The 144,179-nt window shown below is 40.3% G+C and overlaps 2 protein-coding genes across 2 annotated transcripts; one reads left to right on the top strand and one right to left on the bottom strand.

Annotated features, from left to right (window-relative positions):
* The first annotated feature begins 3,885 nt into the window (after nt 1-3,885).
* On the top strand, nt 3,886-31,173 carry LOC126252291 (cytochrome b5 domain-containing protein 1). Its single transcript, XM_049953172.1, has 3 exons — nt 3,886-4,086; nt 11,590-11,808; nt 31,055-31,173. The coding sequence occupies exons 1-3, from the start codon at nt 3,886-3,888 to the stop codon at nt 31,142-31,144; spliced, it is 510 nt and encodes a 169-aa protein (XP_049809129.1). The 3' UTR covers nt 31,145-31,173.
* Nucleotides 31,174-50,232: 19,059 nt separating this feature from the next.
* Nucleotides 50,233-113,978, bottom strand: LOC126252290 (uncharacterized). Its single transcript, XM_049953171.1, has 9 exons — nt 113,945-113,978; nt 108,936-109,063; nt 107,886-108,023; nt 74,094-74,298; nt 61,207-61,358; nt 60,892-61,101; nt 54,556-54,657; nt 51,673-51,852; nt 50,233-50,322 (listed from the first exon to the last, which is right to left on the bottom strand). Exons 1-9 carry the CDS (start codon nt 113,976-113,978, stop codon nt 50,233-50,235), a joined length of 1,239 nt encoding a protein of 412 aa, XP_049809128.1.
* Between the last annotated feature and the right edge of the window lie 30,201 nt (nt 113,979-144,179).

The raw sequence follows: 144,179 nt of genomic DNA, 5'->3' as shown, positions 1-144,179 counted from the left end.
ACGTCAGACGCGTCGTAAGCATAATGTTTGTTTGCATCCATTTCCTACGTAATTTTCGAATTATTCGAGTTATTTTCTTGCCTCCAAGAGTTTGTGTAGTATCAGAAGACATATATGTTTCTATTAATCGCTCTAAAATAAGCGCAAGTATGGACAAAAACCATGAATAAAGTGGCAAGCTACAACACATTCGTGAAGAAACACTTGTGACATTGGACAGAATTGCACCTTACCACGTTGATATCAAAAGAATATAAACACACAGATTCACATGTAAGAAGCACAGACATTTACCTCTACATGCAAAAGCGATCGACAGCTCGTTTATCGTTCTGTAGGCCTACTGTGTGTGTCATTGTCGCCTGTTGCCACAAGTATGACCTTCATCTTTATATTATTCTAAGTGGGACAAGCAACTGCCAAATAGTGGCAGAAATATGCTGAAAACATTATAATGAGCTGATTACATGACATTTCACGAAAAACCAAATATTTGAATAATTTTCAAACAATCTGTCTGTAGGCACTTTCCTTGTCCCATAATAGTTTCGCTCGATCTGCACATTCTGACACTTGCACACGCTTTTGTAAGACACGAAAAGCTGCACTTAATCTAACCACTTTATCGTCAAAGCACGTCTGTGGTGACGATTCGCACGAATCTGGCACTGATACATGGAGAGCTGAACCGGCTGCTTCTGTGTCATATGACTGTTTTACAGCTTTAGATTGACTGTCGAATCTTTGTGGCAGTTTCCTCTCCATCGTCAGTTGAGGTGGCTTATTTGGGATGTCAAACAGTGTGGGTACTGCATTCCACACGAGTTTGTTATTGTCTGCGTTCATGAACTGGTTTTCTTCGAAATGTAGCGAACAAAACCTAATATTATTAAACAGGTAAACTGGGTCTTTCTTCATAGGGTCTTCTCGTCTGCTATTAACTAACCATTTTCTGCTCCTAAAAAGAAACATTCATCATTTATACACATATAGTTTGCAAGTGACTCCTGACGATACAGTTTAGTAACATGATGGTATATACCTCTCAAGATCCTTACGAATCCTAAAAAGAGACAGCTGTGGTGTCTTCTTCCTGTTGTTGCTGCAATTTATTGCGCTACAAACGCTCCCGATGGTAAAAACCATTGTATAAATCAAAATAAACAATCACTAGTCGCTTTCACGATCGCGCCGAACTCATACGAGGTGCATTCAAGTTCTAAGGCCTCCGACTTTTTTTCTCTGGACTGGAAAGAGATAGAAACATGCGCATTGTGTTAAAATGAGGCCGCGTTCATTGTCAATACGTCCCAGAGATGGCAGCACCGTACGGCAGATGGAATGTTGCCGCCAGTGGTGAGAATGAGAACTGTTTTAAATACTTAAAATGGCGACGTTTTCCTTACTTGAACAGCGTGCAATCATTCGTTTTGCGTGGTGTGAAACCAATTGAAATTCATCGACAGTTGAAGGAGACATGTGGTGATGGAGTTATGGTTGTGTCGAAAGTGCGTTCGTGGGTGCGACAGTTTAATGAAGGCAGAACATCGTGTGACAACAAACCGAAACAACCTCGGACTCGCACAAGCTGGTCTGACGACATGATCGAGAAAGTGGAGAGAATTGTTTTGGGGGATCGCTGAATGACTCTTGAACAGATCGCCTCCAGGGTTGGCATTTCTGTGGGTTCTGTGCACACAATCCTGCATGACAACCTGAAAATGCGAAAAGTGTCATCCAGGTGAGTGCCACGAATGCTGACGGATGACCACATGGCTGCCCGTGTGGCATGTTGCCAAGCAATGTTGACGCGCAACGACAGCATGAATGGGACTTTCTTTTCGTCGGTTCTGACAATGAATGAGGCGTGGATGCCATTTTTCAATCCAGAAACAAAGCGCCAGTCAGCTCAATGGAAGCACACAGATTCACCGCCACCAAAAAAATTTCGGGTAACCGCCAGTGCTGAAAAAATGATGGTGTCCATGTTCTGGGACAGCGAGGGCGTAATCCTTACCCACTGCGTTCCAAATGGCACTACGGTAACAGGTGCATCCTACGAAAATGTTTTGAAGAACAAATTCCTTCCTGCACTGCAACAAAAACGTCTGGGAAGGGCTGCGCGTGTGCTGTTTCACCAAGACAACGCACCAGCACATCGAGCTAACGTTACGCAACAGTTTCTTCGTGATAACAACTTTGAAGTGATTCCTCATGCTCCCTACTCACCTGACCTGGCTCCTAGTGACTTTTGGCCGCACATTCACCAGCCGTGTAAAGAAGTCTTCGCCGCTGCCATGGAATCATGGCGTCAGCATTGTGAAAAATGTGTACATCTTCAGGGCGATTGCATCGAGAAGTAACGCCAGTTTCATCGATTTCGGGTGAGTAGTTAATTAGAAAAAAAATCGGAGGCCTTAGAACTTGAATGCACCTCGTAGTTCAACCTACCGGCCGCTTGGGGCGCTGCTGGCGCTGTAGGCAACAAAATCGAGGCGAAATGTCGCGACTGTTATAAAGAGTACACAAAGACGTTAGGTCGTATTTGAAAATACAGCGCCCCTAAGAGCGGCGTTTCACTTGTTAACTGCGTACACGCGACATTATATCACTGAACACACGAGCATCACTGGCGCGAACTTGACTATCGACCACGACTGCGACACGCAACCGCATAGCAGACGCTAACACGTTACTTACCTCTGCTGAAGTTCCGAACTGAAAATGCAGTGCCGTTTCAGCTGGTTACCGTCAAACTATTACCTGTACTGTCCTTGAATACTTAGACCAACGAATTACACATGAAAGCGTTAGGCTTACCGCTAAGCAAATCAGCTCAGTAATCCCAACTTCAGGGCTAGTGTAATTGAAGATCTCGAACTGGAACGCATCATGAAGTACGCCGTGTGAATGCACTTCTCTTTGCGGCCCATCATGTATGTTAGATCAAGGATACGATATTGAAAAAAAGTATAACTAGTTGTACAACTCTAGAAATATAAAACATTACCTATTAAAAACTCACATGACCAATAATTTGACTTGATTTCTAAAAACCAGAACATTTAGGCATCTCAGCAGAACCCGATGAGGACAAGGAGACTGGACTCAACAAATCGGAATTGTTCCGGCCTTTTCGGGACGTCAGGGCGCTTTAAAATAGAGCAAGGAGGAGCTGGCAGTCCCGAGTGAGTTCAAGATCCTAACGACTGCGCCGTCCCACACACTTTCCTCAAGGGTAATGAACAACTTTTTAGAAATCACAGTAGTTACTATAAATTGTGTCTTGTACATATAATAAAAGCAGTTGGTCGTATAATCATATTTCATAATACATTTACTTAGGTACGGTTGATGTAGTCATTCTGTGACCAACAAAGCACGTGACATCGCTAAAGTTATTGCTCATCATATTTTACCGTTGGGAGACCAGAATTTCACAAACTGCATGACAAACCACCTACATTGAAAATATTACAGGAACAGCTCACTAAATCGGCAGCTTTACACCAATTTCCAGAATGTTCTTATGCTAGCTTGTCCTTGAGAACTACAGTAATTACCAAACAGTAGAGATAAACTTTTTCATGAAAGTCGAATCTGAATTATAAGTTAGTGAACGAACGTTCAAAAAAAAAAAAAAATAAAAAATAACTACTTTGTGAACGACATGAGAAAATATTGGCTTACTTTTTCACCGCAAAAAGGCACATGTATTTCTAAATCAGATTTACGGCAGTTAGCATATATTCACGATACATGTATATCACGAACGTAAATCTTTGATTTATTTATGAATTTATACTAAAATATTTATTCTTTGGAATTGTGAACCCCGCACAGGAAGAAGTTGGTTAAATCAGTTTTGTTTTTGATGTTAGCATCATGTCGTCATCGCTTCCTTTTTTTACTCCCTCAGAAGTGTACGTACATAACACGCCAGACGACATATGGGTGTCTTTCTTGGGAAAAATTTACGATCTAACGCCGCTGGTCAAACAGTATGAGGGAAGTGATATAATTAAGCCGATTTTGGCGAATGCCGGCAAAGATATATCCCACTGGTTTCAAAAGGAAACAGGGCAGGTAAGTGGACATTATCAGTAACCAGAACAGTAACTACGGATAAAGAGGAGCCTTCGATACGAGTCGTTGGCTTTGGCGAGTGACGTAAAAAACAGGCGACAAACGTCGTAAATATTATGTCCAACATGACATCATATCAGTGTGGATTCCTTCAATGTAGCACTCAGAAACAGTGAATAAGAAAAAAAATTAACAACGTCGCAAAGTAAGCATTTCGGATTACGAATATTGCAGTGAAAGAAATAGTTTCTACCGCTATGATGGACGTCGGAACATAAAATATGAAGTGGAAAGAATTGATTCTGGTAAAAATGGAAAGTATTCGAAAATACACAACTCAAATAATATTGTTTGCTTTCCGACGCTGTTAATTTTTTAAAACCACTGTTTCATATACAGGGTGCTCCATTGATCGTGACCGGGCCAAATATCTCACGAAATAAGCGTCAAACGAAATAACTACAACGAACGAAACTTGTCTAGCTTGAAGGGGGAAACCAGATGGCGCTATGGTTGGCCCGCTAGATAGCGCTGCCATAGGTCAACCGGATATCAACTGCGTTTTTTTTAAATAGGAACCCCCATTTTTTTATTACATATTCGTGTAGTACGTAAAGAAATATGAATGTTTTAGTTGGATCACTTTTTTCGCTTTGTGGTAGATGGTGCTGTAATAGTCACAAACATATGGCTCACAATTTTACACGAACAGTTGGTAACAGGTAGGTTTTTAAAATTAAAATACAGAACGCAGGTACGTTTGAACATTTTATTTCGGTTGTTCCAATGTGATACATGTACCTTTGTGAACTTATCATTTCTGAGAAAGCATGCTGTTACAGCGTGATTACCTGTAAATACCACATTGTTCAAAATGATGTCCGTCAACCTCAATGCATTTGGCAATACGTGTAACGACATTCCTCTCAACAGCGAGTAGTTCGCCTTCTGTAATGTTCGCACATGCACTGACAATGCGCTGAAGCATGTTGTCAGGCGTTGTCGGTGGATCACCATAGCAAATATCCTTCAACTTTCCCCACAGAAAGAAATCCGGGTACGTCAGATCCGGTGAACGTGCGGGCCATGGTGTGGTGCTTGGACGACCAATCCACATGTCATGAAATATGCTATTCAATACCGCTTCAACCGCGCGCGAGCTATGTGCCGGACATCCATCATGTTGGAAGTACATCGCCATTCTGTGATGCAGTGAAACATCTTGTAGTAACATCGGTAGAACATTACGTAGGAAATCAGCATACATTGCACCATTTAGATTGCCATCGATAAAATGGGGGCCAATTATCCTTCCTCTCATAATGCCGCACCATACATTAACGCGCCAAGGTCGCTAATGTTCCACTTGTCGCAGCCATCGTGGATTTTCCATTGCCCAATAGTGCATACTATGCCTGTTTACGTTACCGCTGTTGGTGAATGACGCTTCGTCGCTAAATAGAACGCGTGCAAAATGTCTGTCATCGTCCCGTAATTTCTCTTGTGCCTAGCGGCAGAACTGTACACGACGTTCAAAGTCGTCGTCATGAAATTCCTGGCGCCTAGAAATATGGTACGAGTGCAATCGATGTTGATGTAGCGTTGTCAACACCGACATTTTTGAGATTCCCGATTCTTGCGCAGTTTGTCTGCTACTGATGTGCGGATTAACCGCGACAGCAGCTAAAACACCTACTTGGGCATCATCATTTGCTGCAGGTCTTGGTTGACGTTTCCCATATGGCTGAAAACATCCTGTTTCCTTAAATAACGTAACTATCCGGGGAACGGTCCGGACAAAGAAATGATGTCATCCAGGATACCGAGCAGCACACATAGCACACGCCCGTTGGGCATTTTGATCACAATAGTCATACATCAACACGATATCGACCTTTTCCACAATTGGTAAACGGTACATTTTAACATGGGTATTGTATCACGAAGCAAATACCGTCTGCACTGGCGGAATGTTACGTGATACCACGTACTTATACGTTTGTGACTATTACAGCGCCATCTATCCCAAAACGAAAAAAGTGGTCCGACTAAAGCATTCATATTTCTTTACGTACCACACGAATATGTAATAAAAATGGGGTTCCTATTTAAAAACAAACGCAGTTGGTATCCGTTTGACCTACGGCAGCACAATCTAGCGGGCCAACCATAGCGCCATCTGGTTTCCCCTTCAAGCTGGACAAGTTTCGTTCTTTGTAGTTTTTTCGTTTGACGCTTATTTCGTGAGATATTTGGCCCGGTCACTATCAATGGACCACCCTGTATATACCGGTATCTGTTCAAAAAGAATAAAACGCTAGAAATTACCGAAATAAAAAATACGCATTTATTTTCTCAAAATACAGCCCATGTAACCAAAATAAACCACGCTGCTAAACGAAAGAGTCAAAACTGTCACACAAAGAAAGTAAAGTAGAAGTACACTTTCAGGCTCAGCTGCTTTTCCGAAGTCTGCTACAGTTGATATTGCATCCCATAATTCTCGGAAATCACATTTGCTTCCTGAATAACCGTAGCTCATATTATAGTCGGAAACAGCGAAATATTCCAAATAAATAATTACCTGTCAATCGAATCACATTCGGAACTAAGCCAAACAAGCATCGCAACGAACGTTAGTATGTTGTCAGCCAATGACAATAGTATTGATTCGCAGATAATAAATTGAACTACATAGTTCAAATATTCCGCGAAGTCGTAAATACAAGTAGGTTATTGCGAGGAGCATCATATATAATGCCATACGATACAAATCAACCAGACACCGAACATTAGTGTTTGCATTCGTTTCCTTCGACACTTCAAGAAAATTTGCGCATTACACTTAACACAGATCTCTTGTTACACTACAGGTGAGTCTCTTACCAAGCGTAGTTTTCTTGGCTTTAAAGAGAAAACTGTTGAATTATAACCTAAAATAGACCTCAGGCTACGATGCATATCAGCCTGTCACCACAGAAACCTCTTCCTCTTTTCGTTGGCTTCGCAAACTCACAACCAAACAGTTGTGGTCCAACGTCACCTAGACCTCACGCTACGGTCCAGATCAGTCTGACACCATAGAAATTTCTTCCGCTGTCAAATTCGTTGGCTTCGCCAACTGACAACTACAATGTTGCATTCCAACCTAACCTAGACCTCAGGTTACGTCACTGATCAGTGTGTCACCACAGATACCGTTTCCACTGTAAGATTCATTGGCTTTACCAACCCACATCCAAATCGTCACCTTCCATCGCAAGACAGACCTCCGGATAAATCAGATCTTTATCGTGACATGAGGCTGTTCTATTGACTCACGAAGTAACCGTTCTCTCGGAAATTCGGAACTTCTTCAATTACTCCTACAGACGCGTCTCTCTTTTCACTCCACCTCCTGCTCGACATGTTGTAAATTTCTGTCTACAAATTCGCTAACACCAACGTCAAACAATTGCCAACATCAGCACAATGCAAGAACCATGACTCAGGAAGTCACTGTTAGACAAAACTACAATAGAAATTAAAATTAAGGTAATAGTGTATGCACCAGTACTTACCAATAGTGAATTAATATCCCCAGTAGGTTGGCGTCCAAGAAATTAAGGCTATCTGCGAACTATTAAAAAAATCCTGATACTTCAAAACCAAACAAGAGACAAAATTCACCAAACAAAAGTAATTGCCAACATTAAAATAAAAAAAAAAACGAAAAATGCACCACCATTCGAAAAAAGAAAATTAACTCTCTTTCTTTGCAAATACGTCCTCCGCACAAACTCCATAAAAACCTCAAACAAGATCGATTTTGTGGAACATTCTTCCTCGAGACATACCCATTTAAATGACTATGTAGTACTCAAATTCTCTTTTTCCCTCGCCAAATAATACTTTTTATTGCCCCCAAATACTCGTCAACTGTGTTTGTACATGCCCCTGATTTTTTACCGAAAATTAATGGTAATGATTCACAACCAAATGCTTGTACCCTTGTACCCAATTTCGTCTAATCCCTTATAACTGCCGGCCGGTGTGGCCGTGCGGTTCTAGACGGTTCAGTCTGGAAGCGCGTGACCGCTACGGTCGCAGGTTCGAATCCTGCCTCGGGCATGGATATGTGTGATGTCCTTAGGTTAGTAAGGTTTAAGTAGTTCTAAGTTCTAGGGGACTGATGACCACAGATGCTAAGTCCCATAGTGCTCAGAGTCATTTGAACCAATTTGAACCTTATAAAAAGCCCACCCATCTGACATTATGATTGACCCATCTGCTATATAGCTTTTTACTAACTGCAACACAGTACAAGCTGCCCTTTCTTTATTACCTTAAAAATAATGTCTGGAGAAGAGTGGTTCCCCGAAACAACTTCCCGCCCCCCTCCCCCACGCCCATGGTCCGACAATTATCATGCCCTCTCTTACGATTTATTTTTTTGCCAAACTGCGATTTGTCAATTTCTATAACCCCCGGTCAACCAGTTTTGCCCCGTCTCCTAACAATATCGGAACAAACTTCCCGGAAAAATGAATACCAGTCTATAACAGTTTTGCGGCCTATTTCTGTCTCATAAGCAGCAAGCCAACCAGGAGATCTTAAATAGAAAATGTAAGAACGTAATAAAATACTTTTCATAGGAAGTTTTGATTTCTCAAACCATGTCTCTCTAACGAATAGATCCCCACACAAAATCTTTTGCACAGCACGACATGAACAAATTGTTCCTGTGTTTATGCAAAAATTTGAAAATACGATGTCGTTGTCATAAATAATTAATTTGTGCTGTCTGGCAAAACTGGTGACATTCATTGATTCCCTCAATTGATCAGCCAATTTCATAATATGGAAACGAACGAGAGGAATTTGTTGTTCCTCATTCCCACACAGCGTCTCTCGTCACCCGGGTGGTCCGGTGACAGGCGGGCTCTGCTGATCTTGAAAGGGTTAAGCCGACGGGTGTGAGGGAATCGAGTGAATGCTTTCCAGACGCCAACATTGTCATTATACCGGCGGAGACACACCCGCAGGGGCCTGAAGGAGCGGCTGGTCTAGAGATTCCGTTACTTCGCAGAAACTTAGCGAAAACACTTTCTGGCAGGCTACCAGCGAGGCGTGGGAATGACTTGTGTCCCCAGGCAGTCTTGGCGGGCAAATTCCCGCGTTTTCTGCAAAATCGTAACTGTGATTGGCTTGTTCAGGGCATAGCTCCGTGACGTAGCGAAATCGGCGCAGAAATTGGCGCCAAGTATCTCCATTGGTGGTGCTTCGGCAATAGAGTGGAATTCTCCACCGGTTTTCGAGTTGCTGATTGGAACGTTTAACCAAGGCCACTGTCGTGGGGGCGGGAATGTTCTGTGTTTGGTTTTGTACGGGTGCTCTGGTGTGAGTCGGCTCTTGCCTTTCGGTCGGAGTAGGTTACAACACTGAGCTCTCGCTGCTCTGGACAGCCTGCCTTCCGTCGGCTGTCTAATATACTTTTATTTGATTGTAACTGTTTAAAGAAGTTGCTGAAGTTTCTACTTCAACGTAAGTTTCTGAGTACAGTTGGCAATTGAGTGTTCTGCATATAAGCGGCCTATGTTGTCTGTCTTGGGCAGTTTTGGCTAAAGTTGACTGTTTGACTGTATCGGAGTTACTGTGTGACTTCACTTGCTAAAATCAATCACTGTACCGTCAGTGATTGTGTGGCGAGCCTTCTTCGTCTCCCTCAGAGGCGCATTTGTATTGATAGGAAGTCTTTAGTCTGGAACAACCAGACCAGGACAATTTGTTTCGGGCTATACTCGCGACATTATCATCACCACGATGGGACGTCGAAGCAACCAGCCATCGCTTCCGGTACGCCAGATCGTGTCCTTGCAGTTAAGAAGACAGCTTGGTAATGTATGTCCACAGCACTGGCAGACTAGGGAATTTGCACTGTGATAATCAGAGCTCAGCAGAGCGCGCCTGTTCGTCTTTTCTAACTTTGTTCTGTCTTGGGTGTTCATTGTCTGAGTTATCACTACCGTAGCAGAAATTAATGTTGAGTTGGCTGGGTGTTTCTCTTAAGATTTGAGTTGCAAGGAATTGGCTCCACATACCACTTCGTCATAAATGTCACAATTTAGTTTATGGACAACTTCACCTTCACAGCATTTATTTGAGTATCCAATTTGATTCAATTTGATGTATTGTAAATGTTTCATGTGTTTTGTTTATGATTTTGAGTTTAGTCATAATAAATCAAATTGTTATTTTGGACAGAGCTTTCATTCTGTTAATCGGTAGAGCAACCCTTTCATTTCTAACTACGTTACTGAAACTTTCCTTTATTTAATTAATGTCTATCAAATTAAATTATTGCAGGTGCCAAACTCTTTTCTACTCCACTTGCTGGGTCGATTACAGTCAGTTCGCGTTTCTTCTTAATCCATGTGCAACAGCAAAAGTAGGAGTTAGAAAAGGGGGGGCTTAGAGCATCATTTCCATATGAAAATCGAGAAGAATTTAGTGTTAATTACACTGCCAGCCCCGGCACCTCGCAAGGTATCATAAGATGTTCAGAATTATGGTTGTACTGCACTGCACGGCAACAAACTCGTGGGCATGTTACTCTCTCTCTCTCTCAATCTCTCTCTCTCTTTCATACACACACACACACACACACACACACACACACACACACACACACACAAAACACGCGCGCGCCATGCGATCATTCAAGAGAACGGGAAAGTTCTTATGCAAATACAGTGTATGGCACAGAAAATATTTCCTGAGCCATTTAAGACATCGAGAGGATGTTTTCCTCCCGTAAAAGTATACTGAAGGGAGAAACAATTATGGTAGCGTCGCTGCTCGAGTGTTTTGAAAGGTCGCAAGACTGAATTAACATTTTTAACTGGATATGCGTAATATGCAGCACTTTCAAGAGCCATGAGAAGAAGAGCGTTGTGAAATGACATTTTATTCATTACGGAGTATGGAGGACTATTATGCTGTTAGGACACAGCTCCGGCAATGAAATGACGTGAGGGCAGCACACTGCATAAACTTCGGGCGTAGTTTGTTGCATTTCCTAATTTCCTGAAGGCTTCCAGAACCGTCCCGCAAAGGTAATCATTCAGTGTAAGGCTGGATAATTTACTGTGGGTGCTGTGGTCACTTTCGAAGTATCACGCTCATTATCAGCTGTGACTGTTGTCCACACGGAAAAAGACGGTACTGACTCCTACTTAACAATAATATTGGTTTTTTGAGGGAGAGAGAGAGAGAGAGAGAGAGAGAGAGTATAATCATTGATGTAGCTTGATAACAGAAAGAATTTCTTTTTCTACTTTGGTCAAGATGTTGCGTCCTATATAATGGTTAATGCATATGAGTGGGAGTCATTTAAATGCCATTCCCTGCTCTGATTGGCCAGTAAGTGTTGAATCATTTGCTGGTTTCTTTTGAGGTGTTCCATAGTTTAATACCATTCATTATATACCATATTTCAAAACTGATAAATGGAATGTTTTGCAGATTAGGCACTATATACATCCAATAATTGACGTCTCTGTACCATATGCACCACATGGTCCACTGCCCCATATTGGACCTCAAGTACCAACTACAGCCTGGAGGCAGCTAACACACCCTCCATGGTGGGAAGATAAGAAGCTTATCGTGGGGAATCTCACAAAACGAGCACGGCCTATTCGACTACGTAATATGAACACTGGGGAGCAATTCACGCTTACTGTAAGTTCATTCTATTGATATTACGTCACAGGGATAAAGTTATTCTACTTTTTTGAAACACATCTGATTCATTACGTGTTGAATAAACAATTAAAGGAAAATTATATTTTTAAATTGTGGTGAGACTAAATGCTGAATGATGTGAATTGAAATTCGTAAACGAGTCACCGATACTCGTAATTTTCTTCATTCGCGTTGTAGGTAAACATAACAAAGGACGTGCTTTACTCAGAGATGTCAGAGTACACTATCTAGTGTTGAATCTTTTTTCTCATTTCTGAGAGCGTCTCTTACATCCCACGTAGAGAACAAATTGGATAAATTTAGTCTAACAGAACAATAAGAATCACTGCAAAGTACCTCGTACTTCTTTAAATGACTCAGAAGAAAAACCATTTGTTACATAATATTATGCTGTGATATTGTTGAGTAGTCTGTGGAGAGACTAGAATATGTGATTTCCTTCGTCCTTCCGAAGTATTTACTACCACTTACTTGAAAACTTTAATTAAACACTCACATTTAAATAGTATTGATAGTTAAAATGCCCATACTACCTAAATTCACACATTTGTTTATTTTGAAACTGGTTAGCCCATACCCATATATTTGTTGGCTTTAGTTTTGGATGGTGGTACTCGTTGACAAATGGAGATTTTTACTGTTCCTTATTTCTCTTCGTGTTCTTTTTATGCTGTTCTTTTATTCTATTCCTTAAAGCAGCTTTAATATTTATGACCATGTTTGGGACGAGGAACATTATAAACAAATTTACGTACTTGAGTATAGGAGGTTGGTAACAAAAACCACAGTTTATATTTATAGTGTACAGAAGACAATGAATATATTTTAATGATTATTATTTATCTTTCCCCGGAGGTATGCGATTTGGTATTAATGATTCCTTCCAAATATTAATATAGACACATACTGTCTTACCCCGATTAAGCTTGCAGGCAATTGCGAATTGCAGTTTTTAAGCTGGGTTTACACAAGCAAGTCGCTTGCAGAAGTTTTTGCTGCAAGTTATTGCGAGCCGCTTGCAGCTGTGTTTACACAGCAGCGCAAGAATTAAGCAAGATTCTTCTGCAAGTTCTGTGGCAAGAAACTTGCGTCAACAACTTGTTGATACTGTTTACATACGCTTTCAGTACCACTACGAGTGTCAGCCGAAGTATAACATCACAAGTAGGCGGGTGAGATATGCTGCAGCTCTTGTAATTGTAATGAAAAACGTGAAAAAGAAAAAGAGAAGTACACTCCTGGAAATGGAAAAAAGAACACATTGACACCGGTGTGTCAGACCCACCATACTTGCTCCGGACACTGCGAGAGGGCTGTACAAGCAATGATCACACGCACGGCACAGCGGACACACCAGGACCCGCGGTGTTGGCCGTCGAATGGCGCTAGCTGCGCAGCATTTGTGCACCGCCGCCGTCAGTGTCAGCCAGTTTGCCGTGGCATACGGGGCTCCATCGCAGTCTTTAACACTGGTAGCATGCCGCGACAGCGTGGACGTGAACCGTATGTGCAGTTGACGGACTTTGAGCGAGGGCGTATAGTGGGCATGCGGGAGGCCGGGTGGACGTACCGCCGAATTGCTCAACACGTGGGGCGTGAGGTCTCCACAGTACATCGATGTTGTCGCCAGTGGTCGGCGGAAGGTGCACGTGCCCGTCGACCTGGGACCGGACCGCAGCGACGCACGGATGCACGCCAAGACCGTAGGATCCTACGCAGTGCCGTAGGGGACCGCACCGCCACTTCCCAGCAAATTAGGGACACTGTTGCTCCTGGGGTATCGGCGAGGACCATTCGCAACCGTCTCCATGAAGCTGGGCTACGGTCCCGCACACCGTTAGGCCGTCTTCCGCTCACGCCCCAACATCGTGCAGCCCGCCTCCAGTGGTGTCGCGACAGGCGTGAATGGAGGGACGAATGGAGACGTGTCGTCTTCAGCGATGAGAGTCGCTTCTGCCTTGGTGCCAATGATGGTCGTATGCGTGTTTGGCACCGTGCAGGTGAGCGCCACAATCAGGACTGCATACGACCGAGGCACACAGGGCCAACACCCGGCATCATGGTGTGGGGAGCGATCTCCTACACTGGCCGTACACCACTGGTGATCGTCGAGGGGACACTGAATAGTGCACGGTACATCCAAACCGTCATCGAACCCATCGTTCTACCATTCCTAGACCGGCAAGGGAAATTGCTGTTCCAACAGGACAATTCACGTCCGCATGTATCCCGTGCCACCCAACGTGCTCTAGAAGGTGTAAGTCAACTACCCTGGCCAGCAAGATCTCCGGATCTGTCCCCCATTGAGCATGTTTGGGACTGGATGAAGCGTCGTCTCACGCGGTCTGCACGTCCAGCACGAACGCTGGTCCAACTGAGGCGCCAGGTGGAAATGGCATGGCAAGCCGTTCCACAGGACTACATCCAGCATCTCTACGATCGTCTCCATGGGAGAATAGCAGCCTGCATTGCTGCGAAAGGTGGATATACACTGTACTAGTGGCGACATTGTGCATGCTCTGTTGCCTGTGTCTATGTGCCTGTGGTTCTGTCAGTGTGATCATGTGATGTATCTGACCCCAGGAATGTGTCAATAAAGTTTCCCCTTCCTGGGACAATGAATTCACGGTGTTCTTATTTCAATTTCCAGGAGTGTATTTGGGTTAGAGAGTGGATAATGAGAAGGTCGCAAAATGGTGCCTATAATAACCTTTTGCAAGAACTGGGTATCGAGAGCATGGATACTTTTGAAAACTTTTGCAGAATGTCCTCAAATGATATGGAGTATTTGTTTATGTTAATAGCGACCGTCATATCAAAACGAGACACAAACTCCCGTACTGTTATTTCAGCAAAGGATCGTTTGCTAGTCACTCTATGATCTATAGCTACAGGAGAGAGCTACGAATAAAATAGGCATTTCATTTACTTATGTGAAACATACAACCAAAAAAAGTTTGAATTTTGAAATCTTTTCGTTGTAGGAGACTCATACAAGTCCCTAATGTACCTGTTTCACATTCCCGTCAGCACGATTTCTCTAATCGTACCCGACGTATGTAGAGCCATTTCTGACGTCTTGAAAAGAGAAAATTATTTGAAGGTATGTGAAAACATAAGAATGAAATTACATTTTTATTGAAATAAACTGCATTTTACAGAATGATATGCTTATAAAAATGTTTTTTTCTAATGCTCATAAAATAGAAAGTGACAAGCTAATTAAATAGAGCATGTAATAATTACACATCTTCTTTTTCCAGACTCCTAAAACCGCAAGCGAGTGGATACAGGTGGCAAAGGGGTTGTGTCTTGAAATTATGCTACTTTCTCTGTACTTCTTTCACAGATGTGTCGAATATCGGCGAGATTCCGTTTAATGCGATCATCTTCTTCACTCTATCCTTAAAGTCCCGGTTATGCACGTTCCATATTTCGGGTTAGCTCTCCACGGTTTCAGTAAAATGTTCTGTATCCTGCTTCATCCATTCCCGTTTCTCCTCCATTTCTGAAATTTGTTTGCATGTAATACGTAAGATGGTTGCATAAAATTAAGCCACCACTTTAAGTAAAATGTTAAATGTAAGTGTTATGCAGACGACATACTTACTATAACTTGCGCTTCCTACTTGCAGGAAATAGAAATAAATCCTAAAAGCTGCAAGTTACTTGCAGATACTTCTTGCGTGGTGTTCACACTGGAAGCGGAAAACGTGCAGCAAATCACTTCCGCAATAAATTGCTACAGTCGCAAGTCGACTTGGCGATATGTTTACACTCGCAGATCGCGCGGCAGGTTCCTCCGCGCAAGTAAATTGCTGCAATAACTTGCTAGTGTAAACCGAGCTTTATTCATTAAATTAATGCTAATTGCGGATGAGTAGGCAAAAGGGTCTTATCAGTTAGAATGATGTACGGGAGCTCACTGTCTTTGTTCACCGTATCCATATTTGAGAAAGAGGGAGACAAACGAAAGGAATCCACAGATGAATTACGAACTGTGGCCTATATAATTACAGGTTGTGTTTACTTATTGCTCTATTTATTTCAAAATGACTGGTCTGTTTTGTAACCGCCATGGAGATAGACAATGAAAAGATGTTACAGATTTAACGTCATTCAGTAATCTCCCAAACTGTTATGTAACAGATCTAAGTTCTGCTTGCTATTGCAATTGTGCATAGTTTCTGTGCACATTTGTAGATTGTGTAAAGTACTGTATAAAACATGGTGTAACTTTTATTTACCTCCGGCCTCAGTCAACATGTTTTCACAAGTACTGTCGTGTTATTATAGGGTATTAAGTACAGATGTTATGACCTTAGGTGTACAGTTGCCTCTAGACGCCCATACCTGTTCGTTCCGAAGAGATGTAGCTACTAGTTAGCTTCAGCCATCGGAGAAGGGCTTCCACTGAATTTCCCAAATTGTAACAGGAACTATACGCCAGTCTTCTTGATGACTGTTGAATAACTGTTCCCATGTTTTTGAATGAATAATTTCGCGCACAACAGATAGTCCAGCTTACTCCAAAGATATTCGTTGAGCCACAGGCCATCAGTTTGCGACTAAAGAAAATCCACTTGATTTTCTGTAAGTTACATACAACGGTGCTTGTTTTGTAGATAGGTTTATTATCAGGTTGATAAGATCCGACGAAAACTGTTTTTTTTCTGTATTTCAGAGGTAGCTTCTATTATCAGCAAAACTACTGGTCTGAGCCCAAATGAGCCACAGACATTCTATGAAGAAAAAATATGGGAGTACGATTGCTGCCATATTCTTTAGAGTGACGATTCAGAATGATGACAACGACACACACACACACACACACACACACACACACACACACACAGGCTTTCGCTGTACCCCACAAACTCATTCATTTGTTAGAGTTTCATTACCCTGACGCTATACATACAAGGTCCTTCACCACATATATAAGACACTTCAGGGCAGCCCTACGGCTACACAAGGCCTCTGCGAGGGATCCGCCAAAATAATATCAACCTAAAGAACAAACCACACCAAATCTTGTCACACACTGAGAAAAACAACTCTTATAAATATAGGCCCTACCTACAGTGAAGCAGTATAACAAATCTACAATAATGCTACGATCAAAAATTACAAACAAAAGAATGTAGTTTGTACAAGTAGGCACGTAGCGACTCAACACACGTCACTACACAAGCACGAAGCAGCCATTTTGGCGCGTTCTCCCTCCCTCTCTCTCTTTCTGTCTTTCGCTGTGCATAATCTCATTCACACATCATCAATATTTCACTATGCTATCTCCATCTCCCTCTCATCCACAAACACCTCAAAACTTCTTAAAGGATTTCTTCGCTTCGCTATCAATGCTTCACTGCCCGGGGCTATACACTGATGAGCCAAGCATTATGGCCACTTAGGTAATATCTTGTTTGTCAGTCTTTGGAACGAAACACTTCACTGATTCTGCGTATCAGGGATCCGATAGTTTGTTGGTAGATTTATGGCAGTACATGGCATTAGATGTTTATGAACAGGTCACGTAATTCGCGTAAATAACGGGCTTCTGATTTGCGTACATGGCGATGGCGCCCGATAGCGACCCAGATGGGTTCCATAGGATTTACATCAGGCGAATTTGGTCGGCGAGACATCAACGTGAGTTCATTGTAATATTCCTGAAACCAATGTAGCGCGGTTCTGGCTCCGAGGCAGGGACAATTATGCTGCTGAAAGATGACATCGGTGTCGGGGAAGACATAAAGTATGAAGGGATGCAGGTGGTTCGCAGCTGTCAGCGTGTCCTCGATTACCACCACAAGTTACATGCAAGCACAGGAGAATGTTTCTCATAGGTTAATATTGCTGGCACTAGCCTGTGTCCGTGGTGCTCTGCACGTTTCGGGCTGCCGTTCACCTCGAAGATGGCGTTCGTGGAGACGACCATTGATCTAATGTGGCAAAAATGTGATTCGTCCAAAGAGCCGACGGTCGAATGCCGATGGTCCAGTGCCCACTGCAGTCGCAGTTGGCGACGTCGTTGGGTCAACATGTGAACACCTAGGGGTGGTCTGCTATGAAGCTCCGTGTTCAACACTGTACAATGAACGGTGTGCTCTGAAACACTTGTGCGTGCACCAGCATTATGCTCTTACGGCAGAGATGCCACACATCACCATCTATTATACTTGACAGAGCAGACAGGCCTCCGAAGCCCACATTCTGTGAAGAGTCATGGACGTCCAACCATTTAGCGCCTAGTGGTAGTTTCACTGTCCTATTTGTTTCTGTAGATGCTCACGAAAGTAGCACGTGAACGTTCGACCAGCTTCGCCGTCTTCGCGATACTCGTTCACTGGCCTTACATAATGATCTGTCCCTCCCCACAGTCACTTATCTCCGTTGATTTCCCCATTTGCAGTCCGATCACAGCTCGCCACGTGTCGCAAAGTTACCAGGCGGCATCCAGCCTCCAGTGGGCAGTGGTCATAATGATTTGGCTTAGAGAGCGTCCGTTGAGTATATGAGGTGGTTTTGGAATTTTTTCAACTCCACATTCGCCGTTGGTGAGATGTCGTGAGATTTGCCTCGACCCTCCTTCACCCCTAATCTCACATGAGACTTTTCAAAATGCGTATTTTCAGTGTAAAAACTTCAGTCTGTGCTTGATTGCGTTGGATTTGTTTAAAAACCACAGTTTGCTTAATTCTTTTTATTTAATGCTTGTTAAGACTAGTATTTAAGACAGAACGTAATCTAGAATCACAGTGAGAAAATATAACAATAAAATACTCAAATAAAAGGAAATAACAAAATTCCGAAAGGAATATTCATTCTAATTGAGTCCATGGGGACTCGTGTGGTCTAAAGAGTGACTACTGTCCATGTGATTTTCAGCAAAACCATCTGCTCCTTCAGCCTTGCTCTTATTTAGCCACTCCAAACCGCTGTCGCTTGCATACAGAAGCTCGGTAGAAAGAAAGGTGTTTAGCCTACCTTATTAAGGAATGCCAGGGTAGTCCAGGCCTTTGTCTCCGCCTCTTCTCTGAGGAGCTGTTCGATCTCGTACTGAATATGAAGCACCAAGTCTTCCTTTTTCTAAAGTGCGCGTCATTTACGACGGCGGCCGTGTTTAGGTTTATTCTGCGCATCTGACGTCACAAAACACAGTCAGCCAATGAACAGAGAACGACGTTGCCAGAGCTCGACTGCAGTGTTGAGCACGGACGAGTGTCTCAGTTTTAGAAACTTTCAGTCATAAATAAAGTAACTGAACAAAAGCAATGTCTTGATAGCAGACTTTCTTTTATAGAAAGCTTGGAAGAAGCGTTCTTTATACCAATTGCTTCATATTCTATTAATTAATTAAACCAAACAACCAATAAGCCTCCTAATTCAGGCGATAGCAAGGAAAGGTGTTTGTATCATTCTCACTAACCGCTTTTTCGCAATAAAGAACAGCGGTAATTGTTTATTTCCTATTGTCCTTCGACGAAACGTGAGTAATTCATAGTCATACCAACAGTGTTTGTCGGAATTATGCGTGTTCTTTTAAAGCCCTCGGGGAGCCAGATTGGCTGATGAGCTGTGTTAGCGTAATGGTTAAAGTGTTTGGCTGCCAAGTGGAAGGTTCTAAGTTCAAACCTTCTTGGGAGGTTAATGTTTTCTTTATTTAAAAACAATATCAAAGTGTGTTACTTCATGAATTTTATTCATTTGAATGTAATTTTTTGAAATTTCTAGTGGCAACTAAAATCGACCATACAGAAAGTATACGCTATGGACTTTTACCTCTGCAAACCCTTCAAAATTTCGTGCAATGGTTTACTACATCTAATGCTGCACAATAACTGCGACGAACATCGAAACAAAATTAAGTCTTTTAAGGGGGAGGAGGGGGGGGGGGAGGTATCAGTCAAGAAGATGTGTAAAAATCAAATTTTTAGGCCAAGTAGTTTTTGTGAAATCGAATGATAAAGTGTGTCAAAGCAGTAGAAACACCATGTGTCTGCACAGGCGAACAGTGCAGTGATGATAAAATAGTGCACAGCGCGAAATGCGGGGAGCACGTCTCTGCAGCAGCAAAAGGGTTAATGCGGCCGTTGGTGGCTTTACTTCATAAACTGCGCGCTCCCCCCTAAACGTAAGTTTGCGAACTATACTATGGCGCTGCTTCTGTTGGCGCGTGCAACTGGCAACACAGCATCTCCCGCTTCTGGGCGGGCATGCGCGAACCGCCAAGATAAAAGAATTGAACTATAGAACATCTGCTTCGCTGCTTTCCATAACTTCGTCACTTCATCCTGGCAGCACTTCTTCGTCTTGTAGACGTGTCTTTTCACGTATGGAACAAAACAAGCATGCTAACTCATTCCGAAAGAGTGACAGCGTTGAATGAGCCGTCGAGTAACGAACCATTTAGGGGCTAAACACAAGTGGGGATCTGTTCGCGCGTCGCTGCCACCCGTGTCGTAAGCCGCGGCGTTCGTCGAGTCGTACGTTTGGCTGGTCGTTGGCGGCTGAGGGCTACTGTGCTAGTTCGTGGCGCTCGCATAACCGTGATAAATATTACTGTGTAGGATTTGGCCATATTTTAACGGAGTAACACGTGTTACTCAGTTTAACCGAGTTTTTTTCGCAATTTCACACTGTTTCTTGAGGAAAGAATTTACGTTACATTTGCCGAGCCATTCCTTTCCCCCATGTTTAGATTAGATTAGATTAGTTTTTCGTTCCGTAGATCCGTGCTGAGGAGATCCTCGTGGATGTGGAACATGTCAATTTTTTTAAGCTGAAATAACAATACTACTAGTATGAATATATACAATACATCATTTGTTTCTATTAAAAAATTCGTCAATGGAGTAGAATGGGTTGGCCACTAGTAAGTCTTTCAGGCTCCTTTTAAACTGATCTTTATTTGTAACTAAATTCTTTATGTTTGCTGGCAAGTTATTGAAGATGAGTGTTCCTTAGTAGTGGGCCCCTTTTTGAACTAAGTGCTTTTAAGTCCTTGTGCAGATCGTTTTTGTTCCTGGTATTGTATGTATGAACTGAGCTGTTTGTTGGAAAAAGAGATATATTCTTCAGGACAAATTTCATTAAGGAGTAAATATATTGAGAGGCAGTAGTTAGTATACCCAGTTCTTTGAAGAGTTTTCTACAGGACGTCCGTGAATTTACTCCACAAATAATACGTATTGCACGCTTTGAGACTCCGAAAACTTTTGTTTGACTTGAAGAGTTACCCCAAAATATTATACCATATGACACTATGAAATGAAAGTAGGCAAAGTATGCAAGCTATTTCATTTTTATGTCGCCTGTGTCAGCTAACGCTCGAATTGCAAATACAGATTTGTTAAGGCGTTTCTGCTCTACTGTGGTGTGCTCCTCCCAACTGAATTTATTATCAAGTTGTAATCCCAGGAATTTAAGACCGTCAACCTCTTCTATCTGCTCTTCTTCATACTTTATGCATATGCTGGGTGGAAACCTCTTACAGGTTCTGAATTGCATATAGTGAGTCTTTTCGAAGTTTAATGTCAGTGAGTTGACTTTAAACCATTTATTAATATCCATGAAAATATCATTAGCAGATCTTTCTAGAACTACACTCAACATACTATTTATTGCAATACTTGTGTCATCTGCAAACAAAACGAACGCTGCTTCTGGCAGTGTAACTGATGAGAGGTCATTAATTTACACAAGAAAAAGCAATGGCCCTAAGATGGATCCTTGTGGGACACCACATTTATTTCTTCCCATTCTGATGATGACGGATGACTTAATTCCCTAGTCCCTTGCACTGACACACTTTGTTTCCTGTTAGCGAGGTATGACTTGAACCACTTTGCAGCACTCACTGCCCGTGACACCATAGAATTCCAATTTATTTAAAAGGATGTTGTGGTTCATACAATCAAATGCCTTTGACAAATCACAGAAAATACCCGCTGCTTGTAATTTGTTATTTAATGAATTAAGTGCATTTTCACTGTAGGTGTAATAGCCTTCTCGATATCAGAACCCTTCAGAAATCCAAACAGTGTTCTTGATAATATGTTATTTGTGGTCAGATGGTTGAGAAGTTGCCTTACTTTTTCTAAAATTTTTGAGAATGCTGGCAAAAGTGATATCAGTCTGTAGTTTGATGGTATCTTTTTATCCCCTTTCTTGAATAGGGGCTTAACATCTGCATATTTTAGCCAGTCAGGAAATGTCCCAGCTATAATTGACTGGTTACACAAGTAACTTAGAATTGTACTAAACTCACAAGAACATGCCTTAATTAACTTTGTTGATATTTCATCGTACCCACTAGAATGCTTTGTTTTTAAAGATTTTATTATGGACGTTATTTCTTTTGGTGAACTGACATATTCATGTACCTGAAGCTATTTGTAAAGGCTAGTTTCAGATATTCAAGGGCATTATTTACTGATTCTGACAATCCCATTCTATCAGACGGGGTCCGAATCGGCTCGACTTCCTCGCCCACTAAGCGCCTCACATAATTCACGGAAGCTCCGTTTTTAGTGTAGCCTATAGATTCGCACCATGCAGCACAGGGTACAGTTCTTACTCGAGTTTGCTATTATCAACACGCAGTCAGATTCGGCACGGCGAAAAGAAAGTGTGACGAATCTTGCATCAGTCTCGGACTTGTTGATTCTAAAGTGGGCGAAGCGCATGCTAACGCTGACAATTTAATAAAACCATCTTGGCAGACATAACACATGTTCGCTGCATAATCTGGAAAGCAACTTTCTTCAGCGCAGCTTTCAGACCACTGCTTTGCGTCGAATTAACTGCCTCGCAGGCTGTATCACACAAGAACTACTTGGTTGCCTTCAGCACAACAATCAGCTTCCAAATGAATGAGTCAGCTGATGTTTCAGACTGGCCATCTTGCTGATACAAGGGATGTTCAATAATTAATACAATACATACTTTTCTCGATCAATTTTGGCTGAAAAAATGCGTAGTTTGTTGTGGGACACTGTGGAATGTTCCTGCTACAGTCCCTATAGTTTAATGAAGTTCCGATAGGTGGCAGCGCTATACGTAGCTTTCATAATGGCTTCTGTTGCAGACGTACGTTCCAAGCAGACAGCTCTCAATTTCTTTTGGCGGAAAACCAGAGCATAGCAGATCTTCATAAGCGCTTGCAGAAAGACTACGGGGACCTGGCAGTGAACAAAAGCATGAAGAGTCGTTGAGCGAGGCGTTTGTCACCATCGCAACAAGGTCGTGTAAACCAGTCTCCCCCGTGCCAGCCGGTCGCACACAGCTGTGGCTCCTGCAGTGTTGGAACGTGCAGGCACTCTTATTCGAGGTGATCGACGGATCACAAACACCTCGCTGCACAACTGGACGACTCTGTTGGTAGTGATGAACATACTCGTCCACCAGCCGGCTTACTCAAAGGTGTATGCCTGCTGAGCTACTCGCCGCCTAACAGAAAAAAAAGGACAACAAAGGACCATCTGTGCAGAATTACCTGCATGATACGAAAGCTGATCGTGACAACTTTTTGTCGAACATCGTCACAGACGGTGAAACATGGGTTCATCACTTCGAAACGAAAACAAAACGGCAGTCCATGGAGTGGCGCCATTCAAAGCTGCATCCTCAGCCTGTAAAGTCATGGCGATGGTCTTTGGTTCTCTGGAGGTGTTATTCTGTTTGAGATCCTATTTCATGGTACAACAATTAACTCTGAAGTGTATTGTGATACCTAAGGAAATTGAAGGAACGTCTTCAGCTTGTTCGTCCCCACAAAAATACAAAAAAACTTTTCCTTCTCCATGACAACGAAAGTCTGCGCATCTGAGAGGACTGTTCTTCCTCATCCACTCTACAACCTGGATCTCGCACCTTCCGACTTCCATTTGTTTGGCCGAATGAAAGAAACACTTCTTGGATGCGGGGAGACTTGGCTCCAGTGTCGACCAATAGAGTAGTACCATGCGACCATAAAGGCCCTCCCAGTACGATGGCGTAAGACCGTCGCGTTGAGCAGAGATATGCTGCAAAATAGGGTGTTGTAGCCAAAAGAATGGGGAATAATATGGCGTAGTGTAATCTTGAAAAAAACCAACCTTCTTTAAAAAAAATGCGCTGTATTAGTTACTGAACGCCCCTCGTAATTGTACGATATCCACATAAAACATTCAAGCGAAGAAGATTTGCTTATGTGCACATTGTTGTCAATTAACACCACCAGAAAAGAAACTTCCAACACGATTAACATTTTTTTTTTTTAAAACCAGTCACCTTGAATGGAATGATCGTATCGATATTTGTACAGAAAAGGCCAAGGCAATGACTGCTAAAACGGTAGGAGCGGTGTTATTAAAAAGCGCCAAACTATAGTTCCAGCCACTGTATCCTGCACAGACAAGCACTAACGGTAAAGAAGATGCTGCCAAACCCACAATTTGTTCTTGATGTAGCAATAACAATAATCAATTGTGTTAAATCACGCCCTCTTCAGTGCCGATAGTTTTCAACATTGCGTGAAGATTATGGGAGCAGACATAACGGGGGCAGATCTTAACAAGACTATTCGAACTCAGAGCTGAATTACAAACTTTTACGAATCCCACTCCTTTTAAATTAAAATACCTTTAGCGATGGGACTTGGCTGTTCAAACTAGCTTTCTGGTAGATAGATTTGGAAAAATTAATGAATTAAAACGGTGCTTACAAGGAAAACAGGCACCAGTTTTCAGTACTAATGACAAAACAACCGTCTTGAAAGAAAAATCCATTTTTGTATTGTCTGTGTTGGCAAGAGGGAACTAGAAAGCTTTTTAACACTGAATATGTTCCATGGTGAGACAGCAGGTTTCTTCGTGTGGAATTCTGTATAAGACATTGTGTGTGTACGTTACCTGTTCATGATCTGGGCGATCCACACAGGATGCAGTAGCCTTCATGATTCCAGATATGCTTGTGTGCACATGGATTGAGGTAGCAGATCGTGTAGACATTTTACAGGTTACAAAACGCGCCCATATAGAAGTTTATGAATTTTTTGTACAACATTTTTTGAGCTAGTTTACATTATACAAACCCTAAGTATCTATGTGTCACAGCTTTTTTTTATAATTGCATTTGGAAATCAGTAAGGGTTCATGTGGAAACCTTATACATTCCAATCATTCGAGATTGTTACAGTGTAGAACTTGCCGAGCCCAAGTACTCCCATGCGGGCATGTGTATTCACTAATTTATGGCAATCAAGAACGAGGTTATTGGCGCTCTCTTTCACCTTACAGTTGGTATTCCTGATACTGGACTGTATTTTTTTCTTTGTACCAGTAGTAATTTCGTGTGGCTCAATGGCTTGCTACAATCTTTCGATTGCACGGTACTTCGACGGACTTGTTTGTCCCCAACCCACCACAGTAATCCTACTGGGGAAAAAGGGGCCCTATAGTTTACCGTAATATCCGAACCACACGTCGTTTGTGGCTAATCATCACAGCACTGAGAGGTGAAATACTATGCGGTCCGACCGGAATTCTATCCTGCAACCTTTCAGCTTCCAGTCGATCGCTATATCACTTGTCCACAAAACCCTACTTGCTACTGACATGTTGGATCTCTGACTACAGTTTATCTCAGATTTCACCAAGTTCCCATTCTTCCCAATTTCAGCAGGAAGATTACATGCACTCACGTTAGGGCTTACATAACATTTCTTACGTGTGTATATGCAGACAGAAGCGACAAGTGAAAATTCATACCAAGGCTGAGATTCGAACCTGGGCCTCCCGCTCTCTAGGCAGATGCGCTAACCACTACATCACAATGGCTTTGCACAACATTAGGGACTTTCCCAGCACAATTCCTTCCTCAATCTAAATTCCCAAGCCTCAACCCACTTTGTGCTCCCATAAACTCGAACAGCATTGCAGAAGCTCTCTAACTGTATCGAATAGCATCTCAGCATCAAACGAAATGAGAGATCATACCTGAAACCCAGGCAACGGTGCGAGACTAGATGGTTCCAAATACCATTTTAACTCTCAGGCATCTGTGATGTGTATATGCAGAGTGAAGAAACAAACGAAAATTTGTGCCAATGCCGGGGTTCGAATCCGGGTCTCCTGCTAACAAACAGATGGGCTGGCTATTACGTTACCCAGGGACAGTGGCTTTACACAACTACAAACACAGCACGCCTCCCTCCTCAGTCCGAATTTCCATTATGCCAAATGGGCTGAGGCGTGTATTGCAATACAGACTGAGGAGGAACCGTGCTGTCTGCGCAGTTGTGCAAAGCCACTGTCCCTGGGTAACGTAATAGTCAGCCCGTCTGCCCAGTGAGCAGGAAGCCCCGATTTGAATCCCAACCTTGGTACAAATTTTCATTCGTCGCTTCACTCTGTATGTATACATCATACATGTTTGACACTTAGAATGATCTCTCGTGACATATACTGTAGTTTCATTTGATTACATTTTTCTCTCGTTTCCTGCGTGGTCCAATATTAAAACGGGGTGATTTGGCGCCATTTGAACGAAGAGAAGGGAAATTTCATCTGTAGTTGTGTGTTTGGAATTCTGAGTAAATGACATTATACAGGGTGTTACAAAAAGGTACGGCCAAACTTTCAGGAAACATTCCTCGCACACAAATAAAGAAAAGATGTTATGTGGACATGTGTCCGGAAACGCTTAATTTCCATGTTAGAGCTCATTAGAGTTTCGTCAGTATGTACTGTACTTCCTCGATTCACCGCCAGTTGGCCCAATTGAAGGAAGGTAATGTTGACTTCGGTGCTCGTGTTGACATGCGACTCATTGTTCTACAGTACTAGCATCAAGAACATCAGTACGTAGCATCAACAGGCTAGTGTTCATCACGAACGTGGTTTTGCAGTCAGTGCAATGTTTACAAATGCGGAGTTGGCAGATGCCCATTTGATGTGTGGATTAGTACGGGGCAATAGCCGTGGCGCGGTACGTTTGTATCGAGACAGATTTCCAGAACGAAGGTGTACCGACAGGAAGACGTTCGAAGCAATTGATCGGCGTCTTAGGGAGCACGGAACATTCCAGCCTATGACTCGCGACTGGGGAAGACCTAGAACGACGAGGAAACCTGCAATGGACGAGGCAATTCTTCGTGCAGTTGACGATAACCCTAATGTCAGCTTCAGAGAAGTTGCTGCTGTACAAGGTAACGTTGACCACGTCACTGTATGGAGAGTGCTACGGGAGAATCAGTTGTTTCCGTACCATGTACAGCGTGTGCAGGCACTATCAGCAGCTAATTGGCCTCCACGTGTACACTTCTGCGAATGGTTCATCCAACAATGTGTCAATCCTCATTTCAGTGCAAATGTTATCTTTACGGATGAGGCTTCATTCCCACGTGATCAAATTGTAAATTTTCACAATCAACATGTGTGGGCTGACGAAAATCCGCACGCAATTGTGCAATCACGTCATCAACGCAGATTTTCTGTGAACGTTTGGGCAGGCATTGTGGGTGATGTCTTGATTGGGCCCCATGTTCTTCCACCTACGCTCAATGGAGCACGTTATCATGATTTCATACGGGATACTCTACCTGTGCTGCTAGAACATGTGCCTTTACAAGTACGACACAACATGTGGTTCATGTACGATGGAGCTCCTGCACATTTGAGTCGAAGTGTTCGTACGCTTCTCAGCAACAGATTCGGTGATCGAGGGATTGGTAGAGGCGGACCAATTCCATGGTCTCCACGCTCTCCTGACCTCAACCCTCTTGACTTTCATTTATGGGGGCATTTGAAAGCTCTTGTCTACGCAACCCCGGTACCAAATGTAGAGACTCTTCGTGCTCGTATTGTGGACGGCTGTGATACAATACGCCATTCTCCAGGGTTGCATCAGCGCATCAGGGATTCCATGCGACCGAGGGTGCATGGATGTATCCTCGCTAACTGAGGACATTTTGAACATTTCCTGTAACAAAGTGTGAAGTCACGCTGGTACATTCTGTTGCTGTGTGTTTCCATTCCATGATTAATGTGATTTTAAGAGAAATAATAAAATGAGCTCTAACATGGAAAGTAAGCGTTTCCGGACGCATGTGCACATAACATATTTTCTTTCTTTGTGTGTGAGGAATGTTTCCTGAAAGTTTGGCCGTACCTTTTTGTAACACCCTGTATACAGGGGTTCCACGTGCCACCCGGGAGCCAGAGAAAGCGGACCCCGATTGCCTCAGGACGCACTCTTTGGCAGTAGCGCACCTGATGTAGTCGAGGATAAAATGCGTTTTTCTGTGATGAGGCATGGCTGCATTTAGGGAGGTACCTCGACTCACAGAGCAATCGTCGCTGAAGTTCTACAAATAGTCATCAGTTACAGTAATGAGTCTCTAAACGATGTGGATACGGAAGTGTGGTGTGCAATTACTGCAACACGATTTATTGCACCTATCTTTCCTCACCACTTCATAACATCTGATATACTGCAATATTTTTTCAGAAAACTACCAACTATCGAAAAGATCTCTGTGTATTTCATGCAGGACATTCATTGCAGGCGCACAGATCGCCACTTCGCCTGTGGCATTACATGAAATATTTTAATGCTATCCATCTTGCAAGGATAGCAATGGCCAGCTGCATTAGCAATGTCTGAATCCGTCAGTCGATGCTTCGTACATGCCAGTCTGAAGTGCTAGAAGGCACAATGGTTCTTTTTTTCTCTACACCTTTCCAGGCCTAGTTAAACCCCTGAAACGGATACGCCCTATGCAACACTCCGTGAGCGCCATGCGGTGATCGGGACCTGCCTGTAGCTGTATCTCATCTACATCTACATGATTACTCTGCTATTCGCGATAAATTGCCTGGCAGAGGGTTCAATGAACCACCTTCAAGCTGTCTCTCTACCGTTCCACTCTCGGACGGCACGCGGGAAAAACGAGCCTTTTTCTGTGGGAGCCTTGATTTCTCTTATTTTATCGTGATGATCATTTCTACCTATGTGTGTGGGTGCCAACAGAATGTTTTCGGAATCGGAGGAGAAAACAGGTGATTGAAATGTCATAAGAAGATCCCATTGCAACGAAAAACGCCTTTATTTTAATGATCGCCATTCCAATTCACGTATATATCTATTGCACTATCTCCCCTGTTTCGCGATAATACAAACCGAGATGCCCTTCTTTGAACTTTTTCGATGTCATCCATTAGCCCCACCTGATACGGAGCCCACGCCGCACAGCAATACTCCAGAATAGGGCAGACAAGTGTAGTGTAAGCACTGTAGTAGATATGTTGGACATTCTAAGCGTTCTTCCAGTGACACGCAGTCTTTGGTTTGCTCTACCCACAACATTATCTATGTGATCGTTCCAATTTAGGTTATTTTTAATTGTAATCCCTAAGTATTTAGTTGAATTCAGAGCAAATAAATGGTTCAAATGGTTCTGAGCACTATGGGACTCAACTGCTGAGGTCATTAGTCCCCTAGAACTTAGAACTAGTTAAACCTAACTAACCTAAGGACATCACAAACATCCATGCCCGAGGCAGGATTCGAACCTGCGACCGTAGCGGTCTCGCGGTTCCAGACTGCAGCGCCTTTAACCGCACGGCCACTTCGGCCGGCACGAATTCAGAGCCTTCAGAGTTGTGTGTCTTAGCGCGTAATCGAAATTTAGCGGATTTCTTTTAGTACTCATGTGAATAACTTCACACTTTTCTTTATTCAGGGTCAATTGCCACTTTTCGCACCATACAGATATCTTACCTAGATCATTTTGCAATTCGTTTTGGTCGTCTGTTGACTTTACAGGATGTTAAATGAGAGCATCATTTGCAAACAATCTAAGACAGCTACTCAGGTTGTCTCCTACGTCGTTAATATAGATCAGGAACGATAGAGAGCCTAAAACACTTCCTTGGAGAACGCCGGATATTACTTCTGTTTTACTCGATGACTTTCCGTCTATTACTACGAATTATCACCTTTCTGACAGGAAATCGCGAATCCAGTCGCACAACTGAGGCGATATTCCTTAGGCATGCAGTTTGATTAGAAGGCGCTTGTGAGGAACGGTGTCAAAAGGCTTCTGGAAATCTAAAAATATTTACTGAATCCGTGCTGATTATGTGTCAATAAATTGTTTTCTTCGAGGTAGTTCATAATGTTCGAACACAGTATATGTTCCAAAACCCTACTGCAAATAGACGTTAGTGGTATGGGCCTCTACTTCAGCGGATTACTCCTACTTCTCTTTTTAGATATTGGTGTGACTTAAGCAATTTTCCAGTCTTTAGGTACGGATATTTCTGTGAGCGAGCGGTTGTATATAATTGCTAAATATGGAGCTATTGTATGAGCTTACTCTGAAACGAACCTGACTGGTGTAGAGTCTGGACCGGAGGCCTTGCCTTTATTAAGTGATTTAAGGTGCTTTGCTACACTTCTATGTTTCTCACCTTCGCAGTTGTTCTTGATTGGAATTCAGGAATATTTACTTCGTCTTCTTTCGTGCAGGAGTTTCGGAAAACCGTGTTTAATAATTCTGCTTTAGTGGCACTGTCATCAGTGACTTCAACGTTGTTATCGCGCATTAAAGGTATTGATTGCGTCTTGCCACTGGTGTGCTTTATGTATGACCAGAATCTCTTTGGATTTTCTGCCAGATTCCGAGACGGAGTTTCGTTGTGGAAATTATTAAAAGCATCTCGCATTGAAGCAATATATTTCGAACTTCTGCAAAAAATTTCCAATCTTGGGGATTTTGCGGTCTTTTAAATTTGGCATGCTTTTTTCGTTGCATCTGCAATAGCGATCTGACACGTTTTGTGTACCATGGGGGATCAGTACCACCATTTATTACTTTATGTGGTAGCGGTATACATCTCTCAATTGCTGTCGATACTATCTCTCTGAAATCATTCCACATTTTTTCTACGTTTACATGATCAGATCGGAAGGAGTGAAGACTGTCTCTTAAAAAGACGTTAAGAACATTTTTATCACCTTTTTTAAAATAGATATGATTTGCGTTTCTTTTTGATGGTTGTAGGTGTTACGTTATTCAGCCTAGCAGCAACTGCCTTGTGGTCGCTAATCCCTGTATTCGTCACGATACTTCCAATTTGTCCAGGATTATTTGTTGTCAGGAGGTCAAGTATGCTTTCGCAACCATTTAAGCTTCGAGTGGGCTCATGAACTAATTATTCAAAATAATTTTCAGAGAAAGCATTCAGTACAAATTCGGATGACGCTTTATGCCTGCTGCCGGCTTGAAACGTATAATGTTTCCAGCATATCGAGGATAGATTGAAGTCATCACTGACTATAATTGTATGAGTGGGGTTCCTATTTGTAATGAGACTCAAGTTTTCTTTGAACTGTTCAGCAACTATTGGCTATCCCGCACAACATCGGAGGTGATGTTTATGTCGTAAGTGAAACATATTTTTAATGTACTTTCTTCATCTCGTTGTGTCCTTCCTGTGCTTATTTTATCAAAAATTCAAAAGAACACTTGACGCAACAGGGTGGCCGAATATTAGAGTGGGGCATTTGAAATAATTCTACCGTTTCTATTTTTGCAATGTTGCAGTGTTTTAGTGGCTGCTATGGCAATTCAGTAACAGCACTTTTGTTTCTTGTCGACAGGTTTGCTGTGAAGATAAACTGAAGCGAATAGTGGAACGCGCTCTTCCGTTTAACACACATGGATTCAGCTACACCTACAAATTTGAGGGTCGCGTGTTGGACTTCAACAAGACCCTGCACGACAATGGCATTCCTGATGAGAGAGATCGCTACCTCAGTGTGGGATTGGACGAAAACTACTTTATTCCAGCGCTTGCAATGTATTTCAATGACGACCTAACTGTAGCGTGAATTATGCGCAGCATCTGCTGTAAATTGTCTGTAACGTCTCTAACTTGGCAATTTTATTTGTATTTTTTCATATACTATTTCCAACCAGATGTACTCAGTATACATCCTCAACGCTTCTAGTGATGCAATGTTATTCTTCTTCGGACTACAGAAACACACTGATGAGTCAAAACATTATGACCACTGTCCAGAACGAACATCTTGGAAAAGGCGAAGCTAGTAGTCTGTTCGAGTGCTATTGTCTTGAGCATCTATGGGAAGTAATTGAAGGACGGTGAAAGCCCAAGTAGGCGATGAGGTGTCGCACATCCACGCCTCGTCACAGAACATAGAGTAGGGACTTGCCTCTTTGTAAATCACAAACGACATCGTCAATAATTACGGTTACAGTGTGCACCGGATCATCGAGACTGGACCATGGATCAATGGAAACGTGTTACCTGGACAGCTGAATCACATTTCTTGTTACACCATATCGGGTACACCGTCATTCACACGAGCGGCTGCTCGAAGCATGCACTGCGCCACAGATGGAGCCAGTGGTGGCAGCAACAAGCTAGGGAGGATATTCACCTGGCCTTCTGTGGGTCTTGCGGTAAAAACCAAAGCCACCAGCTGTGGACTAAGAACCACCCGTATCCCTTTATACTTGACCAGCTTAGCGCCCACTGCTACGCTCACGTAGTCTGTATGGCCTGCACAGATTTTTTTTGGTTTTGTTTTTCTTTAAGCGAATTTTTATGTTGTTCATAAATTGTAACACCTCCTGAGCTCTTCACCCTAATTAAGAACATAGAAGCATAATCTTTTCCGAATGTACTTCTGACCAAACGTTTTTCTTAATCGTGCCTTTTGCGTTCTTGTGATGATATTTCCATAGAAACTTTCATCCTCTAATATACGAGGGCGGTTCAGAAAGTAACCTCCGATTGGTCACAGTGCGGGTTGTGGGGGGAGTAGCGACGCCATCTGTGCGTTCACGCACTCAACAGGTCAGTTGGCATCAAGCCGTGGTCGAGTGAACGTCGTACCTGCGCTAGTTTAGTTTTTGTGGCAGTTTGAAATGTGTGCTGCAATAGAAAACCCCGCCAAATGTGAAGTGCGTGCTGTCATAAGGTTTTTTACAACCAAAGGATATTCTGCAGCAGCTATTCATCGTGAGCTTTGTGCCGTGTACGGACCAAGAGTTATGAGTGAAGGAGTTGTCCGTGAATGGGTACGTTTATTTAAAAGTGGACGAGAAAACGTTCATGATGAAGAGAGGAGTGGTAGACCATCATTGGTGACTGACGAACTCGTTCAGACAGTTGATGCAAAAGTTCGTGAAAATCGACGTTTCTCAATGTCGGAGTTGTCTACTGGTTTTCCACAGATTTCTAAGACTCTCTTGTACGAGATAGTGACAGCAAGATTGGGTTACCGTAAGTTCTGTGCACGATGGGTGCCCAAAATTCTTACCGACCACCACAAAACTCAAAGAATGGCCTCTGCATTAGACTTTCTGTCACGTTATGAGGACGAAGGAGAACCATTGTTAAACAGAATCGTGACCGGTGACGAAACCTGGATTAAGTACGTGAACCCTGAGACAAAAGAACAATCAAAGATGTGGGCACATTCAAATTCGCCTACCAAACCAAGAAAAGCCTCACAAGATTTTTCTGCCAGAAAACTGATGGCAACGGTGTTTTGGGATGCCAAAGGGGTGTTGTTGGTTGAATTCATGGAACGTGGTACGACCATTAATCAAGACGTGTACTGTGAAACAATAAAAAAGTTACGACGGGCTATACAGAACAAACGCCGTGGTATGCTGACTTCCGGTATCGTTTTTTTGCACGATAACGCCCGTCCTCACTCTGCTCGCAGAACAACGGCCCTTCTTGAGTCCTTCAAGTGGGACGTTATCAACCATCCACCTTACAGCCCAGACCTGGCGCCAAGTGATTATCACCTCTTCATGCATTTGAAGAAATGGCTCGGGTCACAGCGGTTTGATGACGACGAAGAGCTCAAAGATGCGGTCACAGGCTGGCTCCAGGCACAAGCGGGTGATTTTTATGCAGAAGGAATTTCAAAGCTTGTGAAGAGATACGATAAGTGCCTCAATCGCTATGGAGACTACGTAGAAAAATAGTGCAAAGATGTAGTTGTAAGATGTATATATTAAAATATTTTTATTTAACTTGGTGTATTTTTTTTAAATCAACCGGAGGTTACTTTCTGAACGGCCCTCGTATATTTCTTTGTACTGAGAAGTGGAATATCAGTTTTCGTAGGTTTAGTTTTTAAGTTTTTCTAATATAACAAAATATTTTCTTAAAAAATTTTATCCCCTATTTCACCCCCTTGGGGGTTGGATTTCCAAAAGCAATGAAACATGTCATTTCTGAGATGGTAAATACCGATTTTCAAATATTTAGCTTTAAAATGTTTTCACAACAAAACTATTTCTAGAGTCTTGCTTATCTTCAATAGTGCCCATGTGCTGTGGTACAAGCTCATCAGTAAAAGTCCTCTTACAGACAATATCGGTAATCTTGCTATTACTGTCAGCCGGAGTGGCCGTGCGGTTCTAGGCGCTACAGTCTGAAACCGAGAGACCGCTACGGTCGCAGGTTCGAATCCTGCCTCGGGCATGGATGTGTGTGATGTCCTTAGGTTAGTTAGGTTTAATTAGTTCTAAGTTCTAGGCGACTGATGACCTCAGAAGTTAAGTCGCATAGTGCTCAGAGCCATTTGAACCATTTTGCTATTGCGAAGTTTAGTCACGCTATAGTCCCTAATCTGGACGCTATGTACTGTCGTAACCTGTGATGTGAACTGAGCCCGCACTGCGAATCTATTGACAGACGCCAAATTCGATGAGGGAGTCAGTGAGGCCCTCCAGTCAACGGCGGCGGCCCAAATACTTGCTGTCGAGAGAGTGTTGGCGGCATATTGCTTGTCAGTGTGTCTTTGGCCTCTCTCCTGACAGATGCGCTTGATCCAGTGCCTACTATCGATCTTCACACTACATCTTTGCCGACCATGTGCTGGCGACAGCTTACAGCAGCACACTGTTCGTAAAAAATTTCATCCCCTATTTAAAAAACACCGAAATACGCTTTTTTAATTTGTAGCTGGGAAGTCAAATACAAATTTCCATAGATGTAGCTTTAAAATACCTGAATAGTTCTTTAATAATCATTTATTTTTCCAAACAGTTTTTCAGTCACTATTTCACCCCCCCCTAGGGGTTAAATTTCCAAAGATGCTGAAACATGTATTTCTTTATTTCTGACTGAGAAACCAAATACCAATTTTGGTAGGTCTAGCTTCAAAATTGTCTACTGGTGACATATTTTCAAAAAAACCTTTTATCCTATATTTCACGTTCTTAGGGGGTGCCATTTCAAAAAATCCCTTCTTAAACGACCCCTGCGGTATAAGGTCAGCACCCCCTCCCAATCAATTTCAAGTTTCTGTCCTTAGCATTTTGGACTGGGCGATGATGAGACAGTCAGACAGGACATTACACTTTATATACAGGTGTCTAAAATTAAAGCAACAAACGGAAATTTCGCAAGGTTGCGTTTATTTTGACACAAAATAGTACAAACAGGTGATAGTGAAGTACAAACAATGCCAAGAATGCAGAATGTAATAAACTGCAACATGCAAAACGGTAGACAAAGATTTTCTGGGTTTTTTTCCAACTTAACTGATATGCACATACGTTCTGACATCTGGTTAATGGGCTCAGTACGGGGTATGACTACCTCTGGCACCAATACAAGCCTGACAACGACGGGACATACTGTGAACAATGTCGCCAATCTCATGTTGAGGCAATAACAACCGTTCTTCCTACAGAGCTGCTCAAAAGTCTTGGAGAGTGGTTGGTGGATGCTGATGTGATTCAACCTGTTTTCCTAGTGCACCCCAGACATGATCTATTGCATTAAAATCGGGAGAGTGATTAGGCCACACCATGAGTGCAATATCTTCCGTTTCCCAAAAGACATCAACCACCCATGCTCTATGAGGTCAAGCATTATCATCCATCAGTACAAAGTCTGGACCCAAAGTACCTCGCAACAATCGTGCATGAGATGCCAAGATCTCCTCACAGTACCTGACAGCCGTTAAATTTTGCTGATTCATCTGTACAATTTCATGTAGATGTGTTCGAGCGGTCAACATAATCCCTGCCCACACCATTAAGGATGCCCTTAGATATCGGTCTCTTTTCACAATGTTTGGGTCCTGAAATCGTGTTCCACGTGCCCTGCAGATGAGAATCCATCGAGAATCACTCTTCAGACCATATCAGGACTTATCTGTGAAAAGAACATTGGCCCACTGTTCGACCGTCCAGGTGACATGTTGACGGCTCCATTCTAGATGTTCCCTTCTGTGAAGATAAGCCAGAGGTAAACAGACAGCAGGTCTCCAACTATAAGGGCCACTCTGCTGAAACCTTCTATACACGGTTCGCCTCGATAGAACATGTCCAGGCGAAGCTATGAGGTCAGATGCCGTTTGCAGTGCAGTACTAACGTGGTACCGTCATGCCATTACATCCAAATAACGATCCAATCTTTCTGATGTCACACACGGTCGGCCCTGTCCTGGTCTCCAGGATATAGTTTCAGAGTCTATTAACTGTTGCCTCATCCGAGAAACAACAGAATGATTCACATTAGGCCATCGGGCCACATCAGTTTGCGACTCTCCTGCTTCCATTCTTCCTATGGTCCTCCACTGCAGAGAGTCTGTAGGCGTCTTCTCTGTGCTACATTGCACCGTCTGTGACCGTGTACACAGCGATTGTGGATGTGGGACTATCCTGCAAATCTACTCCACTTGATAGGTGTCCTGACACCATTGTTGGTGTGGTTGTCTTTTGATCGGAATGCCATCTTCCGTGCACATCACGATCCTAACGTCATCTGTTCACAGTTTGTTTGATTACATTGTGAATTAGTCATAGGACAGGGAAATAACAGTTTGTTGCTTTAATTTTGGACACCAGTGTATATAAATTTCTTCTTCACCAATGATGACATCTTCCAGCAGGATAATTGTCCGTGTCATAAGGCCAGAATCATGCTATAGTGTTTTAAGGAGCATGACAGGGAAGCCATGCTGCTGTCTTCGCCACCAAATTTGTCTGATCTGAACGCAATAAAGGCATATGGGACGCTATCTTTGTCTACAAACTACCGGCCTATTATTTATGGGAACTACGTGACCTGTACATAGATGTGTGGTGTCACATACCTCCAGAAATCTATCAAGTACTTCTCTAATCCATACCATGCAGAATCGCTGCTGTATTGCTTTCCAAAGATGGACCAACGCACTATTAAGCAAGTGGTCGTAGTGTTTTGGCTCACCAGTGTTTGAATCCGTGTGTTCTGCACGTAACTTGCGAAGGCCGTATGTTGTCATCAAAGGAAACGGCCGAGCACCAGTCACAGCAGGTGTATAACTTTGAAGTCAAACATGCAGACGTCAAAAATCTTTAGCAGTTACACTTTGGTGGAAGACTGGGTGACCAAGCAACAAGGCACTCCTAGAATTGCTTCTGCTGCTGCCAACTCTCAGAACGAGGAAGAAGCCGGAAGCGATTTTGAGTTGATGCACAGTGTTGAGGTTGATGTCACTTAAAAGTAATTTTCAGGTAATTTCATTTTTTAGAATTTTTTGTCGCTGTCGTGAACATTCATTTTTGTTCGCTTCTTACAGTTAAATAAGTCAGTTTTTCTGGGTAAAATAACGCCATCTTCGTATTTTTATATTCCAGTTTTGTAGAATTTCACAGTTCTCTTTAAAATAAAACGTATTCTGTTTCCAGTTTTGTAGAAATTTCATACATCTTTAAAATTAAACGTATTCTGTTTACATTCACAATAATTAAATTCAATCCTTCTGTCATTCCTAACTTATCACCGAATAGCGGCTTTTGCAACTGAACGTTTGCTTTGTAATTGGATCGATGCATTTACAAAACGTGCTAATTGCTATATTGGGTGCAAAAACCTCTAAGTCAATATGCCACTTAAGACTTTAATGCGTAAAAGATAATCTGAGATTTTAATAGTTTGGGTGGGACGAGTTTTTCGCGATTATCTCAGTTTCGCTCTTCATGCAGTTAGCGGCTTTTACATCTGGGCTACTCAGTTGATGAATTTTCGTAGATGTTAATAAACCTCCATCCATCCATGTGTTCCACAGCTGCCCAGAGTTGTAGATGACATAGGGTGGCAAAAGTTACCTTGATGCACTGCCATACATCATAATGGAACAACTAGATTTAGAAAAGGTGAGGTGAAGGTCAATGGTGAGGCCAAGGTAGGTGAGGGTGGAGGAGAGGCGGACAGGACGGCCGCAGATGGTAAGGGAGAAATCCAGGAGCCGGAAGGAGCGAGTGGTACGACCTATGATGATTGCCTGAATTGTAGAAAATGTAAACTCACTTATTTATTTTTGAATAAGAGAAAAACAAACGCAACTGCATTATCAGGCAATGTAAATTTTAACTCAGTATTAAATTATACAACAAATGGCTGTATACTTACCCTTTCAGTAATAAAATTCTGTTCTGTAGAGACAACTTTTCAAACGCAAATTTCAGATTAATAAATAACACATCATCTCAGTGGCTTCCACCCAACAACTAAGCACAAAATGGCAGACCCAGAAAGTATTGGAAGGAAAACTGTGATGCCATCTATGATTTAAAGCTGAAAGCTTTTGGTTGTAGTTGAAGATTTTCCCTCCAGAGGGCTTTGAAACCTTTTTCATTTCTGGGGCAAAGTAACCCCCATAGGAGCAATGTAGCCCCAATTTATGGTACGTTACTCAGGTACACACATTTTCAATTACGTGCCAGCAATGATAAAAAGGTTAAATACAAACAAAGTTGAGCTTAAGAAGAGCCTACACGATTTGTTGATATCGAATTCCTACGTCACTGAAAATTTCTTAGCGGAAGTGACTGATATGTATATATTATTAAGAACGTCAAATAATGTGCATACAGTAAACCCCCATTTTTCCGAATCGCGTTTATCCGAAATCGGTTTTATCCGAACAAATTTTTCGGATTTTCCCAGCTCACATTGACGCTGTCTGACGCATCGCGCAGCTACGCTTTTGGCTAGCTAGACTGACACTTGACAAGTTTCAACTTGTCTGCGCTTGGAGTCATGCATTCGCTGGTGTTTTTCGGAAAATCGGAAGTCTACTGCTAATCACTGCATTGGAGCGTGTCGAAAGTCCAAATGTCGTCAATTCGTGCGTGTGTTGGTTGAAGTTTTAGCGTGTTTCTTGTTCGTATTGCGTGGTTTCATGCCATTGCCATCTATTGGACTCCTTGGAAGTACAGTATTGCTGTATGCAGCGCGACGTAGCCCTGTCGAAACCGACAATGAAAGTGCGGCGCCAAACACTTTCCGCCTGTTGTCGGTCCATCAGACGAAGCCGAACGTTTCAACAGTGTAACATGAACGGACAACGCACTGTTGTGTTGCCGCTTGGGCTTGGGTAGGACAGGGGAGAGGGGATAGATGTATCGAATGTTTTCATTCGATGGCTGCCACAGCCTGGTTTCAAAAGTCAAAAGTTTTGTCTAGTGCGTCTCGAGTGTTAAGTCGGGCGTCCGTGCGTTTTCGATTTAACGTTTCATGTTCGCGCTACATGCTTTAAAATGTCCAAAGATATAAGTGGCCGAAAACCAAAAAAGAATCAGTCGAGTGTCGGTAAAAAAACGCTGAACGTGACTACGGGCGCGAAACGAGAAAAGAATGTGTTCTCGTTGGAACAAAAGCTTCGCGCCACCCGCGAAAGGTGCTGCGGATTTGAAGGTCGGTAGGAGTATGATTACTGATTGGAAGACAAATCGATCGAATATTGAAAAAAATTGTTCTATTCAAGGCAGCGCAGTGAAATCTCGAAAAACAACCAGAAAAGGTGCACATCCTCAGTTGGAAGAGGCCTTATCTTTGTGACACGAACAAATAAGATCCTAAGGTGTGTCAGTTTCAGGTCCTCTGCTTCGTCAAAAGCGATGACTTTTTATGAGGAGAGAATTATTTGGAAGTGATGGCTGGCTGGATCGGTTCAAGAAGCGGCTTGACATTTGTGAAATCGCCATCAGCGGCGAATCATTATCCGTGAATGAAGCCTCTATTGCTGATTTTAAGAAGAAACTGCACACAATCATCGACAAAGGAGGTTATACTGGCGATCAGCTTTACAACTGTGATGAAACCGGTTTGAATTACAAAATGTTGTCAACAAAAAGCCTTGCCTCTGAACAAGAAAAAACGGCATCCGGGTATAAAAAAAGCAAAGAAAGAGTTACTGTCCTCGCATGCAGTAATGCCACTGGCAATCATACAGCGCCGTACTTTAATTGGCAAATCCAGAAAACCAAGAGCGTTTAGACGACAACCAGCTGATAAATCTTTGCCGTTGTGGCATGGATGAACGGTGCCATCTTCAAAGAGTGGTTCCAGGCAGAGTTTGTTCCAGCTGTAGAAAAACATATGGAGGAAAATGGACTTCCTCGAAAAGCGCTGCCTCTTGTGAACAACGCTCCTTCTCACCTAGATGATCTATAAGATGGGAATATGGAAGTTGTGTCTCTCCCACCAAATGTCACGTCTCTATGTCAACCGATGGACCAAGGTGTTCTTGAGCCGATGAAAAAACACTGCAGACGCAAGCTGAAGGAATACTTAATCGATGCGATTGATGCTGAAGAAGATTTTGTGCGAGCTCTTAAAAGAATCGGTGTTTTAAGTGTCATTCACTGGATTGCTGACGCTTGGAATCTAATTCATCCAATTTCTCTCGTTAAGTCTTGAAAATAAATGTTAGACCATAAGGCAACTCATCAGTGGTTGGAAGAAATAGGCAACACCGAAACTCAAGCTGACGTGCCAGGAACAGATGAAAATGACGTAATTTTTGTGAATTCACTGGAGAAGCTACCGGGTTGTGAAGACGTAAACTTCGAAGACGTTGAAGGGTGGAAGGAAAACGACTTTTTTGATTTGACTGAGGAAGAAATCGACCATATTGCGACCAGTCTGAAAGCGTCAGAAGAATATGTCTCTGACGACGAAACAGTGAAAAAGATTCCTCACACAGTCGGTTACGAAGCGATCCAAACCGCCCTGGAGTTCATCAGGCAACAGAAGGAGGCAACTTATCCCGAAATCGTTTGTTTCCAACGTTGGAGATATATTGCCGCAACAAAAGTTTCTCAAGCTAAAAAACAAAAAACCATTAGAGACCTTTTTACCAAAAAATAAATTCTAATGAAGCGTCCTAGAACTTCAACGTCCATAAGTTAAAAAGTTTTTTTTTCTTTTTAAAGGTTCCTCTAGACAAACTTTTCGTTCTTTTGGGTAATCTCTAGATTTGTTTCATAATTTTATACAGTAGTTTATTTTTTATTCAAAAGAGTTGGTAATAAAATTATAACTTATGTTTTTTTTCCTGCTGCCAAATAAGGCGGATTTTTTCTGTAAGAACGCAAAATAAACGAGTTTTGTTATTCAGCATTTAAAAACTTTGAGTTTTCAATCATACTTTGGCGCCTTTTTAACACGTCAACACAATTTTTTCGGTCAAAAACATTCAGGCTTATTCACAACCATATCAATAATATTCTACGTACCCTACGCACGTTTTACGATCATATTTCGCGGTATTGACGCAATTCCGGGTGTTACACGCGTGAAAACGGGGAGACTTCGGTTTATCCGAAATTTTCGTTATCCGAAACGGCCGCCTCCCGATTATTTCGGATAAACGTGAGTGTACTGTATTACCTAAATTATGATCTCTGTACGTCTTCTGTGCAGTAATGTGATCAATGAACGTAAGTGTTGTAAACTGATTTTTCTGTGTATTCTACATTTAGATGTTTTGTGACATGCTTGTTGTTGCCTTTAAAGGTAAATAATACGTTTTAAGATTTTATGATTAAATCAACATCCATTATGACCATTTCACTTGGAATTTGTGGAAGACACATTAGAATATCCCTTTTTCTTTGCAAAAATGTGTTGTTTGTTGTTGTTTTACAATATGTTCTTATATCCTTGAGGATTTGCTCACTATGGATCTATGGAACAAAAAATATATCTCATGTAATCTAAGCTAAATTATTGGGGAGGTAAAACAATATAATTTGTTATCAAATGACACAAAAGTAGAAATTATTATTATTACTATTCTCTCTTACAGTAAGTTTTGTGACTAGGCCTACTCCTTTTGGTAAAACAATGGGACACTTAGGACAAAAGATCATTTGCGATGATTGGAACTCTTGCCCCGATGACAGAGGCATGGCACGAAATATATGATACATTGAATGCATTGGGATGTCGTCCTTATCCAAGATTGCTCGACTGCCCTGTACAGTGATGAATACAGCCACTTTCCGCCAGGGGGGGGGGGGAGGGGGGATATATAGCTTGACGGGGGGAGGGGAGGGGAGAGGACTAAGTTATAGGCTTAAAATTTAATAATAGCGTTCTAAAGACGTAGCAGCGCTATTCATATTTAAAAATTTTCATGAATAGCTAATATATAATTAATAATAATAATTAAATGTTAGGCTAAGACTAAGTTAATTATATTAAATAATAAAATAATTTTATTGCATGCAAAAAAACTCACATTTACATCAAACTAATATGTCGAGGCTTTTTTACAGCATATCTCTTGATGACGTCATCAATAAAACTTTCTGTTGGCTTGTCGTCCCCTTCAGTTGAAATCTTCACACAAGCTTGGAGCGTTTCCTGACCCATCCTATTCCTTAATTTTCTCATCGCCCTGTTCATTGTACTAAGTGACCTTTCCACACTGCAAGTCGAAACGGGAATGCACAGTACACATTCAGCAAGTGTCTGTAGTGCTTCGTAGCCGATGTCGGGTCTCAGAATGAAAGAAGCAACATCAGAAGATGTATCGTCTAATTTATTACTAACAACGTACCTAAAAGAATGCAAGTCTGCAATAACAGTGTCGGCGTTTGTAAGTCCCAAAATCAAGCACTGTTCTTTACAATCATTATCACTAAACTCTGGAAATTTTTTAAAACTTCCAAAATATGCACTTAGTTCTATCACTTTTATTGCCTTCTCATCAAACCGTTGCTCAGTTTCATCAATCATACTTTTAATCAATTTCTTTGCGCTTTTGATAGCTTGAATCTGCTCCTCTACGTTCGTGAATAGCACACCTTTAACTTCTGTTGCCTCCTCCTGCAGTTTTTTAATTTTATTAAGAGTTTCATTTTCTGCACTATATCCATCGCAGTCACAAAGACAGTCAATGTGTCTTAATGTTCCCGAGTTCCAGAAACAAGTAGAGGGATTTGCGAAATTTTAAGTGATTGTCTCTGCAAATCTTTACATAAGTTTGAGACTGCATTTAACGTATACCGGTAGTTTAAAATCACTAAACCTACAATGAAATTGGACTTCATCATTTCTAACAAGATTCCTCCAGCTAAACTCGTTAAATCCGCGCCGTCCTTGTGTATATGTCCACATGCCATTATAATGGATTTGTAGGTTAGGAAAATAGCATGAACTGTGCGATAGATACTTAACCATCGGATGACAACAGCTTCGGGTATTTTTAAAACAGGTTCCTCTAAAGTGCACTGAATTTCTTCCAAAACATTTTCTCGTTTGGAAGAACCATGAAAAAGTTTGTAAATATCTTTAACAACATGTAATGTGCGTTTTATAATGAGGTGTTTATTCCTAGAGTTGGTGGCAGCAATTGACAAAACATGTGCTCTCTAGTGAATTTATGGCAGCTTATGGCCCTTCCTCTCTGACAACCAAGCGTGGACTCCTGAGGTAGAACCACTAAAATTAGCAGCACCGTCGAAAGAACAACATAATAAACTGTCGTAAGAAAGTTTTCTATTCTTTAGTTCAGTATCAATTGCTGTAAACATGGATTCAGCTTAAGTGCTTTTCAACTCAACGAGACATAAAAACCTTTCCTTCACTTCAAACGATGGAGATGGTGCAACATATCGAACTACTAAAGACAGTTCACTTTGGTTGGAAACATTTGTAGATTCGTCTGCCATTAATGAAAAATATTTCGTTTCATCTTGAAAGCCTAAAGACTCTCCCAAACAAGTCCACAATTCGGACGCAGTATACTTACTGAGATATGTGGACCTTTCGCTCTGAAATTTTAACCACTTTTCAAGATTAATGTCGCTTTTCAGTACTACCTTACGAATTAGAGGTTCACATTTTGTTGTGTGGGGTATTTCTTCCTTACTAAGGAAATACTGACTTCGAATTAACAATGACAATGCTTGGTGGTTTAAAGCTTTTTCATTCTCATTTTGTTTAAATATCTGTGTATGAACTGGAGCGTTTAATCCCTGTAATCTACAATTTTCAAGTGCAATGGCTCTTGCATGTTTTTCTGAGTTGGCGTGTTTTCTAGTTTTCTCGTGTTTCCGGTAGCTTTTCTAAATTTAGTGAAAGGTGCAGAAATTAACACTCCTACTGTTTTCTGTAGAGCTTCGATATCATTTTTTAAATGCATTGCACACAATTTGCAGAAAGCCCCACCCAACTCGTGATCAAAGTACAACCAATTGTATTTACACTCCCATTATTGCTGATACTTAATTTCGTGTTCAATACTTTGTTTAGAATTGCAATTTACGGATTGGCCAGAAATAGCACATTTATCGTTTTAAAACTGTGCAAGCGAAACTGAAGACTTGATAGACCTATGCAATTCATCATCACAATCACTAGCACTTCTTTCAGTAGACTCACACTCATCTTTGTCTTTTGCAATACACTGTCTTTTATTAGAAAAGAAAGAAATTAAAGTTAGTTGTATTTCGGCACTAACACTTCTTTTTATGTTATAAACTGACGAAGACTGCACGTAGTACACTACATAATCACACCACACTTTCATAGTAACCTGTTGACTGATTGTTACAATCTTACAACAGATTCAACAATGCATTGTGTTTTTATACAACAGTGAAAGCTTAGATTATACTCGTAGAGCAGCGTTGCCAAACGTCCCACTCGTGGTGGAATGTACCACTTCTTTAGGCAAAGATTGTGTATCCCCGTTGTCACTGCGAAAATCACTGTCAAGTGTACACAAATATTTGGTTTGAGCTTCGGACTCATTGATTAGGAAAAATCTGTACGGCTATTAAATCTTGGAAATATTCCCAGTAATGCAATAAAAAAAATTAAAACAATCTTTTATAATGTCAGATGCTACTTCCAATTCCGTAGCAATGCCCGGGGACGTGTTTTGTGACATCAGGTTTATTCTAAGGGCAAATAAATTATAGATACAAGTGGTGGATAAGAATAAAGTTCTCAGCGAGGGTGGGCTGCGTAGCTAAGGGATTAGCTTCCATGTTAGGATGATTGGAGGTGCGGTGAAGGAAGACATGAGAAAGGAAATGCTGACTTATTGCACAATCGGCATTGCCAACACATCTTGCAACGCTTAGCTTTACCGCACACTTATTATACAGCAATTGATAATTTGTTGGTGTTGGCAATAATAATAATAATAATAATAATAATAATAATAATAATAAAAACAGAACAAACGATGCTAAGTGTTCCAAACCGAACCGATAAGTAACGAAACCAAACTATAGGGACCCAGCCGCCACCTATTGTGTTACACATTCATTTTGCTTGTAAAAACTGCATGGCATCATGACTTCTCCATAGTTGACTCCAAACAGCGTTAGCAACAGCAGCTGGCATAGTTTAAATTTTGTCACAATGGTACAAGTTAACAGACCAGGTGATAATTTTTATGTTTCACCACAACTATAGATATGAATTTCTCAGAAGGAAATTTCCAATTTCCGGCGAGGACTTTCCCCCCTGGGCCACCCCTGAATTCATCACTGGACCTGTACAGGTAACAGAGTTTAGTTGGAACTCGGCCCAAAATGCACATCTTGCTCTGTGGCATCTCAGATGTGCTCAGTAGGATTTAAGCTAGGTAATACGAAGGTCTATGCAAACATACTTGTGACAGGGGAACATTTTTCTAACCAAATTGACACTATTTAGGAATTATGGGTTGCTGGATTGTGATGTAGGGTTACTGCCCAAACTCTGAATATTATCAATTTATACACTCAAAAGACCTAAAATTAGTGGTTGTGGCAAGGTGAAGGAGAATGTGAGCGAGAACATACTGAAACAGTAATATTAAAATCTGAAGTGATGATGAAGAGGCTAGCATTATGCACCAGTAAAGGAAGACAAAAGTAGGGATAGTACACATTGTCGAATAAGTGGAAACTTGCAAAGAGAACCATTCAGCCAGCACAAAGTGTTCAACAAACTGTGAAGTAAAAAACTGGAATAGATTTATGTGTCAAACAGCCGCAGAAATCGCAAGAACACCTTGGAGCAGCTTTCAGTATTGCAGAGCACAGTATGCCATGCGACCACAGCAATTCGAGACATCAGGAAGTAGCAGTAGGTCTTGCAGGAAGCAACACTCTAGTCTTGCCTAGCATTGCTGCAGTAGAATTTTTGGTGGTAACAGTTGTATTTTTGGGTGTGAAATACGGTGTGAAGATTTAGAGCTAACTGTGTTGGAATTACGAGGGGCGTCCAGAAAGTAAGCTCCGATCGGTTGCGAAATGGAAATGACTATGAAAATCCGATAAAGCTTTGCACAGATGTGTTGGGTAGTGTCTCTAGTATAACCCCAGTTAGCATCACGTCGCTCTTCTCATTTCTGAGCTCGCAGTGAGTGCGTAAAGATGTCTAGAAAATAGTGTCTGCCGCCAAGTACGAGGGCCTGGTGAGAAATTTCGCCTGAAGCTATGCAGCTAACATTACATAACTGTCGTGCTGTTTCTTCTTCAAGACAATTCTCAGCCGCATTCTGCAGGGGCAATGAAGATGCTCCTGCATCGTTTTCAAATGGAAATTTGAGATTACCCACAACACAGTCCGCAATTGTCTCCCCCTGAGTTTCATCTCTGGTCACATGAACCGCTGTCTTTGAAGACAACATTTTGACACAGACAACGAGGTGTAGGCCAGCGTGGAGAATTGGCGGAAAGCACTGGCGGCTGCCTTCTATGATGAGGCTATTGAAAAGTTGGTACAACGCTATGACAAAAGTCTAAGTCAGAACGGCAACTACGTAGAGAAGTAGCTGAAAGGTGTAGCTAATTGTTACAAGTAAAACATTTCTGATGTTCACTGTGGTTTCAATTTGGCAATCAATCGGAGCTTACTTTCTGAACAGGCGTCGTATATCTTAAGTGTTTTTTCAAGTTTAATGGTGATTGTTAAGCTTGTATGACTGAAAATTGTTTATTACGGCTGAAACCGGAGGAATATTCGGAGAAGAACTACAAAACAAATCTGAAACAGATGCAGCTATGGGGGAACAACTAAGAGCATGCACATATGAAGAAAGAAAATGTAAAATTAGAAAGCAACCTACAAACAGTGCATAGTGATGCCACCAAAATTGAGAAGACTGTGATAGAGGTAATTGACTCTATAAATAAATGGAAACAACAAGGAATGAAATCACCAAGAACAATAACAAGATCAAATAAGCCATACAGGTAGGCATTCAAAATGAATTATAGACAGAGTCAAATAGCATACACAATGGAATCATACTAGTAGGATGTCGCAGTTCTTGGTAAGTGTCATCGACAAATTTGATCCAAAATACTACAGTAGATTAACGGAACCTGAAAATAAACAATACTCAAGGAGAATCACATAATGCATCTTGCAGGGGGTCTCCCCTGTCAGATATGCAAATGGACGTATCAATATGCATTATATTACCTGTGTCTGGTGAGGACACCTGCATGGGAAAAGCAGATGATATCACTGGCTTCACCACTATATTCGTGGTTAGGAAGTCTTTGGTTACGTGGAGACTTTAAGTGAAGCATTAACACTCAAGCAGACACTGATTCTCAGCACTTGCCTTGTCCAAATGAAGTTTTTTTTTTTTAGAAATTTTCAGGAGGAAAACTACTTTCCTAAAGTGGCTTCTTGAACATACCGTCTGGACTCTCTCAATAAAACATGTTGCCTTTTGTTGGTGTGAGTAGCATCCTCACTATATTCCAGAGGTTTCTTGAACAGACTAGTGCAGGGATTCCAAATTATTTATGCTATTCTGTTCACTGGTCACATGAGAGAAGAACATGAATTGTGCAATATAGGTCCAGTTTTTGTGACTCTTGCACGGAAAGCCCTGTGACTTTTCAAGATGCACCTTCTTTCAACTAACAGCCACCTATTGGGCTAGATCTTCAATGATGAGGTCCCACCAAATAATATGTAGAGGCTATTTTCAACAAGCGTGTGCCTAAAAAAGCTAAAGAACCTCAATTATTTCTAGGAAAAATGAATTACTATGTCCGATTTATTCCCCAGACATCCTCCATACACCACCCTATAAATCAAGTAGTGGAAAGTGAGTCTCCTTTCAGTGATTAGAAGAATGCTGTTTGCCAGGCACACCAGCCAGCTCGACCTCAGTTGTTCTCTCCATGGCAACTGCTGACATAACTATGAGACTGAATTTATGCTGACTTCATTGGCCCATGTGATTGTCATGGACTTCTTGCCCTACTTCTCATATGTTGTCTGCCTCCAGTAAACTCCATGGTGGATAAATTGAGGCAGATCTTCACGTAAGAGGGTTTATTTCCTTGATTGTAAGGCTGTAATTGGTGACTGACAAGTGATGATTTCAAGTTAGTATTGCCAGTACACTTTGTTACAACACCACACATTGGAAACACACAGTTCAGCATACTGCAGAATTAGAAATAACACAACTAAAAATCGTCCTGACCCGATATAAGGATTATGCAACCACGAATCGTTCATTAAATTGGTCATTATAGTCACAATTAGGCTCAAGTTCTCTACCTCAGTTCCAACCCTGATGGCTTCTGGCGTAATGTTATGATCCAACATAAATGCAGTCCCTCCTAGGCTAGTGTCTGCTAGATAGGCTGCTGGAAGTGACTGATGTAAAGCCTAGAGCTGAGCAAAAAGCACTGCCTGCTGGTGGTAGGGTGGTGACTTCAATATGCAGTCTGTAGGATATTCACAGGTGTTTGGCAGGCACATGACCCACATATCGAACTAGTCCCTTTGATTACAGCAGTATTGTTGATGCAACAGGTATAATATTCCTACACCCCCCCCCCCCCCCCCACACACACACCCTTCTTGACATTAGCCACGTATCCTGCACCCCCTACTGTAGGAAGATGGTATTCACAACCCAAAGATGACAAAAAGATGGGTGGCTACACAGAAGAAACACCTACCAAGGTCAATGCAGACAATGTCCAATGGAGCAGGGGTCTCGGGACAGCTACTAGTCTGTGGCTCAGAATCTGGGACCTGAATTTGTGTGGCATATGCTAACATGGAATAAAGCTGAAAAAGAGCAAAAAATGCATAAGAATGTGTTGCAGTAGGACTGAGTCCCAAGAGGTGTAGCCTGGCATGGGCCAGCTTGTTGTGGGTAGCAATTGTAAGGATTGGCCGCAGAGCCAGCAAAGGTCAACTGGTGGCCCAAGGAGGTAGTTCCGATGACAGACTGGTACAATGTGGTGAGGTGCGATATGTCCTGTGGATGACAGTGGCATCAGAAGATGGAAGGTCTGGAGAAGACTGCCCCTGCACAGTGCAGACATGGGCACAAGTGTAAAGACTGCATCAAGCAGAATTCCTTGTTCAGAAACTGTGATGCCATGGGAGATATGGACTTTGCAGTGAGGAAAGAGCAACTGCATCTGCTGAGCAAGCACACAGGAAGCCGATGGGATACAGGGCTCAGCTGAGGGCAGTCAGGTGATGGAAAGGAATCGTATGGGGCAGAGGTCATGCCGTAAGGACAATTGTGAAAGCAGCGAAAAAGGGAAAAGGAACGTGCCTGGAGGGCAGAGACAGGGTGTGGGGTGATGGGAAGGTGCCATGAGCACTGAAAGAATGGATGGCTGGAAAGCCACAAAGGCAATGGGCAATGGCACACAAAGGGAAGTATGTGAAAGAGCAGACAACACACCCAGAGGGTGGACAGTGGGCCTTGGTGGTAGAAATGCCATAGGCACAAGGAGAACGGAGTGACAGCTATAGTTACCAGGAGAATGGGAATGACAGCCCAGTATGCATGGCATGTGGAGCATCTTGAGAGAGGAAAACGGCTGACAGGTGGCAAGAAGTGGAGAGACAGATGTCACCAGATACACAACATGTCTAGGGGCATGCAAAGATAGCAGTGTGAATTGCAGGAATTGTGCATAATGAAAGGTATCATACCCTGCAGTGCAGAAATGCAAGGAAGAGGAGAGGGCAGTGCATCAAAGGAAGCAAGGAACAGCAGCATGGTGTCATAAGACACCTGAAAACGTGAAGGTATGAAGTGCTGTGCCACCCATGCAAGGAAGGAAAACAATGGCTACATCTCCATCACAAAGGCGAAGGTAGCATTAGACTCAGCCAGGGACGGCAGCAGCCAGCAGAAAACAGCTGCATCTGGTTCCATATCCTGTGAAAATAGGTGATTACACTGGGAATGCAGGCTTTATCCTCATTGCCAACTTTTATTTCCTTGGTTGTAAGGCTGAACACAAATAATTGAGGATTCAGAAGTGATGATTCCCAGGTGGTATTTCCAGTACACTTTATTACAAACTCACACATTTAAGCATAGTTAAATATAGGAGCAGATTTAGAAATAACACAAATAAAAGATCATCCTGGTCAGATATAAGGATTACATAGTCAAGAGTCCTTAATGATGCCAGTCATGATGGTCACAATTAAGCTCAACTTCACTAGCTAAATTCCATCCCTGGTAGCTACTGGCACAATGTCATGGTGAAGTGTAGACGTGGCCCCCTAGGTTGGTCTCTGATAGATGGGTCTCTGTAAGTGACTGGTGTAAAGTCCAGAACTGAGCAAAAAGTGATGCCTGCTGGCAGTTGGGCAGTGACTGCACTTGGGAGGCACGTGACCTGAGGATGCAAACTAGTCCCCTTGACTGCAGCGCCACTGTTGCTAATGTGTTTGCTACTCGTGAGCAAAGCTGGTACCTATAGTGATGCCTGCTAGTGGTCAGCATTTCAACAGATTATTTGTCAGCAATACCATCTCTGTACACACAATATACTTGTGTGGCACCCTAACACTCTCTGGAGGAGAAGCATCAGTGGTCCAGGAGCAGCTACCCACTGGTGATGGACATTGTACTGGAAGATGAAGTAGCCAACAATGGCTGGCTATAATAGAGGGTGTATCCAGTATGATGGTGACCACCAGTGGTACCAAATTCACAGCTACTGATTTCAAAAGATCATGAACCCACAAAACCCTTTCCATCCAGCCGCAAATGGGCTGGCAGGACAGTTTGTATACTCAAAGTTCAGATATTAAAACCTTCAGGTGTGTGAAATTGATTTCAGTATGAAACATCTCCCTAGCTTCTTAAAGGTCCATGCTGATCAATGGTTGAAACTCAGCAGAGCTTTTTCATGGGCAACCTCACACAGTTCTTTGGGACCTCCTGTTTCCACCCTGTAACACCAAGCAGATGCATCCACACTATTCTGTGTGGGTACCCAGTGTGGGCAAGCATATTTTGGCAGAATCTGGGGTGGATCCAAGAGTCCTTGGAAGAGCAATGGGGGTGCTAAGTAGTGTTAGTAGCTATCACAACCTGGTCAGTGGCCTCCCTCATCAGAGAGTCCATCATCTCTGCTGTCACAACCATATTGTAGTGCTCTCTACTTCTGGTCACTGAGGATAGTTGTCTGGTTCTCTCTTCTCATGAGCTGTGGAGCACCCTCATTGATCCAGTGCCAACGAAGGTCGAATCACCAGACTTGCCACATCTCACGGCAACATCTTCATTCCCAGAATTCTCTAGGACTCTGCAAATCTCTTCAAAACCAACACCATCATCGTTGGTGACCCAATATGTCTCTTGGGCACCTGTCGTCATGATATTGCCCAGCTCCTGGCCTCCTTCCACTGTTGCCTTCTGACACACTGGCCAGTCAGGTACTGGCACATCATGCTGGTTCAAGGAGGGAGAAATTTACTTCACCACCAGATGGGTGAATGGAAGATATGGATGTGTAACATTGCCCACATCCAGCAAGGAAGTTTTCAGTGGGAAAGTTGGTGACATGACAGGCCATTCATGTTAACTTCTGTAATGGGAAAATATGAGGTGGTGGGCTTGCTCTCAGTTACTATTATCTGACTTTGTCTCTGCAAGTGAACTACGACTGCTGCTGATGTTTACCTGAACCAGTTTCAACTTGTGTTGGATAGTGCTTCACCTGATGTGCATGTGGTCTCACTACAAACCTTAAGTGGAACTGTGCTTAATGTTATAATTTCCATATGGATACATAATGAAGTAGTACTGCCTGTACTTACATTAAATTTGGTTATTAATTTCCATTGGGAACTAATGCTTGTATTCTTTTTCATGAAGAACTATTTCTGTTTGTGGACTACTAGATAATTTTAATCTGTTGTTATGGAATGTTAATTGTGCTTAATAAATGTTGTTGGTCCTAATGTGAGGGTTAAAATAAAAGCCTTTTTCCACGAACATTACAGTAGGAGCACCACAACTTTATCCATTCCATAGAGTTTCACTTGCAAAAAACTTTTTTAATATTACCACTAATACTGAATTCGGGTTTTCTGCAGCTGTGATAAAAATGTCGGAAACAGTAAAGTACAGCCACTCTTTCATATAATTAATCTGGCTATTATAATGTCACAACTGTAGAAATTATTGTCCATAGAAACAGATGTATCAATGATGATGACCTGTCTGTACTGTTTCATATAGAAGAAAATGATATGCAAGACAAATTTGTCAATTTCCTCTATAGTCCTTGAACTGGTGTTTGACTTGGCATTCTCAAATTATATGAAAAAGTATATTCTCTTCATTGGCAACACTCTGGCTTGTTGTGGTTACAGTGCTGACATTGTCATAATCTGGCACTCAAATCTGATTGTTTAATGGGGATCTTTGAATTATTTCTCCTCTAAAAGACAAACTACACAACTTTATCTGTTGAGGATTTCATTACAAACTTTTAATTTGACAAAGAATTTACATTTTCATATGGAGAGAACTGTCACTCCCATCCTCAAATCAACATAAAAAGTCCTCACAAATGTTAATAACCTTTTCCTCTTTTAATCAACATTCATGGATCCCATTTGAGTAACATTTGAATTTGACAGTGTTATTCACATTGTTTCACTACACTGAATTCAACACCATGTACTCAGATCATTATACAGTCAGATTTATGGTAAACACTAACTTCAATGCTTTTTTTTAACCAGAATTCATGTGTATGTTCAATGAAAATTTTCCCTTCACAACAGCGCATGACAAATCCAGCAAAACAAACTCTTGGATAACTGAGGGTGTCAGGATCTCCAGCATTAGAAAGAAGACACTATACTTGGAAGCATATAATAAGCATTATCCAGAATTTCTCATATATGTAAACAAGTGCAAAAGAATGTTTGACAGAGTTATTAAGTAAGCAGGACAATTGGCTAACATTAAATTCTACTCATATGACATAAACAAATTAAAAACGGTATAGTGGAATGTAAAGATTGAAGTAGGTGCTGAGAAAGCTACTAATTTTAATCCTGAATTAGAAATTGATGAGAAAACTGTTAAAAACTCCACAGAAGTCTGTGAAGAATTCTACAGGAATTGTAAAACTTCAAATAAAATGGATGACTTCTCTCGTCCTCAAATGGACCCCAACATAATGCAGCACAGTTCTGCAGAATATAAATTTACTCAGGTATTTTGTCATGAAGTGACTAGCATTATAAAATCCTTAAAATCATAAATTTGTGAGCTGAGATGAAGTTCTAATAAAAATATAAAAGCAGGTTATCACAATATTACATTCCAATCTCCCTCACAATAAATCAGTCAGTTGATGAGGGCTGCTTTCCCAACAGGCTGAAATATGCAGATGCTCTTGTGGTCACTGTTGTAAAACAACATAGAAAGAAAACATTAAAGAGGTGAAAAATATTGAGATATTAAACATTACACAATGAAGTGATTGATTCCATTTCTTTTAATACAGATACAGAAAGTCACAATGAAAATATTTTTGGAAGGCTAATAGTGTAACACTGTCAACTGGAAACTGATTAATACTGTTTCTTAAATATAATCTTACTTATATTTTCACAACAAGATGTATGTGTATTATTAGTTTGTTGAACTACAACTTGGCCCATTATTTTTTTGAAATTACTCAGTACTGGCTGCATAAAGCAACAGAACCACAACATTTAAATGGGATTCTTTTAGTCCATGTCTTACATACATTTAAGGACCTTATGAAAAGGTGTTACATTTTAAAGGTATCTTCATCTTCTTGGAGCCTGAGTATATCTGATTTATTCATGAAGTAGTAGCTTGGCTGTCTCCCTTTCTGAAAAATAAAATGGCAAATGAAAATAAAATTATGTATTAATCAAAAATAAATCGTTTTTGAATTGTACTAAAGAAACAATTTTACATTTCAATTTACTATCAGAATATTTCTGAATACATTCTGTAGTGCCATAAATTATAATTCAAGCTAGTTAAACAACAAGTATGAGCTGAAATAAATTTTATACTCAGTCGTGAGTCACCATAAAGAGCTTAAGAATAGCATAACCTAACAGTGTTATGATTTTATTAAGTCATGAGACATGTACATACCAGATCCTTTGCAATTCTTCTGGCTCCTGCTCTTATGAGGAATGTACTTAGTTCTTCAACTTTTTCCACACCCATTGCATAGTGTAATGCAGTCCTTTCAAGCTGCATGCAAATGATAAATGTATGTAATACAATCATGGAATATCCTGGATGAAAAATAGATAATGGTACAGAGCAGATCACCAGCCACTACGAAGAGAACTGTCTGATAGACAATAAACAAAATATAGAATATAGTGGTGATAATTGCTTGGTTAGTGAAGTAGCAATGTGTGTGTGTGTGTGTGTGTGTGTGTGTGTGTGTGTGAGAGAGAGAGAGAGAGAGAGAGAGAGAGACTGTTGTTCATTTCTGCTTGGGCTGAAGAGTTGGGTGATCAGGTTGACCTGTGTCCTCATGAGATCCAAACTGGTCTGTACCCTCCACCCTTCCCTGACCATCCTGTATATCTACCTGCATCTACCTGCACTGATAAAATGGGGCTTCTTCACATTGTACTATGAGGCCAGTATTTCTGCATATGTACCTTAATGAAACACTACTTTAAAGCTGAATGCCTGATGGATTGGAACTTACAAGTCATATGTGTCAAAGAAATGATTCCCTACTTCTAGGCTGCAGCTCACTTCAACTATGCTAATAGTACTGATCTGTGTTACCAGGTCAGAATCAGCTTGAAAGACAAATTGGATCCTTAGGAATGTAACAAGGTCATTGCTAAAGGCTACTTCATTATTTGCATACTGAAAAATTCTCAACAGGCATCTACTCATTCCACTGGGCAGGCTCACACCTCCAGTACATCAAAGAACAAGTAGTGATGTTCATTGAGTTATGGTCAGGAACATTTGAGCAACATGTAGATACAAGGGAGCCACATCAAAATGGACATGAGTAGGGGGTTCATCAAAATACTTTCAGACTATTTCTGTACTGTTTCACTCTTGAATAGCACATGGGAAAAATGGACACTTAAATCTTTCTGGGCAAGCTATGATTTTCCTTTCCTTATTAAAATGGTAATTTCTCCCCATTTAGATGAGAGTCAACAAAGTATTTTTGTATTTGGAGAAGAAAGTTGGTGATTGAAATTTAGTGAAAATATCTCAATGCAACAAGAAATACCATTGTTTTAATGATTGCCACCCTATTCACACCTGTGCCATTCTCTTCTCTTTTTCATGGCAATAGAAAATGAACTGCTCTTCTTTTAACTTTTTTGATGCCTTCTATCAATCCTATCTGATAAGGATCCCATACTATGAAGCAATACCACAGAAGAGAGCAGATAAGTGTAATGTAGGCAATCTCTTTTGTAGATCTGTTGCATCACTGAACTGTTCTGCCAGTAACACACAGTCTTTGGTTCACCTTCCCTGCAATAGTTTCTATGTGATTGTTCCAATTTAAGCTGTTAGTAATTGTAAACCCTAGGTATTTAGTAAAATTGACAGCCTTTAAATTTATGTGATTTATCATGCAACTGAAATTTAGTGAATTCGTTTTAATACTCATGTGGATGACCTCACACTTTTTGTTGTTTAGAGTCAGTTGCCACATTTTGCACCATACAGATATCTAGTCTAAATAACTTGGCAATTCTTCTTTTAATGACATAAGTGGGCAGTAAGCAACACCATCATCTGCAAACAATCTCATAGGCAGCTCAGATTGTCTCTTAAATCGTTTATACATATTAGAAACAGCACAGCATCTGTAACACTTCCTCAGGAAGCACCAGATAACACATCTGTTTTTCTCAGTGGTTTTCTGTCAGTTACTATGAAATGTGATCTTTCTGACAGGAAGTCACAAATTCAGTTGTGTAACTGTGATGATACTTCATAGGCATGCCATTTTATTAGAACTGTTTGGGAGGAATGGTGTCAAAAGCTTTCTCTAAACCTAAAATTAAGGAAGTAGTTTTTATACCATGTCAACAGCACTCATTACTTTCTGAGAATAAAGTACAAGTTGTGTTTCACAAGAATGATATTTTCTAAATCCATGCTCACTGTGTCAATAGTCAGTTTTCTCATTTGGACACATATGTTCCAAAATCCTAGTGCAAATCAATGCCAGTGACATGTCTGTAATGCAGTGCACTACTTCCATTTCCTTTCTTGTGTATTTGTGTAATCTGTGCAACTTGTATATGGATGAAATATATGGATCTATTAGATCAGAATACCCTGAAAGGAACCTAATTAGTTTTCAGTCTGGATTGGAAGCTTTGCTTTTATTAAGTGCCTTAAGTTGTGCGTTGCTAGGTATCTACTGTTAAGATTCTCATCTTGTCAGCTATTTTTATTTGAATTCTGGAATGTTTACTTTGTCTTTTTTGATGAAGAATTTTTTAAAAACCATGTTTAATATCTGTATAAGTGTTTATTTGGTCCAGTAAATCTTACATCTACAGTGCAGCACATCTGATATTGGACAGGTCAGTGCAAATATATCTCCATTTTTACAGTAATGAATATATTTTTTTCAGATGTGACAACTTTACTAGAAAATTACAACTAAAAACATGAATAAACTAATATTAATGATTACAGTCTTTACATGCTACAAGTAGGTAGTCATTTTTACACAATTTTTTAAAGTGATAAATAACGTGGCTCTCAAGAATTTTGGTGGAACTCTTCCAGACTATAGAAGCAATGTGTTAATAGATATTCCTTTAATACTGCTTTAATTTATTTTAGATCATTTATTACTTTAATTTATTTTGGCAACTTAATGTAAATAATTTTGCCATAGTGTAGTGTTCCTTTCTGGTGCAAACTGGTTTTTATTTGGAGCATGTGGAAGTAAGTTTTCTGTCTTGTGTCATGTTGATGCAGTTTTTCATTTTTGAGGAGGACACTATGATTTGTTATTGCATATTGCTTAGTGAACATTGCACTTTCAAAGATGTAAATACATGGAAAAGGAATAATCCCCATCCTTTTAAATAGTGGGATGCAGGGTTTGTTCCTTATTTTTCTAGCCATGATTCTCACTATCCTTTTATGCATCCTGAAGAGTTTTATGCAGGATGACTAGTTTGTGGTGCTGTTGTCAGTAACATTAACATTGCTATCCACAGTGTAGATATTGATTGTATCTTGCCATTGCTGTACTTTACATAAAACCAATGTATCTCTTTGAATTTTCTGCCAGATTTTGAGACAGATTTTCATTGTAGAAACTATTAAAAGCATCTCACATTGAAGTCCACACAAAATTTCAAGCTTTTGTAAAACATCAGCACACTTGGATACTAAGACCCTTTTGAGCAAGGAAAGAAGAAGTCAGCATTATTTACACACACACACACACACACACACACACACACACACACACACACACACACACACACACACACACACATACAAATCCTTTTCTGTCTGACTTGGTTGCTATTTTTCAACCACCCCTAACACATCATCACACCAAATTTCTAAAGCATATGCTGAACATATGGTTAGAGAGACTGAATAAACTCACTACCAACAAGTCTGTGAATTCACAGCATAACAGAAATTCCATCTTCATGAAACTCTTACCTACCGATACTCACAATGCCAACCAGTATAATACTTTTTGTATTGACCTGTATGTGCAGACCTGACTGGGTAATGCATTTATTCCAATTGTTTGGGGCTAGGAGCTAACATGAGGAGGGATGATTCACACAATGACAATGATGAATGCAGCTGCAGATTCCGTTTTGATGATTATGACAACAGTAAAATCCCACCAAATACATCATTACTGAAGTGGAAGAAGCTGATGGCAAATCTGACTTGTCATTTGAGCAAAATTAGTCAAGGCATTGACTTCTTTCAAGTGGCTTTGTATTCTGTTAATTGTTTTTTCATTAGGAGTAATTTGCATTTTTAAAATATCCATGTAGCTGGTAAGAAATGGCATAATGTCAGATGTAATGGCAATTTTATAGGGTCATTGCATAGATCAAAAACTATGATTTTCTGTGTAGTTATTGATCTATACTGAAAATAGATCTCATTGAAGACAGTAAGGAAGGAGGTGACCTTAGGGTTCTAAACGTAGCAAGTTTAGAAGTATCTGCCACAAAGAAGCTGCAGTTTTTGCCATTTTTACATGGACTTAGCAGATATGATGGTGGGGAGGGGTGTTGTTGCTGTTAAACGTTGACCATAACAGGTACCTACCATTATCCTTTTGAAAAAATTATGCTAAAACTTGTCCCTTTAACTTTTTTGATGATTTTGCTGTATTTTAGTACACTTTACAAGAGAGGTTTAAGGTATTTTTGCATCCAATGCTAGGGGAAAAAATGTCAAAATTTCAGTTTGATGGCTCCTCCTAAACTAGCACAAGGTTCTCTAGGTCACAAATTTGGATTCTACATTGCAGTACACTACATACAATATTTAAAATTCAGAAAATTTGGAACTTTTGTACAGTCCAATGTACCTGCTGATTTGATAATTAGTGTATGAATGAGTAAATGAGTATAAACTGACTTTGTGTGTTTTCTCCCTTCAAAACAGTGCTTTTAACACATATATCTCCTTCAGTATTACACTGAGCTGTATTCTGTGTGTAAAGAGCTGTAAATCTGAGATGAATGTTCTTTCAATGTTTCGGATAAAAATTTGCTATCTTTTTAGAGCAAATTTCTATGAAATCTTTAGGTAAGTAATCCAAATTGGAGAATATGTGAATTCTTTCACAACTGTGACTCTAACAAGGTCTAAAGTTTTGTTTTAGAAAAATATAATTAGCAGAAATGACTTTTATCTGGCTTCACAAGAAAGATAAAAGATTTTCAATCATTCATTTATTTACATTTAACATATTAACTATTTTTATCATCAAGCAGTTTTATCTCTTGGATTTACAGTCTGCTTTGTTCAAGCACTTCATCTGCTCCACATGTTTCTCTGCAATGTATAAATATTTGACTCTGAGTTCAGTGCTCATTGTACATATCATATAATATTCAGTAGAATGATATCCACTCTTTTCTAATCATGTTTTCCCCATGTGAGTGTTTCTTGGTGTTTGTGAACTAAGTCCCCAAAAATTCTGTCTAATAAAAAGTTTGGCATGTTTAGTGACTTGTTTAATTTCAGTATTTTTTGTTGTCTCTGAATACTGGTGATGGTTATTCCAATATCACACATCAGCCTGGCAGACAGAGGGTAGTACAGTAGCTATACAGGATTGTAGTTTTAAATTTAAAAAAAAAATATGTTCAGCCTTTCTTCTTGTTGTGTTCTGACTTGACAATGGAGTGATCCATAAGAGATGAGATGACAGGTTTTGTCATTCACTAACTTTACATAGGACCAAAATGTTCTACTATTTTCTGAAATATGATAGTCAAAATTTTCATTAGATTCAGCATAGATCAACTGACAATCTCTTCTGATCTGAAAGAGTCATAATCTGTTTTCTCAATATTTCCCAAATGATAACTTTGCTGTATTTTATTCCTCACTTGATACACGTTTATTCAGAATGGAATTTACAACTCTTCGCTATCTCTCACTTTTGATCTAAATGGTACTAGTATGCCTGAAATATTGATAGGATGTAAGTGATTGTGTATTAGATATACCAGATACACAAATCTTCTATAACCTTCTTGATAAATATGTTGTCCACATTTATTATCACCACGCTAAGACTAGCATTGAGATCACTAAGCTTTGTCTCTCTGCTGGCACTGCAAATAAAGACTGCTAAATTTTTATTATTATTTATGTTCATCATCAGATGGAATGCATTGTGACTTCTATATTCGTGGATGTGTAGTTACATGTTTACTGTTACACATATTCATAGATGTAGTCACATGTTTAGAGAATCACATTGTTGTTAAAGTAGTCAGGAGCAACAGAGGCAGAGGGGGAGGGGATGGGGGAGACAGAGAGAGAAAGAGAGAGAGAGAGGGAGAGAGAGAACTTGTTAACTCTTAAAAAGATGTTGTCTAAAAACTATTAAATTTTCCATCTCTTCTATGCACTGCTCACTGATAAGGAACTGATGATCTATCTTTAGACTTATTTTATTCTACTCCAAATTTTCCATCAGTACATATTTCAGTGTTCCTTACTTTATTTTATTCTGCAGCAGGTGTAGCTGTTTTATTGATTACATGCCACTCATATATCAGCACCTATAATGACTCTGCCTGTAAATGTCTTATAATGTTGTGATTCATTTATGCACTAGTGCTATACCAATTATCTTTCTCTTTTTTCCTTTTGGATAACTGTTATTTGTATGGCACATAGCTGGCTGTAATACTTAATGAATGGAGTAAATAAGTACAAGTTGGAACGGAATGACATACTTACATTATCTCCGGTTTTCAGTGTTGTAGGAAATCTATCAGTCAGAAACTGTGTGATCTCTTCATCTTGACACAGTACAGCTATATGCAGACTGCTTCGACCATATATGTTCTTTGCAATAGCAAGAAGTTCTGCATCATCTGCTTCAAGAAGCTCACGAACTCTTAAAAGATTCCCCTGACGTACGGCATTATGAAGCTCCTCTCTTCTTTCCTATCACAACAATGCATTTTACTTCTACAAGTGCAAACTTTTTTGTTATGTTTCGATTTACCCATAACATTTAGTTATTAATTGCCTTTATTAATAAATACAAACCTCAAAGTCAGATATAGACTGCAAAAATTGTAATGTCTCAGGCTGCTCACTTTGTGCTACTACCTCAATTATTGACAGTCCATCATCATTTTCGACATCAAGTATATGATCATAACCCTCTAGCAGAAGCTCCATAAGCTTCTCCCTCTCTCCTGGAATAAGAATTTGGAAACAGCATAATTACTTCTCACCCCAACTCACAAAATAACAATAAAACTCTACTCGGACTGGAAGAAGAGAAAGAACATTAAAAATAGAAACATGGAATATACTAAGTAAGGTGTTTCCCATATCCAGCCTTGGTTTTTACAATCAGCGTGTTATTTTATAATAAATAATTTATCTGCTTCCATAGAGACACTGAGATAAGAAAACTAAGTGTAAGTAATAACTGTCCATTTCAAATGTAGATAAGAAATTTTAAAACAATGGGAACTCCAGATAGGAACTTCAGCAAGGTAGGAAAAGACAGATTGCTACTTACCATAAAGAAGGCACAATTAAATGACACTTACATACAACTCTCGGTCACAACTTTCATCAGTAAAAGAGTGACACACACCATTCATACACACAAGCAAGCACCCCTCATGCATACATGACCACCAACTCCAGCACCTCGGGCTGGAATGCAGCTATCACATGGGATGCAAGCAGCAATCTGAAGGGGGCAGGGAAGAGTAAGTGATAGCAGTGTATGGGTGGGAAAAGAGAGACGAGCAATGTCTGGTGGAGTGTTCAGGGACAAGAACGCCAACAGATGCTGCATCGGGAGGTTCTGGGGCAGGGAGTTGGGGAAAAAAAATTAAAAAGGGAGTGGAGAGGGGAAAGATGGACGGATGCATAGGCAGAGGGCAACAAATAAACAGAGTTGGAGATGAGAATGGGGAGGAGATGATAGGACAGAGGGGGCAGAAAATGTTGGGTGGGGGCTGTGGGGGGCAGTAGTTACTGTAGGTTGAGGCCTGGATAAATGGTAGTGGAGAACGTGTTGTAACGATAACTCCCATCTGTACAGTTCAGAAAAGCTGGCGGTGGAGAGAAGGATCCAGATGGCTTGGGTAGTGAAGCAGACATTTAAATCAAGTGTTTAGTGTTCAGCTGCATGTTGTGCTACAGGGTGGTCTACTTTGCTCTTGGCCACAGTCTGACAATGCCCGTTCATCCTAGTGGCAGCTGGTTGGTAGTCATACCAATATAAAAAGCTGTGAAATGATTGCAGCAGAGTGGTAAATGACAAAGCTGCTTTCACAGATGGCCTGATCCCTGAAGGGTGACCTGCAATTGGACGTGCTGAGTGAATGGATTGGCCAGGTTTTGGACCTGGGTCTTCCACAGGTATACGATCCTTGTGGCAAGGTGTTGGGATTGAAAGTGCCATAGGGATGGACTAGGATACTGTGGAGGTTGGGTGGGTGACAGACCGCCACTTTGGGGGAGGAGGGGGGGTATCTCAGGTAGGATGTCCCTCATTTCAGGGCATGATGATAGGTAACCAAACCTGTTGTTCAGTTGTTCCAGTCTGGGGTGGTAGTGGATGATGAAGGGGACACTCCTTTGTGCTGGTTCTTGGGAGTGATGGGTGGATTGGGGTGTGAAGGCAAATGGCACAGAAGATCTGTTTGCGGACTAGGTCTGGGGGATAGTGCCTGTCTGTGAAGGCCTTGGTGAGACCCTCAGCATACTGAGCAAGGGAGTTTTTGTCACTGCAGATCCGCTGTCCCTGGGTAACCAGGTTGTATAGGATGGATTTTTTGGTGTGAAAGGGATGACAACTTTCAAAATGCAGGTACTGTTGGTGGTTGGTGGGTTTAATGTGGACAGAGATGCAGATGGAGCCATCAGAGAGGAGGAGATCAACAATTAGTAAGGTGGCATGCTGGGTTGAGGAGGACCACATGAACAGAGTGGCAGAGAAGGTGTTGAGGTTGTGAAGGAATGAACATGGAGTGTCTTGGCCCAGAGACCAGATCATGAATATATCATTAACGAACCTGAACCAGATTAGGATGGTTCAAATGGCTCTGAGCACTATGGACTCAACCGCTGAGGTCATTAGTCCCCTAGAACTTAGAACTAGTTAAACCTAACTAACCTAAGGACATCACAAACATCCATGCCCGAGGCAGGATTCGAACCTGCGGCCGTAGCGGTCCTGCGGTTCCAGACTGCAGTGCCACTTCGGCCGGCCCAGATTAGGAGCTTGATGTTTTAGGAGGCTAGGAAGGTCTCCTCCAGATGACCCATTAGATAAGAAATTTTGTTTCGTATGTGAAGATCATAATTCTCTACAATTCTCAACTGAAGTTAATGTCATGGTAAAGGGTTCTGTTACAAAATATTATGTATACCTTAGCACCAAATCTAATCAAATTTTTATTATCACACAACATGCCCCATACAGTGAAATATAGGACACAGGTGAAACAATTCTAGGGTAATAAAACATACAGTGTTATTTCTTTATCCAGATACTGTTTTAGTTGTTTATTATTAATAAGATCTTCTACACTACAGTAGCACTTATTTGTTGAGTGTTTTCAGTAATTTTTAGATTTGGGTCACACTTAACTCTTACAGGTTTCATTTACAAATTTCATGCCCATATAATGAGGAGTTTCTTCATATAGTTTTAGTCTGTAGCTATGTACCATGTAACTTGCCCCATGTCTAGTCTCATGCTGAGGCACAAACAGTTGCTCTCAAAAAATTGTAGGTTTCTCTTTGGGGAAATGAGAGTCTCATGTACATACAGACTTGGAGTTGACATCAGATTTAACTTTATGGACAATGGTGTGCAATGTTGTTTTGTTTAAGCTCCCACCATAGCTCTAATGACCTTTTTCTGTAGTCTAAAAGCTTTGAGTAGATTAGTTTTCTGAGATAATTATATTGCATCTAATGAACAGAAGAAAAATATGAATGATATACAGTTTTTCTACAGTAAACGCAGTGATTTTATATAAAACATATGTGGGACTGTTCAGATGACTCAATATGCTGTCCACGTGACTACCTCACAACACTTTTTTTTGTAGTAATATTACACCAGGAAATTTGACAATTAGCAGTGTTCAGTTTTTTGTCTATATTCAGTATTATATTTCACTTGCACATTGTGTACATTGTTTTATGGTGAAACAAACAGTTTCCATTTTTGCATAGTTTGGTTTCAAGGTATTATTTTTGACCCAAGTCTGTAATACCCAAGAGCCTGCTCAGTGTGGCAGAGTAAAGTTTCATCAGTTAACAGCACACTATTGCTGTTGAGTCATCTGCATAGAGGATGCCATCAGAATGAATCTGGCTTGGCATATCACCAATGTAATATCATAATACTAAGGGCCCTAATACAGAACTTTGTGGAATGCCTAATTGTGTGTGTTTCCAGCCAGACAGGAATTTTTTGCCATTGATTTAAACAGGTACGCTTTTTAATGTTTGCTAAATAAAATGGCATCCAACGAAGAGAACTACCTTGAAAACAATAGTTTGTTGAGAAGCTGGCCATGATTTATAGCATCAAAACCTTTGATGAGGTCATAAAAGGCACCGAACACATATATTCTACTATTAGGAATCTGTTTACTTTTGTGACCACTTTATTTATTGCATGGGTTGTGTTGCAGTCTTTAATGATACAGTATTGTTTGCATATAATAATGCCGTGGGATGAATGACAATTTTCTAACTGATCACTAGGATTGGGATTTTAATGAGAACTCATTTTTTTCCCTGAAATTCAGGGTGAATTTTACGACAATTTATGCATTATCCAGGTACTGTAGCATAGAAAAATGTATTTTTATTGTGCATATAAAGCCATATTTACATCTTTTTTAGTAAAGATCATATCTCAACCACCTTTGGTTATGATAGGTCATATTATGGCCAACTTTTCTAAAAAAATGCATATTTTTGTTGTAACTTTAAGGCCACAAGAAGAAAAACATGAAAATGTTGCACACATGGTGGTGTTTTGGTGGTATTGTCACAAATAAGCACAACCATTACTACAAAGCATTATTTATTGGGACTATAGGTGGCAAGCATGGTCCCTTCAAAAGGGCATGGCCACTTTCCTTCTCCATCCTTCCCAAATCTGAGCTTGTGCTCATCGCTAATGACCTCATTGTCAATGGGATGTTAAACACTAATACCCTCCTCTACAACACACCCAGTTTCAGGTGAATCTATGTGTGCTACGAGGAGGTGCACAACAAAGTGATTGGTGTTCTAAAAGTTGACAGGCCTAGGTAAAATTTCCTCCTAATGTGTAAAGCTCTCAAAAGAGTAAACAACTTAACAATTGATAATTTCTTTGTTAACTCTATGGAACTATTGTGGCCAGGTGGCTTGAACAGAGACAGTGGTTTGGTGCTAGTGATAGATGGTGTCTCATACATGGCTTAGGTAGCCAAGGGGCTTCAGATTATCTACCCAGTGTGGTGTGTGTATGTCAGTTGCATTGTACATGCATTACACAGAGATGCAGAAGCCATCATATGACTGAAAGCTACTGGTGCTCAACGGTGTGACACCGTGGTTGTTGTGCAACATCTGCAGAGTGAGTTGGGTTGAGATTGTGGGGACATAGAACCACTGGCTCTATCCCCCCCACCCCCAATAATATCTCTGTCCTACCACAGCAAGAACAACTGTATATTTGCCAGATCAGTTCTCTGTAGTACATGCTCTATACTACAAGCATTGTGTATAGACTGCGAGAATAAAAGTATTCATAGTAAGTGACAGGAGTGTCAGTGATTATTTATCGTCACAATTACCATGCCCACTCCCCACTACCTACAAGCTCATGGTCATGTTGCTGACAAAGTGAGCAACAAATTGGAAAGTTTTCTACTGTGAAATCTTGGATATTATACAATGTGCAAAATTAGTGAGTCTTTCTGGGAATGCCACAACATTTGAACACAATAAACCAATGCTGGCCTGTAGTGACTTTCCTGTCTTCAAATTTGCTCCTGTGACATTCTGTGATGTGGAGAGGAACTTTTCCAGGTATAAAACTATCCTCAAGCACAACTGTAGATCTTTGAAAATGGAAAACCGGAAAATGGAAAATGCACCTTTTGATCCCATGCAACACTGAAGAAAATAGACTGACAGGTTGTATTAACTAATCTGTATGACCTTAAACAAATGGTGTACAGGAGTAAAAACTTGGTTTTATTGTTTGGATAGGTTTCATTACTTTCACTTTCTTTTTTTTACATGTAGACATTTAAAAAATAGTCCTAGGTAGTTTCAAACACTGCAAAAAGTAATTACTACACTCACAGTTTGTTCAGTAGTGAATTTTGTGTTACATGGTATCAAAACCTATCAACAAGAATGTTTTTAAATGAAGTTGTATAAACTCATATTTCATTTTTAAGTTTATATTTGTATAAGTTTTAGGTCATAAGTGCTTGCATATTTTGATGTGTTTTAGGTCAATGCAATCTGGGCCCAACTGATCACATGCAACTCTCAACTATTTTTGAGAAACAATAAGATAGGTCTACAGCTCCCCATTTCATCTTGTTTTCTCTTTCTAAGAGCTTGTCAGACTTAAACCTTAGTGTATTTTAATCAATCTGGAAAACATTCCTCATCAAAAGAGTGGTTGCTTATGAGGGAGAGTGGATATGAAATACTATGACAGACTAACTTAGTGATTGTAATGGGAACCTCATCCAAACCTAACGAGTTAAAAATTTTTAGGAACATTATGATTTTCAGAACATCAGAGCTTGGAACATGGGAAAACTTAAAACCTGAGCAATTTCTCTCTGCATAAAAGGATTTGTACTTGATGGTGACCAGTCACTGATATACATGAAGATATCATGGAAGGATTCATATGTTAAGCTTTACCATTTATCACTAGCTTGGAGAGATATTTTCTCTCTGTTATACTGACATCTTCTTTTCTCATAACAGATCAAACAGTTTTTGATACACAATACACAAATTCACACACATGAAAGTAATTTTTTGTTAACAAACTGGCCTAAAATTCATGCTAATAAATATTTAAAAGCAACAAATTACTTTTATTGTTTGAAGTCTATGTTAACCTCTATTACCACATTATAAATGTCTATTACACAGTACTTGGGCCATGATCATGGTGTAATATCACCACTTGGCCCAAGGTACAATTTTCCACCCACTTCAATAAATGGTTAATGTAACCTAAAATAATAAAATGGCAGATTGGTTATTACTGTATGACGAATGTCTGTCACAAAACTTAACCATTTAAGATTAATTTTATTTATGCATCTGTAGCTGGAGTAACATTGAATTAGAACAGAAAAAGTTACTTTTAGAAGAAAAAAAAGCAATGATACATGTCAAGGAAATTTATATAATTGTTTCTGTAAGTAAGCTGTCTTACTCATACCATTGGTGTGAAAAAGACTGAAGTTAGAGAGCAAAGACTAGAGTTGTGAAATGGGTCAGGGTACATGCCACCTCAAGGTACAACCCTCTTCCCTATTCCTTACCTGATGACCATTTGACAGCCACACTCACTTGATTGAAAATGTTACTGAACACACACACAGCAGGATATTCATAGATTTGGAACAAGTTAATAATTCACTAATCAGTGTGAGCAACTATACTGAATTTTCTTTATTGAACATACTGAGAATTATTATTGTGCATTCAGTCTTAAGCACATGCTATTACGTTCTCTTTTTTTATCATATATATTACAAAAAATGTTCTGTGAACAGAACAAACTGATTTAAAGCATAAAGATGAAAATATATATAGAATCTTATGCTCTGCAGCAAAGTGTGCAGTAGTTTGAAACGTTCTAGCAAATTGCAGCGATGTTTGAGAGTTGAGCTTTGAACCTAGCATTTTGTGTGTAATGGTCTCACTGAATGAGCTATCCAGGCACTACTCATGGCCAACCCTCTCCCCAGCTTCATTGTTTTGAGCAATACTGTCCAACTTTCCAAACTTCATGGAAGGTCTCCTGTATACCTTATGGCTAACACTCCATCCTGTATATATTAATATGACTACTTGTTGAAGGAAAATAATTATACTTGTACTACATGTATGGATACTTATGTAACTGGACACATTCTACCTTGTAACACTAACAGAAAATATCAGTCTCAGGACTGAGATGTTAAGAAATTTTGTAGAAGAAGACACTAATAAGACATACTTCTGTTGGTTTTATAAATTATGAAGATATCCACATTATTTAGAAACATGGACAGATTTTTAAGGCTTTTACTACAATATAGAGAACAACAATTGGAAACCTAAATGAGTATAAACTCAAAGCTCAATCCTGTTCATTACTACTATCAACCACATTTTTCATCTATTTGGTAAAAATATTTCAGTGATTTATATGAACTAATCTTCCAGATTAACAGACAGTATCCTGCCCGATAGTCCATAGTCTTGTGTCTTCATCACCCACTACTATCAACATCTTGATAACGCAAATCACACCTTGCTGTGGCTTTGAGAATCTCCCACCACAACCTGAGATGAGGGATATTGTACCCAATACCATACCTCATACCTGTAGCCCCCAGTGTGAAATCCTTTTGTCCACCTAAGCTGTGAGTCTATCCATCAGTCACTCTTGCTTTCTGATCATGCGTTACTTCACAGTGGATGACCTAAATGAATGACCTGCCTTGCACTGGCACTCAAGAATTCTCTTCATCATCTGGCTGCAGGATTTCCATTCCAATCAAAGTTACAGCCATGTGTGAAAGCACCCCATTTTCTACTAGCTATACTATACACTGAGGTGACAAAAGTCATGGGATACCTCCTTTTGCTCAATGTGCTGCAGCAATTTGACATGACGTGGACTCAACAAGTCATTGGAAGTCCCCTGCAGAAACATTGAACCATATTGTCTCTACACCACCCATAATTGTGGAAGCATTGCTGGTGCAGGATGTTGTGCATGAACTGGTCTCTTGATTGTGTCCCATAAATGTTCTATGGGATTCATGATGTGTGATCCTGGTGACCAAATCATTCATTTGACTTGTCCAGAATGTTCCTCAAACATACCCCGTTGACAAGACATTGAAATCCTTTAATGGCTGCAAATGTTCTCAAAATACATAAACATTACCATTTCCAGTCAATGATCAGTTCATTTGGACCAGAGGACCCAGGCTATTCGATGTAAACACAGCCAACACCATTACAAACCCTATCAGCTCTTACCAACTGAAATAAGGACACATCTGACCAGGTCATATGGTCACTAGCCCAGGATAGGTGCTGCAGGCAATGTCATACTGTTAGCAAAGGCACTCGCATCAGTCATCTACTGCTATATCCCATTAACACCAAATTTCATTGCATTGTTGTAACAGGTACATTTGTGATGTATCTCATATTGAGTTCTGTGGTTATTTCAAGCAGTGTTGCTTGTCTGTTAACACTGAAAACTCGTGCAAATGCCACTGCTCTCTGTTGTTAAGTGAAGGCTGTCAACCAATCTGTTGCCCATACTGTGAGATAATGTCTGAAATGTGGTGTCCTTGGCACGCTCTTAACACTGAGGATCTCAGAATATTGAATTCGCTAACAATTTCCGCAATGGGATGTCCCATGTGTCCAGCTGTAACTATCAATCTGCATTTAAAAATCTTTTAATTCCTGTTTTGTGACCACAATCACATTGGAAACCTTTTCACATGAACCACCTGATAACAAATGACAATTCTGATAATGCACTGCCCTTTTATACCTTGTGTTCACAGTACTACCACCATGTGTACATGTGCATTTGCTATCCCATAATTTTTGTTACATCAGTGTGAGTTCTACACAGCATTATAAGTACACTAGCATCCAAAAATTATGCATAATTACAAGAAAGAGGACATATTGCCTTATCAGGATGTCAGAAAGGCTTCCCTCTACTCTTGTTACTGATAATGGTCCGCAATTTGCCTCTTTTGATTTTGCGGATTTTTGTGCCCGTCATGGCATCATGCATGTCACGGCTCCTCCATTCCATTCACAGTCAAACATTGAAGCTGAACAACTGGTCGCACATTTAAGGCTCAGATGAGGAGACTCCTGACTTCTTCTGCTACTGATGATGCACTTCTCCAATTTCTGGCTTCTTACCGTTTCACCCTCATGGGCGACCCCAGCCCGGCTGAGCTCTTACATGGCTGACAGCCCCGCATGCTACTTCATCTTCTGCGGCCTTCCACCTCATGGCCACGGGTGCCTTCGCTTGGCTGGTTCACCGCCGATGACCTTGTGTGGGTATGGGGATATGGCAGGTGGCCAAAATGGAGTCCTGGCCACATCTTACGACACCGTGGCCAATGCCTGTATGAAATCCAGATGGACAAGGGTGTTGCAGTGCGTCATTCAGACCAGCTTCAGACTTGTGTGCTGGCAACACCTGTTCTGGATGCTGCTACACCACCTTCGGCTCTACCTGATGGTCGGGATACTGGAATCTCTCATTACTCACAACGCAGTCCTCTCACCATCATATTGGTGCCAGCACAAGAACTAACGCCACCAGGAGACGTGCCCATGCAGGAACCAGATGACCATCACCTGTCAGAGCAACTCTACTCACCTCCTTCTCCTACGGATGCGGACACATCACCCATGTCTCCTGTTATAACAACCAGACTTGCCACAACGGGCAGATTGGTGCACGAGGCCCCAGCAGATTCGACCCTCACGTCTCCTGTCATCTCGACCCGTTATCATCGGGAACACTTCCGTCTGTATGGGAAGCCTCTTCCTGAAGACTTTACGGCCAGTCAAACAACACCTATGGACGTTATCAATCCAAAGGCCACCTCCATCAAGACCTGTGCAAAAACTTCAAAGCGGGGAAAAGTGTTGTGACTCACCAATCTTTCAAAGTGCCTCCACGCAGTTACACGCGTCCTCTACATGCGGCGCTGTCTGCCAGCCATGCAGCAGCAGCGCCACCTAAGCGGCCAGCCAGCCAGTGGCCGCTAGACTCAGACTCAGTTATGAATTGACTGTTAAAGTGTACACACGTCTTACTCTGTTTACTTAATCTGTAACTTTCATGTATTGCGTCTTCCTTGAAATATATTTGTTCAACTTGAAGTTATAACAATTGCTATGTATGGGAAATAGAAGAAATGACCCAAATCATATAAATTTAGCTTCTTTTGATTCTTTTATGAACTAAATCCAGTCAGATACATTGTAGCTAAATAGAGTAATCCTCAGCTGACTGGTATGATGTAGACCTTACAAATATTTAAATTGTTTGTCAAGACTGTATAAATGTTCTGTAAAAATGATAGACATCTGCATCTATATCCATATTTTCAAGATGCCTTTAATATTTTCTGTCCCAGGGCTTCATATTGGCTTCAATTTGTTTGATTTCCCGGTATGGTCATTTCATAAACTGTGTGTGTGTGTTTGTGTTTGTGTTTGTGTGTGTGTGTGTGTGTGTTTTCTTCTCTATCTCCTTTATTAATCCAGTCTGGCAAAAACCGCTTTTTAGTGAAGTTTTCTTAGAAGACTTCCATTGCCTCTCAGTGTAACTTCTTTTTTCCTTGAACTTGTTTTTTTGTTGTCATTCCACTGTAAGTGACATCACATACACAGCTTTTTTATGATGGTTGTTGTCTTCTACTTCTCAACTTTCACAGTTTCCTATTTGTCCAGTGTTCTTCCTGAAGGCCCATAGAATGCATTGCATCTTTAACATCTTGCATCCATCTTCCAGGTGGTCTACAATGTTTTCTTCACATAGCTGGTGTCCATTCATATATTCTTTTTGGCCATAGATTATTGGACATTTGTTGGAGGTGGCCATACCAAGTCAATATTTTGCTATCTATGGCATCAAGAATAGTGTCTTTTTCTCCTATAATTTCTTGTATCCCATAATTTATGATGTTTTCTAATTCAGTGAAGGGACAATTTCTTTACAAAAAACCAATTCAAGGGACTTCAATTTATTTTTCTCCCTTTTGGTTAACTCCCATATTTCAGTGCCATATGTGGTGATGTTCTATGTGACTGAAATGTACAGCGAGACCATTATTCTCATCATAATTTTGTCATTCCAAAGCAAGGAATTAAGCTGCCAGTCACTCCTTTTTGTGATGTGAGCCAAATTCTGAGCCATGCTTGACTCTTAACATCTGACGCTTTCAGTTCAGTACTCCGTCTGATGACAATATAGTTGATTGTAGGTTACATGTTGGTTGTGTCCATTGATATTTGTGGATATCTTTGCTTGAAACCCATCCATTAGACACTTTTAGTTTCTGTTGTTGACATATAAATGAATTAATCTTTTGCAATTATTATTGAAAATAGATTCTCCAGTGCATCCAATTGTGAGGGCCATTTAATTTGGAACCTGCTCTGCCATTTAGGTCACCAGTTATGAACACCTCTTTTCCAACATTTTCCAAAGTTGTTGTCAGATTAAAATAGAAATTTTCCTCCTCAGCAGCTGCAGCATCATGCATTGGGACACATGCTGCTATGGTTACCATAAAAATGATGTCTTACATCGATATCCATTTGCAAAAGTCTGTGACTGGCTTGGTCCCTGGATTTTATACATTTTTGTACTTCTTTTTAACTACTAGGGATACTCCTCCTTGGTCTTGTTCTTCTTTTGGTATACCACTTTAGGTATGCATATACCAATATCTTTCCCCTGTTCATTTTCCTTATTCTTAGTTTCTGGGAGAGTTTTTATGTGCATGTCATACCATTCTAATTCTTGAAATACTTCTCTTTTAGATGATATTCCTGGAATATTCCACATTCCTAATCATGGAACACATTTCTTTGCCAGTTTTTGTTTATATTTTTGACAGTATATTTCTGAGTTGTTGAGAAATTGTGCATTTTGTGGTTTTCTAAAAGTGATGGGCTGCACACACATTACCTCAACTCCCAAGCTGGAGGACTAGAAGATTTTCTGTAGGGATGTTATTTCCTTAGACTGGTTGTATTTCTAGACTTCAGAGACAAATCTTCCCTTTTGAAGGTTGCCATATCTGCCAGCTCCACTGTAATGAAGTCCTTTCTCTCCACCTTTGCTGCCATTGTGGTCTTTGTCCGTATCCCTGGACAAGGCAAGTGCACTGTAGCCCACAATACTAGTCCTCAGCAGGATGTTTTATGGTTTTTATTGTTTTCAGGAATTGATCACTGATTGTTTGGTTGGATAATGATGGAATACATTACATCTGTTAATTTTAAGTGTGAATTGCTGTTCCCTGCATCAGCCATCTATTTTTAGGAGGTATCTGTACATTTTGCTACAATTTTCTGGCAACACAACTTTCCTTCTTTCAAAAACACATTTTATTAACAGCTTCACGGAGCTTCTCATCTTATCCATTGGGTCATTCACTATATGTCATGAACAGCAACAGTCCTGTAATACTCATTTTGGTTACCCCAGTTTCCCTTAAATCCCACAATTCTGTCCTGTGGAGAATGATAGCTCTGGCAAACTAAGAACAAAAAATTCCTAGGACATGGAAAAGGCAATGATTTGACATGAAAAAGGCAATGATTTGACAACTGATGATGTTTGTCAATGAATGCCTTGACTTGTTACATGTCCCTTAAGGTTCTTCTGTATGATAGGTTTGGTGGAACATAGACATTGATAATGATGTAATTATATTGGTAACTGAGCAGGTACTATAGAAGAAACAATAGCTATTAAGTATAACTGAGAATCTAATAGCTTCTTTCAGATTTCATACTAATTTTATTGTATTAATTTTACTCTTTGTAAGTAAAAGTAATGTGTAGTAGTGTAGTGATAGTTGCTTGCTGATGCAGTTTACTTTACAGGAAGGTATAATAATGTTCAGTAGTACCATTTGCAGCAAGATGAAGGACCCACTTATCAATGTCATGAATATTGTCAGGAATATTAGCCTGGATTGCAACATCTCGTGCTGTGCGATACAATTCATCCCTATAGCCAGCATTCAAACCAGTCTCCTGCAGGAGCTGGAATAATCCATTACGTCCATGTGCTCTCGCTGCAGCAAAATGGAGCATGCTCTGGCCATGTTCATCCTGAAAAAGGGAAACACATAAATTGTTGAGGTTTTGTGCAAGTCATTATCTCTGAGCAGATAAACATTTAAAATTATCTGATTTCATTTGTACATTGCTACCAGTAATTACATTTTATAGTCTTTATTGGGAAGTATTAATTCAAGCTAACCTCAATATGTTAATCAAGATAAATAAAATACACTCAACTAAATGTTGAAAATGATAAAAGAAACAGCAATTTTAATAAATAAACAGGTATTTTAAGAGCTTGTGAAAGAAAACATTCATAATTCAGAAACTGAATACATATGAAAGAAAGAAAAGAGTAGTACTGGAGATACTAGAGATGGAGAGGAAATATACGAGATGAGAAGAAGTAATGATAGAGAAAAGATGTCCATAAAAGTTCAATTAATGCAACACAGAAAACATGTGGACTTTATGTAATACACCAGGTTCTTTTTTGCTAGCAAAATACAAATTCTTGTCAGGCTGTGAATTGCACAGTATTGCTGCTGTTTATTGAGATAAATTGTTATAAAACATTATAAAGACTAAAACTTTTAAAATACACTCCTGGAAATGGAAAAAAGAACACATTGACACCGGTGTGTCAGACCCACCATACTTGCTCCGGACACTGCGCGAGGGCTGTACAAGCAATGATCACACGCACGGCACAGCGGACACACCAGGAACCGCGGTGTTGGCCGTCGAATGGCGCTAGCTGCGCAGCATTTGTGCACCGCCGCCGTCAGTGTCAGCCAGTTTGCCGTGGCATACGGAGCTCCATCGCAGTCTTTAACACTGGTAGCATGCCGTGACAGCGTGGACGTGAACCGTATGTGCAGTTGACGGACTTTGAGCGAGGGCGTATAGTGGGCATGCGGGAGGCCGGGTGGACGTACCACCGAATTGCTCAACATGTGGGGTGTGAGGTCTCCACAGTACATCGATGTTGTCGCCAGTGGTCGGCGGAAGGTGCACGTGCCTGTCGACCTGGGACCGGACCGCAGCGACGCACGGATGCACGCCAAGACCGTAGGATCCTACGCAGAGCCGTAGGGGATCGCACCGCCACTTCCCAGCAAATTAGGGACACTGTTGCTCCTGGGGTATCGGCGAGGACCATTCGCAACCGTCTCCATGAAGCTGGGCTACGGTCCCGCACACCGTTAGGCCGTCTTCCGCTCACGCCCCAACATCGTGCAGCCCGCCTCCAGTGGTGTCACGACAGGCGTGAATGGAGGGACGAATGGAGACGTGTCATCTTCAGGGATGAGAGTCACTTCTGCCTTGGTGCCAATGATGGTCGTATGCGTGTTTGGCGCCGTGCAGGTGAGCACCACAATCAGGACTGCATACGACCGAGGCACACAGGGCCAACACCTGGCATCATGGTGTGGGGAGCGATCTCCTACACTGGCCGTACACCACTGGTGATCGTCGAGGGGACACTGAATAGTGCACGGTACATCCAAACCGTCATCGAACCCATCGTTCTACCATTCCTAGACCGGCAAGGGAACTTGCTGTTCCAACAGGACAATTCACGTCCGCATGTATCCCGTGCCACCCAACGTGCTCCAGAAGGTGTAAGTCAACTACCCTGGCCAGCAAGATCTCCGGATCTGTCCCCCATTGAGCATGTTTGGGACTGGATGAAGCGTCGTCTCACGCGGTCTGCACGTTCAGCACAAACGCTGGTCCAACTGAGGCGCCAGGTGGAAATGGCATGGCAAGCCGTTCCACAGGACTACATCCAGCATCTCTACGATCGTCTCCATGGGAGAATAGCAGCCTGCATTGCTGCTAAAGGTGGATATACACTGTACTAGTGTCGACATTGTGCATGCTCTGTTGCCTGTGTCTATGTGCCTGTGGTTCTGTCAGTGTGATCATGTGATGTATCTGACCCCAGGAATGTGTCAATAAAGTTTCCCCTTCCTGGGACAATGAATTCACGGTGTTCTTATTTCAATTTCCAGGAGTGTACATTACAAATTTTTAAAAAAGTTACAAAATAGTAATATTTCACGCAATATGAAGCTTCCTGAAATAATTAATTTCTGAAATAAAACTAAAAAATAACACATTATATTCAGTAGACCCCACATTTAAAAGGCTTGAACACCCCAGTCCTGAACATTTATATGCTCTCTTTCTTCAGTAGCCTATCCATTCCTGAAATGTGCAAAACACACATTAAAGAGCTGTTGATCTTCTACTAATCTTTCCTTTTCACCAGTGAAGGCAACACTCCAGTAATTATTTGGGCTAGTATGATCTTTCCCAAATTTCAGTACAACAATCATCATTGATTCCCTCCACATTTTGTAATACTGTCCATGATATCAGATTTTTGTTAAAACAGTTGATAAGTATCGCTGTTTTTCCTTGTTTATATCTTTATATCTTTCAGACATTGGAGGTTGTGGTTGATATTCTCTTTCTTTCATTCTGTTTTTTTATTACCTTCCTTTTTGTCAATGTCTGACTTTCAGAATGAAGCAATATATTGTTGGAACTGTGAATAAACAGAATAAAATGGTATCAAATGCAAAGTGTACAAAACATAGTCATAGAAGCCCAACTATCAGTTATGATAAAGAAAACATGTTTTTGACCAATAGAAATCAGTTTTCACTTAATTTTATTTGGTGGAATTGCATTAAGAGAAGTGCTAACAACATGTTGGTACAATTTTAGAAACAAGTATCACTAAAGCAGTACTACTAAACTATGCTTTTCATGCGGTTACTGCCCTTGATATTTTTCAATGATTTTTAGAGCAGTTGACTATGCTTGTCCTAGGTTTCATTAATTATCTGGATGATATTGTTATCATGGACTCCTTCATGGTGGATTACTTGAACAATTTTCACAGCTTGTTTTCTGTCTTTCAGTCCTCAGGCTTACAGTGCAATTTCGTGAAATCTCAATTTTTTCAACCTTTTGTTGTTTACTTGGGGTTCAAGGTCATGCAGGATGGGGTCCCCCCTCTGCCAGATCACAACTCTCCTGTTCCATCTACAACTCGCCCTTCATCCACAAAGGAACTTCAGGCCTTCCTAGGGAAGATAGTGTAGTACCACAAATTCATGATGGGGGCAGCCACATTTGACCACATGTTGCATGCATTGTTACACAAGAATGTACCTTTTTGCTGGATCCTGGACTGAAAAAGTGTTTTTTGAATGTTGAAACCCAAACTACTCTTGGCAGCCTATTTAGCTACATTCTCTCTGGACCAGCATATAGTTTTGGCGAGTGATGCCTCACAATATGAACTCGGCATGGTCCTAGCACACCAATATGCCGATGGCTCTGAATGACCTGTTGCTTTCACCTACAAATCTCTCACTCCAGCCCAGCAACAGTACTCTCAGGTGGAGAAAGAGGCTCTTGCCATAAATTTTACATTTTTTTGTGTGGCTCCAAGTTTCACTTTATTATAGGCCATAAGCCTTGTTTAACTCTCACCCTTTCTTGCCTCACAAGGCTGCATACAACCTACAGCACTGGACACTGTTCTTGTCACATTACAGTTACAAAATCTATTTTTGACCTACATCTAAACCTGAATGAAATTTTTGATCTGCAGCAGAGTGTGTGCTGATATGAAACTTCCTGGCAGATTAAAACTGTGTACTAGACCAAGACTGAAACTCGGGACCTTTGCTTTTCGCAGGCAGGTGCTCTACTATCTGAGCTACCCAAGTAAGACTCCCAGCCTGCCGTCACAGCCTTAATTCCACCAGTACCTCATCTCCTACCTTCCAAACCTCACAGAAGCTCTCCTGCGAACCTTGCAGAACTAGCACTCCTGGAAGAAAGGATACTGCAGAGACATGGCTTAGCCACAGACTGGGGGATGTTTCTATAATGAAATTTTCACTCTGCAGTGGAGTGTGCGATGATATGATTCTTCCTGGCAGATTAAAACTGTGTGCCGGACTGAGACTCAAACTTGGGATCTTAATGTTTTGTGGGTAAGTGCTCTGCCATCTGAGCTACCCAAGCACAACTCATGACCTGCCCTCACAGCCTTAATTCCGCCAATACCTCATCTCCTACCTTCCAAACTTCACAGAAGCTCTCTGCCAGGAAGTTTCATATCAGCACACACTCCACTGCAGAGTGAAAATTTCATTCTGGAAACAAATCCCAGGCTGTGGCTAAGCCATGTCTCTGCAATATCCTTTCTTCCAGGAGTGCTAGTTCTGCAAGGTTTGCAGAAGAGCTTCCGTGAAGTTTGGAAGGTAGGAGACGAGGTACTGGTGGAATTAAGGCTGCGAGGGTGGGTCGTGAGTTGTGCTTGGGTAGTTCAGATGGTAGAGCACTTGTCCGTGAAAGGCAAAGGTCCTGAGTTCGAGTCTCAGTCCAGCACACAGTTTTAATCTGTCAGTAAGTTTTACATCTAAACCTGATAATGCAGATGCCTTGTTCTACCTTCCTGTGGGTCCTGATCCTGACTTTGATTGTGAAGAATTGCTTTGCTTCCATCTTGATACTGAAACACAGAATGCAGTCGAGGGTTTCCCAATTACAAGCTTGCATGTAGCCACTGCAGTTGCAGCTGACCTAGTTTTCTGCCAGGTGGTTCACTTTGTTCGGTAGGGCTGGCCAGATAAAACACCTGGTCAGGCTTCAGCCCCCTAAGAAACTATTTTTCCTTGTGGTATTGCCCCTCTGTTTTTAATGGTGTTTTCTGTTGTCCATGGAAGACCTCTCTCCCAGAGTAATCATTCCCACATTGTTACTGTGTGAGGTTCTACATCTTCTCCACCAAGGCCACTGGGAAGTTTCACACACTAAATTGTTAGCTAGGAGACATGTTTTTTGGCCAGGTATTGATGGCAAAATTGTCTGTTTTGTCATGACTTGTGAGCAACGTGCCCAACAACAGGCAGCTCCCAGGGTGTCTCTGTCCCCCTGGCCCACTCCATGGCAGATACTGGAACACATTCATGTAGACTTTACAGTTTCTTTCTTGAACTCCTATTGGCTCTTAGATGTGGATACACTTTCCCAGTTTCTTTACAGTCTCCGGTATGCATAAATATTGCCTGGGATCACAATTCATACACTTTTGAGAGCTTTTTCTTTTAAGAGATTGCCTGGTACCTTAGTTTGTTTCTCACATCTTTCAATTATTTTGTTGCTGTCACAGCTTCATTGTGTTACAGCTTCACTATTCCACCGTCAATAGAATGGTGAGGTGGAATGACTAGTGAGTGCGTTTAAGTCCCAAATGAAAAGGCTTGTTGTGGATTCTTCACCAGATGATGCCCTTCTCAATTTTATCAGGTCCTATTGCTTCATGCCTATGGGGGAGCAGAGCCCAGCTTAGTTACTTCATTGCCAGCAGTGAAGCATGCTCCTCCACCTTTTGCGGCCTGCAGTACACCTGTGGCAGCCAGGTTAATGCAGCTGCTTTGTACCGGGATCCCTGGTGTGGGCACAAGAATTTGGACACTGGTCCATATGGATACTGGCCACTGTAGTCCACCACTGGAAACGCCATCTTTGTGATGTCTGCATGGCCAACGGGTTGGTGGCACATCACTTTGATAAGCTGCACCTCTGCTCACTGCCAGAAGCTACCATTTCATGGGTGTGGCCCCAATTGCTGCAGCCCGCACCGCCACCCTTCGCTTTGAACTGCTTGTCACCTGCAGTGGAGATGCCTCTGTACCATTGGCTGCCTTCTCCATGTGTGGTGCCCTGGGGTTCCAGCTTCCCAGTGCCTGGAACTGGTCCCTCTCTGGCCTCGGGTCCAGTGTCGCAGCTTACAGTGCCCATCAGGCTGGCTCCATGGCCCTCTCACCATCATCACCTCAACCATTGGTGCCAGTTGGTTCAGAGCCCGGTCTCATCTGCAGATGACGAAGCAAGGATGGTGAGGGCGCCTCCCACCCCCCCCCCCTCCACCCACCCTCAGTGCTGTTGTTGTTGGGTGCTGCATGGGCCTACCACCCTCAGGCATGCTGGCTTCTCTACACATTCTGGCCATATGCTCTGGTGCCTGCCCGGCACATCGTCCTGCTCCTGCCATCGCCACCAGCTGCTGCCACTCCAAATCTGAAGGATGTTTTCTCTGAGAGGAGAGGTGTGCTGTATCCTGCTACTAGTGCTTGTGGGTGTGAGTATGCCGAGTGAAGTGTCACTGCATGTGTGTACTTAAATCAACCGCCAACTGTATCAACACAGGCGAGCCACTAGAGGCTGTATGTAAGAAGTGTGCACATGGCACGGTCTCCACCACACCTTCTGCCAGTAACTCACACCTATATGTGAACGAAGCAGTGCTGACTCACACTCACTGTGTTCTTTTAGTTTGTACCACTCACATCAATTGTTCTGTGTATCACATGTTACACCTTCTGTATCATTCTCTTGTCTTGTTACATGTGGAAATATGAGAGCCTTATTTCCACTATTGTTCAGAGGTTTGTGAATAAAGCCATATTTATGTTACTTCAATCAATTTGATGTATTACTTGGTTACTACATTATGTCATTCTTGACTGCTCAGAAACTGATTGTTACTTGTTGCTCCTAACACCTTTTAATTGTTTTTGAGAATGGCAAAAGGTGGTGTGGTCATTCTCCACAGACAATTTTTGTACAAAACACAGTACACTTCACAATTTGTAAACTGTAATGTAATTTGATTATATGTCTCTGACATGATACAGTGGGTCACTAGAGGGTGTGCATAAAAAACGTGGAATGAGGCAGAACTGTTAGACTGTACCTTCCCAGTACCCTTTTTGTCTCCTTAGATCAGAAGTCAGCATCTTTATGTAGTAATCTTGACTTTCAGCATTCGCTTTAGAGAATTCTATCAGTTATGGACATTTATTGTTTTGATCAACTTTGTACAGTGTGTGTGTGTGTGTGTGTGTGTGTGTGTGTGTGTGTGTGTGTATGTGTGTTTGGTGACTATAAATCAGAAGACCTGGGACTAAGTCTTTCACAAACATTTGAAATTTTTTTGGCATTTAACAAGATTTTGCAACTTTGATATTGCTCTGTGGCTGTGAATCATATTGGTCTCTATTTCAAATTTGAGATTAAACCTTAGGTGCTTCCACAACTGGCTGGGTGTGCCATTTAAAGATAAGAGGATGGCAAGAACTTACTGTTTCCAGTGTCTATTAGAGTATGATGCTGCTCTAACCAACATTTAATGCAATATAATGTCCATACTTGCCCTCAATTAATACATTTGCAGTAGTTAGGCGCATTCCACTGAACACCTATAGATCAAGTTGAGTAGGATGGAAAAATATTTTATACATAAACTAAATTATTTAGCTTTACAAACTACTAGGCTTTTTCTAATGAGATGGAAGAGTATTAGATGAAATCATGCCCATTTTAAGTGGATGGCTGTTGAGGCATGGAATTCATTAGTGTACAATCTCTGGGGCCAATAGGCTTCTCAAGACTGGCAAACTTGATGCAACTAGCAAATACATTAGATGAACTCAACATCCAAATTGTAATAGTACAAGAAACAAGATGTTTCAATGAAAACCACTTTGAATCAGGAAATTATAGAATTTAAAATACCTTTAAATATTTACAAAAAAAAGACCCAATAAGAGTAGAGAATTTCTGTGAATTATCAGGAGAAACTACAGCTTAAGTCCCATTGTGTCACATCAAAATTTTGATGTTGTTCTTTTGTGCAAAATGGCTTAGGTCAGAAGTGTCCAGGAATTTCAACAGAGACTTCAATGCACAAAACAGCAAAGAAAAGAAATACAGAACCTGCTCACAAAAGAACCAACAAATAAGATAAAAGATCAATTTGATTTTGTGATATCTATGTAACACAACAGACTGAGAGTCACTAAATGTAACACACAGTACATTATTTTAATATACCTCTCAATACATTGGAAATTTCACTATGTAAAAAGACATGTAAGACCATGGACTGGTTTTCATTGTATACCAGTCATTGTACAGTGTCATGAAGAGTAATGATCAGACTTAAAAGAATAAGCAGAATCAAACAAGTCCAGGATGGAATAACAACAATATTACAGAAAGGATAGATTGCTGTTGGCTATATGGAAACGCTGAGTCACAGACAGGCACAATGAAAAGACTGCCACACATTTTAGCTTTCAGCCAAAGGCTTTCTTCTGGAGTGGAAAACACAAACAATTCACACAAGCACAACTAACACATACATGACCATTGTCTCCGGCTGCTGTGGCCAGTCTCAATCTGTGGATGGACTGCATCTAGCCAATGTGGCCAGATACATTGGTCATGTGTGTGTGAATTGTGCTTGTGTGAATGTGTATGTGTTTTCTACTTCAGAAGAAGGCCTTTTGGCTTAAAGCTAAAATGTATAGCAGTCTTGTCATTTTCCCTTTCTGTGACTCAACACCTCCTCTACATGGTTAGATTTAAAAGATGGTAATTCTATACAAAATTATTAAATGATGAATTCACTGGTTTTCATAATCTACGCCAGTTTTAGTTACTAGTTTCCGGTAAAGGATGGAACACTGTATTTTGTATAAAATAATGAAAATTTAGCATTAGAGTTTCCACTATTATGAACAAGTGGAGTGTTAACTTATTTTAAATGAAAACTTACATGTCATAATATTGATTGTTAAAAATATTCATCATGCAAAATTTAAAATTTGAATACTCTACATTTTATGAAACCACATTTGTGAAGTATGTATGTAGACACAAATAATTTTGTTTAAGTTTTCTCCATTGGAAATTACCTACACTATTAATTGTTACAACATTGCAAATACCATGAATTGTTACTTTCACATATAAGTGCCAGTGTTGGGCCAAAGTAATTAGTTGTCAGTTCATGTTAGTTGTTAATGGCAGTTCAAGTGTGAGTCAGTTCAGGTTGTTCTGGAGTTGCAGCCAGTTAGAATGAATAAATGAAAAAAATTATTGGTGTCTCTGTGTTGGATGTTTTTATTTCAAAGTGTATTGCTAAAGATTTCAGCATTATCCAAAAAAGCAATGGAACCAGGACATCTGCAGCAAACAAACTTGAATGATAATGAACATCACCCTCAAATTCTTCAAGATAAGTATCCATTACAAATGTAATGTTTCCTGGTTTTAAACTTCTAAAATTTGCAAAAAAATCCTCATTTAGTTATTGAGGAAAATGTAATCTATAATTAGAACTTTGCTATAATTTTTACATCTTAAAGAGAGCAGGAATATTAAACCTTCCATTTAACATTAACCTAAATTCATTTCCTTATGTTAACATTTTTTTTTTCAAAAAATGGTCAACAAACTTTCATTTAAGACAAGTTCAAATAGGTGATGTGGCCATTTACAAGAATAATCACAAAAAATTAATGTCAAGATCAAAAAAGGAATAATGGATTGTGATCACTACTTGTCTCCAATTAAAGTGAAATTTCAACCTAACAGTCCCAAATCTAGAATGAGCTGAAACCCACTGATCAAGCTGGAATTTTTTAAACAAAATTCTGACATTTTTCTTGTAATATCCACAATCATAATGCTTCCAACTGCTCAGATCTTAAAGATACACTCTTGAAAGCTTCCTAAAGCATTGATGTGCCCAGATGAAAAGTGAATGTACACTCTTGAAAACATGTCAGAGCATTAGCATGCCTCTGGGAAAATGTAAATGGTGCATGTGATAAAATCATAGAATTAAGGTTCAGAGCTGGCAAAACTGGAATGCCTACCAGGGCGTTGGATCCAAAACACTGCCATTATGATCACAACAAACTGACAGAAATTGGAAAAAAATATACACACACACAATGAGCTCATATGGGGGGGAAAACATGTCCTGCTATCAGGCACCCAGCTTTTTTGTTAAATATGTGAATGGGATTTAGAAACAAACCATGAAGAAAATGAAAATTTGTAGCAAATTTTTTCAAAGTTCTTTTAAACCGTAAATCACCCAACAACCAACGTACCTTTTCAAAGCCTGAACCAAATCTAGCTTCAATACCTTCATGATACTTAAACTCAAAAATAATAAAGCTCCAGGGCAAGATGGCACAACAGCCATAACATGGAAAATAGGTGATAAAAGCCTCATACAGGAAATTCCTGTGATTCTTCTAGATAATCAATGTCAGGAAAAAAAACAATGACTGCAAATGTATTCTAATCCATGCTTTTACATCAGAAAGCTGATCAAAACAGACTGAATAATTACAAATGATTTCCTTGCCACCATTCACTTAAGAAATTATGTCAAAAGTCTTACTCAAGAAATATGAAGCACAGACAGATCATTTAACTGCTGAATATCAGGCAGGACTTATGAAAGATAGATCCTGTGCATAATAAATTCTCAGTCTCACAACCAACTTACAAATCTGAAAAGGCAAATGAATAGCGATCATCTTTGTAGACTCCAAAAGGTATACGATTTGATAGACATAAACTGATCATCATATTAGAAGCATTCAAAGAAGTGAAAAAGAGAGAGAACTGATCAAATAAAATGGACTTAATGCCACCTCAAAAACTAAATTCACATGCAAAATATTCAAAATTTCTTATATTAAAACAGAATTCTCTCCATTGTCCTATCTTGTACTGGAATAAGTAATCAGGGTGTGAGTAAAAGAAGTAAATAGGATTAATATTGGCAGACTATGTGAAAATACAATGTGCATCTGAAAAGTTTGATGAATGGTCCCATATGTCAAAAACAGGTCTGGTTAGTATGACACACAAGCACATAAGCATATTGAGAGACATGTCAAAAAGTGTCCTCCCCCCCTCCCCCCCCCCCCCCCAAAAAAAATCAAGTAAATCACCAAAGTGAAGCAGTGGTACACACTGCAACCAAGCTAACAGAGACAGTGAGAACTTGTCTCAGTGCTAAATGAAGTGCAAAATGGAACAACATGATGCTGTCTTCAAATTAGGGAAAATGGCAACAGAGACTCAAAGTACCAGTGTATGATGTTGAACCAATGAGTAAAAAGTGTGAGTCTGAGTGGTTTAAATGCTTTAGAGATGGAAAGGAAGGTGTCAAGGATGAATTGCATTTGGGCTGACTGTCTACATGCACAAACTCAGACAATACCGAAGGTGTGACAGATGCTTGCAGATAGTTGGTGGCTCTCTTTGAGAATGACAGCAGAGGAACTGAAGATGAGCAAAAGCAGTATAAACACAATTGTTCACGAACATTTGAAAAAGTAGATGATTTGTGCTCAGTTTGCACCACAAACACTGACAGATGAGTAACCTTGGATAGAAACAACTGCAGATGTTAATAAAATTTCTGACTAGAATCCACAGTTTTGGGAAACCATCAATATCAGAAATGAGGTCTGGCAACTACCAGTACCATCCACAGACCAAACGACAGTGAATGGTATGCTGTTCATCATCTTCCCCACCTCCCAAAAAAAGTACACTAGCAAAATCCAAGATTAAAATGATGCTGATTGCCTTTTTTGATAACAATGAATATCTACCAAATGATGAAACTGTCAAAAACGAAGTTTATGAAGGAGTTTTGAAATAGCTGCTGCAATGGATCCGGTAAGTTCAGCCAGAACTCTTCTGGAGTAGTCAGTTGAATTTCCCACACAACAATGCTCATCCACACCTTGTCCTTGTGCCCAAGTTTTTCACTCAATGCAAGGTGACTGTTCTACAACAACCTCTTTCTTTTCCAGATTTGGCACAGGCAGACTTCTTTTTGTTTCCCTGTATTAAATTACCTCCAAAAGGCTTACACTTTACAAAGTTGCAGATATCCAACAATGCATGGCCACAGTGCTGTGAATGATGCCACAAGAAGTATTTGTTGAGAATTTCTGACACTCATACAACCAATGTCAGAGGTATGTTCTCACTAATGGCAATTGCGATTAAGGCTAGTAAAGACATTTTTTTGTAACCCTTGTTTCCTTTATTTTCTGAAACCATTTACCAAACTTTTCAAACACACCTAGTAAAACTGTTTTGCAATGTTTGATCCTTATGGTTCAGTCTGTCCAACAATAGAAGAAACAGTTACTTATTCCTAAGAAAAACTTAATGAAATTTCAGTCATAACTGAAAATACATAAAAACTCAGTGTGTGGGATGATGGACAATTTATAGAAACTCAATTTGGCAAAATACATCAGGTAACCTAAATTCAGATACATAGGAAAAATTATACAATAATTAGTATTAAATCATTAAGCTAATAAATGGGGATCTCTAAATTGCTTAATGCCTACAAAACCACCTGGGACAGATATAATGAAAGATTAATATCTTGGAACACAAATCTATGACACTACAATAAATTAACAAAACCATGAACATTAAGTGCATGAAAAACTTAAATGAGCAGAGGTGGATTGCTCATCCAAGACACACAAAAACAAGGAGGAAAATTTTTAAGGGAAGTTTTTGGCCCAGGCTACATAGGAAGAATTTGGAAAAACAAAAGGAATTACACCAGTACTGAGAAAATTTCTGACACTTTCTGCAAGAGATGATTAAAATTTTACAGCCTCATTCTTAGAATGGATGATGACAGCCTGATAAAAGAATTCTCCGTCTTGTCATCTCAATGAAAGTTAAGAAACATTGGCTGTTTGAAACTGAAAGACATCAGGAAATTGGCCTAACAGTTGACATGGTACAGGGTGGATCTGCATTCAGAACACTTGTTGAGAATTATTAGTTTGTAAACAAACCATGAACTGAAACCATCATGGATAGATTTCTGTGGAAAAATGAAGGCATTTTAGAAGAAGAAGAAGAACTGGAGAACTAGTTAAGGTGTCAATTACTGTTTGGGGAATTTGTTCTGTGGCCTCACTTTTATTGAGTACAGATGTATCATCTGCAAATAAAACTAAGTGCAATGTTATATTAAGAAATAAATCATTTATATAAAATAAAAACTGGATTGGGCCTAAAATGGAACCTTGTGGGACTCCCTGTGAAATCATTTTTCATTCTGAGAAACAATTTCCTGTACCTTATGTTACAATTACCTTATGATTTCTATCTGTTAAATATGATTTGAACCATTTCAAAGCACTACCTTTTATTCTGCATCTTCCTAATTTAGGAAGTTGCTCTCAGAGCTTTCATAAAGTCTCAGAAAATTCCTGTGACTTTTTGGGATTTGTCCAGAGATAAGCAAATTTCCTCAACATTTATTGATGGCCCATATTGCACTCTTCACTTTCTGGAATTTTAGATTTTACTATGAAATTCTGGATAAGGATTTTAGCTTTTCCAAATAGTTTTGAGAATACTGGGAAAAGATTTACTAGTCAGTAGTTTCCTACAACTTCTGTTCAGTCTTTTTTGAAGAATGGCTATGCTACTGCATACTTTAGATGTGTAGAGCATCTGGGAAACACCCTCCTTCAAATGACTGGTTCATTATTTCAGGTAGGGGTTCTGATATTATACCAGAAGCTGTTTAATTATGCTAGTGGGTATTTCGCCCAATCCAGCAGAATTTTTATTTTTAATGGAAAATACTACTTTAGGTGTAATTCATTGAAATTTAATTAGAAACTCCCTGTTACCCTGTTTGAAACTTAATGGTTGGGCATTGTCTCTGTAACCAATTACATATGATTTTGATACATTTATAAAAAGAAGTCATTATTAAAATGTTCTCATATTTCTGATGGTAGATTTGTCACCTATATTAATTTTGGAGATCTGTGGACTGCCGACAATGACCATAAGTCCAGATTTTATTACTTACCTTACTACCTTTGATTTATTTGTGTGGTTCAGAATGAATTTTTTGTGTCGTATTGCTTTTTCTGCCTTTACCACACTTCTAAAAACAGTTTCGTACCTTTGTATTACCTTTCAGCTCATTATCTAACTGTCTTTTCCAGGCACTTGACTATTTTATACCAGCTATCATTCATTTCAGGTTGCTTGTCTCTTTTTTGTGGGAGACTGTAGGGAGAAATATTTCATTGGAAATATGCAAAAAAACTTCCAAGAAATCGTCACAATTTTTAGAACTTATAGTACAATGATACATTGCTTAGCTCACTTCTTCAAGTTTAAAAATAAAACAAGTTTATATTTACCTTACTGAAGCATCATTTGATGCACATTTTTCTAATGGCTGGTTGATTTATTTTGGTGGATACAAAGACTGCAGAATGATATGAAATACCTGAATCAATGCAAAATTTATTTGTCTCATCAAATGAATAATTCCTCAGAATGTTATCTAGGCAGGTTGCTGTCTGTTAACTCTCTCTTGTGAATTCTGTGAAGTTTAACTTTCCAGCAACACATGGCAGTGCATGAGCACACACCACCCATCTGCTTCAACAACATACTACAGCAGATGACATGTGAATTGGCTATGAGCAAAGTGAACCTAAGTAGTGGAATATCTCTCTGCCATGCACTGGTTTGCTGCAGTTCTGGGGTTTTTATTGAGAGAAGTATGAAACAGAAAGAGCTCCCTGACTAGCATTCCCCATGCCAGTGCTGAATGACTGATGCGCTTGCCCAAGTGAGATAGTGTTTTATACTGAATGTTGATTCTACTATGTGAACTTGAAGAAGGGACTTACCATGAGGTGTAGTAATGGTATTCTGGTCATGTATGAGTGTTGAGAGGATGACACTGGTGAGTCTGTACTGTACACTTCTACTGAACAATAACTGCTGGCATCAGCTAACCTTACTGAGCATTAGTGGTGGAGCATTAAATTTTTCTTCATACAGGCTAATTTGATAGTGATGTTTTCATGCCATACCAGCAGTTTCACAGGATCGGTAGGCTACTTCCACATCAATGAATTCTTACTAACAATCCTAGTGGGTTGTGTGCCACATGTCACCTGATTGCCATATACTACCATGTGCATGTCTAAGTTTTTTTTGAATTGCCTCCTGCATTATCATCATGATCATATACATATGTGTATAAGTGGTACACTCATCTGTGAAACCTTATGGTGTTGCCATTGTGGCTTTGTGGCTTATCCCAGCATCTCATCTGTAGTGATATAATGCACACTTAGAATAAACAATTCCATACAAGGCATATTTGTGAATCCTTTACATTTTATTCCTTAAACAATTTGCTTAAGTGTGGAATCACTGCATATTGTTTTTGACATTTACAGTTTATTACTTCACACTCACTGAAACCTTCAGTTCAGTGAGCCTGCTGTGTTCTATAGGAATTATTTCCCTTGTGTTGATTTTCATTGTAATATAATTTTACTGTGTCATTGTTCTGTTAATTTTTATGTAAATGTGAACTGTTCAAATAAAGGAACTGAAAAATCAAACAATGCACTTTTCATGTCCTGTTCCCTTTTTTTTGTACAGAGCATAACTTAATCATAGCTAACTCTTGGTTCAAGAATCATAAAAGAAGGTTGTACATATGGAAGAATCCTAGAAATACTAGAAGGTATCAGATAGATTATATAATGGTAAGACAGAGATTTAAGAACCAGGCATTAGATTAGATTAGATTAGATTAATACTAGTTCCATGGATCATGAATACGATATTTCGTAATGATGTGGAATGAGTCAAATTTTCCAATATGTGACATAATTAAGTTAATTTAACAACATACTTATAATAGAGGGAAACATTCCACGTAGGAAAAATATATCTAAAAACAAAGATGATGTGACTTACCAAATGAAAGTGCTGGCAGGTCGACAGACACACAAACAAACACAAACATACACACAGAATTCAAGCTTTCGCAACAAACTGTTGCCTCATCAGGAAAGAGGGAAGGAGAGGGAAAGACGAAAGGATGTGGGTTTTAAGGGAGAGGGTAAGGAGTTATTCCAATCCCGGGAGCGGAAAGACTTAGCCTAGGGGGAAAAAAGGACGGGTATACACTCGCACACACACACACATATCCATCCACACGTACACAGACACAAGCAGACATATTTAAATATGTCTGTCGACCTGCCATCACTTTCATTTGGTAAGTCACATCATCTTTGTTTTTAGATATAACAACATACTTAAGTTAATATAACAACTTTTTTATTTTTTTGTGTTTTTTTAACATTTTTTTAAATTTATATCTAAAAATTCCTCTATGGAGTAGAAGGAGTTGTCATTCAGAAATTCTTTTAATTTATTCTTAAATACTTGTTGGTTATCTGCCAGACTTTAGATACTATTTGGTAAGTGACCAAAGACTTTAGTGGCAGTATAATTCACTCCTTTCTGTGCCAAAGTTAGATTTAATCTTGAATAGTGAAGATCATCCTTTCTCCTAGTATTGTAGTTATGCACATTGCTATTACTTTTGAATTGGGTTTGGTTGTTAATAACAAATTTCATAAGAGAGTATATATACTGAGAAGCTACTGTGAATATCTCTAGATCCTTAAATAAATGTCTGCAGGATGATCTTGGGTGGACTCCACCTATTATTCTGATTACACGCTTTTGTGCAATAAATACTTTATTCCTCAGTGATGAATTACCCCAAAATATGATACCATATGAAAGCAATGAGTGAAAATAGGCGTAGTAAGCTAATTTACTAAGATGTTTATCACCAAAATTCGCAATGACCCTTATTGCATAAGTAGCTGAACTCAAACGTTTCAGCAGATCATCAATGTGTTTCTTCCAATTTAATCTCTCATCAATGGACACACCTAAAAATTTGGAATATTCTACCTTAGCTATATGCTTCTGATTAAGGTCTATATTTATTAATGGCATCATACCATTCACTGTACGGAACTATATGTACTGTGTCTTATCAAAATTCAGTGAGAGTCCGTTTACAAGGAACCACTTAGTAATTTTCTGAAAGACAGTATTGACAATTTCATCAGTTAATTCTTGTTTGTCAGGTGTGATTACTGTACTTGTATCATCAGCAAAGAGAACTAACTTTGCCTCTTCATGAATATAGAATGGCAAGTCATTAATATATATTAAGAACAACAAAGGACCCAAGACTGACCCTTGTGGAACCCCATTCTTGATAGTTCCCCAGTTTGAGGAATGTGCTGATCTTTGCATATTATGAGAACTGCTTATTTCAACTTTCTGCACTCGTCCAGTTAGGTACGAATTGAACCATTTGTGCACTGTCCCACTCATGCCACAATATTTGAGCTTGTCTAGCAGAATTTCATGATTTACACAATCAAAAGCCTTTGAGAGATCACAAAAAATCCCAATGGGTGGTGTTCGGTTATTCAGATCATTCACAATTTGATTGGTGAAGGCATATATGGCATTTTCTGCTGAAAAAACCTTTCTGGAAACCAAACTGACATTTTGTTAGTACTTCATTTTTACAGATATCTGAAGCTACTCTTGAATACATTACTTTCTCAAAACTTTTGGATAAAGCTGTTAGAAGGGAGATTGGACGGTAATTGTTGACATCAGATCTATCCCCCTTTTTATGCAAAGGTATAACAATAGCATATTTCAGTCTATCAGGGAAAATGCCCTGTTCCAGAGAGCTATTACACAGGTGGCTGAGAATCTTACTTATCTGTTGAGGACAAGCTTTTAGTATTTTGCTGGAAATGCCATCAATTCCATGTGAGTTTTTGCTTTTAAGCAAGTTTATTATTTTCCTAATTTCAGAGGGAGAAGTGGGTGAGATTTCAATTGTATCAAATTGCATAAGTATGGCCTCCTCCATTAACAGCCTAGCATCTTCTAATGAACACCTGGATCCTACTATATCCACAACATTTAGAAAATGATTATTAAAAATATTTTCAACTTCTGACTTTTTGTTCATAAGGTTTTCATTCAATTTGATGGTAATACTGTCTTCCTGTGCTCTTGGTTGCCCTGTTTCTCTTTTAATAATATTCCAAATTGTTTTAATTTTATTATCCGAGTTGCTGATTTCAGACATGATACACATACTTCTGGATTTTTTAATAACTTTTCTTAATATAACACAGTAGTTTTTATAATGTTTGATAGTTTCTGGGTCACTACTCTTTCTTGCTGTCAGATACATTTCCCTTTTCCGGTTACAAGATATTTTTATACCCTTAGTAAGCCATGGTTTGTTACAAGGTTTCTTATGAGTATATTTAACTATTTTCTTGGGGAAGCAGTTTTCAAGTGCATTTACAAAAATGTCATGAAATAAATTATATTTTAAATTGGCATCAGGTTCACGGTACACCTCATTCCAGTCTAACTGCTGTAGGCTTTCCCTGAAATTTGCAATTGTTAAATCGTTGACTGAACGTACTACTTTGGAGGACTGTTTAGTATTGCTGAATGGAGGTATGTCATATATTGTAACTAGCTGTGCACCATGATCAGAACGACCATTCTCAACAGGCTGAGCATTTATCTGGTTAAACTTATCTTGGTCTATAAAGAAGTTATCTATCAGTGAGCTGCTATCCTTTACCACCCAAGTAGGAAAATCAATAACGGGTGTCAAACTGAAAGAACCTAGTAATACTTCAAGGTCATTTTTCCTATTACCCTCTTTCAGAGAATCTACATTGAAGTCCCCACAAATAATAATTTGCTTCCCCCTGTCTGACAAATAGCACAACAAGGAGTCCAAATTTTTCAGAAATAGATGAAAATTTCCTGATGGGGACCTATATACAGTTACAGTTATAAATGTGCCTTTATTTAATTTAACCTCACAGGCACATGCTTCGATATGTTTCTCTACACAAAACTTTTTTGTTTCTATACTTTTTGCACAATGAAAACGTTTGACATATATGGCAACTCCTCCTTTCTCCATATTTTCTCTCATTACATGTGCAGAGAGCTTATATCCGCTTACATTTACCTTATCCATATCAGTAAAAATGTGATGCTCAGACAGGCATAGTATATCTATTTCATCCTCAACTTCTAAATCTTCTAAACAAACCAGAAGATCATCTATTTTATTCTTTAAACTCCCAATATTTTGATGAAATATACTTACATTATTTTTAATTATACTTTTATGAGAACCTTTCCTTATTCTAACATTTGCAGTACTCTCCTGTCTGAGTTTCTCATTGTGCTTAGGCCTAGTTCCTATACCAGTGGTCACATGGTGTTCAGAGAGGCAGATTATGTCAACTGGGTTGGGTGACTTTAACTCATCAATGCAATTACCTAGGACTGAGATACAACTTGGTGGAGATAAAATTTCTGGTGATTGGTGAAAATTTATAATTGACAGCTGTGATAGAATAGTGCTGTTTAATTTCTTTCCTAAACTGAAGATTTGTTTCAATCCTGACCTCTTGTAGAACTTGACATCGTTCTGTCTTACCTGTCCTAAAAAAGGTGCTGCTCCAACACCTGTAACCACTGGTATTTTACCATTCATGGCAGTGCCTCCTCCCCTTAAATTTCCTGCTATTACCCCAGCCAGTTTCCCCTTCCCTTTCCTGTTGAGATGTAGGCCGTGCCTAGTATAGTCCCACCTACTGAGAGAATCAACAGGAACCACACCAATATGTGCCCCCGCACCCGACCCAAGCAGCCGTTCCAACTCCAAATTAACTCTCCCAACAGAAGAGTTCAAATGAGGCCGGTCATGGCTTCTCAGGACAGATACAAATTCAACATTGGTGTGTCTCAATGCCGACACAATCTTTACCAGGTCACACTCTATACTGTACCCAGGATCTCTGTCGATGCTATTCCCTGGCCCTCCCACAATAACCACGGTGTCTTCCATGGTAAATCCTTTACAGAGTGAACCTAAATCCTCTGTCACCTGATCCAGACTAGCACTTGGTTTGAAAATATTTGTGACCTGGTATTCTGCTCCTAATTCCTCCTGCAGAAGTTGGCCTACACCTCTGGCACGAGAACTGCCTAACAACAAAACTTTCTTCCTTTTTGATGACTTTCCTACATTCTTATTCAATTTCCTTTTGAAAGTTTGTTGTGTCCTGTCTACATCTACCTCTGCTTGAGGCTCATCAGTTTCTAACCGAAGCAACAGGTCAAACTTATTTTTGACATTCACCACAAAACTGTCAGACTTAGTTCTAGGCCTGTTCCTTCTGTTACCTGTCGCCACTTCCCACCTCTCTTTGCCCTTCTCCCTCCTTAACCTGTCCAGATCTTCCCTAGCCTGATCTAGCTCAGCCTCAAGGGCAGCAATTTTCCCCTCCTGTTCCACTATCTTCCTATCTCTGCAGCAAATCCTACATAACCACTGATGAGCCTGATCCACTTCCCCGACACCCACACCACTGCAGTGGCCCCAGTGAAAAAAACTACTGCACCCATCACACCAAACCCCGGAACTAACAATTCTACGGCAAGTCAGGCACTTATCACTCATGGCAAAAATAATACTTTAGCTAGAATAAATCAATTAAATTACCGAAAATAAAAAAAAAAGACGTTACAAGAATTAAGTCTATTCACAAATGTATATAAGCAAGTTTCTGATTTAAAATTCCGCTGTTTTTCTGAGATCTGTATTAAAACAATGAAGGTATACGCTATTTATTATATATTTCACTCGATGGAATGAAAAAAAGGACAATTAAACGAGATACTTTAAGTTTGATTCTCCAAAAGCGTTACGAGAATTAGGCCTATAAACAAATGTATATAAGCAAGTTTCTGATATAAAGTTACGCTGTTTTTCTGAAATCTGTTTTAAAACAATGAAGTTATACGTTATTTACGGAAGTTTACTTATTTGCTACCGAGAAACTAGCTAAATTACCGTGAAACAAGAAACAAACACGCTTACAAAATTTAAGCCTAAGCGCGACTTCGCGGAGTTACGATCTTTTCATGTTTTCCGAAAAAAAAAAAAAAAACGCAAAGAAGAGTCAAACCTTCAACGGCAAGACTAAACGATACACTAATGCACGTATTTAATTTGTTATACGTTAATTTGCATTAAATTGTAAGACATTTCCAGCGACAGATGTGGACTCTGACCACAATCTATTGGTTATGAACTATACATTAAATCTGAAGAAACTGCAAAAAAGTGGGAATTTAAGGAGATGGGACCTGGACAAACTGATTAAACCAGAGGTTGTACAGAGTTTCAGGGAGAGTATCAGGGAACAATTGTCACAAATGGGGGAAAGAAATACAGTAGAAGAAGAATGGGTAGCTCTGAGGGATGAAGTAGTGAAGGCAGCAGAGGATCAAGTATGTAAAAAGACGAGGGTTAGTAGAAATCCTTGGGTAACAGAAAAACTATTGAATTTTATTGATGAAAGGAGAAAATATAAACATGCAGTAAATTAAGCAGGCAAAAAGGAATACAAACGTCTCAAAAATGAGATCAACAGGGAGTGCAAAATGGCTAAGCAGGATGGCTAGAGGACAAATGTAAGGATGTAGAGGCTTATGTCACTAGGGGTAAGATAGATACTGCCTACAGGAAAATTAAAGAGACCTTTGGAGAAAAGAGAACCACTTGCATGAATATCAAGAGCTCAAATGGAAACCCAGTTCTAAGCAAAGAAAGGAAAGCAGAAAGGTGGAAGGAGTACATAGAGGGTCTATACAAGGGCGACGTACTTGAGGACAATATTCTGGAAATGGAAGAGAATGTAGATAAAGACAAAATGGGAGATACAATACTGCGTGAAGAGCACTGAAAGAGCTGAGTCGAAACAAAGTCCCGGGAGTAGACAACATTCCATTAGAACTCCTGACAGCCTTGGGAGAGCCTTTCCTGACAAAACTCCACCCTCAGACTTCAAGAAGAATATAATAATTACAATCCCAAAGTAAGCAGGTGTTGACAGATGTGAAAATTACCGAACAATCAGTTTAATAAGCCACAGCTGCAAAATACTAACGCGAATTCTTTACAGACGAATGGAAAAACCAGTAGAGGCCGACCTTGGGGAAGATCAGTTTGGATTCCGTAGAAATATTGGAACATGTGAAGCAATACTGACCTTACGACTTATCTTAGAAGAAAGATTAAGGAAAGGCAAACCTACATTTCTAGCATTTGTAGACTTAGAGAAAGCTTTTGACAATGTTGACTGGAATACTCTCTTTCAAAGTCTAAAGGTGGCAGGGGTAAAATACAGGGAGCGAAAGGCTATTTACAATTTGTACAGAAACCAGATGGCAGTTATAAGAGTCGAGGGACATGAAAGGGAAGCAGCAGTTGGGAAGGGAGTGAGACAGGGTTGTAGCCTCTCCCCAATGTCATTCAATCTGTATATTGAGCAAGCAGTAAAGGAAACAAAAGAAAAATTCGGAGTAGGTATTAAAATCCATGGAGAAGAAATAAAAACATTGAGGTTCACCGATGACATTGTAATTCTGTCAGAGACAGCAAAGGACTTGGAAGAGCAGTTGAACGGAATGGACATTGTCTTGAAAGGAGGATATAAGATGAACATCAACAAAAGCAAAACGAGGATAATGGAATGTAGTCGAATTAAGTCGGGTGATGCTGAGGGAATTAGATTAGGAAATGAGACACTTAAAGTAGTAAAGGAGTTTTGCTATTTGGGGAGCAAAATAACTGATGATGGTCGAAGTAGAGAGGATATAAAATGTAGACTGGCAATGGCAAGGAAAGTGTTTCTGAAGAAGAGAAATTTGTTAACATCGAGTATAGACTTAAGTGTCAGGAAGTCGTTTCACAAGTATTTGTATGGAGTGTAGCCATGTATGGAAGTGAAACATGGACGATAAATAGTTTGGACAAGAAGAGAATAGAAGCTTTCGAAATGTGGTGCTACAGAAGAATGGGTAGATCACATAACTAATGAGGATGTATTGAATAGAATTGGGGAGAAGAGGAGTTTGTGGCACAACTTGACAAGAAGAAGGGACCGGGTGGTAGGGCATGTTGTGAGGCATCAACGGATCACAAATTTAGCATTGGAGGGCAGTGTGGAGGGTAAAAATTGCAGAGGGAGACCAAGAGATGAATACACTAAGCAGGTTCAGAAGGATGTAGGTTGCAGTAAGTACTGGGAGATGAAGAAGCTTGTACAGGATAGAGTAGCATGGAGAGCTGCATCAAACCAGTCTCAGGACTGAATACCACAACAACAACAATCCCTTTTTTCCCACAGTCAGCTGTATGTACTACTGCCATGTAGTCAGCTTATGTGTGAAATATTAGTGAGGAATGCCTTTCTCAGACTGGTGATCCTCAAATGAACCACCTCCACCAATCACCATGCAGGTCATGTGTATTGTGCAGCCACATCACACAGGCATTCCTATCCCTCTGCCAGCCCACCACTACTAAAGATAGCAGTGAACTATTATACAGACCTATCCTGCTACACCACTCAGGATTGGTCTTGCCCCCAGTGATTGCCAAACCCTCATTGCCCCGTCCAGCCCACAGGCACAAATGGATGGATTCCAAGCATTCCTAAGCCACTTTGCACAGCTCACAGATGCTGTCACTGTGCAGGCACATGCATCATCATGTGTGCCAACACGTGTCCTTCACAGTTCCACTGCCAGATGCTAGTTGAACCGGCAGTGCTTCCCAACAGGCTGCTAGCAGCAACTTGGCACATGCATTTGTTTGTCAAAATACACATGGTGTTAACTGCACAGGAGTTTCAGAGTTCCAGTACAGCAGTCACCACCACTGACAGGGTGTTTGAATCCCTTGACTCACAAACTATCACTGCCACTATGCAGCATCACGAAGCCTGCATGTGTGACCGCAATCTTGTGCAACCTGCACCGTCTCCCACTGCCCGGCCCCCGGACTCCCTGCAGACACAGCACAGCTAATAACCAAGATGATTAGCAAGATGAGTAAGCTCACTACTGCTTCAGAGTGCATGCACCTGCCCCACATCATGCACTGCCCACCTCTGCCCAACAGTACGCCGCACACCTGCACAGGCATCTCTCCCCCCCCCCCCCCCCCTCCCCCGCCTTCCTTGGCATGTGGAGAGCTGGTGCATATTGATGACATTGTTGTTACCATAAGTGTTTTGGCAGAGATGCTGCACACTGCCATGTACCATGTGCACGAGCCCCAAACTCTGACAGCAGCCAGCAGTAGCCACACCTGGCTGCTCTATGACTTCACAGAGCCTATTTGTGATCAATCATTGTAATCTTCAATCCTCAACACCCTCCTTCCTCAACAAAGGTTCAGATATTTCTGTCTATCCCTCATGGTTACTTCTCTCTGCTGGTCACTGTCCACCTTCTCCCCCTACTCCTCAAAGCAGTTAATGGCTCAGCCATCACAACCTACTGCTCCCATATCTGATCCACCAACCTAGGCCTCAGTAGGCTTTCCTGTGAACCTTTACCATGACCAACATTACAGACCCTATCCTTGGCACTAAGTTTATTTCTCATGATGGCTTCCTCCTTTGAGGGTCTTTCACCTACTTGGAAGATATCTTGATTTATTCATGTGATCCCAAGGAGCACCACCATGGTCTCTGGGAGGTATGCTGTCACTTCCAGGAGGCTGGTATCTTTATCGACCTGGAAAAGTGCATTTTTGATGTTCCAGAGATCGACTTCCGGGGGTACAGGATGCCGTCCATGGGCTCTCACTCCCTGAACAAAAAGGTCTGGGCTGTGTCAAAGTTCCCATGGCCCACTACATACGTTCTCAGCAGGTTCCTCTGGATGGCGAATTTTTTTGGTGCAACATAAAGGACATCACAAACATGCAAGCTCCTCTTATGGCCACACTCCAGGGCAACCACACAAAAGGCCCACTCCTTGGGTGGCACAAATGTTGATCAGTTTTGAACAAATGAAGCATGAGCCATCCCATGGACCTTTCCATTGGTGGGGAGACTTGCATGCCTCTGCGATACAGATATCTGTACCATATGTGCAATCGCAGTGGGGGTATCTCTTGCAAGGCCAGACAAACATGTGGTTCATGAAGAGGGGCAGTAGGCTTTTCAGTAGTTGCAGATGCAACAGTCTGGATGACTGATCTGGCCTTTTAACATAAACCAAAATTGCCTTGCTGTGCTGGTGCTGTGAATGCCTGAAAGCAAAGGGAAACTACAGCTGTAATTTTTGCTGAGGGTATATAGCTTTCCTGTATGGTTAAATGATGATGGCATACCCGTGGGTAAAATAGTCCGGAAATAAAATAGTCCCCCATTTGGATATCTGGATGGGGACTACTCCGAATGATGTTGTTATTGGGAGAAACAAAACTGGTCTTATATGGATGGTGGCATGGAATGTCAGATCCCTTAATCAGGCCGGTGGGTTAGAAAAATTAAAAAGGGAAACAAATAGGTCAAATTTAGATAAAATAGGAATCAATGAAGTGTGGTGTCAGGAGGTGCATAACTTCTGGTCAGATGAATACAGGATTATAAATACATAATCAAATAGGGGTAATGCAGGAGTAGGTTTAATAATGAATAAAAAAATAGGAACATGGATAAGCTACCATGAACTGTATAGTGAATGCATTATTGTAGCCAAAATAGACATGAAGCCCATACCCACCTTCGTAGTACAAGTTTATATGCTAAGTAGATGTGCAGATGATGAAGAGATTGAAGGAATGGATGATGAGGTAAAAGAAGTTATTCAGATAGTTAAGGGAGACAAAAATTTAATAGTTTTGGGGGACTGGAATTTCATTGTAGGAAAAGGAACAGAAGGAAAAATAGTAGGTGAATATGGATTGGTTATATAATGGTAAGACAGAGATTTTTGAACCAGGTTTTAAACTGTTAGACATTTCTGGGGCAAATGTGGAGTCCGACCACAATTCATTGGTTATAAATTGTAGATTAAAACTGAAGAGACTGCAAAAAGGTAAGAATTTAAGAGATGGGACCTTGATAAACTAAAAGAACCAGAGGTTGTAGAGAACTTCAGAGGAAGTATTAGGGAACAACTGACAAGAACAGGGGAAAGTAATGAAGTAGAAGAAGAATGGGTAGCTTTGAGAGATAAAATAGTGAAGGCAGCAGAAGATCAAGTAGGTACAAAGGTGAGGGCTAGTAGAAATTTTGGGTAACACAAGAGATATTGAATATAATTGATGAAAAACGAAAATATAAAAATGCAGTAAATGAAGCAGGTGAAAGAGAATACAAAAATCTAAAAAATGAGATCGACAGGAAGTGCAAAACGACTAAGCAAGAATGACTAGAGAACAAATGTAAGGGAGTAGAAGGATATATCACTAGGGGTAAGATAGATGCAGCTTACGGGAAAATTAGAGAGACCTTTGGTGAAAAGAGAAACACCTGTATGAATATGAAGAGCTCAGATGGAAAACCAATCCTAAGTAAAGAAGGGAAAGCAGAAAGGTGGGAGGAGTATATAGAGGGTCTATAGAAGGGAGATGTACTTGAGGGCAATATTATGGAAATGGGAGAGGACATAGATGAAGATGAGATGGGAGATACAATACTGTGTGAAGAATGACAGAGTACTGAAAGAAAAGTGCGAGAACAAGGCCATGGGAGTACACAATATTCCATTAGAACTACTGACAGCCTTGAGAGAGTCATCCATGACAAAACTCTTCCATCTGGTGAGAAATATGTATGAGACAGGTGAAATACCCTCTGACTCCAAGAAGAATATAATAATCCCAGTTCCAAAGAAAGCAGGTGCTGACAGGTCTGAAAATTACTGAACTATCGCTTTAATAAGTCACAGCTGCAAAATACTAATGTGAATTATTTACAGAAGAATGGAAAAACTGGTAGAAGCTGACCTCAAGGCAGATCAGTTTGGATTCTGGAGAAATGTAGGAACATGCGATGTAATACTGCCCCTACAACTTCTCACAGAAGATAGGCTAAGCAAAGCCAAACCTACATTTATAGCATTTGTAGACTTAGAGAAAGGTTTTGACAATGTTGACTGCAAGACTCTCTTTCAAATTCTAAAGGTGGCATGGGTAAAATACAGGGTGTGAAAGGTTATTTACAGTTCGTACAGAAACCAGATGGCAGTTATAAGAGGCAAGTGGCACAAAGTGGGAGCAGTGGTTGAGAAGGGAGTGAGACAGGGTTGTAGACTATCCCCAATGTCATTCAATCTGTATAGTGAGCAAGCAGTAAAGAAAACAGAAAAAAATGGAGTAGGAATTAAAGTCCAGGGAGAATAAATAAAAACTTTAAGGTTTGCTGATGATATCGTAAGTCTGTCAGAGACAATAAAGGACTTGGAAGAGCGGTTGAATGGCATGGATAGTGTCTTGAGTCCTGAAAGGAGGATATAAGATGAACATCAACAAATGCAAAATAAGGATAATGGAATGCAGTTTAATTAAATCAGGTGATATTGATGGCATTAGATTGGGAAATGAGACACTTAAATTAATAGAAGAATTTTGCTATTTAGGCAGCAGAATAACTGATAATGGTTGAAGTATAGAGGATATAAAATGGAGATTAGTAATGGCAATAAAAGTGTTTCTGAAGAAGAGGAATTTGTTAACATCAAGTATAGATTTAAGTGTCAGGGAGTCTTTTCTGAAAGTATTTGTATGGAGTGTACCCCTGTGTGGAAGTGAAACACGGACAATAAACTATTTAGACAAGAAAAGAACAGAAGCTTTTAAAATTTGGTGCTACAGAACAATACTGAAGATTAGATGGGTAGCTCATGTAACTAATGAGGAGGTACTGAACAGAATTGGTGAGAAAGAAATTTGTGGCACAACCTGACTAGAAGGAGGGATCAATTGATAGGACACATTCTGATGCATCAACAAGGGATCACCAATTTAGTACTGTAGAGCTGCATCAAACCAATCTTTGGACTGAAGATCACAACAACAACAACAGCAACAAAGCATAACCTCTTACAAGATGCCCTAGTAGCACCCCCCCCCCCCCCCCCGCCAGACTGCTCCACTTGCAGTTGTCACCAAAACCAGCAAAACCAGGCAGTCTGCCAAAAGCACAGTCTAGCAACAAGTTGTTGAAGGACGTGACGACTCCTGGTGTTTTTCTCTGTGAAGTTCATGGAACCACTGCAGCATTGGACCACATATGGTGGAGAGCTCCTTGCCATGTATGAGGCAGTTAGGTAGGAATTTCCACCTGTTGGTAGAGGAGTGTCATTTAATGTTCTTATTGACCACTGCCCATTGACAGTGAGTTCTGGTTGCAAAGATGGCATACAGATTTCATCCTGCCAGTTACAACAGCAGGAGTAAATTGCACAATTCACCGCTTATGTCTGGTACATTGCCAGAATAGACAACGTATCAGTGGTTGCCTTAGCCTTCTGTGTGCCCTTACCACTCCCTTCAACTGTACAATCCTCACCACTACCTAGATTGCTGGCCCTTAGCTCCTGTGGCGCTGGAAAGATGTAAACATGGGTCTAAACCTGCAACTGCACACAATACCAGGCATGCACAAACCAGTACTAACCACCTGGGTCCCCACTCAGACCATATCTGCCCTTACCTTCTCCCAAACTTCTGCAAGGCAGCCTTCGAGTACTTGCATGGCCTGGCCCACCCTGTAATCTGTGCATCTGCCATACTCATTCACTAGCATTTCATTTGGCCTACTATCTAGCACAACTGCACCAATCCTGTGCCAGAGCTCTAAAGTAGGCTGGCATGTTGCGTGCCCCTATACCTGTTTCGCCCTGTTGGATCATCACTATTACCACACACAAATGGATATTGCAGGCCTCCTGCCACCATCAATGGGCCACCAGGGCCACCAGTATCTCATTACTATCATTGATAGATTCACACCCTGGCCTGAAACAGTGCCTTTGCCCAACATAACTGTGGACACAGTGGCAAAGGCCTTTATAGACATGCGGGTCTCACGTTCTAGGTTCCCCCACCACATCACCAACAACCACAGGTAGAAGTTCACCTTTTTTTTACTTAAGACTCTCACAGCAACTTCTGGCAGCACTGATGGCATGGTGGAGCGATTACCCAGGTCTCTAAGATCTGCCCTCACAAACCACTCTGCAACTTGGTCTACCACTCTGCCTTGCCTCTAGTCCTCTTAGGTCTGCCATTAGCAGATTTGGGCACTCCCACCGCTGAGCTTATGTACAAATGGCTGCTCACAGTGCCAGGTGATCTCATTGAGCCACACCCCCTGCTGTCCACAACCTGTATCCCACCCTCCGTGCAGCAGGTCCATGTCTCAATGATGTGCCTGTGCTGGGTACCTTCCATGTGCGCAACATGGCAAATGCCAGCCCTTTGTGCAACAGGTCATCGGCGTGTGATGCACTGGTTGGATGCCAGCCAGACACCGCTACACCTGTAGTACTCAGCACCTCATCCTGTCATGTGGAACAAAATCAATCTCCTTGTGACTCCAAGTCACCACCACCAAGGTTTCAATCAATCACCTGAAGCCAGCATATGTGAGCCTGTGTGCACTGCTAGCCATCAGCACCATGATGGAACCAAGCAACAATGGTGGTGCCTCCCCAATCTTAGTGGTTTCCCTAGGGCATCAGGGTGGAGGCTGTCTTGCTGTTTATCCCTCCAACCAACCCAATAGTGCTGCTGAGGTTGTCAGACACTCCAACCCTGCCACTGGACCTTTCCCTGGCCAGCGTGTCTTAGTCACCGGCCACATCCCCAGTACTGAGAGGCCATTCACCAGTGCCACAGTGCCGGCACATGCCCAGACTGCAATGCGTGACCCAGACTACCAACATGAGTCACCCAACACAGCACCTACACATAACAGTATACCACCTACACAGGCACCCTGTGTGCCACGTGCCATGTATCACCAGCATACTACCATCTGTTGCCAAACCCTGACCCTGCACCATGCCATGCCTCACCATGCCAGCAAATCGCCTTGCAGTGTCATTCCCAGCCCTGGCTGGCAGTCCTGTGTCGCATCACCCAAGTACCAGGTTTGCTGAGGGACAGTGCCAAGGTCACTGTGCACACTGTCGCCATGCCAACCACTGTGGCAAATGCTGCCATTGCTGAGGATGCCCTGCAGCTGGCCACGGGGACTATGAGAAGTGTCATCATTCCCCGTTCCTTCGTTGCCACAGCGAATGCCATACCCTGCCAGCACTGTGCTGCCACCCAGCATGGGGGCCACGCCCTGACCACCACCACTGCTGTCGCCGATGCCTCACATTGTCTCCTTCTCACAGGGAGCGATGCACTGTAATCCATGAGCACCTGCCACCCATCTGATTCAGCAGTTTACAACAGTAGGTGACACACTGATCAGTCATGAGCAAAGTGGACCTACATAGTGGAATTTCTCTCTGACATACACTCTTTAGCTTTGGCATTTTTCCAGAGACAAGCTTGTGATGAAAGAGCTCCTGGACCAGCAATTCCTTTGCCGATGCTTAACGACTGACTTGCTTGACAGAGCAAGATACTATTTTGTAAAGAGTGCCTATTGTGCTGTATGAAAATGAAGAAAATGATTGCCACAAGGTACAGTAATGGTATTTTGAACATTCACGGGTGCAGAGATGATGATGCTTGTGGGTCTGTACTATAAGCTTTGGCTGAACAATAATTGCTGGCATCTGTGAACCTTACTGACCACTAGGGGTGGAGCATTAAATTATTCTTCATAAGACTAATTTGATATTGATGTTTTCACATGATAGCAGCAGTTCTGTAGGATTGGTAGACTACTTCCACAGCAAGGAATTCTTAGTAACAATTGCACCCTAACTGATAGTGTGCCGCATGTTGCTTGATTACCATAGACTATCATGTGTGTCCACGAGTTTTTATTTTTATGTATTTATTTATTTATTTTTGGTTGACTGCTGCATCATCATCATGATCACATGTGTACAAATGGCATACACACCTCAACCGTGAGACCTTGTGACATTGCCATTGTGGCTTTGTGGCTTATACTCAGCTTTTCACCTGTAGTGACATGATGCACACTTAGATTAAACAATTCCATGCAAGGCATACTTGTGAACTCTTTACTTTTTGTTCCTTGTATTTGCTTAGGTATAGAATCACTGTATATATGATATTACAGTACCTGTGCTATTCTGATTACGATGCATAGTCCCTTTTGAAATATATGCATGTCGAAAGGAACAGGCTCTGTGGCAACCATTCTACAGCTGATGGTAGTCCTTATTGGTAATTGTGAAATCTTTTGTAGTGGTTAATAAAAAAGAAAAAGAGAAGAAAAGGAAAGGTTGAAAATGTGGGAAGAAATTGTGAGTAAAAAGGTTTTTTTAAAATCGTTAAAGACCGTGAAAAAGGGAAAGAATGAAATGCAAATCGGACTTAGTATTACAGAAAAGCTATCGGACTTCATGATTCGGAAAAGCTATTGTTGGGGTGGTCCTTGTGGCGTTTTTGAGCAAAAGTTAAACCAATTTCCACTACAAAAATTATTGAAAAAGAACAGAGAATAACAAAATGTATCTGACAGGGGGAAATGCATAGATAAGAATTCATCCTTTACCATGTTAACATGTCTTCTTTCGTGTGGCGTCCAGGTCTTCAAAAATCTCCTACTTCATTTCTGCGTGAAAATTCTGCTCCGAAATCTTGCAATAAGTTTCATCATCTAGGAATTTCTAATGTATACAAAACCGTCTTGATATTAAATGCAATTTATTTTACGTTGCTTCCCTCCTCCAAATGTCATAACAACTTCCACAATATGTCTACACATTAATAAGTTTTTTACGTCTTAATCAGATCAAGACTAGCTAAAAGGTTTTTACGTCTGAATTAAGCTTCCCACTCTCGAGAGACAAAAAAGAAACGGATAGAAAAAAAAAGAGTTACAATTTTAGTTTTTCTCTGCTGTAGAGCGCTCATACCGCTGCGACAGTATAATTTATATCTGAGGGAATGAGTGTACCGCAGCGAAATTCAAAGTCCCACTACAATAGTCCCTTTCGACATGTATGCATGTCGAAAGGAACAGGCTCTGTGGCAACCTTTCTACAGCTGATGGTAGTCCTTATTGGTAATTGTGAAATCATTTGAAGTATCTCTGTATATAGTTTTTGTCATTTACATTTGGCTACTTTCCACACACTGCAACCATCAGTGCAGTGAGGCTATCATGTCCTATAGGAATTATTTGCCCTGTGTCCATTTTTATTGCTACATACTTTTAGTGTGTTATTGTTGTCCTGTTAATTTTTGTGTAACTGTATACTGTTCCAATAATGGAGCTGAAAAACCATAAAATACAGTTTCTATGTCCTGTTCACTTTTGCCCCACTACCAGCCATAAGTATTAGCACACTATGGGAAGTTTATGTGTGCAGTGTTAATGAGGAATGACTTTTTCACAGCTTAAAACCAAATGCTTCATCAAATCAATAAATTCTGTTGATTCACTGTTTATGTTAAAATCAGCAGTTATGATAATCTTTTGTTCTGCTCTTTTGTTAGTTTCTGGAAGAGACTCTTTAGTTTAAACATAATTACTTTTGTAACTTCTCTACCTGGTATTCTGTATATTCAAATTATTAGAATTTTTTATCTCTATAATTCAATACAGCAACTTTCAAATATGTCCTCATCATTTAGAAAATTAAAATCATCTCTTACATTATATGTTACAGAATTTTTAATTAGTATGCACGAATTCCCATGAATTTTGTTACTTGTTCAAAAGCTGCTGGCTACAACATAGCTACCTAATTTATGAAGGATTTTGATGCAGTCTTTTGTTAGCCATTGTTCATGTGGGTAAAGGACTAATATATGTCTCCTTCTTGCCAAATAAATAAATAAATAAAATTATAGATTGTCAATTTTTGCTTCTCTGCCATTCATATGTTATTTATGTAAGCCACTGATGTTTAAATGCATCAGAAATGTGCTTTTGCTATTACCTATTGTTTTAAGAATATATTATTTCATTTTATTCCTTTAAGCAGCTTGTCATCCCCATCACCCATATTTAGTTTCCCTTATTGTTTATAAGAGTGTGCTTGTCAATAAACATCTTGCTGAATTTTACAGGCACTAACCTGTTTAAATCTAGGCCATCCAAAGCAAATTCATCAGCTAAATAAGCTCATTCAAACTTCTTAGTCATAATTATGTAACTAAAAATATTGCCATCAAATACTGTAGTTGGAGTCACAAATGATGGTGGTCGAGTTAGGGCTCATTCCGTGTACCTACATCAAGCATTCTCTGACAGCCAGTGAGTGTTCAGTAGTGTTCTGAACCCTCTGCTGTGAATGTCTTACCCATTGCTAGCATTAAACGTGATCACAGTGAGGTATTGATCACAGTGAGGTATTGACCACAGTGAGGTATTTAGTGAATTTTTATTCCATTTGTTGTGAACTCCCATGGATGCTGGTGATGGGAAGCAACATACTACCAAGAAAGTGAGAGACATAATTTGCAGGATACATGCTTACATGAAGCACATAGCACATTTATGCCTGCACCTCAACTTTTGCTTGGAACCAGCAAGAATGCAATCCCCATCTGTTTCTCGATGTGTGCAAACTGCCATCATTCATGGACCAGAGTATATTTGCATGATGTAGTAGATAGTGCAGTCAATAGATTTTAAAAATTAGTGACTAATAACAATGTGTTAATGTTGTGCATTATATGACAGGATAAATGAGACCTTTGATTGATTTATGGAACACAATATGTAAATGTATGAGTAATAGTTGTTATTATGGGGACCAAATAAAGAAGCACTTACTCTGTCTATTGCACTGTTTTCTGGTGTTTCTGGCACCTCCTCAATATCTGCCTCTTGTGGATCCATGTCAGATGGTATGGGAGCAGCTTCTAGACGTCCCTTTGCTGGTGGTGGTGGTGCTATCAGCCTGTTGTTTTCCTGTGAAATGTACTTTATTTCTGTCAAAGCAATATTGTCACACATAGATGTAAAAGAAATTCTAATACCAAGCTGTTATTTTATTGACATGTAGACTAAAACCGATGTGCTGCTGAAATAAACTAACAAAAAACTTGTTAATGGAGATTTTACATTTAAACCAAAACCTCTGATGAAGCAAAAGCAAATCATCTGTTGGCGAGGGGGTGAGGGTTATTACAAATATTAGGCAAACAATTGAGTTTAAATGATTTTTCCACTGATGACTATCCGTAATTAACTCACCAAATGGCTGTAGGCGTGTGATGAGTAAAGTAGTTTGATCATGTTTCTGTAACCTGTTAATTTACAATATATCCAAAATACTGTGGGACATTGGCTTCACTTTGATTCAGATGAAGTAACAAATGACAACCACACAACTCAGTTCACAGAAATTTAGCCTTATAAGATTTAGTTTGCAGTATTTTGAATGTCCAGTCAGCAAACTGTGGTGAGGATTTTTTTTTATTACCTCATTTTTGGGGATGTGGGGCAGATATTTGCATTTTAAGCCAACACTCACCTCACTTATCTATGCATTTCTCATACTTATAGATGGCATATGGCACTTCTTGAGTTCTATTTATACACATTATTTTTTTGCATAAATTTGTTTACTTCACAATAGTGATTTAATTTTGCAACCAACAAAAAGGATGTCTTGCCTTCTCTTACAAACAGTCCTTCTTCTGGACTTTATGGTCTTATAATGTTAGGAGGAAAATCTCTGTGGGATTTGGAAAAGAAGGAGAGAGATGGTGGCAAGTCAAGTTTGAATCAGTCTAAGAAATGAGTTCAAGTACCTCTGCTGTCATAGAAGTTGATTTTAGTATAAACTCTTCTGAAGAATATAAAACATGTTATACATACCTGCATATTACCAATAGACTTGTGATTGTTTGCAGCATTGAAGAGATATGTTGCAAGATAAGTCACAGGATCTTGTGGTCTCTTGTCTGCTATTTCTTTCAGTCCCTTTATGAGTGGATCACCAAGTGCTAGAAAAGAAAAGAAATCTGTACTGGTATTAATAAAATAACTTGGTGGTATAAAAACTTTTTAGTTGAGTTTTACAAAATTTAACTTGGAAATAGTCCATGAGAACAGGTCTAGTTTAACACTGTAGCTACATTATCTAAGTATCATTACACAAAGACAAGTTAAGTGAAAAGCCATGAACAACAGTATTAAAAATAAGAAAGCGTACTTTCTCTGGAGATGATTTAAGAGACTGAAAAAAATGAGTAATGAGATTTAAAAAAATAATTTTTCAGGTATTATGGGAGGTAAAATCTCACTGTGACTGGAGAATGGAATTCCACAAGAGGAAGAGAAAGAGAAAGAAAAATATGAGGGGCACATGGAATGAGGGAAAGGAATAAACTGAGAAATTGCTTGGTAGAATTTTGCATTGGGAAAATTGTTGATAACACTTGGTTTATAAAACATGAAAGGTGGCTGTATGCATTCAACAGACCTGGTGACTGGAGGGTTTCATATAAATTATTTAATGCTAATATAAAGATTTAGAGGCCAGATCTTAAACTGTAAAAATTTCCCGGGACAGTTTTGGCCTCTGGCTGTAATTTATTACTTATTAAATGCTGATTAAAGCTGGAAATCACAGAAAGTGTGGGGCCCATGTAAGCTGATATTAAAAGAGTAGATTCAGAGTTTGATGGGAGCATATAAGTGTCAAACCAGGAAACAAAATGGACAGGGAACACAAAGATTCATTGGCCAGAAGCTTTCCTAACACTGGCTAGAACATTTTCTTATAGTGGCTTTTAGGTGGTGTGCCCAATTAAGATTTTTGTTCAATATGTACTAAAAAATCACAATCTATGCGAGGTGCTCATTTTAAATGCAACTTTCCCTACCTGCAAAAAGATGAGAGCCTATCGACCTCTCAATATTCAGCTATATCACATGTTGTTCCTTCATATTTTCCATTATTTGTGTTCAACAAAGGTCTAAATTTGACTTAAACAACTGTAAAACATGGATCAGCATATTGAAAACATATATTTTTTTATATCAGTGCCATCTCTGTACAAATGCATGAACAACTCACACTATGCTTATACAGATTCTTGTGTTATGACTAATTCTATCACTGCTGTGAAATACATAACAAGGAAAGTGTTGTATGGTATTGGGATTGTTAAGGCACCAAATTATGCAGTTGTATCACTCATTGTATTGGTATCTTACCATGTTAAGATATGAGTTATGTTCCTTAAGTGTAACCCTTCAGAGTAGGTGTGGAATGTACAGGGTGATTCAAAAAGAATACCACAACTTTAAAAATGTGTATTTAATGAAAGAAACATAATATAACCTTCTGTTATACATCATTACAAAGAGTATTTAAAAAGTTTTTTTTTCACTCAAAAACAAGTTCAGAGATGTTCAATATGGCCCCCTCCAGACACTCGAGCAATAGCAACCCGATACTCCAACTCGTTCCACACTCTCTGTAGCATATCAGGCGTAACAGTTTGGATAGCTGCTGTTATTTCTCGTTTCAAATCATCAATGGTGGCTGGGAGAGGTGGCCAAAACACCATATCCTTAACATACCCCTATAAGAAAAAATCGCAGGGGGTAAGATCAGGGCTTCTTGGAGGCCAGTGATGAAGTGCTCTGTCACGGGCTACCTGGCGGCCGATCCATCACCTCGGGTAGTTGACGTTCAGGTAGTTACGGACAGATAAGTGCCAATGTGGTGGCGCTCCATCCTGCCGAAATATGAATTGTTGTGCTTCTTGTTCGAGCTGAGGGAACAGCCAATTCTCTAACATTTCCAGATACTGTAGTCCAATTACAGTAGCACCTTCGAAGAAAAAGGGACCAAAAACTTTATTGGCTGAAATGGCACAGAAAACGTTCACCTTAGGTGAGTCACATTCATACTGAGTTGTTTCCCGCGGATTCTCAGTGCCCCATGTACAGACATTGTGACAGTTGACTTTCCCGTTAGTGTGGAAAGTTGCTTCATCACTAAACACAATCTTTGAAACGAAAGATTCATCTGTTTCCATTTGAGCAAGGATAAAATCACAGAAATCGATTCTTTTAATCATAAGCTGCAGACAGTGCTTGAACCAATTTCAGACGATAAGGTTTCATAACTAACCTTTTTCGTAGGACTCTCCATACAGTTGATTGTGGAATTTGCAGCTTTCTGCTAGCTCTGTGAGTCAATTTTCCTGGGCTGCGAACAAATGCTTGCTGGATGTGTGCTACATTTTCATCACTCGTTCTCGGCCGTCCAGAACTTTTCCCTTTGCACAAACACCCATCCTCTGTAAACTGTTTATACCAACGTTTAATACACCACCTGTCAGGAGGTTTAACACCATACTTCGTTCGAAATGCACGCTGAACAACTCTCGTCGATTCACTTCTGCCGTACTCAATAACACAAAAAGCTTTCTGTTGAGCGGTCGCCATCTTAGCATCAACTGACGCTGACGCCTAGTCAACAGCTCCTCAAGCTAACAAATGTACAACTAAATGAAACTTTATAGCTCCCTTAATTCGCCGACAGATAGTGCTTAGCTCTGCCTTTTGTCGTTGCAGAGTTTTAAATTCCTAAAGTTGTGGTATTCTTTTTGAATCACCCTGTATTTTAATTATTGTTAATTATTGGTGGTAGGGATTAGAAAACAGGGAAGGCAGAATACAAAGCTAGCTCACTAGCTAGTGTGTAATTGTTATGTACATCACAGTCATTATAACCAAACTTCACATTAAATAAAAGAACTTCTACTCACATGCTGCCAGGTAATGCCCTTCTTCAGTCCAAAACACTGGCTCACCTTGTGAAGAGGCTATCCTTCTTTCTGAAAAAGTAAAATACAAGAAGAGTGTAATCTCATAGCGTGATCTGTGTATGTGCAAACACACACACACACACACACACACACACACACACACACACACACACACACACATGCTCACATGTGTTTGACAAAGTTTCAGAATGGCCCCTCAGAACATCAATAAGTTGTTACACACATATGACAGGTACCATACATTTCTCTCAGAGGTTGTTATGATTGAAAATGTGTGTCTTGTCTCAGATAGCTTGTAGAGATTTTTTAACATGTGTGTCAATGTTTATTAATATTTAATGCTGAAAGTGTCATTTTCTGTTTGGCGCTGTTGACACAGGTTTTTGCATGTATTACTGACTGGTGATGATGGCAAAGTTTGATCCCAAGGAAATTAGATTATATATACAAGGTGCATTTGAAGATATGGCTGGTAGTCCCAAAACTGATAATTTGATAAAGAAATTGAAGATCATTCTTGCAGCCAGAGGCTAATTCATCTACAATTTTGACTCATTTCATGACTGTATTCCCACCTCCCATCATGATAGAAAGCTTAAATATACACAAACCATGCCAGGAAATGGTAATTGTAAAAAAGAATGTCATTTGCTGTTTCGTTATTTTCTGGATGGTGTTGTAGACACTGGATTTTGCACATATTTCTGATTGGTAATGACAAAAACCTGTGATTCTGAGGAAATTATACCTAACATTGATTGGCTGTATGTACATGTTGCATTTAAGGATGGGGCTGGTAGTCCTGAAATTGATCATGCGAGAAAGAAAATGAAGACCATCCTTTCAGCTCATGGTAATCAGTGTCCTTTGAGACTTGTCTTTCATAGTAGATTTTAGACTCTTTTTTTCTTCACTATCACACTGCAGTATCCCACTTCTTTCCATACTGGTTCTTCCAGATGATTCTTTTAAACTTCAGTCTACTCTTCATCATTGCTGAGTTTTGATTTGAGTCTATATCTGCTAATGAGTACGCCTTCAATCCAACAGATGATTTAGGAATCTCTGTCTGACCATGATGTAATCCAGCCACAATTGTTCCATATCTCTATGTCTTTTCCAAGAATACCTCCTCCTCCTGTGATTTTTGAACACTATATTCCTTATTACTAGCTGAACCTTATTCCAGTATTCAATCAGTGTTTCTAGTCCCTCATTCCTACTATCAAAACTATATTCTCCCATAACTCTGTTTTACGTTCCATCACCTACCACTGTCTTCCAGTCCCCATGACTATTTCATTATCATTTTCCTTCATATGTGGAATTACTTGTTCATTATCCACATCTTTTTTATCTTCTGCATATGACATTGGCATCTATTCCTGAACTATTTTTGTTGGCAATTGTTTCCTGTCAATTCTTATGTGAATAACCCAATCACTGAACTTGTCCACAGTAATGCACTCTTTGCCCTGTATTGCTATGCATAAAGAATGCTACTCCCATTGTACCCTTTTCTGCTGCTGTTGATACATATTCACCTGGCCGGAAATCCCTATATTATTTCCATTTCACTTCACTGATTCCACTTTATCGAGACCAAGTTTTTGCATTTCCCTTTTCAGATTTTTTAGCTTCCTTACCATAGCTAGAAAACTGAGATTTCACATATTATCTTCCTTAACACAATCGGACTACCGAGATTCCACTCTCTGACTCATAGAATGTTTCACTTTCATTGGTGATTCAGTCTTTTTCGTTTGGTTACCTCCTCCTTGTCAGTCCTCTCCTGGAGATCCAAATTGTGAACTAATCTGGAATCTTTTGCAACTGAAACTCTGGCCACTCCACCTTCTTTGACTAGGCTGTTGTTAGAACAAGGCTGCCTCCTTATACTGGAAGTCTTTGGCTGGTGTTCCTGATAATTTTTATTCAGTATGTAAGCAGTGGCTAGAACCAAACCTGGGACCAGAGCATTTTGATTTATAGTAAAAGACACTACCCTTAGACCATGATTGCCTCCTTACACTCTTAATTGTAGCAAAAGTTTTAATTCTGTTCCCCCCTCCCTCACACCTCTCCCTCCCTTCTCTTCCTCCTCCTTGCCCATCCCTCTCCCTTTCTCTCTTGCCTCCCTGGCTCACTCTTCATCTCAATCTTCCTATCCTTTCCACCTCTCCCTTTCCATCCCCCTCTCCCTCATTCTATATCTTATATGCTCTACCATTTGAACTCATTTCATTTTGTTGTGCAGCTGTTGAATCATCTGTCAAAAGACCTGCCTAACACTATCCCACTAGCCCCTCCTTGCCTCATGCATTCTTCTCTACCTCCTCTCCACCTCCATTTCTGTAGTTAACTGCTCTCAATAATTGGTAAACAATAGTCAATCTTGCTACAGCAGCAGGAGTGTGTGTTTGGGTGTCTGTGTGGTCATTTTGTGATTGTGTATACTTTTGCTAATGGAAGAACAAGAGTTCAAAAGCTAGTGTGGATACTGTTTTCTTTGTGTGATTCTACATTTCACATATCAGTTTGCTACAGGTGAGTGGTTGCCTTTCCTTTACTTATATATAGAACTAAAGGTCTGAAATACATTGGACTCTTACACCCATCAATTAAGTGATCCATTAAAACTATCATCATACTATCATCCTGCTACTCTGTAGCAGGTAAATAGTCAGGTAAATACTTAGAATCTTGCTGCTAGCATAACAGGTACATAAATGAGATTCAGTTACTGTAAATTGGCAATCTGGGTTTACAATAATCACATACATTATGAACATTTCTGGACATCCCATGGCATTGGGCTACTATGAAGAAGATATTAACGTCTGGTAAAAATTACTAAGCTTATGGAGATGACAAATTAATTTGTCAAAACTGGTAAATCATAATAAAAATATATTTGCAGCTAATGACTGAATTTTATTCTGGAGAGCTTAGAATACCAGTACAAGACTCTCTAGAGTGACCACAGCAATTCATGCAAATCAGTTAGGTTTTCCCAAATTGATCAAGGAGAATTCCAGAATGGTTCCTTAGAAAGGGATATTGCTGGTTTCCATGACCTATCTGACCTTGTGCTCCATGTCTCATGACCTCATCACTTCCTCTGTACTGATGTTTTATGTGCCACAGTAGAGGATACCATTGGCAGTCTATGTCATAATTTCTGGTGTATCTAAAATTGTTGTGGATGTTTCACAGTACATTATCACTGTGCCTAATGTTCTTTTGTTGACCTCAGATACCCACTAATTTGTTTCATTAGCATAGTTTAAAGTCCATGTGATCTACATATTCACTCATAATTTGCTTGATGAGTAACCTCACTTCACTGAGGATCTCCATAGTTACTCATATTGTACACCACAGAAGTGATGACTACACCACTTCAAATCAAGACTGCTTCACATTACTTACTTTTCTTAAAGTATTACTACTGCAAATATATTGTTTAGTTTGAATTTTTATATGGTAAGGGACTGTTTATCTCCTAAGTGACCAGATAATTTCAGATGATTTGACTATCTTAAGACAAACAATCCTGTACTACAAGCCATTATCATCACAATGATAACACTACACTGGCATGTTGCAAGTCTAGTAACCATATGCACAGATATTACCAGAAAGCACAGAAGGCAAAGCTCCCAAGTTTGAGTCCCCATCTGATATACTGTTTTAATCTGCAGAAAGTTTCAAACAGATGTTTCTTCAGTAAGATTTGAAGCAAATAAATTGAGCATTGTTAAGTCAGTCAAGTAATGTATTACCTTTTCATAAATAGACAATGAAAGAAACAAATAAAATTCTGCATATGAAATGAAGAACAGCTTAATTTATTCCATGTTCAGTTTTTATCTGGTTTTATTATTGGTAATATTGTACTAGTTCTATTACAACATGAATTTTGTTTTGCAAAATAGAAATTGCATTCACTTATTATTTTTATAAAGTGTCTCTGAAGGTACTTTGTGAAAAGACTTGTCATGTTACAAATAATTATTTGAACATACTTGTAGTGATAATGATTGTGGTCCTCCTTGTGCAGTATTGTGTCATGTTGTTTTGCATATGTGTGTGTGTGTGTGTGTGTGTGTATTTACATCATAGCTGTCAAAACATTTTTTGCACCAGTTGCCTGAGGCATTGTTTTATTCTTATTAAGAATTTGTTTATTGTTAGAATGGTTAACTATTGTGTTTCAGAGATTACACGTCTTACTCACTAAACAGAGAGTTATTTATGTTTCTAGAGAGATGATTCAACTTGTATGTAAAACTTCTCTGAAACTGTTGACTCCCAGCAACATCACTTCATGTTCAAGCTATAGAGATTTTGTTCATTCCTGTACAAGAACTTATATTTAGTATACTAGCCAGGCAAGATCTTGATTTAGATGGTCAGGCAGCAGACATGGCAGCCAGTTAACAAGTGGTGACCCTGACATGATCTAGCCTGCACTACAGCACAGGAAGAACTGAATCTCTACTTGTAAACCAAGCTTTGTGCCATAACTGATATATCAAATATAATAGAACCATCAATTTCCAGACCTACTGAGCATTTACAAACCATCAGGCCACAAAAGGCCGCAAAAACCTGTACCGTGGTTTCAAAAAGTGGAGATCAATTCCCATTTGTAGTGATCACAATGTATTCTACAATGTTTGCAATGGTGGTGACTCAGCTAGACCATCAGTACACTGCTGAAATTTAAGATGTGATAATCATGCCACCTACAACAAACTCTTGTGAGAAACTGAAGATGGAATTGATCCATGGAGTCTCTCTGCCCAAAGAAGAGTGCATTAGGCAAGTTATGACTCAGGAAGATATTGGCAACTGGAAGCCATCACTGTATCTGAGACACTTGAGAAGCCAGGTTGACACCGGCACCTTCCCCAATAATTTGCTATGTGCATTACGGAGTAGCCACCTACTGCCGCAAGTAAAGGCAATTACAATATGCTCTTGGATGTGGTGACTGACTTGGCTGACAAGATAATAGATGCAATGATGTCTGCCCCAATAAGTTGGGTGACAGAATCACATAGCAGCATATTGTCAACAATGATAACACACACAGATGATGACAATCTTGCAGCCAATGTTAATGTGCTCACCAAATATATCAGTGAACAGTTATCTCAGTGTGATCATAAGTGCAACAGAAACTGCTGCTGCAAGATGTCAAGAATCCACTCTTCCACTACCTCTTGAACTTTTGGGGCATGTCAACATTCCATCTGTTGTTATCATTATAGATTTAGGGATCAGGTGCACAAATGCATCTCACTTTGCACCCCCCCCCCCCCCCCCCAAATGCCAGCAACAATCAGACATAGCTGCATCACCCAAATGCTGAGCATGATTGCAGCATCTGTTTATAAGGAAGTCAGGCAAGAAGTATACAGTGGACAGTGGGTCTGATTTATGCATATTTCCTTGAACTTTATTACACAGTTGTTGACCACTAACATTGTTCTGCCTGACTGCAGTGAACAACTCTTATATACAGATGCTTGCAGTGAATGAAATTAGATCTGGGGCAGCACTGCGTCTTTGCTTGGGACTTCACAACTGTAACAGAGCAACTGTAACAGAGCACATCACTGGAGCCAATTTCTTAGTATACTACCTGCTCTTACCAGACATGGCAAACATACAAATCATCAACAGTATCACTGGCCTCACAGCTGCAAGTTTCTGATGTAGTGCTGCATTGCCCACAACCAAGATTATTGTGGGCCTACTGCAGCAATTTCTGGCCCTCATGTGACTGCATGCGTCACCTAAAGAGGTATGTCACAACACAGTACACCATTTTAAAACTGCTGATGGACCACCTGTCTCATGTAGACCCAGATGCCTATCTGCTGACTGCTTAGCCACTGCACAGGCAGGATTTGATGCCATGCTGAAGGAAGGTATTATACAACTGTCCAGCAGCCTATGGTTCTCTCATCTGCACCTTGTATGACATTGATTATTATCCTTGTGCAGTGTTGTGTGGTGTTGTGTCACAAGTACATTTGTGTGTGTGTGTGTGTGTGTGTGTGTGTGTGTGTGTGTGTGTGAGAGAGAGAGAGAGAGAGAGAGAGAGAGAGAGAGAGAGAGAGAGACAGACAGACAGAGAGAGAGAGAGAGAGAGAGAGAGAGAGAGAGAGAGAGAGGTGCTGTTTTATTCGTATTAGGGATGTGCTTATTCTTGGACTGGTTAATTATTGTTTTTCAGTGAATACATTTCTTACTTTGTTGGTTACAGATTAAATAGTGAGTTTTTTGTTTTTTCAAAGGAAGATTCTACTTATATGTAAAACTTCACCAAAGCCGTTGACTTTCAATAAGTTTACTTCTTGTGTCAAGCAATTAAGTATTTGTTACTTCCTCAATGAGAGTTTATATTTCATATTGTTGTGAGGCTGTACCTTGACATGCACAACTTGGATGGGTGGATGGAAGATATGATAGCCAGCCTCATGCTATATCTGGACATATAGCCCACCAACAAAACAGAACTGTGCCACAAGTTGCCTACACACAATAGTGTAGGGGCCACAACGATAAGAGTCCATGCAATGTGCTCCCTTACAACAATAGCAATGACACGAGGTATGTTGTGGAGTATAACTCAGGATGCCACCTCTAAAACGTAGGACGCTTGACTCCCTGACCGACAGCAGCAGCATTGCTCCTAGGAGGTTTAGCTAGCATGGACCTATTTGCTTCTGCCCCATCACATGGCCAGAAATAGTTCATGTACAATCCCTCTGCTTATTGGTACTGAAGCTGAAACCTGACATAAATGCAGCAGCTGAGGTCTGCTCACCAACCTGGGAACACCACCATAAGAGCTACTTGGAGCTGCCAGCAGTCCTGGTCTTTGCTACACTGCAAATTGGCGCCGGCCGCGGTGGTCTAGCGGTTCTGGCGCTGCAGTCCGGAACCGCGGGACTGCTACGGTCGCAGGTTCGAATCCTGCCTCGGGCATGGGTGTGTGTGATGTCCTTAGGTTAGTTAGGTTTAACTAGTTCTAAGTTCTAGGGGACTTTTGACCTAAGATGTTGAGTCCCATAGTGCTCAGAGCCATTTGAACCATTTTTTTTTTTTTTGCAACTTGGCCTCTCGATGCTCAGTCATCCTGGACTTTGGTATCTTGGCTTGTTATTCTGTTTGTGGTCAGAGACAGTCATCTCATCTTGTGGTTGTTAAGACATAGACTTTATCTGATAGTCAATGAAGCAGCCATTCTAGTCATGCTGTTGAACTTCTTCTTGGCCTACCAGAAGTATAAACTGAGGCAGTTACTTTGACTATAAGCAAATTGTTAATACTCCAGGACAGAAGTGAGTGGACTTATGTTTTATTTAATAAATCTAATGCTTATTGTCTACCTGGGTGTAAGTTCTTCCACACACGACCTGGCACAGGCCACTTCAGCTTACAGACTGGAATTTCATACACACAACTACATGTCTAAAAACAATCTACTGCTGGATAGATTTTGAAGGGAAACAAATGGTAGAAGTATTTTGTTGGAATTATGTGTGGTTTCTGTTCATCCCCTAATACACAGGCCAAAATTCTCAACTGTGTCACATGAGATGGTCCTCTTTTATCCTTGCATAGCCAAATGAGTAGCTATACTGTGTACAGTAAAATATCAACTTTTATTAGTGCCATTATTGGAATTACTAAGGATCCAAAAGCTATGCTCATAAAACTTTTCAAATATAAGAATGTATAACCTATGTTCATATCTCTGTAGATACATCAAAGCATTGTGCATTGCGAATGATATGTGTGAGTGCAACAGATCTGCAACAGGTCCTGATCTCAAACTTTCAAAAAAAAGTGTGAGCATAATGACATTGTTATAAGATAATCAAAACAGTCCAATAATATCTGGCATGAAATCTTAATACAAAAATAGGTTCACTATCAGAAGGTAATTGCTGTATGAACTTTAAAGCTTCATAAATGACAGCAGTTCAATCTGACTAGTATTGTTTCTGTTTTACATACCTGTTACAGATGAAGGAAACAAAATGTGTATTGTGATATGGATACAGTATTTTTACTCGCTGGATTGTTAGTACTAGTATCACTGTGCAGTGGAGTCAATAGATCTCTGTCTTCTTTAACTGATACATAAGGCAGATAATGTCAGGTGTGGTCTGGACCAGCAGCATAAGGAGGAGGTGAGATGATAGTATTCATGCCAAGGGTATGATGGGATGAAGGGCTTTGGTTGTGGTACTCTGTGCATCCCCCTCTGTAAATGGAATCTTGGTGGTGGTCTCAGCTGTTATGGGCCAAGAGTTGGTTGTGGATAGAGGACACTAATCCATCTCCGTGAGGCCCCACATTCAGTCTTTGGACACCATTGTTTGGTGCCATGTTGAAGAACAGTGATATGCATGAATGTCATATCAATGTGGGCTTCGAGGGTGGAGCAAAATAGGTGGCAGATATCAGCTGATACTCCAAGGAATTGATGCCATTAGTCACGGATGGTGGTTGTACAGGGCTGGGCTGTAATTTTTGGGGGTATGTGATCTGTGTGGTGGTGTGGCAACATATGATTGTAATGGCAGATCAGCTGGTCTTGAGTGACAGCAATTTCAAAAACTTGAGGCCCCTTGTTTCTGGTGACAATACGCTGAGTCCATCTGGGGATAGCAGGGAATGTGTTTGAGATGTGGGAACACATACAATAATATGGGATGATGCATAGGCTCTGTGTGTGCTGGGCAGTGTGCAGGAGATCAAGTAGCATGTGGCACCAGTACTCAAGGGGTAACAGAACTTGGTTAACATGCACTGGTGAGTGGCAATGAAGCTTAATCATGGTGGTAGTTGCCCACATCATCTTAGTCATGCATCTTGAAAACCCTGGCCAATTTCTTCATCTCAGAACAGGATACCAGGTAGAATGATGCTGAATACCATTATGCTGTCAAAACTGAGTAAATGCAAATGACACAAGTTGTAGGCAGTTATCCAACACTATGGTATGTGGAGCTCCCTTAGCAGGAAAAATAATGGTTAGGGCCTGAATCACAGCCCACATGGCAGTTGTTGACATTTGTGCCACATACCCAAAATTGGATAGTGCATCCACTTCCAACAGACACATTGCTGTGTGTAATGGATGGGCATAGTAATACACGTGCAAATGTTCCCAAGGGCGCAGTGGAGTGGGAAATGATAGAAAATGCTGCACATGTGCTGCCTGATTCAGGACAGAGGCATTGCAAATTCAGACAAATTATTCAGTGTCGGCATCTGTGGGTTGCCTGCCAGTAAACATGATGTTGAAGCAGTGCTTCATTTGGAAAATCACCAGTTCAATTGGTGGTGCAATTGAAGGATATGGACCCTGAGTGTGAATGAGTGTAGAGTGATGAGCCCACATTCTGTTTCTTCCAAACCCAGGAATAGTATGCCATCTCTTCCAGTGGGGTAAGGCAAAATACATATGGAAGTCTTGGTCCTCTATTTTTGACAAGTAATCTGACCATCCATATTGTGTCAATAATAACACAAAAGTATGTAGCTGATCTTGCTGTCTGGTTGGCTTTCTGTTGTGACTCGCGGATCTTTCAAAGTGCCGCCACGCAGTTACACGCGTCCTCTACGTGCGGCGCTGTCTGCCAGCCATGCAGCAGCAGCGCCACCTAAGCGGCCAGCCAGCCAGTGGCTGCTAGACTCGGACTCAGTTATGATTTGACTGTTAAAGTGTACACATGTCTTACTTTGTTTATTTGATCTGTGACTTTCATGTATTGCATCGTCTTTGAAATATATTTGTTCAACTTGAAGTTATAACAATTGGCGATGAGGTAGTGATTTTTCTTTTTAATCGTTAACCCACAGGTTTCTATGGCTACTTTAGAGCAACTATTGCAAGGTCTCTTGGAACAGCAAACGCTTCTCACAAGTGCGATTCACGATTTCGCCGTGGCATCCAATGCAGGGCATCTCTCATCGTTGTCTCTACCTCCTTTTCCTCCTTACGACGAGATGGTGGAAGACTGGTCTGATTACGAAAAACGTCTTCAACAACACTTCTTGGCATTTCATGTCACGGACGACCAAACATGTAAGTCTCTGTTCCTTTCTTGGATTTCACCTCAAATGTATCGGTTGTTGTTGCAATTGGCTCCTTTGAAAGATCCTGTGTCTTTGTCCTTTGCTGAAATGTGCTCACTTCTGTCCATCTATTTTCAAAAGCATACGCATGTGGTAGCCTCTCGTGTTGCCTTTTATCATTGTCAAAAACAACTGAATCAATCCTATCGCGCTTGGGCTGCTGAACTTCACGGCCTCAGTCGAAAGTGTCAATTTGTTACTGAAGATCACAACAAATCCCACGCCGATTCCATGGTATGGGATGCTATTATCCGGTCGGTGCCCGACAAAGAAGTTAGGCAACGTGCCCTTCAGTTGGCAAACCCGATTCTAGATGAAGTCCTATCCATCCCTATGTCTTTTGAAATTTCTCGCCCCACTGGAGTGCAAATAGAGGCATGGGGTGATGTCGGGGAAGTACAACCTCTGTGTGCTGTTGACGAAGCGTGCGGCGTGTCCCCGCCGGCCGACGTGGCCACAGTATGCTCCCAAGCGCAGCCTTGGCCTAACCGTGAACAAACCTCTAAGAAACTGCAGCAAACCCCACGGCGACTTCCTTAATGTCCGCGGTGTTTTACGAAACATTCATGAGAGGATTGTCCACAACGTTGGGCCGTGTGTCACAAATGCAAAAAAAGGGTCACGTGTCATCCGTTTGCAAATCCGACCACATACCTGATGTTCATGAACATGACGCTGATGCTGCTTCTGTGTTGTCTGTCAGGGAAGTTATTCCTCACTGTCCAAATACTTGGTCAGGATGTTCGCATGCAGGTGGATACTGGTTCTGCTGCCACTATCATCAATTCTCAGACGTATCTTCAGTTGGGTTCTCCAGTCCTGTCACCTGTCAGGAGGCAATTGCGGACTTACAATAAACAGAAGATTTCTCTCTTGGGACAATTTCATGCTGAGGTATCTTACAAATCTGTCGTTCACACTGTTCCCATATTTGTGGTCGACCATAGTAATGCGGAGAATCTTTTTGGTATCGATGCCTTTCACGTTTTTGGGTTCTCCATAGATGACTCTGTCAGTATCGTCTCTGATGCTATTCGTTATGCTTACTTGGATTCCTTGTCGATGACATTTTCGTCCCTTTTTTCTCCTGGGTTAGGCCATGCAAACGACTTTGAAGCTCATATCACGCTCAAACCCACTGCTCGACCGAAGTTTTTTCAGGCTCAGCCCATTCCTGTGGCCCTTCGTGATTGGGTCAAATGGGAGCTGGATCGTCTCACTGTTTCAGGGGTCTTGCTTCCTGTCACTTCCAGTGAGTGATCCTCTCCTGTCGTTGTCGTAGCTAAGCCAAAAGGTGATATTCGTCTCTGTGGCGATTTCAAAGCCACTGTAAATGCCTCATCGACACATACCCTATGCCTCGAGCTGAAGAATTGTTCACTAAACTTGCTGGAGGCCAGTATTTTTCTAAAATTGACCTGTCAGAAGCTTATCATCAACTTCCTCTCGATGCTGCTTCCCAGCAGTTCCTGGTCCTTAACACGCCTTTCGGCCTCTATCAGTACCAACTATTGCCATTCGGGGTTGCCAGCACCCTTGCTCTCTTTCAGCAATTCTTGGAACAATTATTGCTCACTGTCCCTGGGTGTATAAATTACATGGACGACATTGTTCTCACTGGCTCCACCACTGATGAACATCTTCAAAATCTCCGCACACTTTTCATGTCTTACAGACTGCCGGTCTTAAGTATAATCTTCAGAAATCAAAATTTTTTCAGGCATCTATCACGTATTTGGGGTTTCAACTCTCTCGGGATGGTATTCATCTACTTCAGCAAACTGTCGCTGCGATCAATGCCCCTCCTCGCCCTACATCTGTTAAGGAACTGCAGGTCTTCTTGGGGAAAATAGCATACTATCACAAGTTTTTACCATCTGCTGCTTTGGTGGCTCAGCCGTTGCATCGCCTGTTGCATAAAAACGTGCCTTTTCACTGGTCCACGTCATGCGATGCGGCTTTCCAGAAATTGAAGACTATGCTGAAACAGGCCCCGTGCCTGGCTACTTATCGACCTGGCCAACATCTTGTTCTTGCCATGGACGCCTCTCAATACGGGATCGGTGCAGTCCTTGCACACCATTTTTCTGACGGTTCTGAACAACCCATTGCTTATGCCTCCAAAACGCTCACGGATGCCCAACAAAAGTATTCTCAAACTGAAAAGGAAGCTTTGGCCATTATTTATGCTCTTCATAAGTTTGGTGTTTTTCTCTATGGATCCAAATTTCATCTTGTTACAGATCACAAACCACTTGTTTCCTTGTTTCATCCATCAAAGTCACTTCCCGACAAGGCTGCACACTGCCTCCAGCTTTGGGCTCTTTACTTGTCTCGTTTCAATTATGAGATTCATTTCCGGCTGACGGCTCAACATGCGAATGTTGATGCACTGTCTCGCCTTCCCATGGGTCCTGATCTGGCATTCGATAGAGACAAACTTTTGTGTTTCCACCTGGATGTTGCCGAGCAGCAGGTTGTGGACGGGTTCCCCATCACTGGTGACCGGCTGGCGGCTGCTACGGTTTCCGACCCTACCCTCTCCCGGGTTTTACGCTGTATTCAGAAGGGTTGGCCGGATCGTCCATCCGCTAAGACTTCTGATCCGTTGCAGAACTACTATGCTTTGCGTTACTGCCTCACGGCTAGGGATGGTGTTATCCTCCTTTCCACCGAAAATGCTTCACCGCGTGTTGTGGTACCTGCATCTTTGCGTGCTTCGGTCTTGCGCCTCCTTCACCAAGGGCACTGGGGTGTCTCTCGCACAAAATCTCTGACGTGCCGTCATGTGTACTGGCCCGGCATCGACTCTGAAATTGCACACATGGTCGCTGCCTGCAGCCCTTGTGCGTCACAGGCCGCCGACCCAAAGTCATCTTTGTCACCGTGGCCTTTGCCTGAGAAGCCCTGGGAGCATATTCATGCGGACTTCGCGGGACCTTTTTTAGGTACTTATTGGCTTCTTGTTATTGACGTCTACCCTAATTTTCCTTTCATTGTCCATTGCACGTCGCCTGCCACCGCAGCAACCACCAATGCTCTAGCTCACATTTTCTCATTGGAAGGCCTTTTCTCTACTCTTGTTACTGTTAATGGTCCCCAATTTGCCTCTTCTGATTTTGCGGATTTTTGTGCCCCTCACGGTGTCTTGCACGTCACAGCCCCTCCGTTCCATCCACAGTCAAACGGTGAGGCTGAACGACTGGTCCGCACATTTAAGGCTCAGATGAGGAAACTCCTGACTTCTTCTGCTGCTGATGATGCACTTCTCCAATTTCTGGCTTCTTACCATTTCACCCCCATGGGCGACCACAGCCCGGCTGAACTCATACATGGCCGACAGCCACACGCGCTACTTCTTCTTCTGCGGCCTTCCACCTCATGGCCGCGGGTGCCTTCACTTGGCCGGTTCACCGCCAGCGACCTTGTATGGCTATGGGGATATGGCAGGTGGCCAAAATGGAGTCCTGGCTGCATCTTACGACAACGTGGCTGACACCTGTATGAAATCCAGATGGACACGGGTGTTGCAGTGCGTCATTTGGACCAGCTTCGGTCTCGTGTGCCGGCAACGCCTGTTCCAGATGCCGCTACACCACCTTTGGCTCTACCTGACAACTCAGGATCCTGGAACCTCTCATTGCTCACAACACAGTCCTCTCACCATCATATCGGTGCCAGCACAAGAACTGATGCCAACAGGAGACGTGCCCATGCAGGTACCAGATGACCATCATCTGTTGGAGCAACTCTACTCACCTCCTTCTCCTACGGACATGGACACATCGCCCATGTCTCCTGTTATAACAACCGGACTTGCCGCACTGCACGGGGCCCCAGCAGATTCAACCCCCATGTCTCCTGTCATCTCGACCTGTTATCATCGGGGACACTTCCGTCCGTACGGGAAGCCTCCTCCTCGAGACTTTATGGCCAGTCAAACAACACCTATGGACATTAGCAATCTACAGGCCACCTCCATCAAGACCTGTGCAAAAACTTCAAAGGGGGGAAAAGTGTTGTGACTCGCCGATCTTTCAAAGTGCCGTCATGCAGTTACGTGCGTCCTCTACATGCGGCGCTTTCTGCCAGCCATGCAGCAGCAGCGCCACCTAAGGGCCAGCCAGCCAGCGGCTGCTAGACTCGGACTCAGTTATGATTTGACTGTTAAAGTGTACACACATCTTACTTTGTTTACTTGATCTGTGACTTTCATGTATTGCATCGTCCTTGAAATATATTTGTTCAACTTGAAGTTATAACAGTTTCTTTGTGGGATGTGATGGGAAGCTCATACAACAAATGGCACACAAAGTTATTAATCTGAAAGCACACTTTTTCCTGTTGGTAAAAATATCTGGGTCCACATGTAGGCAGGAGATGGCATTGGCATCTTGGGTGATGGGACAATAGTGTATTTAAAATGGTAGTTACACAGTGCCGTACACATTTAATCAGGAACTGGATAGTGAAATCAGTTTCTTATGGTCCATGCTTAAGTGAAATTTTACACTGTACAGGCACACATGAAATTTCTTGACTCCAAAAATAATGGATGATACCTCTGTCTCAGTTGGAGAATAATTAAGATTGGCCACTGATAATGTTCTAATGGCATTTGCAGTTGGTTGATCTGTGTCTTTAGCATTTGATTTGTGTGTACTGAATTGCATCAATCCCATATTACAATATGCCTTTTGTGAGCATGAGTGTTTTGGTGGCTGTATCATTTCCATATTTAGTATGAAGTTTAAGCATTGCTTTAATTACATAAAGGGCTTCTGCCAGGGCATGGACTATTTGACACTGATACCATTCTTATGTAGCCACTTTAATGGGTTGCCAATGAGAGCTACCTTTCAAATATATTTGCCATAACACAAAACTTTACTGAGAAATGAGCTAAGTTCTTCCAAATTTTTGGGCATAGGTAGTTTATCTATAGCATCAACATCTCTGCTGATGGCATAAATTCCAATTTACTTAATAAGTGCCCCAGATATTCAGTTCTAGTTTGAAAGAGACTATATTTATCAAGTCACTGCAGTTAGCATTTGACTGGAGCCAACTAAAAAAGTCTCAAGGTTTTTCAAGTGCTGCCCCAAAATAGATCACGTCACTATAACATCATTCAAGTAGTTAATGCACTGCAGTATCCCTTGGATGAATTGTTATAAGCATGTTTGAAAAATTGTAGGAGTACTTACGATTCCGAATGGTAATCTATCACACCTTTACATCCCTAATACTATTATTATCTATTGTGTGTTCAGGTTCACAGGCTGTTGTAAATGGGTATCTACTAATTCGATGTTGGAAAACAAGTGACCCCCAGTTAATTTGGCCAGCAACTGTTCAGGATACAGCACATGATATGGATCTGTATTAGATTATGCAGTGTGTGTATGAACATATATACAGGGTGGTCAGAAACAGTCTGAAAAGCTTGTAAGACTGTTGAAGGGTAGATTGTGCTGAGAAATAACTGTTAAGAAAAAAGTTCGATACTTTTCACTAGTTCTAAGGTTATTAGCATTGTTGTTAGGCAATCAGAAGAGGCAAATTGGGGACCATTAACAGTAACAAGAGTAGAGAAAAGGCCTTCCAATGAGAAAATGCGAGCTAGAGCATTGGTGGTTGCTGCGGTGGTAGGCGACGTGCAATGGACAATGAAAGGAAAATTAGAGAAGACGTCAATAACAACCTGATTGCCTAACAACTGAGTGAGCAAATTCAAGTGGCCTGCCAGACACAATTAGTGTCAGTTGTTGTCATAGTGCAGATGATAGTGCAAGAGACTGCTCAGCCTTTATCCTTACTACCATCCCATGTCCAATTTTTATATCTCTCTCTTGTTTGGTTTCAGGAAACTAAACAAAGAACGTGTTTGGTGACACTATTTATAATGGACAGCTTGAATTTGTGTGTGCAATGGCCTGATTGACTAACTTCAGCACTAATTAAACTGGAAATGGTGCAACATATTGAATTTTTTCTTAACAATTATTGCTGAGCATACTCTAACCTGCAACACCCTTAGAAGATTTTCAAACTGTTTCTGACCACCCTGTATATGCAGGGTATTTCACAGTTCATATTACACACTTATAGAGGTTGTAGAGGGGACTTAGTAGATTGAGTTTTATACAAGAACCCTGATCTGTAAACGTCATTAAACGACACTACACAGTCAAAGCTATAGGTGCCAGCACCTGTAAACATATGTATATATGCAGGGTGATACTGTGATGAGGTTACAAATTTTCTAGGATGGTGGCAAAGGATTAATGTATCAGTTTGAGATAAGGGTCCCTGTACAGGAAATGAACGAGTCGGAAGTTATAAGCAAAAACCGTTCTGATACCTCTGACAGTGGAATATGTGCACTGGTACTGTTGCTGCTAAGATTGTAGGGTAGGCAACTTTCAGAGGTGGTCGTAAAAAACAAGGAAAAAATCAAGTAAGAAGGGCTCTAAAATGCATACCTGAGAAGCTATGAGCACTTGTTCATCGTCATTACTGTGAAACACATCTCCACTACCGAAAAAGTGCTCGTAGCTCTTAAGGTATGCATTTTTAAGCCCATGTTTACCAGACATTTTTTTCTATTTTTTTTTTTTTTTCATACTACCACCTTTGGAAGTTGCCTACCCTATAATTTTAGTAACAGCCACACCAGTACATGTATTCCACTGTGGCTTATTATTTTTGACTTGTGTGTTTCCTGTGCAGGGATCTATGCCTCAAATTGATACATTTATCCTTATTCATCATCCTAAAAAGTTTGTAACATCATCACAGAATCACACTGTATGTACATGCATTTATAAGTGCCGGCACCCATAACTTTGATGCTCTGTAGTGTCATTGTTGACATTTCTGGACATGTGCTCCTATGTAAAGTTTGATCTACTAAAGCCTCTCTACAACCTCTAGAAGTGTGTAATATTAATAGTGAAACACCCCGTATATGAAGCATGCTGAAAAGTAATGCATCCAAATTTTTTATATGAAAACTCTTAAATTTTTTTACATAAAACAATGTTCTAAATTTTTATTCTTCATATCTACATATACAGTATTTCTCAACATAGTCACCCTGGAGGTGAACACATTTCTCCCCACAAGATACCAGTTTGTTGATACCATCACTGTAGAATGTTTGACTTATTTGACAGAGCTTCATTATTATGAACGGGAAGTCCTATAAGGTGTTGTTTTAAGTTTTGAAAACAGATGAAAATCAGATGGGGCCAAATTGGAACTGATCAGTGACAGTGAACCCAAGGTGTTTGATTGTTGCAGGTGTCACTTCACTCATGTGTGGTGTAGCATTGTCATGCTGAAGGAGAGGGTGCTTCATGTGTGGCTGAACTGTTTGAATTCATGCTTTGAGTTTTCTGAGGCACTCTCTTGCACTGAAATAGTCAAGTTACATGCTGCAATTTAGAGTACTCTAGTGGCAAGAGGTTGCAACCTGTGTCAGTGAAGTCAGAAAGTTGACTGAGTAAGATGGATGATATGTAATACCTAAACTGATATTGAGAACAGAATAAAAAAATTCAGATGCATTACTTTGCAGCATGCCCTTATACATTCAAAAATTTGATCGGAAGAATTATTATACTGTATCTTATATGGATACTTCTTTTATTTAGTGCCACTAAAGCAGAGTTATTAAACACAGCTTTCTGAAACTCCTTCACCAAAGAAGTTGAAGTAAATATTCCTGAATTCCAATCAAGAACAACTGCAAAGATGAGAAACATAGGAGTAGACATCCTCAGTGAAGCAAAGCCGCTTAAACCAGTCAATAAAGGCAAGGCCTACAGTCCAAATTTTATACTAGTCAGGTTCCTTACAGAGTATGCTGATACAATAGCACCATATTTAGCAGTTATATATAACCACTCACTCATAGAAAGATCTGTACCTAAAGACTGGAAAATTGCTCGTAACACCAGTACCTGAAAAGGAAAATAGGAGTAATCCACTGAATTACATACCCATATCACTAACATCAATTTGCAGTAGGGTTTTGGAACATATACTGTGTTTGAACATTATGAATTATCTCAAAGAAAATGATTTATTGACAAATAACCTGTATGGATTCAGAAAATATGATTCTTGTGAAACACAACTAGCTCCTTATACTCATGATGTAATGAGTGCTATCAACAGGGGATGTCAAATTGATTCCATATTTTTAGATTTCCAGCAGGCTTTCAACACCATTCCTCACAAGTGTCTTCTAACCAAACTGCGTGCCTATGGAATATTGGCTCGGTTGTGTGACTGGATTCATGATTTCCTGTCATAAAGGTTACGGTTTATAGTAATGGACAGAAAGTCATTGAGTAAAACAGAAATAATATCCGATATTCCCCAAGGATGTGTTATATGCCCTCTGTCGTTCCTGATCTATATTAGCGTCATAGGAGACAACCTGAGTAGCCCTCTTAGATTGTTTGGAGATGATGCTGTCATTTACCATCTTGTAAAGTCATCAGATGGTCAAAATGAATTGCAAAATGATTTAGATAAGATATCTGTATGGTGCAAAAAGTGGCAATTAACGCTTTATAAAGAAAAGTGTGAAGTTATTCACATGAGTACTAAAAGAAATCTGCTAAATTTCGATTATGTGATAAGTCACACAAATCTGAAGGCTGTAAATTCAACTAAATACTAAGGGATTACCATCACAAATAACATAAGTTGGAATGATCACATAGATAATGTTGTGGATACAGCCAACCAAAGACTGTGATTCATTGGCAGAACAATTAGAAGGTGCTGCAGGTCTACTCCCTGTTCTGGAGTATTGCTGTGCTGTGTGGGATTTGCATCATGTGGGGCTGATGAATGACATCGAAAAAGTTCAAAGAAGCATAACTTGTTTTGTATTATTGTGAAATAGGGGAGATAGTGCCACAGACATGATATGTGAACTGGAGTGGCAATCATTAACACAAAGGCATTTTTTGTTGCGATGGTATCTTCTCATGAAATTTCAATCAACAGTTTTCTCCTCCAATTGCGAAAACATTCTGTTGGCACCCACCTACATAGGGAGAAATGATCATCACAATAAAATAAGAGAAATCAGGGCTCACACTGAAAAATTTAAGTGCTCATTTTTCCTATATGGTAGAGAGACAGCTTGAAGGTGATTCATTGAACCCTCTGCCAGGCACTTTATTATGAATAGCGGAGTGATCATGTAGACGTAGATGTAGATATAATGGTTGCTTAATGTGCCTCAATGTGTTAAAGTGATAAGTCAGTAACAATTAATGCTATCTAATCATCAAAGAATCTACATAGTTGGTCTGAATGCATAGAGCCATTTTGCCAATAGTTGTCTCCAGTGAACTGCTATTTTACAGGTCAGTTGCATTTAGTTTTGACTACAGACAGTGTTGCATTCACTCATCAAGATATCATTTAACTCTATACAACCATGATGGTATTATATGGAATATTGGAAATCTTTAAGTTCCTGTCTCGTAATCCTCCGAATTCTCTAATAAATGTTTTTCACTGTCCAAATTCTTACCTGTCTAGTACTGAGCCATCTCATTGCAGCACATTTTACTGTGTGCCACATGAAGTTTGGAAATTTTGTGGGAAGTTCCTATGGGAGCTAACTGCTGAGGTCATCGGTCCCTAGACTTACACACTACTTAATCTAAGTTAAACTTACTTACATTAAGGACAACACACACCCATGCCAGAGGGAGAACTCGAACCTCCGATGGGAGGAGCCATTTGAACCATGGCAAGGCGCCTAAGACTGTGCAGCTACCATGTGTGGCAAGCCACATGATCTGTTAGACATACTTATGGCTCGGATAGAATGTTTAGCTGAGGTTATTTGAGGTAAAAACCCTTTGTCATTCATACGACTGTCAAGTCACTGCAAAGTACAGCATTGCAGCATGACATTCTGAGTCCCTGCTGTAAACATGAGCATAACTGGGAGACAGACAGATAGAGAGAGAGAGAGGGGAGGGGGAGAGGGGGGGGGGAGAGAGATAGATAGATAGATAGATAGATAGATAGAGAGAGAGAGAGAGAGGTGTGGAGGTGGGGAGTGGAGAGTGGAGGGGAAGAGGGGAAAGCGAGGAGGACAGGAGAGGAAGGGGGAGGGAGAGAGAGAGAGGACATACTTAAAGGTATCAATGGAAGATAGATTGCTCGCTTCATCTGTTGTATCTGAATGCACCACATGCACACAAGAAGTAGTTTTATTAGTAATGGTAGAAAGCACTGGCTGCTATATAAATTGTTTTGTTTCAGTTTATTCATGTTATTATTTTTTGATTTAATGGGACATATTACATGCACTACCTCAAAATGTGCTCTTGTGGGTTAACATTTTCTTTTGCAGTTTCTTTCAACTGCTTTTTAAGAGGTCATTTGACTTGAACTCTGCAAGCTGTTTTGTGTGGTGTGAATTGTTTGTCAAATGGCAAAGCTGACAATTCAAATGACAGCTTTTTAAGGGGTTCAAAATGTTTGTAGATGTAATATAGAGCATTCATTGCCCTTGCTGGAGTTAATGTTGGGGGTCATAATTCTAACCAATTTCATTACTGACATATGGCTATGTAGTTGACTGATTCTGTTAGTGGTGTTGTGAATAAAAAATTTGGAAATATTGGAAACAAGCAATGCTGAAAAGTGTGGCTGAAATATTCAGTACACTTTGTTCTTTCTGCTTATTTTTGTACAATAATGTTAAGTATGAGAAATGGTTATCCTACAAATAAAGGGTGTTCTTGTGAAAAAAGTTATCTGTATTCTAACAGGACATATTACTGATCAAATACAGGAAAACATACATACATTTCTACAGAATCAAGTACTTGTTGAGGTAAGGGCCATCCTGTCTTACGATATCCACCTGTCTGTTGACACTCAATCTTAGACATTCATCATCCCCTCCTCCTTAAAGATTGACTGACTTGTGAACATGCCTGGCTACCCATGGATTTGATCACATTCACAGGACACAGGCTCCTGTAATGCATGGACATTATCGATGGGGAAGAATACACCAATCCCTTAAATCTCCCCATAGCCAGAAATATAACAGATTAAGGTCAGGAGAATGAAAGTCCATGCTAGTGGACCTCCATTACAAACCCACTGCTCATTAAATGTGTATATTTGGTTACATCATAAAATACTTAGAAAGTGGGGTGGCTTTGTGTCGTACATGAATGACATTTGTTGTCTTTCCAGAAGTCTACGTTCACCAATAGCAAGGGTAATATGTAATGCAGAAATTGATGATAAACAGATCCTGTTAATTATTGCTCATGTATCATATAGATAAGAAAAAATCCATCTTTTACAACTGAATGTTTCATCTGTGTGGACCAAAAATGTTTCACCTATTCATGCATGCTAGGCATGTCTCTAGTGATAGATATGAAGTGATTTTTGGTAACTCATTTAAATGATCGATTTTCAAATGTATGATTACTGTTTTCTTTTCTTTTTTACGTGTACTTTCATTTTTATGCCTTTCCATGTATCCATATGTTCTTCTATATATACTAGGAGCACATAGTACAGGTTTCTTTCATCTGCATAAATTTTTATGCCTTTCCATTTATCCATATGTTCTTCTATATATACTAGGTGCACGTAGTACAGGTTTCTTCCATCTGCATAAACATTTCTCTGCATATAACTTAAACTGTAGCACACTGCACATGGTCCTGCTCACATACTTTGGAGCTGACTGGGGAATCATGGAGGCTGTAGAGGTCGAGAGTAGAGTGAGGTGTTGGTGTGGGGATGGAGGGAAGGAGGGTGGTGGAGCATTGTGTCTTTTTGTGTGTGAAATTTTTATTTGTTGTTATTTTTTATATCATGTTTAGTTTTTGTGATAAACTGTGAATTAACCTGAACATTGTTGTGCTGTTGTTGCTCTTTCGGCTGTTGACCATAATTTTGTTTTTGTTTATGGCCTTTTGTGTGAAACATTCTTCCTGTTGAATGAGTATTCGCTTTCTTTTGTTGTTATTGTATAGGACTTCCATGTCTGTTTTTATCCAAGTGTGGTGGTGTTTTCTTTTATAAGGTGTTTTGCATGTAGGGAGTGGGTACATTCACTTTTCAATGCCCTTATGTGTTCTTTGTACCTGACATTAAAATTTCTAGAGTTGCAATTATGAAACATTGATCCATATGCTCTTGAACTGTTGGATTCATACTCTTCCTCGGTTGCAGTTTTAATTTCTTTTATATTATGGTATTTGTCTTTAAAGATACATAAATTTTACATTTTCTGAAAATGTTACTAAGTAGATTGTGATGGTGTGCCATTAGGTGTTTATGTTATGGGATGAGATTTCTGATGTGAGTGTACATTGTGTGTTACTGTTATGTGTTGGTATATCTAGGTCATTTTTATTTTGCTGTTTTCTGACTGTATTATCATTTTCATCATGTTGCATAGATTGTGTACTGTCTTATTATCGTATCAATCGATTTTTGCTGTACTGATGTGCATGTTTAGTGCTCCTTCAGAGTTCTTTTTGCTTAGAGGTGTCACGCACAGTCTGTATCTTATAAGTGTGATGGCTACCATTTTTTGAGGGTATGAGTGGTTTGATTTTTTTTGCATTTTATCATGTCTGTAGCTGTCTCCTGTCCAAAAATGCTGAAGGTTTGTCTGTTGTTAGATTTTGTGACTCTGAGGCTGAAATAGTTTATTGTTTCTTCTGTTTCTAAAGTGAATGTTATTTATCTGGCTGTGTGAACTGTTTATATGTTCCTACCATTCCTCTATGAGGAACCCATATATCTGTGCCAGTATCATACTTTGAAATAGTTTATTGTTTCTTCTGTTTCTAAAGTGAATGTTATTTATCTGGCTGTGTGAACTGTTTATATGTTCCTACCATTCCTCTATGAGGAACCCATATATCTGTGCCAGGATCATAATTTATATTTTTGTTTATCATTTGTTCATAAATTCTAATGCAATGATTCATTCAGATATTTGTTAGTGTGTACAAGATTGGGTTACCCATTGGGTAGCCTTAATTTTGTTAATACGTAGAATGTATTATTAAATTGAAAGTAGTTTTGCTTGAAGACTGCTTCTATGAATTGTATCAGTGTTTCTGTGGTGGTGTTTGGAGTTTCAGAGATAGATATAAGTTATTCTTTAATTATATTAGTTCTGTCAGCAATATGACTGATGCGTACATGTCTTTTACATCAAAGGATGTAAGTATTTCAGTTGAGGAGATAAGTGTATCTTTTAGTTTTTGTACTAATTCCAAGGAATTTTTTGCATATCTGTTGTTCATTAGTTAAAATTGTTCAATTAGGTATCTGTGTGCACACTTTGCTATTTTATGTGTAGAGCAGAGTTGAAATTGATGACCGGTTTCATGGGAATATTGTCTTATGTATTTTGGGATGGCTTCTGATCATTGGTACTGCTTAGTACAAAAAGCCCAGTAGCACTGTAGTTATAGAATACTACAATTTTTTCGTTTTGTGAAGGGCATAATTTCACATTTATGAACATTTAAAGTAATTTACCAGTCTTTGCACCACTTTTAAAAATTATCAAAATCTGACTGAATTTTTGATATCTTTTTTTTCAGACTGTACTTCATTACAGATAACTGCATCATCTGAAAAAATCTGAGGCTACTGTTAATATTGTCTGCAAGGTCATGATCATACAACATTAACAGCTAGGGTCCAGAACACTTCCCAGGGGGACACTGAAAGTTATCTCTACTTCTGGCAATGACACTGCCTCTAAGACAGCATGCTGTGCCCTCCCTTCCAACAAATCCTCAATCTAGTTCCAAATTTCACTTGACACCCCAAACAATCATACTTTTGGCAGTAAGTGTAGATGTGGTATTGAGTTTAATGCTTTTTGGAAACCAAGACGCACTGCATCTTCAGGAATCCCTTGAATCATGGCTTTCAGGATGGCGTGTGAGAAAAGTATAAGTTGATCTATATTTTCAGATTCAGTGATGGCTGGTATATCGGACACCATTCTTTTTGAGACATGTAATTATGTTTGAGCTCAGAATGTTGTAAGATTCTTCAATAAATGTATGTTAAAGATATCGGATGGTAGTTTTGTGGATCACTTCTACTAACTTTCTTGTAAATGGCTGTGACCTGTTCTTTCATCCAACTTCTGAGCACAATTTCTGTTTGTGGGATGTATTATAGTTAAAAGAGGGGCTAACCTATCTGGAAATTAAATTTAGAATAATATGAACGGTAGGGGCACTAGAGCTTTGTTCAGTTTTAGTGATTTTCAGCTGTCTCTCAACATTTTCATTAATATCTATATTACTAATCTTTGCAGTGGTATAAGAATGAAACTGGGGCAATATCCATAGATTTTCATTTGTAAAGGAATACTTGAAAACTGAGTTCAGTGTTCCTCCTTTTGCTTTGTAACCATCAATTTCTGTCACTGTCTCAGACATATGTGTCTGGGTACTAACTTTGGTACTTCTAACATGCTTTACATCTAACCAGAATTTTGTAAGGTATCCTTCAAAGATATTCTGCTGTAGAAGTCATTGAAAGCTTCATGTGTTGCTCTCCTGACAGCCAAATGCATTTCATTCAGTGTATCCCTATCTGTAGCCCCATGTATTGTTTCACATCTCTTACTCAGTGGCTCTTTTTCTTTAGAAGTTTCAATACAATTACTGTACACCATATAGCATACTTCCATCATAAACTGATATCCTACATAATGATCTATCAAGTGCATGGTCAAATGAACAACTGTTTTACAGAGATCACAATTCTAGATCGCCCCACTGTAAAACAGCAGCAATATTTTGCAAACAGACGAAAATACACCACATGATCACATAAAGACTGGAAAATATACTTACTGAACTGACAAAATTCAGACAATTTATAGCTTTAAGTAGCATTATTGTAATGCATTACATATTTACTTTCAGTTGTGTTGTTCAATTATTACTTTTTGTACAAAAGAATTAGCATTCATAGTAATTTTGTAACATACTGTTAATGATCTGAACTGAAACATGATATGGTTTTATGTGCCACCACTTAACCCTCGAGCATGCGTATCCAACGTGTTGGCAACAGTCGAGACCTTTGAAACTCGACATATTCCTTCATTAATGTTCTGACAACTGTTATGCACAGTGCAGTAATTGTCGGTGCTAAGGGATCTGTTAAATGGAGAATTTACTGTAACGCTGTCATTTCTGGCGCACTCAGTGCACCACACAACTGGTCGTCTCAGTATTTTTCGACATCTTTGAACACAGTGGTTATTTTACTTACAACGTTCCCATGGTCCGTGTTCAATACAAATTTTTATGTTAGGGCAAGAAAGCATTTAACTAACAAGGAACATGAATGGCTCTTGAACGAAGATCCAGATTTTACGAAAGATGTGGACACTGTATCGGATGATGATACTGATGAGGAAGTGGAAGTAATTACTCGTAATGTCCATGACACTGAAAGTGAAAAAGAGTATGAATCAGCTGAAAATGAAGATAATAATTGTCAACCAGGTGTTACTGGTGATTGGTTTGTGGGAAGAGACAAAACTTATAAATGGAGGAAAAGTACTAGCTCTGCCACAAGCAAAGCGAGAAGGAAAAATAGTGTAAAAAATTTTTCCTGGGCCAAAAGCTATTGCCAGGGACGGAACAACAGAGATTTCTGGATTCCTCAAGATAATTAACGTGCAAATGTTCGATACTACTGTGAAATATACAAACAAATATATTCAGCACAAACCAGAATGTTCTGCCTATGAGAGAGAAAGAGACAAAAAAGAAACGACGAGAATTGAAATACTGGCTCTCCTTGGGTTACTTTATCTCTTCGGAATGAAGAAAGCTAACCACTCGAATGCAATGGAACTATGGAATACCGAAGGATCAGAAATCGAAATTGGAACAGCTGTGATGAGCCATAAGCGGTTTCTCTTCTTGTTGCGTTGTAGGCTTATTCGTTTCGACGATAAAAGCACAAGAGAATAGAGGAGAAGATCTGAGTTGGCCACAGTACGTTTGATTCTGGATGAGTTTGTAACCAATTGCAAAAGTATGTGCAGCATTGGTGAGTTTGTAACCATTGATGAGAAACTTCAAGCTTTCCGAGACCGTTGCAGATTTAGATTAGATTCCATAATAAATTATTTGTGTTAATTGCACAATAAAATTTGTTATTTTGATATTATTAGTATCATTTTGAGTGATACTGTATCTACCCTTAAAACAATAAACTAATTAATATCAATACTAGTGTGAGAGCAAATGAAAACAACTACAGAACTGAGCAGCGAAAGTGGCGCACAAAATTCGTTGCGCGACTGCTCGTGGAATAAGAAAACGCGCGCATGCTGCAGGGTCAAGTCAGTTTCTTTGAGTGCGGTTTTTATCTCTTTCTACACTTAATAGGAAGTTCTGATAGACTGAACAACTATCCCCAACTGTTGTTGTCTGAGAACCCTCCCTCAACAATAAATGGTGGCAACGCATCAGTGCAAAAATTGTACACAATACAATTTAAGTTTTATTGTAATTAATAAACGAATTCACCTGTAATCGTATATTCTGCATACTATTTGTCTTACAGCATAGACGTAATTTGCTTTGCGTATATTAAGGGACAGTTAGTATACATAAAAGAGAAATGAAAGAATATAATATTTTCTTAATTTATTTCCATTACTTTATTGTAGAAACCAATGTATATGAATACAAAACGTCTGAATAAAATCATTACAAATATTTCAGTACAACGATTAAAATTTTGACACATGTATTTATTTGAACAAACGTGAAACCACTCAGTATAGGTGAGAATAACAACATCTATTAAGCACTTCATTATGGAGCAGAAGGATTTAGGCACCTAACTTCTGTGCTAGGTGCTACAAAGCTCAGTTGTAAAGCACACACTGGGTTGAAAACTTTGGAAATTTTTTATAACATTTCTAGGTACCTTACTTAAATTCTCTGCAGGCATCCCATCACATAGGCCTACGTCAAGACCACAATAATGGAAAAGATAATTTTTTGATTATGATAAATATGTTTGTACTCATAAGTTTCCTGACGATTATGTTTACTGTACAAACATAGTTTAAGTAAGGTACTGACAAAATGTGAATGGCAACAGTTACTGTAAAATGTATCAATTAATTGTAAGAAAACAGTTACTGCAGATAGACAGTTAGCCTGGATATAGATTCAGTTAATAAACATATTGAAGCAAAAGTTTTGCTACAAGCATTTTACATTACCTTCCAACGATGAAGAGTTTTGCATAAAACTTGAAAAACCAAAATTAAATATTCATGACTCCTTTGCAGTTAAACTTAACGTTTACGTTTTATTTTTACATTGATGCAAAGTAAGAGAATTGTCTGATCTTTTACATCATATCAATGTGTGGATAGTTTAAAGTAAATATCTTATAGACAGATATTTCAAAAGTTTTAAAATGAGTATATATGAGCAATTTAACAAAATGACGCATACATTTAAATATCTGAAATCAAAGTAATAGCCATATTTTAAGACTTGAAAAAATTTTATAATTTTATTACATTTCATCCACGTACTTCTGTATCTTACTGAATATGGTGAGTTATCTGAGCTCATTCTTGGCTGATGGAAACCATCGTCCTACAGACAGCACTATTTACTTCAGGCAACAAAATACCTCGTTGAAATAACATAGGAAGTTTCGTTATCCATGAATTAACATCAAGAGGAAATGTACACCCGTGAGTCTGCTTCACAATGCCAGCTCAGCCATTTCAAGGTAGATGAGAGTCAAAAGTGTGTGTGTCGTGGAGGAGGGGCACTCTTGCAGAGAGAAGTGGGGTGTGAACTTGGGTGTTACATTTTGATGGAACTTGAAGTCTACTCACAAGTTTCTACCATTGAACTTTGCTTTCAAATTGCTGCGAGGGTACTGAGATCTTTCTTGGCAAGTCAACAGATATCCAGCATTACCCACCATGGGCACCAAGAGTCGAAATGGAGCTTAATTAGTGATTCAGTGTAACAAAAATACTCAGTTGTTTCCGCTTTGAATACTTGACATTCTATAACATAATTCGGACTGAGATCAGTGAAGTTCTGTCTCCAGTTAGATGCAGTTGTGAATCCTGACCAAGTTCGGCACAAAGTAGGCGTTGTTTAGAATACAGGGCGACTGTTTTATATGTTCTTAATCGATTGTTAACAGTAGTAGGTAGTTACACTCTACACATCTCTTAGAAGTTCTCGGCGTGGTGAAAATACTGAACAGCCACAAAATGCACTCACGACTTTGGATGTAAAATGCCCTGAGACATTTATGATGCTTCTGTCAAGTTTTAATTGACTAAAAATAACACATGCTGAGGACAACCAGAGGTAAAGAACTTGTAGTACTAGTATTTCAATGTTGTTGTTCTTCCCAGTGATTGTTCCGTGGTTACAGAGTTCGCTTTTGCATTTGTGGTTTACTGCTTCAAGATAGGAAAGTTATTTATTTTAACTTCGTGGTCGGATGCCCATATTTGCGCCAAAGTAATTGTAACTGAGGAGTGAAACATTTTTATTCTTTCGAGACGAGTCACATTCTGTCTAGTTTTGAACTATGTGCAATAGCTGGCAGCCTTATTAGTAAGAGCACTCTTTGGTCTGTGTGTGAAATACACGTGGTTATATGTGATATCTTAAATCATGTTGTACCACTGGGATGAAAATAAATAACAGGAACGTCCTATGCACTACACACAAAATATAAGTCTGCACTTTTCGGCGAGGAGAGAATCGCTAGAAGTAGGATGACTTTGGGCTGGTACGGATTATTTCCGCCCATTGTCACACCTAACTAGGAACAGTGTGTTGTAGGAATATAGCATTGTTGGAGGCATTGTAAATACAATGTTGATTCTCGTGAGCTACATGGCATGTGTGAGTAAGTGGCGGGTTTGGCCCTCCTCCATCCGCAAGAGCCCACCCGCTAGGCAGTGGTAACGTGCATACACTACTCTCGAAACTCCCTCCAAAAGTGCCAAGTGAAGGTGCGATAAACAAAAAATAAATTGTTAATTTTCTTCGTGTGGGGTACCACACGCCTATATCTGTTGAAGGACATTGCGTAGGTTCCACTTCGACTGTTGTTTGTATGTATTTACTTTATTTAACTTAACACGATTAGCCAATATCGCCATTACAGGCCATTATCAAGTGCTGCAGGCGCCAACATGTCGTAATATATCCGTCTATTTAACAATAGACATGGCAGTTCTGAAAGTCAGCACATATATGTGCTTCTGTCAAATTTAAACCAGAATACTCCATTAAATTTCGGGGGTGCAACCACATAAACGGCACTTCTGCTAATATATCGGACATATGCCTTTCGGCCGTCTTCAGTGGGAGCCGAAAAGCAGACTGTTTACTGAATTGACAATGCAGAAAACATTGCTACGTTCTTAGACACTGTATGTGCTCACTTTTATTTTTACAAATGAAAGTGAGCACATACAGTGTCTAAGAACGAGGCAATTGTTTCTATTATGAATATTACTGCAGTCAGTAAAATTCTGCTTTAGATATGGCACTAACACGTGTATGTTCTCGTTTTCAGAACTGCAATGTTCACTGCTAAATTATGGGATATATAAGGGACGATCCTGCAAAGCATTCCATTGACATCCGATCCTTCACAACAACCTTTCCTTTTTTGACCTGAGAGAAGCCAATCACTCTGACCTCTTCTCCATCCCTGACGACTCTCACTTTGACTACTCCCAATTCCCTACTGTCCATGAACACGCAGATGTCACAGTCCCATCCCTGGCTTACACGCAAATGCAACACATCCCCTGGTCACGACCGTAGTACCTATTGTTACCTCAAAAAAATATCCTGTCTCCTTGCAACCCTCTGTAACACTATCCTCTCCACAGGCTACTACCCCGACCAGTGGAAAACCACCAAATTCCTGCTGTTTCTCAAACCAAACAACCTCACCCCCAAGGGCCTCCTCGCACCACCCCATCTGCCCCACCTCAGTGTTTAGCAAGATCTTTGAATCCATCCTCTCTCATCACGTCCACCGCCATCTGCACCAACACCATTTGCTTCCTATTACCCAATGTGGCTTCTGTCCCTCCTTCTCTGCTGACGATAACTTCCAAACCTCACCCATCTCCTGTCTCAACAGCTCAACAACTGTGAATGCGCCATCCTTGTCTCCTTTGACCTAGAGAAAGTGTCTGATATGGCATTCCAGTTTCCTTTCCAAACTCCAGACGTATTTGCTTCCCATTAACTATGTCCACCTTCTAGCATCCTTCCTCTCCAATCGCCCATCCTATGTCCTTGTTAACAACATACCTTACACCTCCTGCAGGAGTGCCATCCCACTCTCTCACCCCTCCTTTACCTCTTATACACTGCTGCTATGCCTCTTTCCATATGGCTCCTTCAATATGCTGATAACAGTGCTTTCCTGACCGTCTATCCTACACTCCAGAACTACCTACAATCCCTCCAAATCAACATTAGTCACTTTACCTTGTGGCTCATTAAGATTAACCCCTCCAACACCCAGGCAATAATTATAAGACGCACTACCCACACCTTCTATCTCCATGACTTCTGTCTCACCATTTATGGCCATACCATCCTGCTAGTTAACAGACTAAAATACCTTGGACTAACCTTCAACTGGCAACTAACATTGGAATCCCACCAAATAGCCAGCCAATAGAAAGCAACCAATGAACTAAAACTATTAACTGGCTGAACATGGAGACTATATCCCTCCACTGTCCTTCACATGTACACATCCCTAATCCACCCCATCCTTTGCTGTGCAAATGTTGTGGTTATCCGCCCCTCCCACTTTCTTTAAGTCCCTCCAGACTCTCGAACCCCATGCACTCGACCTCACTCTCCACATCCATTTACCCTCCCCCCCCAAAGGATCCCTTACCAACTCATCACATTCCCGCATCTCCTCACTCACATTGAACACATTCGAACAATCTACACCATACACAAACTGAACTCCAATAATCCTATTGTTTCCCCCCTACTTTCCAATCCTCAAATGCTGCTGCACCTTTACCAACACATTCCACCAATTCTCCACTTACACATCCTCCACATGCTCTCCCAAAGAAACTCCAACCATCTCCCTCTCCCACATTGTGAACTCTGCTCTGACATTTCTCCAGCCTACCAACTATAAGCCCTACCTCCCATCCCCATATATCCTTACTCCCCCTTTTCCCTTCTTCCTTTGTTTCCACACCATTCTTTGCCCTACAACTATTATTGTCACCAAATCCCACCTTTGCTCCACCCAATCTTCTGCCCAAGCAGCCACTCATATCCCATTGCTGCTTTGCATCAGTCCTCTATACTTATAACCTCACATCCCTACCCTCTTAACCAGTCAACCTTTTCCTTTTCAGCCGCTGATTCCCTATCCCATGGCAGGTCCTTCCAGTTTCTAGTGACAAGAAAATGCATCTTTTAAGTATGAGTGTTTTGGCAACATCTTTTGAACATTTTAAATGTGTACTTCTTGTGTTTCATTTTACCTTTTATTGTTACTGATTTTTAAATACCAGTGCAAAAAGTCTTCTTTCGATTAACGAAGAAAACTTCAATTTTATTTTTCACATTTAAATAATTTTAAATTCAGTGTAACTATTCCCACTATCTGTTTCTTTCTTATTGTCTCATTTAACTTCTCATTGTCAATTAGCTGAAGAGCGGTTTACCTGTATCACTGACAGCCCACCTTCTGCCCATATGGGGTATGGGGGAATGAAATAACAATAAAGGGAAGAAAGGCGATTAAAATTGTTTCCATTTGAGTGCATTACTGCAGCATATGTGTAACCGAGCGCGACTCCGACGCGAGTCTACAGAGTGATTCAAAAGTAACTACACACTTCGTGGGTGTAACGTATCCTTCAAAATATGCTTAAAATGTTAAATAAAGTTTTGTCTGAAATTGCTTTATTTCAGAACTGTGCAGTACAGTAGGGATCAAAGTGCAACATAAACAACACAAGCAGCACCAGCAACATGAAGGGACTCAACATTCA

This window comes from Schistocerca nitens, chromosome 4 (assembly GCF_023898315.1).
Source record: "Schistocerca nitens isolate TAMUIC-IGC-003100 chromosome 4, iqSchNite1.1, whole genome shotgun sequence".
Taxonomy (NCBI): domain Eukaryota; kingdom Metazoa; phylum Arthropoda; class Insecta; order Orthoptera; family Acrididae; genus Schistocerca; species Schistocerca nitens.
This window is presented reverse-complemented; position numbering and strand designations above follow the sequence as displayed.

Excerpts from the sequence above, each read along its gene's own strand:
- LOC126252291 (XM_049953172.1), top strand. The coding sequence starts at position 3,886 with ATGTCGTCATCGCTTCCTTTTTTTACTCCCTCAGAAGTGTACGTACAT. Across the intron at positions 4,087-11,589 it reads TTCAAAAGGAAACAGGGCAG|ATTAGGCACTATATACATCC; the intron begins GTAAGTGGACAT and ends AATGTTTTGCAG. Across the intron at positions 11,809-31,054 it reads GGGAGCAATTCACGCTTACT|AGAAAGCATTCAGTACAAAT; the intron begins GTAAGTTCATTC and ends AATAATTTTCAG.
- LOC126252290 (XM_049953171.1), bottom strand. The coding sequence starts at position 113,978 with ATGGGCAAGGAGGAGGAAGAGAAGGGAGGGAGAG. Across the intron at positions 61,102-61,206 it reads AGTCTATATCTGACTTTGAG|GAAAGAAGAGAGGAGCTTCA; the intron begins GTTTGTATTTAT and ends TTGTTGTGATAG. Across the intron at positions 50,323-51,672 it reads CTGGGAATGAAGATGTTGCC|GATATGGAACCAGATGCAGC; the intron begins GTGAGATGTGGC and ends CTATTTTCACAG.